The 116,531-nt window shown below is 40.6% G+C and overlaps 1 protein-coding gene across 5 annotated transcripts; it reads left to right on the top strand.

The window, feature by feature from the left end:
* Positions 1–28,069: 28,069 nt before the first annotated feature.
* On the top strand, positions 28,070–85,288 carry LOC131246445 (importin beta-like SAD2). Of its 5 annotated transcripts, none has more exons than XM_058246586.1 (22): positions 28,070–28,243; positions 30,580–30,715; positions 30,797–30,884; positions 32,683–32,832; positions 41,043–41,205; positions 41,288–41,472; positions 41,566–41,739; positions 43,304–43,449; positions 43,590–43,713; positions 43,806–43,986; positions 59,495–59,654; positions 59,742–59,783; positions 59,874–59,992; positions 60,092–60,290; positions 62,703–62,834; positions 64,220–64,323; positions 64,533–64,712; positions 69,777–69,916; positions 69,997–70,136; positions 83,193–83,347; positions 84,143–84,266; positions 84,358–85,288. In XM_058246586.1, exons 1-22 carry the CDS (start codon positions 28,154–28,156, stop codon positions 84,507–84,509), a joined length of 3,084 nt encoding a protein of 1,027 aa, XP_058102569.1. In that variant the 5' UTR covers positions 28,070–28,153; the 3' UTR covers positions 84,510–85,288. The 5 variants fall into 5 exon arrangements, with proteins under 5 accessions (XP_058102569.1, XP_058102572.1, XP_058102573.1 ...); XM_058246587.1 differs by having other exon boundaries at positions 28,104–28,243; positions 30,797–30,834; XM_058246589.1 differs by lacking the exons at positions 69,777–69,916; positions 69,997–70,136.
* Positions 85,289–116,531: the final 31,243 nt, after the last annotated feature.

Genomic DNA, 116,531 nt, shown 5'->3' with positions numbered 1-116,531 from the left:
TAATGATTAAATGTTGTCTATATTAGTGCATGAAACATGAATAAGATTAAGCCAAATCAGCAATACAAAATCTAGGGACAGTTGTAATATGTAAGCGGAAGACTTACTCAAATATGTATAGCGTTATAACTTATTATAGGTCCCCAAAATATGTATGTATTGTCGGGTTAATAATTACACGTATTGTTTCAAATTATAAAATGACAAAAAAATGTAATAGTCCACTACAAGTATAACCCTGAAGCCCCGTCGATTCAAAACGGTCTACAAGAACCCGCCTGAATACTGCATGTATGAGAATGCTTTCTCATCATCCTCAAAGTCTGGCTCCGCCTCATAGGCTATGCCATCATCTGAACTTACAACAGAGTCGGTTGGTGTTCAAAACACCGTCCCGTAACGTGAGAGTGAGTGATCAACTCAGTGGAACAATAAAGCAAAGGTTAGCATGTTATCAATTCAATCAAGTAGTAATGATAAAGCAATACAATCGAACATCACTACATACTTTGATTAATGCAGGAATGGTATGAATAAATGATGCATGCCCTCGCCTGCACTCCCTCAGCGATCTTCATCTAACGGTCGCGCATGTCAGTCACTTCCTCGTGCTCTCTACACATCACCAAACGGCACACGCAATGTGGTACATGAATATGATTACCAAGTTCTTATTAGTCCTTTTCATACAACAATATTGGGAAGCTAAGGTACCTCCCTTATATCAATTCCCAACAATGATCCATTCTAGGGTCGTCAGTCCTAGCAATTCTCATACGATATTGTGGTTCTAGGTCGCTGCAAAGGGCTCATCACCTTATCAGTGCATGCCTAGTGTACTCTTGTTGCTACGTAAGGGCTTGTCGCCTCTACGCAGTCTTAACGTACGCTCGAGGTCACTACAAAGGGCTCGTCACCTTATTAGTGTAGGCCGACAGCTCAAATACAGTGTCCCATACCACCGTATTCGGCTCACGAGTCTGAGTTGCTCACTAGTCAACTTGACCACGGTGTTCCATACCACCATGCCCGGCTTATGAGTCTTATCGGATCGAGGTACTAATGTTTAAAAGGATTTTCACTAGTAAGTTTGGTACCCTAGATTCAAGCAGTAGCGTCCATACATGGTGAACATACATCGGGTCAATCGGGTTATTTAATGAGCTCGAGTAGCACGAGCACACATCGAATTGATCGACATGAAGTGCATGAGCACTCCGTGTGGCCTAACCACTGTCGACAACTGAAGTACGGCTCGGACTCATCGAACACGTCCTGTGCGCGAAAACAACGTCAGCTACCAAATCAGAACCTGTTACCGATGCCTGAACTATTACATAGTCCCAACCACACTCAGTACCAACGAGAGTTCATGTGAGATAATCAAGCAGTAAGTAATTCAAATCCTACAACCATTTAAGCATTTTATGAAATACAATATGAACATGAATTCGCACATATGTATTTCATAAGTAATCAGACAATATAATATATGGTACATAGAGGGATTTATACACATAGTTAAGGTAGTTGAGAACCTTATCTCAACGGCCATATACAATACAATTCACCAATTATTTGTTTATACAGACAATTTATCAAACACTTATACTACACCTATCGACATACATAACATATGTTGATTTTTAACATATACTTGGACAAATCCTTTCGATAAGGAGTTGTCACATACACCATCATTATGCACTTACATCCCATAGCCACGGTAGGCACCAATCATGATTTTACATTCATTCAGTCATTTCAATAAACACTTAAACTACACCCTTCAACATACATGACGTACATCGGTCATGACATGTATTTGGGTGGATCCTTTCGCCAAGGAGTTGTTACAAATGCAACTATCCCCTATCCATGACAGATAATCATGGCAAACACGAATCCTAATTCTACACGCATTCAATCATTTCAACAAATACCTATAATACACTATAGTCAATACAGTTCATATATATATCTGAAGCGCGAAACAAACGACGCATTTGGTATGTGAAATAGCACCCACGTCAGTAATAAACCATTAACTGACATTGAAAGCCTTGAAAACCATAACCTATACGTTTATAGTCCGCACCTTTCGTCGGTATTCTCGTAACGAACTCAGTTTTAAAGCTAAGTCTTTGTCTACGACAGATTGACAACCTATAGCATAAATTAGGTTAGCTATTTCATAACTTACACTATCTGAAACCCTAAAACATATTAGGGTTAGGTTTTTTTTTACCTAAGAACGGAATCAGAATCGCTTGTATAGCGATACAGGAGTGGTGGTTGAGTGCGTGGAATAGCAGGATCGAATCCCAAGAAGAATCTCCAACTCTCACTCTCACTTTCTCTCTTTTCCCTTCTCTTTTCTCTCCTCTCTCCCCTAGGGTTTCTCAAATTCGTATGGGGTGAGAGAGAGGGGGTTTAAGGTCATTATATAGGCCCAGGTTTGATAGGAATGGCCCCAGGGCCAAGGTATACTTAGGTTATATCCAAATACGGACTGTTCCGGTCTAACGGAGCACTTCTGGTAGCCTATTTTCCACGTGCGGTGGACTTAAGCTTCCTGATCATGGATCTAGGTCAGAATGAGTTTTCGTACCGATCAGATTTACAAATCAGCCGTGGCAGACCAGTTTCAGTTTAACGGTCACCGGCACTTGATGTAAGACCTGTATCCTAGCCCGTACCATTCCTTAGGCTTCCGCGATCCTCCCGATCAAATTTCGGCGACCCGCGGCCTATTATCGGTGTTTACGCGTAATCTTGAGTCACGTCCTGTCGATCTGAGTCGGCTCAACCCGAGACCTATACCATTACGACCGTGCCGACGCCGCGATTCCAACGCCGCGTCTCGTGCGTGAATTCGGCGCTTAGATCATGAGATGTAGCTCGCGCATTGTAATAGCTGTGGACCACACATTTGTGGGGCCCACATATCACAATGGCACCATTTCCTAGGTTATCATGGGGTGATGTCATCACCCCATGCCAAGTAATAAATGCTTACAAGCAATTATGGCATTTATTCTCCCCATGGGTTAACCCTAGCATTTATGGCCATACATGAATTAATTACTCTCTCTTTCTTCTTCTTCTTCATTTTTCTCCCCTAGCAAAAAAAAAAAGAGGGTGAAAACGTCCATAGCAACCCTCCCATTTCTAGTCACATCCACCTTAGATCCCTTTCAATCCAACCACTAGAAGTCCATCTCCACCGTTGAAGGAGCCTCATTGGAGCTTTGGAGCACTATGGAGGAGAAAGAAGGAATGTGGGTGCATCTTTAGGGAAGATTTCCATTTTTATGATGTGGGTGTTTCTCTCTCTCTCCCTCTCTTTTTCTTTTGTCTTGTATGTGAAGGTGTGATTGTGTGGCCCACTTAATGTGTTGTGAAGTGTCCAAACCGTTTATCAAATGGACCTCACCTTGATGTGTGTCTTATGCACACCATCCAAACATTTGGTGGCCCACCCTGATAGCACATTTATGGGTGGGGCCCACCTTAAGTGTGTTATATTCAGCCATCCCGCGTCCTGGACGCTGGATGGGCTTCACCGTAAAGTGTGAGCTGACGTGTGTATGCACTAACGCCAATGGAAAAAAAAAAGAGATTTGAGTGGGCCACTTGTGTAGGCCCCCCCTTAATATATATTTTCAATCCAAGCCGTCCATCCGCTTTCCTACATCATTTTAGGCGTTGAGCCAAAAAAATGGAGCCAATACGAGGTTCTGATGGGCCATAGTATATTAAATGGTGTTTTTTTTACCGTTGAAACCTATCCCAATGGTCTTATACACTGCAATACTTTGAATATTGGACTTGTTTAGTCCGTATCGGACCATGGAATGCAATGAGCGGTGTGGATCTACCTGATGTTGGCCGCATATATGGAAAACCGCAAGAAAACAGTTTTAAAAAAAATAAAAAAAATAAAACAAAAATTATAAGCAGCAGCTGCTGCTGCTGCTTCTGTCAGACATAAGGACGAGCGCAGGACGCCTGCGCTATGTGCAGGACAGGGTCCCACTCGTGGGCCTTACCATGATGTTTGTATGTCATTCCAACCGTTGATTATGTGGGCCCCTGCTTGAAGTGGGTCCCCTCCAAAAATCTGCCTCATCCGGATCTCAGATGGCCCACATGGTAGGAAATAGTGGGATTGAGCGTTCGCCATTGAAACCCTTTCTGGTTCTCACGGAGGCCTTGGATCATTATGAAATCGTCCATCCACTTGTTGGGCCACACTGTGGTGCGTGTGGAGTGGACCCACCCCACGTGTGGGGCAGCACCGTAATGTGTGTACTGTCCAGGCCCTGGACGGCCTGGACGTTTGATGTATATAATATATATCATATTATATTATATTATATTATAATATATTATAATACATGCTAATGTGGTGGGCCCTACGTGGGACCCACCTCTGTTTTGTCTCAGCACATAGAAAAAAAAAAGAAGTGAAAAAAAAAAGAAAAAGAGAGCCACATGCTGCTCTCTCTCTCTCTCTCTCTCTCTCTCTCTTTCTTTCTCTCTCTTTCTCAATGTTAGCTAGTTCTGCGGGTCTCATCTATTTCACCCACGCCGTCCATCTTGTTGATCTGCTTCATGCTCCCCACCATGATCTCGTGCATTAGATCAGCACCGTTCAGAGTATCAGAGAGTCTCTGGACAGTGGCCTTCTTCTATATGCCATATTATATTATAATATAATAAATCATATTATATTATATGGTATTATATCATATTATAATATATTATATGATATATGTTATACTAGGCCACTACGTGGACCGCACCATGATGTGTGTCGTATCCCTACCGTCCATCCATTTGATGATTGGCTTCACCATGATGTATGTGATGTATCCCTACTGTCTATCCATTTGGCGATCTTGTCTCCCGGCTTGAGATAAAAAAATAATAATAATAATAAAAAAAATAAATAAGTAAATAAAGCAGATCCAATATCAAGTGGACCACGCTGTAGAGAACAGTGGGATAAACGCCCACCATTGAAAACCCTTTGGGACTATGGGGCTCTGAACTAGTATGATATTTGTTTTTCCTCTATATCCAGGTCTTTGTAACCTTATGCACAGACTGGATGGATGATAAAGACTATGGTCGGTCATTGAAATTTAATACCGTTGTCATTTGTGGTATGGTCCAAATGATCATTCGAACATGATTCATTTTTATGCTCTTCAATGGTATCTAACGGCGTACTTATGGTATATTGGACTTGGTCCTTTCGATTCGGTCCATTTGAATCGGCCTATTGATCCGGTCCATTTGAATTGGTCCATTTAACTCGCCCTATTTGACTCAACCTATTCGACTTGGCCCTTTTGATTCGGTCCATTTGAATTGGCCTATTGATCCGGTCCATTTGAATCGGTCCATTTAACTCGCCCTATTTGACTCAACCTATTCGACTCGGCCCATTGGAGCGGCCCATTTATAAGGTCCATCTTGATGTATCTGTGGCCATCCGTTAAGGCCCACCTTGATATATATAGATATAGTAATTTCGGCCCATATGATGTATTCGAGGCCCATGTGATGTGGCCCATAGTGATGTGTATTAGGCCTTTGTACGAGGCCATGGGCCCACTTTATGTTCACCTCTATGTGGGCCACTCCTTAGGAGCAATGTTGGTTAAATGTCCACTTTGATGGGCGATGTTGGTTGAATGTCTATATTGTGACCTTCCCATAGGCTATGTTCGACCAACCAACGAGGCTAATTATCATGACCGACACGATTATGATTGTCATGGCCGATTGACCGATTATCGATCGAGGCGGATTATCGTGGCCATTGACCGATTACCGATCGAGCCCGATTACCGATTATGATTGTTGTGGTCGATTGAATTACCGTCGAGGGCGATTATTGTGGTGATTCATATGATATGATTGTTGTCGAGCCGATACGTCGAGGCCGATTCCGATTATGATTGTCATGGCCAATATTCCGATTATCAATCGAGGCCGATTATCATGACCGATTCCGATTATGATTGTTATGGCCGATGATTATCAATCGAGGTTGATTATCGTGGCTGTACCGATTATGATTATCGCGGCCGATTGACCGATTATCGATCGAGGTCAATCATCGTGGCCGATTGTGGATTTCGATTGGGATGTATCTTCTACCCGTGTTTGCGGCCCAATGTAATGTATATGTGGCTCGTATTTGAGGCCTATTATAATGTGTATTTTGCTCGTGTTTAAGGCCTAATATGATGTATATGAGGCCTATGCGATGAGGCCCATTGGGGTGCATTTGAAGACCAGGCTATGGAGCCCATTAGATGTATGTTAGGCCCATGAGAAAGGCCCATTGTGATGTACTCATGGCCCAGGATGCCTAGCCCATTTGATGTATTCGAGACCCATGTGTAGGGCCCGCACGTCATGTATTTGAGGCCCATGATCAGGGTCCGCCTGTTGTGTATATGTGGCCCTTGAGTAAGGCCCACTGTGTTGTATATCAGGCCTTTGTGTGAGGCCGTGGGCCCATTATGTGTTTAGCTCTATGTGGGTCATTCCTTGGGAGTAATGTTGGTTAAATGTCTATATTGTCGAGGTCGATTGTCGATGCCGGTTGTTGACACCGATTATGAGTATGTGACAGCATAGCATCATCATATATGCCCATACGCATCATCTACATGTTTGTTATGAGATGTGGTTGACCATTGCATATGTCATTGGGCAGATTGTTATGAGACTCCTTGATAGGCGGAGGTTATCTCACATGAGTGCACGGTATGCGTACGATTGATGCATGATTGGATTGTATGACTCATGCATCTTGCATTGTGTGTGCCCTAGTGACATCGTGGTAGCCTCCACGACATATCGTGGATGGTCAGATGGCACCAGAAATGTTTGGTTCCAGCATACGGGCGCCATAGATGTCCCGTGGTGAAAATCCCTAAACCTCCGAGGCCAGGAGACGCCCAACGTCGAGACCGAGTGGATACATGAGCGCGAGTGCCGAATACCAGAGGCTGCGTCTCCCACCGTGTCATGGTCGGTTGGGAGGGTGTGGCCTTACCCGCCCGAGGGTAGAGGGCAATACTAGGCGAGTTTGACCGGCTCGTGAATGGGTCCGCTATCGACGTCTCGGGTAGGTAATAGTGAGGTTTTCTTACGCTCACTTGGATGTGCGGCTGGGAGAGGGGGGTGCCATTTGGAGTGTACTAAACCCTGATGATATCCCAGAAACTGTACCGATATGTGGATTTAGTGAGCGGAGTTGCATACTCATTCATGCATTCATTCATTCACTATCTACTCGGGTTGGTGGTATGCAACTAGTTGTTACGTGTGCCTTCGCAATAGCCAGGATTTCGGTTGGGGCGCGACTAACTCCGAGATCGGGAGTTTACCACATTGAGCCCGACTATCCAAATTTAGGTATGGGATTGGTTTGGATAGAGGTCCTTGTGATGGACCCCATACCGCGATACTACGTACTACCATCCCGACTTCACACTCCAGAATATGGTCATTCCAATCGCACCGCATATTGCATTACATCGCGACATATGACATTTTGACTATGTTTCCGCATTTATATGGTCTAGATATGACGCATTTGTGAACACATAAGGAATTATATACCCCATTGCATTCTCGGCATTTGATGTTTGGCTCTTTATGACTCTTCGTTTGCGTAGCTGTTATATATGCGTATTCCGATATTGATTGGCTCATGGACTTGCTCGTAATTCCGTTACTCTGTTATCGTATGATCTATGATCTTGTAAGTATTTGTTTACTCGATAATTCTGCTCTTGTCGGTATTTACGCTTAATTCATGATCTTGCTAGTATCTTTGCTTATTCAGTTTTGCGATTTATGGATTACCAGTACTTGGTTTGTATGATAATGGCATTTCATTGAATACTTAGCACTTACCTTGTGCACACACTTACACCACCCTCTAAGCTTTTCATAAGCTTATGCACGATAGATGCGTGCAGGTGATGTTAGGTTACAGTAGTCTTGAGCTTGGAGCGTACAGCAGTCTTCTGGAGCTTGATTTTCGATTGATGTAATTTCCTTTCAGCACTGTACTCAAATGATTATATTAGTGGATATGTGATGTTGATGAAGTTGCCTTTGTGAATTAGGTAATCTTGTGGTTATGCTTATTACGAGTTAAACGTACATTATATATATATAAAAAAATCCTCCTTATAGGATCCCAGGATCGGAATCTGGCGTGTGAACGCTAGGAGCCGAGAATGGGGCTATGGAGGTTTCGCAGATTCGGCGATCGGGATTCATGTGAATCCGATTTTCAGTGATGGAAGTTGGTATCAGAGCATAACTTGGGAATACCTGAGGATAACGTCATATATCTACTGATAGGCACCCTTCACTCGATGATTGTTGAGAACCTAGAATGGTTAGATTCCCGAGTTCGAATAACTTAGAGATTTTATGTTATAGCTCCCTACCGTTGATATTGTGAGGCTGTATAGTATTTCAGTTTTGATCGTTTCTGATCCAGGATTCAAGGATCATCGTAGTGTCAATGAGGCGTTTTAGGAGCAAGAGGCTGAGCTTTTCCGGTGTTGTCCCCGTCTCTTACGTGTTTGATTATGTTGGCATGATTGTGTTCGGATAGGATTTCTCTTCCTTGGTGATCTCTGCATTAGTTTGGTTGTAGTTTAAATTTCGAGGACGAAATTTTTATTAGGAGGGGAGAGCTGTAAGACCTGTATCCTAGCCCGTACCATTCCTTAGGCTTCCGCGATCCTCCCGATCAAATTTCGGCGACCCGCGGCCTATTATCGGTGTTTGCGCGTAATCTTGAGTCACGTCCTGTCGATCTGAGTCAGATCAACCCGAGACCTATACCATTACGACCGTGCCGACGCCGCGATTCCAACGCCGCGTCTCGTGCGTGAATGCGGCGCTTAGATCATGAGATGTAGCTCGCGCATTGTAATAGCTGTGGGCCACACATTTGTGGGGCCCACATATCACAATGGCACCATTTCCTAAGTTATCATGGGGTGATGTCATCACCCCATGCCAAGTAATAAATGCTTACAAGCAATTATGGCATTTATTCTCCCCATGGGTCAACCCTAGCATTTATGGCCATACATGAATTAATTACTCTCTCTTTCTTCTTCTTCTTCATTTTTCTCCCCTAGCTAAAAAAAAAAGGGTGAAAACGTCCATGGCAACCCTCCCATTTCTAGCCACATCCACCTTAGATCCCTTTCAATCCAACCACTAGAAGTCCATCTCCACCGTTGAAGGAGCCTCATTGGAGCTTTGGAGCACTATGGAGGAGAAAGAAGGAATGTGGGTGCATCTTTAGGGAAGATTTCCATTTTTATGATGTGGGTGTTTCTCTCTCTCTCCCTCTCTTTTTCTTTTGTCTTGTATGTGAAGGTGTGATTGTGTGGCCCACTTAATGTGTTGTGAAGTGTCCAAACCGTTTATCAAATGGACCTCACCTTGATGTGTGTCTTACCATCCAAACATTTGGTGGCCCACCCTGATAGCACATTTATGGGTGGGGCCCACCTTAAGTGTGTTATATTCAGCCATCCCGCATCCTGGACGCTGGATGGGCTTCACCGTAAAGTGTGAGCTGACGTGTGTATGCACTAACGCCAATGGAAAAAAAAAAAGAGATTTGAGTGGGCCACTTGTGTAGGCCCCCCTTAATATATATTTTCAATCCAAGCCGTCCATCCGCTTTCCTACATCATTTTAGGCGTTGAGCCAAAAAAAATGGAGCCAATATGAGGTTCTGATGGGCCATAGTATATTAAATGGTGTTTTTTTTTACCGTTAAAACCTATCCCGATGGTCTTATACACTGCAATACTTTGAATATTGGACTTGTTTAGTCCGTATCGGACCATGGAATGCAATGAGCGGTGTGGATCTACCTGATGTTGGCCGCATATATGGAAAACCGCAAGAAAACAGTTTTAAAAAAAATAAAAAAAATAAAACAAAAATTATAAGCAGCAGCTATGTGCGGACGGGCAGGACAGGGTCCCACTCGTGGGCCTTACCATGATGTTTGTATGTCATTCCAACCGTTGATTATGTGGGCCCCTGCTTGAAGTGGGTCCCCTCCAAAAATCTGCCTCATCCGGATCTCAGATGGCCCACATGGTAGGAAATAGTGGGATTGAGCGTTCGCCATTGAAACCCTTGGGACGCTGAAGTTTTGAATCATTTTGAAATTTGTTTTTCCTAATCACCAGGGTCCGTGGGACCCACCTTATTCCACGCCGTCCATCCACTTGTTGGGCCACACTGTGGTGCGTGTGGAGTGGACCCACCCCACGTGTGGGGCAGCACCGTAATGTGTGTACTGTCCAGGCCCTGGACGGCCTGGACGTTTGATGTATATAATATATATCATATTATATTATATTATATTATAATATATTATAACACATGCTAATGTGGTGGGCCCTACGTGGGACCCACCTCTGTTTTGTCTCAGCACATAGAAAAAAAAAAAAGGAAGTGAAAAAAAAAAAGAAAAAGAAAAAGAGAGCCACGTGCTGCTCTCTCTCTCTCTCTCTCTCTCTCTCTCTCTCTTTCTCTCTCTTTCTCAATGTTAGCTAGTTCCACGGGTCTCATCTATTTCACCCACGCCGTCCATCTTGTTGATCTGCTTCATGCACCCCACCATGATCTCGTGCATTAGATCAGCACCGTCCAGAGTATCAGAGAGTCTCTGGACAGTGGCCTTCTTCTATATGCCATATTATATTATAATATAATATATCATATTATATTATATGGTATTATATCATATTATAATATATTATATGATATATGTTATACTAGGCCACTACGTGGACCGCACCATGATGTGTGTGTCGTGTCCCTACCGTCCATCCATTTGATGATTGGCCACACCATGATGTATGTGATGTATCCCTACTGTCTATCCATTTGGCGATCTTGTCTCCCGGCTTGAGATAAAAATAAATAAATAAATAAATAATAAAAAATAAAAAAAATAAATAAGTAAATAAAGCAGATCCAATATCAAGTGGACCACGCTGTAGAGAACAGTGGGATAAACGCCCACCATTGAAAACCCTTTGGGACTATGGGGCTCTGAACTAGTATGATATTTGTTTTTCCTCTATATCCAGGTCATTGTAACCTTATGCACAGACTGGATGGATGATAAAGACTATGGTCGGTCATTGAAATTTAATACCGTTGTCATTTGTGGTATGGTCCAAATGATCATTCGAACATGATTCATTTTTATGCTCTTCAATGGTATCTAACGGCGTACTTATGGTATATTGGACTTGGTCCTTTCGATTCGGTCCATTTGAATCGGCCTATTGATCCGGTCCATTTGAATTGGTCCATTTAACTCGCCCTATTTGACTCAACCTATTCGACTTGGCCCTTTTGATTCGGTCCATTTGAATTGGCCTATTGATCCGGTCCATTTGAATCGGTCCATTTAACTCGCCCTATTTGACTCAACCTATTCGACTCGGCCCATTGGAGCGGCCCATTTATAAGGTCCATCTTGATGTATCTGTGGCCATCCGTTAAGGCCCACCTTGATATATATAGATATAGTAATTTCGGCCCATATGATGTATTCGAGGCCCATGTGATGTGGCCCATAGTGATGTGTATTAGGCCTTTGTACGAGGCCATGGGCCCACTTTATGTTCACCTCTATGTGGGCCACTCCTTAGGAGCAATGTTGGTTAAATGTCCACTTTGATGGGCGATGTTGGTTGAATGTCTATATTGTGACCTTCCCATAGGCTATGTTCGACCAATCAACGAGGCTAATTATCATGATTCTGATTTTGATTGTCATGGCCGATTGACCGATTATCGATCGAGGCGGTTATCGTGGCCGATTGACCGATTCCGTCGAGCCCGATTACCGATTATGATTGTTGTGGTCGATTGACCGATTACCGATCGAGGCCGATTGGTCGATTACCGACTATGATTGTTGTGGTCGATTGACCGATTCCGATCGAGGCCGATTACGATTATGATTGTCATGTCGATTGGTGATTATCAATCGGGATTATCATGACCGATTCCGATTATGATTGTTATGGCCGATGTTGATTATCAATCGAGGTTGATTATCGTGGCCGATTATTGATTATGATTGTCGCGGCCGATTGACCGATTATCGATCGAGGTCAATCATCGTGGCCGATTGTGGATTCCGATTGGGATGTATCTTCTACCCGTGTTTGCGGCCCAATGTAATGTATATGTGGCTCGTAATTGAGGCATATTATAATGTGTATTTTGCTCGTGTTTAAGGCCTAATATGATGTATATGAGGCCTATGCGATGAGGCCCATTGGGGTGCATTTGAAGACCAGGCTATGGAGCCCATTAGATGTATGTTAGGCCCATGAGAAAGGTCCATTGTGATGTACTCATGGCCCAGGATGCCTAGCCCATTTGATGTATTCGAGACCCATGTGTAGGGCCCACACGTCATGTATTTGAGGCCCATGATCAGGGCCCGCCTGTTGTCTATATGTGGCCCTTGAGTAAGGCCCACTGTGTTGTATATCAGGCCTTTGTGTGAGGCCGTGGGCCCATTATGTGTTTAGCTCTATGTGGGTCATTCCTTAGGAGTAATGTTGGTTAAATGTCTATATTGTCGAGGTCAATTGTCGATGCCGGTTGTTGACACCGATTATGAGTATGTGACAGCATAGCATCATCATACATGCCCATACGCATCATCTGCATGTTTGTTATGAGATGTGGTTGACCATTGCATATGTCATTGGGCAGATTGTTATGAGACTCCTTGATAGGCGGAGGTTATCTCACATGAGTGCACGGTATGCGTACGATTGATGCATGACTGGATTGTATGACTCATGCATCTTGCATTGTGTGCCCTAGTGACATCAGGGCCGTAGCCTCCACAGACATATCGTGGATGGTCAGATGGGACACCGGAAATGTTTGGTTCTAGCATACGGGCGCCATAGATGTCCCTGGGTGAAAATCCCTAAACCTCCGAGGCCAGGAGACGCCCCAACGTCGAGACCGAGTGGATACATGAGCGCCTGAGTGCCGAATACCAGGAGGCTGCGTCTCCCACTGTGTCATGGTCGGTTGGGAGGGGGTGTGGCCTTACCCGCCCGAGGGTAGGGGGCAATACTAGGCTGAGTTTGACCAGCTCGTGAATGGGTCCGCTATCGACGTGCCGGATAGGTAATGGCAGACTATTAGCCAGGCGGATAGTGAGGTTTCTTACGCTCACTTGGACTGTGCGGCTAGGAGAGCGGCAGTGCCATTTGGAGTGTACTAAACCCCGGTGATGATCCCAGAGAGGAACTGTACTGATATGTGGATTTAGTGAGCAGGAGTTGCATACTCATTCATGCATTCATTCATTCACTATCTACTCGGGTTGGTGGTATGCAACTAGTTGTTACGTGTGCCTTCGCAATAGCCAGGATTTCGGTTGGGGCGCGCGACTAACCTGAGATCAGGAGTTTACCACATTGAGCCTGACTATCCAAATTTAGGTATGGGACTGGTTTGGATAGAGGTCCCTTGTGATGGACCCCATAGCCTGCGATACTACGTACTACCATCCCGACTTCACACTCCAGCATGGTCATTCCAATCGCACCGCATATTGCATTACATCCGCGACATACGACATCTTGGGTTACTGTGCTTCTGCATTTATATGGTCTAGATATGGCTGACGCATTTGTGAACACATAAGGAATTATATACCCCATTGCATTCTCGGCATTTGATGTTTGGCTCTTTATGACTCTTCGTTTGCGTAGCTGTTATATATTGCGTATTCTGATATTGATTGGCTCATGGACTTGCTCGTAATTCCGTTTACTCTGTTATCGTATGATCTATGATCTTGTAAGTATTTCTGTTTACTCTGATAATTCCTGCTCTTGTCAGTATTTCTGCTTACTTAGATAATTCATGATCTTGCTAGTATCTTTGCTTATTCTGATATTGTACGATTTATGGATTACCAGTACTTCCAGTTTGTATGATAATGGCATTTCATTGAATACTTGACACTTACCTTGTGCACACACTTACACCACCCTCTAAGCTTTCTATAAGCTTATGCACGATAGACGCGTGCAGGTGATGTTAGGTTACAACAGTGTTGAGCTTGGAGCGTGCAGCAGTCTTCTGGAGCTTGATTTTCGATTGATGTATTTTCCTTTCAGCATTGTACTCAAATGATTATATTAGTGGATATATGATGATGATGTTGCCTTTGTGAATTGGGTAATCTTGTGGTTATGCTTGTTACAAGTTAAACGTACATTATATATATAAAAAAAAATCCTCCTTATAGGATCCCAGGATCGGAATCTGGCGTGTGAACGCTAGGAGCCGAGAATGGGGTACTATGGAGGCTGTCGGCACCAGATTCGGCGATCGGGATTCATGTGAATCCGATTTCTGGGTTTGGGGCGTGACAGAAGTTGGTATCAGAGCATAACTTGGGAATACCTGAGGATAACGTCATATATCTACTGATAGGCACCCTTCACTCGATGATTGTTGAGAACCTAGAATGGTTAGATTCCCGAGTTCGAATAACTTAGAGATTTTATGTTATAGCTCCCTACCGTTGATATTGTGAGGCTGTATAGTATTTCAGTTTTGATCGTTTCTAATCCAGGATTCAAGGATCATCGTAGTGTCAATGAGGCGTTTTAGGAGCAAGAGGCTGAGCTTTTCCCGTGTTGTCCCCGTCTCTTACGTGTTTGATTATGTTGGCATGATTGTGTTCGGATAGGATTTCTCTTCCTTGGTGATCTCTGCATTAGTTTGGTTGTAGTTTAAATTTCGAGGACGAAATTTTTATTAGGAGGGGAGAGCTGTAAGACCTGTATCCTAGCCCGTACCATTCCTTAGGCTTCCGCGATCCTCCCGATCAAATTTCGGCGACCCGCGGCCTATTATCGGTGTTTGCGCGTAATCTTGAGTCACGTCCTGTCGATCTGAGTCGGCTCAACCCGAGACCTATACCATTACGACCGTGCCGACGCCGCGATTCCAACGCCGCGTCTCGTGCGTGAATGCGGCGCTTAGATCATGAGATGTAGCTCGCGCATTGTAATAGCTGTGGACCACATATTTATGGGGCCCACATATCACAATGGCACCATTTTCTAGGTTATCATGGGGTGATGTCATCACCCCATGCCAAGTAATAAATGCTTACAAGCAATTATGGCATTTATTCTCCCCATGGGTCAACCCTAGCATTTATGGCCATACATGAATTAATTACTCTCTCTTTCTTCTTCTTCTTCATTTTTCTCCCCTAGCAAAAAAAAAAAAAGGGTGAAAACGTCCATGGCAACCCTCCCATTTCTAGCCACATCCACCTTAGATCCCTTTCAATCCAACCACTAGAAGTCCATCTCCACCGTTGAAGGAGCCTCATTGGAGCTTTGGAGCACTATGGAGGAGAAAGAAGGAATGTGGGTGCATCTTTAGGGAAGATTTCCATTTTTATGATGTGGGTGTTTCTCTCTCTCTCCCTCTCTTTTTCTTTTGTCTTGTATGTGAAGGTGTGATTGTGTGGCCCACTTAATGTGTTGTGAAGTGTCCAAACCGTTTATCAAATGGACCTCACCTTGATGTGTGTCTTATGCACACCATCCAAACATTTGGTGGCCCACCCTGATAGCACATTTATGGGTGGGGCCCACCTTAAGTGTGTTATATTCAGCCATCCCGCGTCCTGGACGCTGGATGGGCTTCACCGTAAAGTGTGAGCTGACGTGTGTATGCACTAACGCCAATGGAAAAAAAAAAAAAAAAAAGAGATTTGAGTGGGCCACTTGTGTAGGCCCCCCCTTAATATATATTTTCAATCCAAGCCGTCCATCCGCTTTCCTACATCATTTTAGGCGTTGAGCCAAAAAATGGAGCCAATACGAGGTTCTGATGGGCCATAGTATATTAAATGGTGTTTTTTTTACCGTTGAAACCTATCCCGATGGTCTTATACACTGCAATACTTTGAATATTAGACTTGTTTAGTCCGTATCCGACCATGGAATGCAATGAGCGGTGTGGATTTACCTGATGTTGGCCGCATATATGGAAAACCACAAGAAAACAGTTTTAGAAAAAAAAAAATAAAACAAAAATTATAAGCAGCAGCTGCTGCTGCTGCTTCTGTCAGACGTAAGGACGAGCGCAGGACGCCTGCGCTATGTGCAGGACAGGGTCCCACTCGTGGGCCTTACCATGATGTTTGTATGTCATTCCAACCGTTGATTATGTGGGCCCCTGCTTGAAGTGGGTCCCCTCCAAAAATCTGCCTCATCCGGATCTCAGATGGCCCACACGGTAGGAAATAGTGGGATTGAGCGTCCACCATTGAAACCCTTGGGACGCTGAAGTTTTGAATCATTTTGAAATTTGTTTTTCCTAATCACCAGGGTCCGTGGGACCCACCTTATTCCACGCCGTCCATCCACTTGTTGGGCCACACTGTGGTGCGTGTGGAGTGGACCCACCCCACGTGTGGGGCAGCACCGTAATGTGTGTACTGTCCAGGCCCTGGACGGCCTGGACGTTTGATGTATATAATATATATCATATTATATTATATTATATTATAATATATTATAACACATGCTAATGTGGTGGGCCCTACGTGGGACCCACCTCTGTTTTGTCTCAGCACATAGAAAAAAAAAAAAGGAAGTGAAAAAAAGAAAAAGAAAAAGAGAGCCACGTGCTGCTCTCTCTCTCTCTCTCTCTCTCTCTCTCTCTCTCTCTCTTTCTCTCTCTTTCTCAATGTTAGCTAGTTCCACGGGTCTCATCTATTTCACCCACGCCGTCCATCTTGTTGATCTGCTTCATGCACCCCACCATGATCTCGTGCATTAGATCAGCACCGTCCAGAGTATCAGAGAGTCTCTGGACAGTGGCCTTCTTCTATTTGCCATATTATATTATAATATAATATATCATATTATATTATATGGTATTATATCATATTATAATATATTATATGATATATGTTATACTAGGCCACTACGTGGACCGCACCATGATGTGTGTGTCGTGTCCCTACCGTCCATCCATTTGATGATTGGCCTCACCATGATGTATGTGATGTATCCCTACTGTCTATCCATTTGGCGATCTTGTCTCTCGGCTTGAGATAAAAATAAATAAATAAATAAATAATAAAAAATAAAAAAATAAATAAGTAAATAAAGCAGATCCAATATCAAGTGGACCACGCTGTAGAGAACAGTGGGATAAACGCCACCATTGAAAACCCTTTGGGACTATGGGGCTCTGAACTAGTATGATATTTGTTTTTCCTCTATATCCAGGTCTTTGTAACCTTATGCACAGACTGGATGGATGATAAAGACTATGGTCGGTCATTGAAATTTAATACCATTGTCATTTGTGGTATGGTCCAAATGATCATTCGAACATGATTCATTTTTATGCTCTTCAATGGTATCTAACGGCGTACTTATGGTATATTGGACTTGGTCCTTTCGATTCGGTCCATTTGAATCGGCCTATTGATCCGGTCCATTTGAATCGGTCCATTTAACTCGCCCTATTTGACTCAACCTATTCGACTTGGCCCTTTTGATTCGGTCCATTTGAATTGGCCTATTGATCCGGTCCATTTGAATCGGTCCATTTAACTCGCCCTATTTGACTCAACCTATTCGACTCGGCCCATTGGAGCGGCCCATTTATAAGGTCCATCTTGATGTATCTGTGGCCATCCGTTAAGGCCCACCTTGATATATATAGATATAGTAATTTCGGCCCATATGATGTATTCGAGGCCCATGTGATGTGGCCCATAGTGATGTGTATTAGGCCTTTGTACGAGGCCATGGGCCCACTTTATGTTCACCTCTATGTGGGCCACTCCTTAGGAGCAATGTTGGTTAAATGTCCACTTTGATGGGCGATGTTGGTTGAATGTCTATATTGTGACCTTCCCATAGGCTATGTTCGACCAACCAACGAGGCTAATTATCATGACCGATTACCGATTATGATTGTCATGGCCGATTGACCGATTATCGATCGAGGACGGTTATCGTGGCCGATTGACCGATTACCGATCGAGCCCGATTACCGATTATGATTGTTGTGGTCGATTGACCGATTACCGATCGAGGGCGATTATTGTGGCTGATTACCGACTATGATTGTTGTGGTCGATTGACCGATTACCGATCGAGGCCGATTCCGATTATGATTGTCATGGCCGATTGACTGATTATCAATCGAGGCTGATTATCATGACCGATTCCGATTATGATTGTTATGGCCGATTGACTGATTATCAATCGAGGTTGATTATCGTGGCCGATTATTGATTATGATTGTCGCGGCCGATTGACCGATTATCGATCGAGGTCAATCATCGTGGCCGATTGTGGATTCCGATTGGGATGTATCTTCTACCCGTGTTTGCGGCCCAATGTAATGTATATGTGGCTCGTAATTGAGGCATATTATAATGTGTATTTTGCTCGTGTTTAAGGCCTAATATGATGTATATGAGGCCTATGCGATGAGGCCCATTGGGGTGCATTTGAAGACCAGGCTATGGAGCCCATTAGATGTATGTTAGGCCCATGAGAAAGGTCCATTGTGATGTACTCATGGCCCAGGATGCCTAGCCCATTTGATGTATTCGAGACCCATGTGTAGGGCCCACACGTCATGTATTTGAGGCCCATGATCAGGGCCCGCCTGTTGTGTATATGTGGCCCTTGAGTAAGGCCCACTGTGTTGTATATCAGGCCTTTGTGTGAGGCCGTGGGCCCATTATGTGTTTAGCTCTATGTGGGTCATTCCTTAGGAGTAATGTTGGTTAAATGTCTATATTGTCGAGGTCAATTGTCGATGCCGGTTGTTGACACCGATTATGAGTATGTGAGAGTTTAGAATCATCATTCATGCCCATACGCATCATCTGCATGTTTGTTATGAGATGTAGTTGATCATTGCATATCTCATTGGGCAAGTTGTTATGAGACTCCCTGATAGGCGGAGCTTATCGAACATAAGTGCACGGTATGCGTAGGATTGATGCATGAATGGATTGTATGACTCATGCATCTTACATTGTGTGCCCTAGTGACATCGGGCGTAGCCTCCACAGACATATCGTGGATGGTCGGATGGGACAGGAAATGTTTGGTTCTAGCATACGGGCGTCATAGATGTCCCTGGGTGAAAATCCCTAAACCTCCGAGGCCAGGAGATGTCCCAACGTCGAGACCGAGTGGATACATGAGCGCCTGAGTGCCGAATACCAGGAGGCTGCGTCTCCCACTGTGTCATGGTCGGTTGGGAGGGGGTGTGGCCTTACCCGCCCGAGGGTAGGGGGCAATACTAGGCTGAGTTTGACCAGCTCGTGAATGGGTCCGCTATCGACGTGCCGGATAGGTAATGGTAGACTATTAGCCAGGCGGATAGTGAGGTTTCTTACGCTCACTTGGATTGTGCGGCTAGGAGAGCGGCAGTGCCATTTGGAGTGTACTAAACCCCGGTGATGATCCCAGAGAGGGATATTTCTCCTGATCCGAGGTGTATTTGGGTCAGATTCTAACGATCTAAATTCTTATATTTGGCCCGCAAGCGACACGACTCAGATTACTTAAATTCGGATTTTTATTTATAAATATTTTCACGTTTCTCACACACTTTGCTCCGGGCTCAAGTTGTGTATTTCTAAACACAATTAAGACTTGATTTCCGAAAGGGTTGTCAAGTCCAGTAATACAGTCATAACTGTATAGTTTCGCAGTCGTCGGACTTTCGACGTGCGGTCCAGGTCCGATGCGAAGTTTGAAGATGCTCCCGAGAGCAACTGGGTTTTGAGATAGATTTTAGATTTCAGGGTAATGTAGCGTCAATGATTTTGCACGTTTTGGATCTTGTAGATCATATTTAAAGTGATTAGTGTTAATTTCACAAGCATTATAGTTTAGCACTTGCTAACATTAACCTAATTTTCTAAGGGTTTTGGTCCTGGGTAATTTCTGCCAGAGGTGGTACTCGGGTCTTTGTACGGGTTTTTCCGAGATGTTATACTTGAAAACCATAACCTATACGTTTATAGTTCACACCTTTCGCCGGTAAACTCGTAACGGATTCAGTTTGAACACTCCGTCTTCGTCTACGGCACGACGGTAACCTATAGTATGAAATAGGTTAGCTATTTCATCACATACCCTATCTGAATCCCTAAAACATATTAGGGTTAGGATTTCTTACCTGAAAACGGAATTAGAATCGCCGGAATAGTGATATGGTAGTGGTAGCTAAGCACGTGGAACGACGAGATTGAGTCCCGAGAACAATCTCTCACACACACTCTCTCTCTTTCCTTCTCTTTTCTCTCTCTTCTCTCTCTAGGGTTTGCAAATTCGTATGTGAAGGGAGAGGGAAGGTTTAAGGCCCTTATATAGGCTCAGATGTGAGCTCAATGGCCTCAGGGTCATGGTATACTTATGTTATAGCTAAAACTCACCTGTTTCGGCTCAACGAAGCACTTCTGGAGGCCCATTTTCTGCATGCCATCGGACTTAAGCTCCCTGACATTGGATCTAGGTCAGACTAAGCTTTCGGTCCTATCGAATTTACAGATCGACCGCGGCGGACCAGTTTCAATTCAACGGTCACCGATACTCGATCAGGGCCACAAGTGCACTGACATGGGTTGAAAATTTTTCTTGATCCAAGGTGTAATTAGGTCAGATTCTAACGGTCTGAATCCTTAGATTTGGCCCGCAAGTGAGACGACTCAATTCACTTAAGTTTCAGTTCTCTTTCTAAAGGTATTCACGTTTCTCACACACTTTGCTCCGAGCTCAAGTTGTGCGTTTCTGGATACTGTTAGGACTTGATTTCTGAAGTGGTAGTCAAGTCTAGTAAGGCGGTCATAATTGTATGGTTTCGTCGTAATCGGACTTTCGATGCGAGGTCCAGGTCCGATACAGAATTTTGGTGTGCTCCCGAGAGTAACTGGGATTAGAGATTGATCATAAGTTTTACGGTAATGTAGCGGTAATGATTCTGCACGTTTTGGGTATTGCAGATCATATTTAAAGTGATTAGTGCTACTTTCACAGGTACTCTAGATTGGCACTAACTAATTCTCGCATAATTTATAAAGGATTTGGTCCTGAGTGATTTCTGCCTTAGTTGAAACTCGGATCTTTGTAAGAATTTTTCCGAGACGTTACAATTTTCCCTTCATCTATGTCTTATTAACCTTACCATCAAGTTGGATAGAAAATAAACATTATAAAACCTTGCGATGAGCCCTTTAAAAGTTTTAATGGTTACTCGATCACCAGTGGATTTTATAACTTGGTTCACATGAGATTTGGATCCATTTAATGTTTGGAACTTCATACTAAAATAAGTTGTAGAAACGGAGTAGATACACAACACATCATCAAAGTGGGACCCACGGTAGGGTAAAATCAATACATTAATACATGGGATTCAAGTTCATACATTAATAAGATAATTCAAGAAATATGATTTTATGCAATCTACCATTGGTATTAATGCATCTTATTTGCAAATCAATTTTAAAAGGAATAACTTCCAGTAATGGTTACAGATGTAAGAAAAAGTCGGACTCGCATTTGATGGACTAAATCCACATCTGACTTAACTTGGCTCGACTCGAGAGCCAGACTCAGCTACCTAGTTATATCTCTTTCTTCTCTTCATTCTTTATTTTATTTTATTTTATTTTTATTTTTCTAATTTTCTTCTTTCTTTCTCTATTCTATAGCCTAAAAAATCCCAAGTACTACTCAGCAATACAGGTCGCCAACCCACATATTAGTTATACCCTTTCTCAAATTCATATCACAACACACTAGTATGTTTACTCCTATCACTTTATATTAGATAAGAAATCATAAAAATACAACAAACAATAATTTCACCCTTCTCCCTCGCTTTCCTGTATTTCAACCCAACATACATTACAAGTACTACACGACCCTTCATAACAAAAAAACCACCTCTCTACAGCACTCACACCACCGAACCTAACCCAGTTCACATTAATCGTTTAACCAACAACTCTCAGCCTCATTATATATCACATGCTTCCACATGCTTCTCTTTCTCACACATGTATATGCACGCATTTTTGAAAAATCCTAAAGTTCTCATATTATCCCAACCAACAAGAAAGTTCCAATCTCTTAATAACACAACTTGCTATACTATCCTATTTACTAACGGTGTAACAATAGGGGATGCCACACACAATTCTCACACTCTTGGGTAACGTGAACAGCATCATCACCTCTATTATTTAGGCCGTGTGCATGTGTTCTGTGATGGATGGGTGGGTTGAATATTACAGTGAGTGGTTTGAGTTGGAAGGGATGGATGGATGAACGGTTTTGATGATTGGTTCGACACTTTCCAAAATCACAGGCGATGGTTGCTAGACTCTCTTCTTACCACTAGGGGTGCACATCAAACCGGTAGAACTGTGGAACCGATCAAACCGTACGGTTTGGTCCGATTCTATAGGGCATTGGTTTCGGTTCCAAAAATCAAATAACCTATTAGTTCGGTTCGATTCTCAGTCTGGGGGCACGTAGAATCGAAACAAACCGTGAATCAATCGGTAGAACCGAACCGTCGAACCAAACCGTATATATATTTTATATATATATAAAAAAAACGGTGAGGTCATTCCCTTCACTTCACTCTCCACGCTGCCCCTGCTGCGGCTGCCCCGATCCCCCATGCATTCCTCTCTCTCTCTCTCTCTAGCCCAAGACTGTGAAATTGATCCAAAACTGAAACAATTTTAACAGTCTGATTCTGGTTCGGTTCTAGGGTGCTAACGGTCTGGTTCCGGTTTCGATTCTCCTAAAACCGTTATGCACATTTCAGTTCTGGTTTCACCCATAACTAGACCAAACCAAGCCATGTGCACCCCTACTTACTAGTCTTGCATGACATTAACTACCACACGTTGCCCTCCTTCTACTAGAATTCCTTGAGCACCTTGTTACCTCATACACGTACTTGTGATGAATGAGTGGTTATGCTTGGAGGACAGGTAGAGTGAAATGTTGGTAACAACTACATATGATGGTCTGGGATGAAGAAGTTGGTGGTTGACAACAGGTCAATGTTTGAATGGTTGGGTCTGATGTTGATTTAAACCTTAATGATTGAAGTGGAATTTGAATCGAATAAGAGGTTGCATGAGAAACAACGTTTAAGATCCTCAGCTGAAGAAGATAATGGCCATTAATAGTGAATTTGAATAGAGGGAAGATTTCTTTGAGATGAAGCTTGTGAATGATGAGGATTAGTCCACTAGAGCTCGTGGATAAAGAAAATCAAGGGATTAAGGCCGTTTGCCTGGTAGTTCAACTAACAAAGAGTTTCGGCTGTTGCAAACCCGCCATTGAGTGCGGAGAAGGAAGCATCATGTTCGAAGTGGTTTTCTCGGTTCTCTTGCATTACAAAGATCGTCCTATCTTAGTAAAATGACATGGATTGGTTATAAGGGATTTAGAATCTCTTGCCACAATAAATACCGTTCAAAGATGAATAAGATCTATGATAATTTCATTCAGGGATGTTGGGTTGTAAGTCGTTCAAATATTTTAATGTTCAGTGCACCACCAATCCTGAGGTTTATATCGCTGGAAGAATTGATTCTAGAGGATTATCCTTTGATCGAATGGACATAACATGTTGTACCTGGACACGAACGGTCAGATCACCTTAAAATTACATATAGGGTGTCTCGGGAAGTCCCTTGGGATGTACGGTTAGATTGTTAGATTGTGGTCTTTTTGGGTGAGTATGTATGATGTAGGGTATACACGAGACTATTTAAACCTTTATTGTATAGGGAAAGTGTAGAGGCATGTGGATTTTACCCAACGACTTGGGATTTCCGTGAATAGGTCAGGAGCAACTTGATGTGTAAAATACACCGGCAAGTTCATTGCGAGTCATCTATGGATTGTGGAGACGGTTGTTTATTGATTATGAGTCACTTAATGGATATGATGCGAAATTCAATAGATTGTGGATCTTATAAGTCAAGTATTAGAATTGATAATGTATGACTTAATTGGACTGACTGAGCATTATTTGAAATTACACTGTGACCAATTTTCTACATGTGGAATTTTTTTAAGTTTAGTAGGGAGTGTGAATATATACACCGTAGGAAAATTAAGACGATCATGGGCAACCATTGGGATTCAATTTTAACATTGTGAAACACTCTTACGCGTGTCGATGTCACATGTGAAGCTTATATTCATGGATAGTGAGGTATAAATAGTTCAAATTGGATAGTTTGTCTATTTTGTGATGACGTGATGATAAATATTAAAAAACAATAGTTGTCGAAAAAATGTGTTAGATATACTGAAAAATAAAAATAAAATGATATTTAATTATTTCGTTTCACTAGGCTGAATCACGTAAAATATATGCTGCCCTTAAAGCACGATTCGCCCCCTTATCAATTGTTGACGGGTTATAGGCGAATTGCCTCTGGATAAGACAAGCCTATATAAATCTTACGTGCAACAATCACGAAGGGTCCACTTAGGAACAATTCAACGTAACAGATCTTCTGGTAAAATTAAAATGTAGATGTATTTACAACATTCTACGATGGAGATGCTGTCTGGAGGATCTGATGGAAGACGAGAGATGTGTTTCTGAGTTGATGAAAATTGGACTGGAATGGTTCAATTTATATAGGCATCAGGGAGTGGACCGTTGTTAGGTGGCCATCAATGGTTCAGAATGTTTGAAAAATGTTTCTAACCATCGATCATTAATTTGAGCTGTTTATGGTCGTCGGATTGGAATATCTGATCGTTGGATCATCATGACTAGTCCATTCTCGAACTGTTATCACTTTTAAGGCTGCTAGCCGTTTTTTTTTTTTTAAAGGCCGACCGTTTTGGATTAATTATCCAACCGTTATCAGTCACCTATAAAACCCTGACTCGTTTCAGGTTCATCGCACGTAGGCTCATACTAAACCACTCGCAGTGTCTCGCAGCGGTTCGTGTAAGATCGTGAGGGAGCGACTAATATGCAACACGATGCACACGTGCGACAGCTAGCGCTATTACAACCACACTGCCCACGTCGATGCTCCAGCATGAGCACGTGTGTTCCAGTGCACTATGCATCAGAACACGCAACCCGAGCGTCTCAACTTCCAAAGCTCCAAGTAAGAATACTACACACACTTCTACATATAAAGCACGATTATTATTATTTTTTAATTTCCAATGCGGGACAAAAACACACACCATGTTTTTCAATTTGAAATTTCCAAAAGCATTTTGGTAGCAAAACGAAAATCTCAAAATATTTTGAATATTTGATTTTTACAAAAACCATAAATTTCAACAACAGTTAGATCTAAACATCTAATTTATAATTGATATATCTACGGTTGATTTAATGAATAAGTAAGTTCAACAACTATATTTTAGGCTAGATTAATACCGAAGGGTAATCTCATGAGTGTAAATGTGGATGTGTAAATGCACATAAATATATACATGTGAATAAATTTATAAAATCATTAATTTACACTAAATAGCCTTATAACACGTTGCACAATTAATGGATGTATGGTTTAACACGAGTGTACATGTACACACACAAGTGTACGCAAGGGAATAGAAAACCACGGGTCATTACATTATACACCCTTTAAAAGAACTTTGTCATCGGAATTCAAATGCACCCACCTTGTGAATAGAGGAGGACACTCTTCTCCCGTCTATTGTCTATTTAAGTATTCATTATATTCCTGGTGAGTTTGATTTATTCATGGTGGGGTTGATTCATGTGCATACAAGTATGTGCCCACGTAAATTCATATTCTTACACTCTGAGTTAAGCACCCGTGAGCAACAGTTCATATCCTAATACAACATGTTAAAGTTATAATGTAATTCAATAGCACACTAATAAATAATGGATTCTCTAAAAAAATTGTGTAAATTAAGAAAAATTAAATTCACATTTTAATCTAAAGTACCAAAATATTTTCATAGTAAAAAATACAATGTGTCATGGTCAAACCAAACACTCAATTATGACTCTTTAGATATGGAAACATGGATTCCATAGGCTATGTCGAATAATACATTTCCTATATGCTGAAGAAGGAAATAAATAATGATTACAATCTGGATTTATTTTAAAACGTTAAAGTGTTATCCAAGATGCCCCTAAAATAAACAAATGTGGTCGTTCGACTAAAGAACTTTGTCAATTTCATCAAGTACCTATCCAATTATGACTTTTAAGGCTCATGGGTCTAATCAAATGATCGCTTAACCATGAGGGCCTACATATTAATTCAAAATGGCGAATACACATCAACTACACATGACATCCAAATCATTGAGCCCAAAACAAATTAAGAAGCCATAGCAAAGCGACTTAGCCCAGGGTATCGCTTGTCACTTTGTATTTGGGTGCATTCAAAGGTAATATTTGTAGTTTGTCGGTCTGTATTTGGGTGCATTCAAAGGTAATAAAGTATAAAGGCATATTTTCAGTGTGTAAATAGAACTGATGGTAAATAAACATCTAATTTCGGTGTGTTTTGAAATTGCTTGGTGGGAAATGCCTTTATAGGTTCCCTTTAAAAGGCCAAAGAGTCGCATGAGCAACTAATTTATCACTAGGCTATTAGTCTACTGTAGACATGACTCGTTGATGATACCAAAAAACAATCAAATTGACAGTTCCATTGCTAAAATCATGCCGATAGAATAAATTGAATTGCCCAAACATTGGCAACCTAGATGAATGGTTAAAAAATGTTGACAAGTTACAAGTTTGTGATCCTTGCATTTGTGGCTTAGCCAAGGCTTGAAATTTTCTCTTTTGTTGTTAAGATATATATTTTAATGGGGTCATTACAACCATTTTATCAAATCATGATGTATACTAATTTGGGATATTAAAGCTTTTTTATTAATTAAATTCAAGTTTCCATCAATATTATAAAGAATTTTGATGCATTTAAATTACAACATCCAAACATAAAATTTGAATTCCATGCATATTAATTAAAAGCCACCACACGGAACTATACATGTACACGAGTCGAACCAAGTTGAGCTTGGCCCAACTCAGCTCTATTTGGCCAACGGGCTACCTCAACTCGCCTTGGTCTTCGAGCCTGATTGGGTAGCTCGGCTTGGCTCGGGCTAACTCGAGCTGAGCTTGAGCTCAATCTTTTAAGTTAAGTTTGAGTTCAAGCCTATGAACTGAATTTAAGTATAAGTTTTATAAATTTGCATATATGTGTGTGCGTGTGTGTGCATATATATATATATATATTAAGTGAACTTGATTTGAGTCAAATCCAGTTAAGTTTTGAGTGAGTTGAGTTGAGTTGAGTTTAGCTTGGCTTGAAATTTTTTTTTGAACTTAAAAAAGTAACTCAACTGAGCTCGAACTCAATTTAAAGTCGAGTGCAAGTTAACTAAGCTAACTTGGTTGGCATACAACTCTACACACAAATAAAGATTATAATTTATATAGGTAACTTGGTTTGTGTACACTCTACGCACAAATAAAGATTACAATTTACATAGATTCTATTGTAATTGTAAAGATTCCAATTTATTCCAGCCTAAAAAGCCCTTACTATTAAACCTAACTATTAAACTGTTGACTAGGAAATATAAAATAATGGTCCAAATTCAACTGCCAAAATCAGACAATAAGATCATCAGATCATAACATTTTCAAAGCGAGGTCCCATCCATAATCGGCCCTACGATTTGGACGGTCCGAATTTCGAAAGGCGGATGCCATCGTGGGTAAATTATTCCTCAGCAGGTAACTTGCACGCACCCCTAAACCCTGGTTTAAATACTCTTGTACCCTGTAAAAACCCTACTCTGTTCAAAACCTGGTATTACTGTTGGCGAGAGCCCTTCCTTGATTTTCAGTAATCTTAAATCCTCTCCAACTGCTGCCTTTGCTCATCTGCCGATCGTGGAAACTCCATTTTTACTGATCAGCCATGGATGTACCGAGCCTTGCTGTTATTCTTCAAGCATCACTCAGCCCTCTCCCGGAGCAGCGAAAAGCGGCAGAGGAGAGCCTTAATCAGGTGAAATTTTTTGATTCCTCAAACCCCTTTACCATTCTATAGTTTCTGCCGAGAAGAATCTCATTTCCAGCTCTTAAAGTTACGTTATTTGGAAGTTAAATCTTTCTCTGATGTGAAATGTTGGATGAGAGTTTACAGTCTATCGGCTGACTGTTAAGACCCATCTTACATATTTTCTAATTTTTTGTATAGACCCTCTCAGCTTAGTCCAAAATTCACACTGAGGTTGATGCCCTAAACTTATGGTCAGTGGAGTTTTTTGTGGATTCTTGTTAAATACGAAAAAGTTTCGTGATTGGTTGATCACACAGCCAGGGCGGATAATCCGACTGTTGTGGCTTTTGGTCTGTAATCCTTTCAAGAGGTGGCCTATAATTGGATGGTCCAGTTTTGATATACATTCATCCATTGAGGAATAACAGTATGATATGTTGCACTGTTAGTGCACCATGGGTACTGTGCAGTCCGTGCACTTGGATGTTATCATTAATCCATGCTCTCTTCTTACACATGAAGATGCAGCAACTTAAGGAGCTAGAATACAAAAAACAACAGAGTATTGAATTCAGTCAGAGGAAACAATGGTAAACTAAGCTAAAATCACATTCAAATAATCATACTCATTTGTATTTTCTCATGGGTGTGGCTATGCTGATACATCGCCCCACATCATTTCCTAATAACAATAAAGACACCCATTCTCAAAGCCTGCTGGGCCACGTGAGCAAACTACCTTTTTTCTCATTTTTTAAACTAATGAAACAATCCAAATCAAGAGATAAAATTCAAAATGGGTAATTCTTCTAATGTTCTAATCGCATGGGCTGTTTATACCGTCAAATGGTCTAAGAAGAAGCTGAAAAGATGAGCAACTTTTTTTTTCCCCCCCGAAAAACACAAATTCTTAATGAGAAGTCGAACAGCACACCTATGCAGGGTGGACATAAAGCTGTAAACCCCAGAAATTAAAGCAATCTTTAAAGCATTGTCTACCCTAAATCATTTATACCTCATGTTCTCCCTCCAATCACATCGACCATGACAAACCGTCGAACTTCTTTAGAGTGATCCTTCTCGCACCCAAAAAATCCATTGTTTGTATTTGAGATTCCTTTTTTATTTTTTATTTTTTTGCTAATCGATCCACCATGGTATTACTTTCTTGATATATGTGATTCAACTTGTAGCTCATCACTGGCAATTTATTTTGAAGCTCCATCCCTCAATACCATCCCTACTGTTTTGGGATGTGATTTGATATTATCCCCTTAACAATTATCTTTGAATCACTTTCAATGTCTACACTTGATAATCCCATATTAACACAAATCCTCATCCCATCCAACATGACTCATATTTCTGCCGCACTATTTGTGACTATGCCATAGTGATGGTTAAATGGAAATATAACATTTCCTTTATTATACCTACACCGTTCTCCTTCTCCTCGCCCCATCCTCAGGGTCCCTTTTTAATGAACCATCCACATTTGACTTGACCTTGCCTACCTTTGGCCTTACCTGTTTTGCAACTATTGGCTTCTTCATTGCTCCATTGCATTTACTTATGCCCATACATGATAAAGATTGAGGTCTAGAGTGCGGCTCAATGGTAGACATGGCATGCTTCGACATTGAGGTCTCAGGTCTGAATGCAGCTTACTTATAAAAAAAAGGAACATATGACTTTTAATTACGATGGCATGAGGCTCAATCTTACCTTGATTTCAATGTAGCCTATCCATGGAGACTTGGGAGACATCTTCCATAGATTCATTGAGTCTATTGATCATTCCCTAATTCCTTTGGTCTCCATAGCTGGCCCTGCGTGTACACCCAAGTATTGTGTGGTGCCTTGATACACCAGAGAGCCACTTTCTCAATGTGAATACTAGGAAAAATCATTAACTATATAATTTCCTCTCAATTAAACTAATTGTCCACAATTCAATTAACCTATGCATGCAAAACACCACTTTATACTTCATTTGAAGCTCTTTATTTCTTTCCAGAATTGCCTGAGATTGTATCACTGGCATTGTCTTCTTTGCCTGTTAATTCTTAGTGCATATATTATTGTATAAAAGAAATGATGTTCATATTATTAGCACGGACATTTAATGTATTGGAGTCCATCGTCCACACATCTTTGTGGTTATTGTGTCCTACAATCTACGCTTTTCATGCACCTACGTCAGGGTAAGGTAGTACAGGGACTCACTTTTAATTACTAAAGGACAGCTAGAATTTGCCAATGCATTGCCATTGTTTCTATATTGGTTATAACCCATTTACCCTTATAATGCAATAGCTGAATTTTTATTCCTTGTTTTGCAGTTCCAATATGCCCCCCAACATTTGGTGAGACTGTTACAAATCATTGTCGATGGCAACTGTGATACAGCCATACGACAAGCCGCCAGTATTCATTTCAAAAATTTTGTGGCTAAAAATTGGTCACCCCATGAGCCTGGTATGTCTTTGTTAGGTAAGGTCCTGAATGAGTAGTCATTCCTATTGGAGCTTTAACAAATACCGTGCTTGATCAATGCAGGTGAGCAGCAAAAGATATCAACGACTGACAAAGATATGGTGAGGGAGAATCTTCTTTTATTCATTATGCAAGTTCCCCCGTTGCTGAGGTACACTAATTAAGTACTTGTTAGCTTTCCTACAACTAAAGTTCCCTCCAAACTTTTTTAAATTATCATCCAACATCCAAATCAACAATCACTTTTGTGCCACTTGGCAACCATCCCTAAGCTTATTACCCTTAAGAAAGCCACTTAGATTACTTAAAAGCACCACTTAGCCATCTAAACTCTATCCTTCTTCTTCTTCTCCTCCTCCTCCTCCTCCTCCTCCTCATCCGTCTCCTTCTTCTTCTTCTTCCTTCGTCTTCTTCTTCTTCTTCTTCTTCTTCTTCAAAAGCCGCTTAGATTACTTAAAAGCACCACTCAGCCATCTAAACTCTATCTATAGCCCACCTTCTCTTAGAAAAAAAATGTCTTGCCTCTTTCTTCTTCTTCTTCTTCTTCTTTTTTTTATTCTTAAGCTTAAGCCTATGGAGATCGTCCCTCACAACTACTTATTAAACCTCAGCAAAATTCCTACAACAAAGAGAATTCAGCAAAACCAGAGAAAACAATGGAAAAGGAAAAGTTTTGGGCTTGGATCCAGAGTATTGGGGAGGTTTTTAGATCTAAGAAGGCCAAGGAGTGTGCCCCAGCCGCTAGGCTTTGAGACACGGCTCTGGCATAGACTTATCTCTAGTTTTTTCCATTCTGTTGTGCATTCAAGCTCGAAGAAAAAGCAAGCAAGACCTGCCATCAGAATTGAAATTGATTGAGATTGGTGTTATTCAATGATAATTCCACACCAATGACCATTCCTTCCTTCGTTTCCTCCAATTCTCTCTTTCATTTTGGACTGTCGAAAACCATGCAGAAATTTATTTCGACAGAATTTTGCTTCTTTTGATGGAGTAGAGACCACAAATTTGTGGGTGGGTGCAGGTGCCTAAGTCCTAACACCTTGCTTCCCCATCACTGAGGCTCTTGCCTAGATCTCTAATTCATAGAATTTTGGAGTCAAATTTTAAAATTTTGGGCTTCTAAATGATGTTGATCTGATTTTGCTCAAAATGTGTTAGTTGTGATTCCATTATTCAGCATTTCCGCTAGTCTTTTGACATTGCAGGATCCATATCCACAGTTAGGATACTGCTGATTAATAATTTTGTTCTTTCCATGACATCGTTTCTATGTGCATCATAAATGGAGTGCTTGGGGATCCAAGTTGGTCCATTCTTGTCGGATATTATAATTATACATCAGGGTTTTCTATTTCTTTTGAGAGATTTGATAATTTTTATTCATCAAATATTATATGGTATTTTCAGTGGTTTGATGATAATAAAAGGGAAAAACATAACTAATGGTGGTCACATGGCCAGAGGCCCTCCCACTGCTACTTTCCAAGTTATTTTTAGGAGTCATTCTTCTCATATCCTTCTTTAAGTTCTTTGGATTGTTAAGGACACAGTGCTAGCTGACAGGTTTATTTTCAACCAGGGATATTCTTTTATTTTTTGAGAAGAAATCTCTCTCTTTTCAGCATTTTGAAAGCAAAAATGTGCGTACACTTAGTTTGTATATTTTATTCTCTGAAATATTAACTTTTCAGTTTCCCAACTGTAAATTGCTACTGTTGTTTCTTTATCTGCCTCTCTTTCTTGCTTAGATTATATGCCATTTATGTAGGTTTCATACTTTAATATGTTCTTCCATCCAAACCTTCACTATTTGGTGTTTGCTTGGCACGTGTGCATTGAGTAATGCTTATCATCATTTCTCTTGCTCCTTGCCTTGCTCAATGGGTTGCTTTGATGACTGCAAAGTTCTTGGTATTGATGGGTCTTTATGATGTTATGTTTTACAGGTCACAGCTTGGTGAGTGCCTCAAGACTATCATCCATGATGATTACCCCGAACAGTGGCCTAGCCTGTTGCATTGGATAAAGCACAACTTACAAGGCCAACAAGTATATGGAGCTTTATATGTATTGAGGATTCTTTCTAGGAAATACGAGTACGTATAGATATCTTAATCAACAAAAGCAAATTTTCATGTTGGCCAGTCAATGGTTTCATTTATTTGAGGTATTCTAACAGATGGCTTAATCGTGATTTTGTTTGGCCCATGCTAAGTGGCGGTTCCGTTGTGCATGAAATAATAGGCATGTTTGACACAAAACCATAAAACATGATGAGCAATCCATCTTTATTGATAATTATATAGTACTAAGAACTTTATCATACAAGAATGTAAGGAATAATACTAGAGAGATGTGCATGCATCAATATCGGGATGAAAACAATATACTTCACATTCACAAGAATGCTAAGACCTTAGATGCATGATCCTTCTACTTGTGTGCTGCTCCTGCTTTGATTCGGGCGTTGGCTTCCTTGACTTCCTTGACTTCCTGCTCCATTTCTATGTATACTTGCTAACATTTTGAAACAGACCTGCTGCCACCTGCCTTTGTATATTGGTATTTAATACTAGGTATAGAATAAATTTCCTTGTCTTTCTTCTTTCTCTTTCTTTTTGTGAACAGAAAATTTTGAATTATTGTCCATGGAACAAAATAAATGATAATCCTCCAAGGTAATCCATTGAAATGGTGAGGTCCATAGCATAGTGTTTTTGAATGTGATAAAGTTACTAGTGTCAATTTCTTTTTTTCCACTCTTTCATAGAAACGGCATTTCCATGAGTTTGCCTTGGTATAGTGTTCATACTGCCACATTGAATGATCTTGGTGAGCTGCTTTCTATCTATATAATGCATAAAATGCTAGTTTCTAGTAGGGCTAGTTCAATGGCTCTATATCAGTTAGTAGTTTTTGATCCCTCAGACTTCGTTTTGGATCCATTGTGGAGGTGAGGTTTGTTCATTATACCCATCATGACCTGTTTAGAAATCTCATTAATGTGTTGTTCCATCGGATCCAAATCACGATCTAAGCTTCATGTTCCTAAATGGGTTTCTTCAATTCTTTTAGGATTATGCTATACTCTTAGTAAATATTTGCCCACATTCTACAAATAATCTTAGTATCACTTTTTGCTCTTTTTTTTTTTTTTTTTTTTTGTTTTTTTCTTTTGTCAATTCGTCGTGCCTTTCGTGAAGTATTTGATGTATTCATCGTGTTACTCAATTGAGTGGCAGTACAAGATCACTCATATGGTATAAAGGAATCATTTATGATTAGTAGTAATTATTCATAGATTACCAATTTGGTATATTCTGAATGGAGCTTATATACTTAATTTTATTGCTCTAAGATAACCATAAACTCTTCTAATTGATAATCTTGATCTGCCAATCAAATAGATTGTTCTAGTTGCACTTCACTCCCTAAACAATTGATGGTTCAATCAAAATTTATTTATTTATTTTTTCCGGGAAAATAGAGGATATCTCAATCGAGGGAGAGAATGGGCAAATCCTATATGATCAAATATGTATGACACGCCACACCATCCATTAAACATTTGATTTCTTTTCTTTCAATTGTTCTTTTCGCCTCTCTTGTATGACAAAACAGATTTTTTTTGATGTGTAAAATAAAAATTCCAGTGGCTTTTGCTACTATGACCTTTCCGATTATGGTTTTTTTTTTTTAAATTTCTTACAAGCACCTAGTTCAACCTCAAAATGAGAAAGTGTACATACTGAATGTAAATGATTGGAAAGCCATTTCTATGGCTGCTTCTTAAACAGTGAGGTCCATTCTATAGATTGTAGCCCTTTCCCTCATTGTCATCATTAATGGCCAACCGCACAATCCTGTTCTACCATTCCACTCTATCAAGGACCATATTTACAATTAACTTGCAAGCAATGTTGTCAAATGGCATAATCGATCCTGTGCGATCGCACAATTGCATAAGCGATCACACAATTTTTTTTTTTTATTTTTAAATAAATAAATAAATAAATCAATAAAAATGGAAAGTATGCAATTATGCGATCGCTTTATGTGATATGCGATCGCATACCATCCATATGGCATATGCGATCATCGCATATGCCATGTGGATGGCATTATGCAATTATGCGATCGCATAATCGATTATGTGATCACTTTTGACAACATTGCTTGCAAGTCTTTTCTTACTAGCTCCCCCTCCCCCAAACACAAATACACACACACACCCTTTTGGGCCTTCCTCTTGCCCTTTTGAGTTTTCAACTTGAACCAACCCACTCTTAAACGGTGCTGTTTGTGGTCTCTGTTGAACATGGCCAAACCATCTAAGTCTACTTCCCCTCATCTTATGGCTATCCTATAAAATTGCCCTTTAAGTTTGATTGGTACGGCAATGACATGAAACTCCAAAGGCACATCTCTAGGTCTTTCACCTAGCTTGAATTATATGAGTAACATTCTTTTCAATGTCTTAGCTCTCATGAATTATCAACCCAAGATATGGCAAATGGTCATTTTGGGAAACTAGGTCAGAAACTTGAACTAATTCCTTGTTTTCACTCCTAGCGGTTGAGGTATGACGGCCTCTTCCCTAATTCTTGGAATCTGGAGGTTGACACCAGTGCCCTAGGCAACCCAGGGATGTTTGGTAGGCATGGTTAGAAACTTCGAGGTTGAGATTAGATTTGGCCTTCTCTCGGCTAGCGTGGATGGTGATGCTAATTGTTCTGATTTCTTGGGGATAAAAATGGGCATAAGGTCTACTCATTGTGGAAGATGACTTGTTTCTTAAAAGTATGGCCATTGGAAAAGCTTCTTGTCGATGAGATTAAGTGAGTTTCTTCCAAAAGTGTGCTATTGAAGCATATTATGAGGGAGACTAATTCCGCATAGGATAAGCATATGAGGGAGACTATTCAAGCATATTATGTGCTGCCAATTAGTATCTGTTATCTTAGATTTTCTTGGTCTGCGCTTATTGTTAATAAAATTTATTTAGTTTCTTATGACCAAATAAAAAAAAGAAGGGAAAAAGAAAAAAAAAGTTCCAAATCCTTATTGATTAGCAAGGTTTTTGGAACTTTTCAACAGCATTTTAAAAGTTGTGGTGAGTCTTCAACTATACAAATGGCATTGTTTTATGATAATATGGACCGTACAAATCACTCACACAATTGTGATGGCGCACCCAAAAACCACACTGGTAATTGTATAGTAACTATTGATTTTACTCTTAAAATGTGGACCACTTACTATTTTACTATCCATTTGATAACCATGAAATGGATGGTTAGGATTGCTTGGTTAGTGCCAATTGGAGAGATATAATCCGTCCACAATGCATCCCGCAATTTGGGTGGTCTAGATAGATTGACATGAGTGGTACATGCGAGGAGGATGAGTCACTCGCCATTTTCAAAACAGTGGGACCTATGGTTGTAGTCCAGCCCCTTACGTGTAGCTTGTGGCAAGTGGCATGCGAGAAGGATGAGTCACTCATATCCCACAATTTGGATGGTCTAGATAGATTGACACGAGTGTCACGTGTGAGGAGGATGAGTCACTCGCCATTTTCAATACACTGGGAACTATGGTTGTAGTCCAGCCCCTTATGTGTAGCTTATGGCAAGTGGCATCCCCACCAATGCCTTGTTATTAGGATATATCAATCTATGTGCGTCAAGATTATATTTGCTGGATATATGATCATTTTATGTGATCCAAACTATTGATTGGTGAGATATATACTCTATGGAAGGTGTCTTAAAAATCTTCATGATTAGGTCTCCCTTTGTGCTTAGGGAAACCAGCAAAGCATCTGTGAAGCAGGGTGATTGAAAGATTCAAGAGGAAACTCTCTAGGTGGAAGAGTAATTATATCTCATTGGAGGGTCGAATCATGTTCATTAAAATGGTTCTCTCAAAATTGCCACTCTATTTTATCTCTATTTAGATGCCCGAAATCAGTATTGAGAAAGCTGAAGAAGTTGAGGCGGGATTTCTTATAGAGAGGGGCAAAGGTTAAATAAAAATTTCATCTCCTAAGATGAGAAGCGGTGTGCAAGCTAGTAGCCAATGTGGGAGTGGGTATTACTGTGTTAGAGTCTATGAACTTGGCCTTGCTAGGAAAGTTGCTGTGGAGGTTTGACAATGAAGAGAGAAAGTTGTGGAGAGAGGTGATAGTATCCAAGTATGGGATCGGGGTGAAAGAATTGTCGAGCTTTAGGAATTTGGAAGGCAGTCATGTTGTTAGCCTCCGTGTTCAAGGAGGGGGTTTTCTTTATACTTGATTGATGATGGGAACTGTATTCGGTTCTAAGAGGATGCTTGGTATAGGGAAAGATCACTACAGGTTGAGTTTTCGAGGCTTGCTTTATTGGCTCCAGAGTGAAGTGTAATGGGAGTGAGTTGTTATTCTCAAAGTTGCGAGGCTGTGGTGCCCCCTGTTGTCGGGAGTTGTTAAAAGAGGAAGTGAGTGATTTCGCTATGTTATTGGAGTGCCTATAGTACTATCATTTGTCTTTGACTAAAAATGACATGGTGGTATGGAAAGTTCACCCATCGGGAAGGTTCTCGGTTGGTCCTTCTGCTCGTTGATTCGCAAGTTGCTTAATGTGGTAAGGGCGAGGCATCTTCATTACTTTTTGTTCCGTGGGCGGCCCCTCCCAAAGTGTTGGCTTTTGTGTGGTTGGTGGGAAGAAAGAGGGTCGCTACCATAGATAACCTCCAAAAGAGGGCCATGATCATCCCTAACATTTGTATTATATGCATGAAGGTTGCAGAGATGGTAGATCTCCTTTTTATTCATCGTTTGTTTGTTCGTAAAGTGTGGGAGGTTTTCTTATTAATCTTCACAATCGACTGGGTAATGCAGAAGATAGTTGACGATCTCCTATGGGCTTGGCATGACGTAGGGATAAGAAAGGTGGGGAGAGTGATATGGTGCTAGTCTTGATGGTGGTGTTATGGCACTGGCACATATGGAGGGAGTGCAATAGGTGTTGTTTTATCAATAGGCAAGGAACATGGGAGTAGTAGATGGTATGGAAGATTAAGTGGGAAGCAGTCGAATGGGTGTCTAGTTCTAAGAACGTGGATGCTTGTAAGATTAAATCCTTGGTTGGTTTCTAATAATCCTGGTTGTATATTTAGCATTGGCAATTGTCAAGGCGACACTAATAAAAATCAGTTTCCCTTACAAAAAAAAGAACCTAAACAATGGTCAAGGAGATGGTTTGTATTCAAAAGAAGAGTAAGGTTCAGAATATTCTGAACTAATGAGTTTTTCTTTGGGACATCTCAATTATCTGTGAAACTCATCATATAAATGGTTTGGATCATCTAGACTTGAACCTTAGCCCAAGTGGTATGATCCCACATACTGGGAGTCTGGGACTACATGCTCCCCACATACCGGTGACACATGCCCGCTTTCGTCACCGTACTAAAGACTCCTCTCTTTCTTCTTTCTTTCTTAACCAATGCAAGTACACTTGCAAAGTGTATTGTCATTGCATGTAGGGCCAACATGCCTAAAGCATAAGTCTATCATGGATGTTGCATATAGTAAAAGTCAATTTAGTTTACTCATCTTTTAGGCCACACAAGTACATTGAATTCTCAGTGTTAGGGAATTTTGTTTAAGTAGTCATTTCTTTTCAGCATTGGTTGGCTACTAGACAAGAGAATTGGACCAATTTTTTACCCCATGGGAACTTCAATGTGGTCCACCTCATGAGCTGCTTGGATCTTGGATGTTGTTATGTGTAGGGGTGAGTTGGCCATCAAGGGCACTCATATGAGTGAAACTAGGTGGAATGAAGGAGACCAAAGATGGAAAAACAGCCAAGGAAATATTGGGAAGCATATAAAAATTTAATGGGCATAAGGTGCCATCTTAATACTAGGGGTTTGCTAAGGGTGGTTTCAGGGATAGGGGGGTTTGCTGGAATCTAAATATGAGTAGGGGGTGGTTGAGGCTTAAAGCATGTGGGAGGGGGCTTTTGGTCCTTTTACCAATTTTTTACAATTATCTGTTTACTTTAGTTGATCTCTCTCTCTCTCTCTCTCTCTCTCTCTCTCTCTCTCTCTCTCTCTTTTCCTTCTCATTTTCGTTTTGTTGATTCATTTTTTATTTTGTATATTTTTTTATTTGGTTGGTCTAGCTTTCAAGTTTTAGAAGTAGAGGCTCTTTAGTTTAAGAAACCATTTTTTTTTTTTTGTTGAATTTCTTTACATATAAAGTTATTAAAAGAAAGTGTGGGGTCCATGCAAGCCTGCATTTTGAGTGGGTGATAGACCTCACACCAGATCAATGTTTCTTCAAAATGAGATTGTTCAATACCAGCTGTGCTTTCAGTTTCTAAGAGTGGGAGTGTGATTCAAACAATTGGTCTTATGTACCATAGGGTGAATGGTCAATGAACAAAATATCCCATAGATGGAAAAGTCCCCTTTTAATAGGGGTCAATGAATGGAGGGCTAAGAGAGAAAATTCACCAATAGTTCCCATTGAACCGATAAAAAGGTCAAGTATTCATTTGCTAGGATCTTCCAATATAGGAAGGTTTTGGTGTATGTGCCATCCATTGTGAGAACAATCATATATGTAGAAACCGGAAAAAGAAGAGAAGAAAGATTGCCAATTTTCTCATCCTCTAGCATCCTTTATTTATTTAGATGAGCTGGTAGAGACAGTTTAGTGTGGGTGAGCAATCCAGGGTTCAATCCCTAGTAGTGTTACCTTAAAAAAAACCTGAGTGCTAAATATTGTTTTATTTACAAAGAGATAATTACCAAAATCAAATAATCAAAAGATATCTAAACGATAACTAAAGAATAATAACTAAGAGATATACGTCAACATGGTGTTCATCAGGAACACACAAGACTATGCACATAGTCAGTATGGTGCTTTGCATGTACACACGGAGCTGTTTACTCTAACAATATCTATGTTTTGGATTGCTGTATCTTTGGCCCCACCTGTTCAAACTGAAGGCCTGAAGGACTGTATAAATGATTGGATGGAGCATTGTACCTCATTTGTGATTGCACTTTGTTAGATAAGAATTTCCTTCTTTCTTAGGTTTGATTATGTTAGAGAAGAATTTCTTTCTTTCTTAGGTTTGATTATGTTGGCCCTTGTTCCAAGCTGGGCCTCATTAGGATGCTCTAGCCTCCAGCTTGATGGGGAGTGTTGAAAAGTTGATAGTTGAATAAGGACCATTACGCCAAAGTCCATGTAATAAGGCCTATCGGCTCCATTCATGTTTTTACTACTACAAATATGGGTAGAGGGCTAGGGTTTCAATACACCCTAAACATCTTATGTTCTTGATATCTCTCTCCCCTCTCTTTCCCATTGTTTCTCTCATCCATCTTTCTTCTCCTCATTGTAACTTTTCATAGGCCCTCAAGATTAGCACAATGTAGCGGTTTAACACACTTTGTTTCTTTCATTTATTCTCTCATCTCTCTCTCTTACTATCTTGTTGTGTATCTTCTGTTTATAACTAGGGCTATGTTAAAGTGTTTGCTTCAAATATACTAACTTGTTCAACTCATCCACTGTATACTTGGTGTACATCCATGTTAGTCCACATATAACAAACTTTGGACCAGTTGTGAATGGGGCATAGCCCATAAAATCACTAATTTGATAGGAAAGATAATCTGTAAGTGTAGTTTGGGTGCATAGATTGGAAGCTTTAGATTGACCTAATTTGTGAATGTGTTCCTAGTTTTTATTAAATTGTGGCTATTTCACACTAAGTGTAGTCATTGTAACCATTGATTGTAACTATATTTATGATTTCTTTTTTACCAGTATCACATTTTTTTTTTCCATCTATTACTGTTGCATTGATCCACTTTCTTCCCCTCTTAATTAATAGAAATACTTTTTGGTCCATGCAAACTTCTTTTTTGGTTATCTTGTATGGTCTGGTTTGATCAAACCAGTGAACTTGCCAGTTCATTGACCGGTCCTATTTTGAAGACACTTATTTTTTCTTTAATTGCAATTTGCATGTTGTTATGCATGTCTGCTGTATATCTTTGCTGTCGTAACTTGTTAGAAAAATAAGGCACTGTTGTTGCTACTTCTCTTTAAATCTTGAAATATTGGAGTAGAGGCATTGCTGCATTATATCTGTACTTTTCAAGTCATTCTTTTTTTTTTTTTTTTTTTTCTTGGTTGTCTTTCTGGCATCATAGACAATTCAAAGTTCTTTTCTCATTTATTCTTGAGCTAAACTCCCTAACTATTCTTGCTTTCCTTTTCTTTTCCAACCTGAAGGTTTAAATCGGATGAAGAGCGGACACCGGCTTATCTCATTGTTGAGGAGACGTTTCCTTATTTATTGAGTATATTTAACGGACTTGTTCAAACTGCCAACCCTATGCTGGAAGTTGCAGATTTAATTAAACTTATCTGCAAAATATTTTGGTCATCGATATATGTATGTTTCTAGTTTGGCAAGTTATGTAGTTTAGTAAATCTGTCAAATTTATCATTTACCATACTTCTGGCTGTCTTTCCAGTTAGAGATTCCGAAGCAGCTGTTTGATGCCAATGTTTTCAATGCATGGATGATTGTGTTCTTGAACATATTGGAAAGGCCTGTTCCTTCGGAAGGCCAGCCAACTGATCCAGAGTTAAGAAAATTGTGGAGTTGGTGGAAAGTGAAGAAATGGACTGTTCACATTTTAAACCGATTGTATACGCGGTGTGTGCTTGTGTGCAGAGTTATTTCTAGAATTTGGTTATATTATTTGTGAAAAGTGTGTTTTTTACTTCTTTTATAATCTTTAACAAACAGGTTTGGAGATTCGAAACTTCAAAAGCCAGAGAACAAAGCTTTTGCTCAGATGTTTCAGAAAAATTATGCAGGGAAAATTTTGGAATGCCATCTAAACTCGTTGAATGTGATCCTTGAGGGCGGATATATTCCTGATAGAGTTATCAACCTTACTCTCCAATATTTGACCAACAGGTTGGTGTAATATAGGTCTTGATGTTTTCTTCTCTCTTGAAAATTTCAATCCTTTGATCTGTAGTGCCCAGAGATGTCCTGATAAATTATTGCTGTAAACAACTCTGCTACATCTAATATGCTTTGGACTTTATCGTCCTTTCTCTTGAGAAACTGTTATTTTAGATAGTCATGACTGGAATAGAGTTGAGGATTACTATAGAGTCATGCCAAGCAAAAATGCACAAGTTACTTTTGTTGAAACTTAAATGGTACAGCGTTGCCTTGAGGCTGAAAAGTATGAAATACCTTGGACATCTTTCAGTATCTTTGAAAATTAACTTTTATGGATATGGTAGGTTGTCTACTATCCAGTAGGATTCAATGAATTCATGGCTGCCATAAAATTAGCTTTATTTGTTATCCATGTGAACATGAAAACCACATTACATTCACGATAAAAGACAAGTAGAGAAAAAGATTTGCATCTTATGGGTGTATTCTGGATTTGTAATTCATTGTATCTTGGGCTTATTCTTGAGAGAATTTGTTGCAGGTCTACCTTCATACTTGTACACTCACTGGGACTGTACTGCAGCCAAATGACTGCAGTAGTGGATTGAGCTATTGATGGATTTCACTGAGACCATAAAATGCTCTCTCATATTAATTAAAAGGAAGTGAACTTTAATGAAGTATTTGCTGTTGTTATTTTGGTAAACGGTTTTATTCTTCGTTTTCGCAATAGATAACTAAGAGCAGTTGAACGACATATCAAATTCCTGCAAGGGTCGTTACCAATTAGAATAGTATAATTGTACAGCTAAATGCTGTAGTCATTATAGATGGGGTAAAAGGTCATTCAATTGATTCACTTGTGGCTGGATGAAGAATCATGATGGGTCTTTTCCAGGGGATTTGTGCCAGAAAGAGCCTGTTCTTCTCCAGATGCCCTGTTTGATCAAGTCTAATTATCCACCTTGTGGTCGCCTTTCCTTCTCATTCGCTCCATCCTTGAGCTTTTTTTCTCATGTATTCTGGCAATTTGGTTTGGAATTCAGTATTTGCCGACCAATTCTTCAAATTTAGCATTAGTTTGCTTTAGTCTGAAAATAATGCTCTCACTTTGGTTGTAGCCATCTTATGTTGCTACATGTCCCCATAGAATACATTATTCACATACTTCATTACTATTTTTTTTCTTCAAAGAATTTGGTTCAGGAAAGCTTATTTTGTTTGTTATGAATTTGAAGCCAACTTCCTTTTCTCTTAGTTCAGTTTGCATTAGGGCATCTAAATCATTGATGAATATCACATCTCTTTGCTACTAATGAAAAAGTAGTTTTATAGACATCTTTCAGAAAAAAAGTCATTTTATAGACTTGTCAATGCAACACTGTCATGTAAGTTTAGGTGGACTACCGAATTTAGCAGCAAATAATTTCGATTTAGATGTTATTTTTTTTTTTAATTTTTTGCTTTTCATTTTAGCAGCAAAAAACTTTTATAGGCTTAGATTAAATTTGAAAAAAAAAAAAAAAACTTTTATAGGCTTAGATTAAATTTGGTTGTCTGTTTTGTGCAGCATTTCAAAAAATAGTATGTATCAGTTGCTGGAGCCACGGCTTGACATGTTTCTTTCTGAGATTATTTTTCCACTTATGTGCTTCAATGACGATGACCAAAAGTTATGGAATGATGATCCACATGAGTATGTGCGAAAAGGTTATGGTGAGTTTTAAAATCGTTCGCATCACAAAGTAATTCTATTATTGTTTTGCTTAGTTTCAATTTTAATTTTGTCACCCGTAAAAGCTCCTCAATTCTATTGGTAAAGAAAAAGGCTCCTTAATCCTCGTGCTTTAGCGCAGATATCATTGAAGACTTATATAGCCCTCGAACGGCATCCATGGATTTTGTGAGTGAGTTGGTGAGGAAACGTGGAAAAGAAAACCTTCAAAAATTCATTCAGTTCATTGTGGATATTCTTGTAAGGTACCTGATTCAATATTCTGCCAAACTTGAGGCCTTCTTTTTGTTTACCTCTTGAAGTGTGTCACTCTGTTAAACATTCTTTTGTTATGCAGATACGATGAGGCATTGATCGAGAATAAGCCATATCGAAAAAAAGATGGTGCTCTTCTTGCTATTGGAACATTATGTGATAAATTGAGAAGAACTGAACCTTACAAGTCTGAGCTTGAGAGAATGTTGGTGCAACATGTTTTTCCTGAGTTTAGCAGTCCAGCTGGTCATCTTAGAGCAAAGGTTTGTCACCTTTTTCCTCCCCCGTTTTTTTGTTTGCTTTGTGCTTTTAGTATAGTATCATGTGGCAGGTTAGTGTCTCTATCCTTTTGCTTCCGCTGCTTGCACTTTCAGTATGGATTTATTTCCTTTGATGCTTGGTGCGTTATTTGTGGAGAGGTGGGAGTTAAGTTTGTTATGTGTGTCTGCAATGTGTTAGGATATACATGCTTGCATGATGAATCCTTCTCTTGATTTTCATTTTCTTAATGAAGAAGTTCAATTCATAGTTGCAACTGTGTAGGGGATTGCTAAATGAAGTGTAAGATTTCTCTACATTTCATCTCCATGGGGTCTGATTGTGCTTGGTTGCTAAGGTTTTGAACTCAACACAATATCATGGACAAAGACTCTTGGGTTAAAAGGGAACTAACATAATGATTTAGTGTGTTTGGAGTCAACTATACAGAGTGATTGACTTTTGTTTGGTACAGATATTGGCTCAAAAAAGCTATAGAGGTGTTGTGGGATCCCGGGTAGAGAATCTGCATTGCGAATTGTCAAGGGTAGGAGAGGAGGGCCTCCTGCTATTGGGTCTTGGGAGATGTAGGCGGTGCCTTATATTTTATGCCTTAGCTAGGTACTGTTTGGAGGTATGTATGTGTCTAGAGAGTTTCCAGAAGAATCTCTGTAGCTTCGTAGAGGCCTGAATCTCCTTAGCTTCATTGGAGGCCTTGGTTTGGATTTGCATGTGTCCCCTAATACTCAGAAGGAGACCGTAGATGGCAGGGTTAGAATTTTTGTCAAGAATGAGACTGTCCTCCAGCAAAATGTTGACTAATCAGTGAAGTAGAAGTGGAAGTGGAAGAGGAGGCTGTTAAGGGTGTATGGACTGATCAGTATATGAATTGTTCAGATGGAGGATTGTATTTGTTAGAGTATGCTGTGGAGGTTCCCCTTCGTGCCACATTCAGACATTCTTGACTATTGGGTCCTGCTATAGTAATGACTTGGAGGTGGATCCTAAGCTATGGATTTGAGCAGGTCTATTCCCCTCCCAGTGGAAGGGAGAGCATATTTTGTGAAGGTGTGAGAGGAAGGGGAAGCATCAATGAATTGGTTGGGTGAGGATTGTGGGATCGGTGGAAATGATGGTGGCACTGATTGGCATAGAACAATTGGAGGGAAGGCTTATGTGGGAAGTGGAAGGAGCAATGTGGAAGAGAGAGAAAACTGATAGCAAGGGGGCATGTGTGGTGCTTCCACCTTGAAGATTGTTCTTGGTGAGATGCTTGAAATAATTCTTCAACTGGATACTTAGTTTTGCAACGATTGCATATCCATATTACCAATTCTATGTTGCAGCTTGTTTTTGGGGAGACTCCTAAACCATTATTGATTATTATTATTATTATTTGTAAATAATATTTGTTGGAAACTTCTGTTTTCCTTTATATATAACATTCAGTGATTGTGCAAATTTACAGTTTCTGCTCATGTCTTGCTTGACATTTCACTAAAAGGTAAGCAAAATCATTCATGCTGCTATAATAGTGCCAAGTGTCTGTGTTAGCTCCCCAGTCCCTATCACTGTATAATTTTATCTGAAGGATCAACCGGGGCCTATAAATTTTGCTTGCCTTGTGTTATCCTACTCAATAGTCTTGGGAAGCAATTGTAAGTTTGGTTCAGGTGGGCCTTGAGGTGATTCGAAAGATTTGATCACTAACCAACATTTGAAGTGCAAACCAGATGAAATGATTGGATCCGATTGATCCAAAAATCATTCACGATTTTTCTCTGGCTCACATGGATGACGGTATTTAGGGGAGAGTCGTATGGATTGTTCAATTCAACTAGTCAATCAAGGAACTTTCCAACCTGGACGGTTTTGGTGGAGTAGGTTGTTAATAAAGGAAAAAGCAGAAGTCTTTAAGATTAACTGACCATTATAACTTTTTACCTGCCTAGAGCTTCTTCTCCTTCTGGTTTCTTATTCTTCTTATCATTTACTATCTTCCAAAACGTTCCTTCTCATCCAAGAGGGTGTCGGCACCCATCCTCAGGCATTTGGCATCAGATTTTCCGTTAGCCATGACTTCTAATGTGTGCACTCCATTGAGGACCTTTAATTTTAAAGAGAAAAGAAGGAAGTGCTATTAATATTGAGCATGTAAGAAGCCTATCATTTGGGGTTTCATACTTATACATACATATGTACACGTGTGTATTTATGTGTGTGCTTTTTTTTTTTTTTTTGTTTGGGGGGGGGGGGGGGGGAGATTGTGTGGGCCCTATAGCTGTACACGAACCGAGTTAGCTCGGTTAACTCGCTTGACTCGAAAAAGCTCGATTCGAGTCGGTTTGAAATTGAGTTTGAGCCGAGTCGAGCTGATTTTTGGAGCTCGAAAAAATTTCAAGCCAAGTTCGAGCTTCTCCGAGCTCGAATCGACTTGGATTGAACCCCAACTCGGATCGAACCAGGTCGGTGACTCATTTATTTTGATATTGATGTTGCTCACCAACCGTTTGATGAAATGACTCAATGAAGTGTCGGCCAGTGGCGAGGAAGGTATGGATATGAAACAAATACCCTTATATCTTGATTTTGATGTTGCCTACTGAGTTTTTGATGAAATACCTGTAAACTATTGTTGATGTTTTACATATTGAGAGAAATTGAAGGTGCACTCCATGTGTTTGAGAAAATGCCGCACAGGCTTGATCTTGGCTCGAACTCAGCTTGAACTGGTGCGAGCTGCTGATCGAGCCGAGCTGGGGTCAGCTAGTGGCTGAGCCGAGTCGAGCTGTGCCAAGCTCGACTCAGTTCGACTCGTGTATAGTTCTAGTGGGCCCCACTGTGGCATGTGTATGACACCCACTCAATTCATCATGTGCGCTCCCTCATGTTTACATTGGAGCCCAATCCAATATTGTCGACACTACCATAGGTTATGGTAGTGTTGAACTGTATGGACCCCAATGTGGCATGTGTATGACATCTGCGCACCCTTGTGTTTACCCGGGAGCCCAAAAATCAGGCCAAAATGACCATCCATGGGAAGCAATGTAAAATCATACGTAAAGCATCTAAAATCACGTTTGTGGCCCACTTGAGCATTGAAATTGTCTGATTTTTGGGATGTCCCTTCGTCTTGGTGTAGTGCATTTGATGGAAGGATTGGATGGCATATGCACAACAAAATGGACTCCACATGATTTGAATGGCATTAATAGGTGGGTGTCTGCTCCCAATCGTCTTGTTGTGTGGCCCACCCAAGGTTTGGATTGACCTGATTTTTGGGCTCTAGGAAAAATGTCGGAGGATATCATGCATTCATCATGGCAGGCGCCATTTTACTTGACACTACTGTAAGTTACAACAATGTCAGCGCCATGTGATCAAACCTCATGCACATGCATAAAGGGTTTTGCTAACGTTTCCACCTTCATGGGCACATTAGCAAAGTCCCAAAACCTTTTAAATGACATGATGGTGGCTTAATCGTTGATTCGTACTGTCCTTTCTTTCATACAACTAGGGACTAAGCCATGGTGCAAAAATCATGCCAATTCCTAAGTCTCCAATCAATAGCATGGAAAATGGACTGTCAAGATTGAGCAGATAAACAAAATAGGCCCAGTCATCATCTTGAACCATCCATCATATGGATCCCACTTCATATTGCTTAGGATTCCAAAGTAGCACTTCGGTTTGATGATTCTAACCATGTGATCTATGGCTCGTAAAAAACAGACGGTTGTAACAAATTGACATCCTTCATAGGATTGGGACATATGTTTGGCATGATTCTTGCACCATGGCGTGGTCCCAATGGTATTTGTTGAATTAACCGTTCAAATTGATGATTGGGGGTCCCAAACGTCAATCAAAAGGTTTGGGGACACTGCTAAGGAATAATGTCCCCATGAAGGTGGGGGCATTAGCAAAACCCTCATATTTATGTATGGATTTGTTTGCACATGTGTGAACATCATCATCACCATTATGTATGCTTTACACCTACTAACTATGGTTGGCTACATGAATCCGGTTATGCAATTCCACACTTTCAAGGACACGCATATGATTCAATACATGTAGTGTTTAAGTATTGACATTGATGCTCATGTTGCACCATTGGGATATTGAAAAATACCGCATGTATTGGGGAATGTATTGCTGTCTAAGGGAAACATTGGGAAATGATGCAATTTTTCAATAAAACCTGCTCTTAGAGGACACATGATGACACACTTAGAACTAAAAAACATTACGAAAACACAAGAATGCATAATAAGTTTTCATTATATAGGGCCTTAACATGCGCTGATTGAGGGAAATGATGCAGTTATATATCTAAAATGAATTCATATCATTCAAATATCCTACGTTACAAGTTACAATCATAAACTAAAGAGAACATACCTTTGCCTCAATACACACACACACACACACGCATATACATATATATAAAATATAATATAATATAATATAATATTCAATTAATAAATCAGTGCATTTTGGGAAATTTTTTTTAAAAAATAAACTATATATTTTTATAAAATTAATATTATTTTTGAAATGGCAGAAGGGTGTGGCCAATCTACTCACAAACAGATTTCCCCAAAAAAAACACTTGAAAAATGATAAATTTTTTCCCCCAATTTTACTGTTTTTTTCAACCCTCAAAAGCAAGTTATTTGGCTAAAATTGATGTGAAGAATTTGATTCAAAACAATTGTAATGTGATATGAATAATATGATTCTCAAGTTGACTAATCTCTCCAAGTTTCTCTGGTTTTTTCTCTTTTCAATTTACAGAGCTTCTCGAGAATTTCTTTTTCGTTTTTGCTGCCATAATTGTTGAATCCTTCTGGAGATAACACACTAAATCTCCATAATTAATTCCTTACTCTTTACAACATTTATCATACTTTAAGATACTTTGCATGGACATATGAAACTTAGGGATATTTATCCTTTGACCATGGTGTGCCAAAACGGTTACGTATCGGCCGTAACGGCCGATACGTAACGGTAACGGTGGGAACCGTTACGCGTTTCGGGGTCGTATCGGCCTTTACCCGATTTTGTACCCGTATCGGCCGAACAACGGTAACTTTTTTTTTTTTTTTCATTTTAAGCTCTATTTTTGCTATTTTTTTGAAACCTCTTGCTTCCAAACTGTTTTTCGCTCCTTCTACTACTAATTTTGACCAACCTTGGCTAGGTATTTGAGATAAAAACACATTATATTACGTATTTTCTTGAATCAAAGCTCGGTGGGCCATTTTTTAGAAATTCGTCAAAAATAGTTATTTATACTTTTTTTAATATGTTTTGCTGTTTTAATCATGCCATATGATGTGTTAATCATAGTAGAAGATGTTAATGTGCATTTTACAGATTTGGGGTGCCATTTAATAATTTTTTAATATTTTTTCTATTTACGCATGAATTTTGGCCCCTTTTTCTAAAATTCGAAAAATCAATTTTTAATGGTTTTTTTGCTGTTTTAATCATGCCATTTGATGTGTTAATCATAGTAGAACATGTTAATGTGCATTTTACAGATTTGGGGTGCCCTTTTATATTTTTTTTATATTTTTTTCTATTTACGCATTTATTTTTGCCCTTTTTTTGAAAATTCGAAAAATCATTTTTTAATGATTCTTTTGTTGTTTTAATGATGCCATATGATGTGTTAATCATAGTAGAACATGCTAATGTGCATTTTAAAGATTTGTGGTGCCATTTTATATATTTTTTTATTTTTTTCTATTTATGCATTTATTTCGGCCTGTTTTTTGAATATTCGAAAAATCATTTTTTAATGATTCTTTTGCTGTTTTAATGATGTCATATGATGTGTTAATCATAGTAGAACATGTTAATATGCATTTTACATATTTGGGGTGCCATTTTATAATTTTTTTATATTTTTTTTCTATTTACGCATTTATTTCGGCCCTTTTTTTGAAAATTCGAAAAATCATTTTTTAATGATTCTCTTGCTGTTTTAATGATGCCATATGATGTGTTAATCATAGTAGAACATGTTAATGTGCATTTTACATATTTGGGGTGCCATTTTATATATATTTTTAATATATTTTTTTTCTATTTACGCATGAATTTTGGCCCTCAAAAATAATTGCAAACACCTAAATGTAAGATATTTTCATATTATATTCATTCTAATATATCTATCATTGATAGTAGATGGAAAATTAAATATATGAATTTTGTAGTCAAATTCAGGTTATCTGGTTCATAAATTCATCAGACAGTCCGATACAACTTCTCACCAAAGAGTGGAGCGTTACACCACCATAAACATGTTCCAATTTATAAATAAATGCATATTTGGAATGCTTAGAATATTCCGGATTTAATTCATATTTTTTCATATCTTTTTGGCAAAAAAAATTTTGCGCCGTTACGGGCCGTTACGCCCCCATATCGCCGTTACGCCCCCGTATCCGTATCGGTTTTGGAGGGCACCGTTACACCAACTGATACCGATACGGGACACCTTGCCTTTGATTCTTGTGTTGGATGTAAGTCTATGAGGCAAGTGCAAAGGGTAGATAGGTAGATGTTGAAATAATCCTCCAAGGCATGTGGAGAATTAACACTTGGGAGTTATTGCAAGTTACAATGTGATCCTTTTTCTTTTTCTTTTTTTTGACTTGCCTTGTGTATTTCTCTTTATAATTGGGAAACAATCTTTTCTCTCAAGGAGAATTTGTTGCGGGTAGGCAAATCTGAATAGTGCTTTGGTGGCCCATGAGGCATGAATGCATCGACTCGAGGTACAGGGAGAAGAAGAGTGGCTTGGTTTACAAGCTTGACATTGAGAACGTGTACGATCATGTAGATTTGGGCTTCTTGGATTATATGCTTTAGAGAGTGGGCTATGGTTAGAAGTGGAGGGGGTGGATCAAGGCTTACGTCCAATATCCGTCCCACTCCATTCTTATTAATGGTTCCCCTAAAGGTTTTTTAAAAATCCTCTAGAGGTCTAAGGCGGGGGGATCCCTTATCTCCTTATTTATTTGTGGTGATTGGAGAGGCTATCCTCCAAAGGGGGGCGGATCTTGGTTTGTTTGGGGGTTTCAAGGTTACGAGCGAGGGGCCTCAGATCACCCAACTACAATACGCGGATGACACCTTACTTTTTTGTGAGTTAGAGGCGACGTCTCTGGATAATCTTTAAATTAATGGTTTGCTTCGAGGCAGTGTCAGGGTTAAGAGTGAATGTCTCGAAATCGAAAATGCTGGGCATTCATGTGGAGGGAGAAGAGCTTCAGAATTTTGTTAACATTTTTGGGTGCAAGTCATGGGTTTTTCCTTCTTCCTATCTTGGTCTTCCGCTTTGTATCGGGAAGCTGGCTAGTCATCTTTGGGATAGGGTGATAGAAAGGATTGAGAGGAGACTAGCTAGTTGGCAAAAGTCGATTCATCTCCTTGGGAGGTTGCTTAACTCTTATTAAGACGACGTTTTCCAACATGCCCATATACTTTGTCTCTTTTCAAATGTCCCATCTCGGTGCTGTCTAGGCTTGAAAAATTGAGGCGTGATTTCTTGTGGAAGGACGCAAATGAAGGCAACAAATTTTATTTTCTTAAGTGGGACGGGGTGTGTAGACCTGTTAGAGGAGGGGTAAGAATTAGACCTTTGGGGGCAATGAACACGACGTTGCTAGGAAAGTGGATCTGGAGATTCAAAGTGGAAGAGGGAAGGCTTTGGAGGGAGTTGGTTGCCGCTAAATATGGCCCTCAGGATGGTGGGTGGTTCGTGAGGGGGCCATCATTGTATAGGGCTTCCTCTATTTGGAAAGTGATTGTGGCTATTGAGCACTTGGTTCGAAAGGGTATTGCTTTTGTCATTGGTAATGGGCTTTGTATTTGTTTTTGGGTCGACGTCTGGTGTGATGACTTGGCTCTTCAAGTCTTATTTCCAAGAATTGCGCGGCTTGCTCCAGATCGCTTTGTCGTTATCGCGGATTGCTTTTCCATTATGAGTGGAGTGGTGATATGGGCCCCTCCTTGCAGGAGGAATATGTCGGAAGTAGAGTTTGATGATTATGTTGCCCTTCTTGAAGTATTGCAAAATTCCAAGGTCGACATCTAGGAGGTTGATTATATCACGTGGTCTTGCAGTCCTTCCCGAAAATTCTTGTTAAGTTTCTTTTTGCTAGTGTAATAGAATTGTCAAGACGTCTCCCTCTTCATCCATTCCATCATTGGTTCTATGGTGCTCCACCCTCAAGTTGCAGTTTTTCTGTTGGTAGCCTGTCGCCAAAGGATCTTTACTATTGATAACTTACAGAAAAGGGCCATTATTTTCCTTCCTAATATTTGCTTGATGTGTATGGCTAGCGACGAGTCCATCGATCATCTTTTCATTTGTTGCGCTTTCGTTGGAAAGGTGTGGTCTCACATTTTATCGATGTTTCACATGGATCGGGTGATGCCATCATCGGTAGGGGACCTCCTTTGGGCTCGGCACGGTGGAGGCATTGGGGAGGTAGGGAAAGTGAGCTGGTGGCTGCTAATTATGGCAGTGTTTTGGGTCATTTGGGGAGCCAAACATGGTTGTTGCTTTAGGGATATTTGGGTGGGGGTGGATGAGGTTATTAGGAAAGTTCGGGGCCTGGATTGGGCAAAGCATGCTTTGGTCGTATAGGCTGCTTTTTTGTTGTTGTTGTGTACTTGGCGTTGTCTTCTTTTTGCTCGCTTTTCACGAGCTCTCAATAAAGTGATTTTTCATCTTAAAAAAAAATCTTCTCTTATCCCTTACAATTTTTTAGATAGGAATGATGGCATTTTTTATTGCTCAATTAGCTTATCATTATTTAACTATTGCAATGGTTTATATTTAAAAATATGTAGCACATCTTATCTTATGTTTTTTTAACAAATAAAGAGTTTTATTTGAAAAAAAAAGAGAAATTTACAGAAAGACTTACAAACGACGCGACAAAGATCATTTCTACCCCCACAACATCCTCTTACGGACTAAAATATGACTTCATATCCCTAAACAAGCCCCAAAAACATGCACGCTAAAGACAAACACCCATTAGGGGTCCAACTACATACATGAACAAAGCCCATGCAAGCAGATTCAACCACCTACCTTCTCGTATGGAGCTCCCCTTAATTACACCACAGAGTTTTCTCCGAATTTTGTATAATTATTGCCCTTTTGAGCCTTGTAAATTTCTTTCTAACCCTTGCCCAATCTAGAAGCACTCTGCTAATTCTGCTCAGAACTACCCTAGAAATCTGTTACTTTCCCCTCAAAAAGTTCTTTTGCTTCTCTCCAATCAAATGCACCCCTATAATTGTGAAGAAGGCTCTATGCCACAGCCACCTCCCCGTCAAGCCCCATGTAGGGTATGGCCAGTTTTCCAATGCCGAGGAGACCAATTTTGTGAATATCCAGGACATCCCAAACTTCTCTAGACTGGTTGACTATATCTCTTTCGCTACCTGGCAAGGTGTCAAGAGGTGATTCATCTATTCTTCAGCTCTACCACACATAATGCATCAATCAGGTAGCATCTACCCTCTGCGTTGAAGTTGATCCACCGTTAGAATTTTTCCCAAGCAAGTAGCCAAGTGAACACCTTGATTTTCAGCAGAACCTTGGCAGACCATAAATTACCTACATTGAATGAGAGAACGGTAAGATTGTTTAAGATGTGGGATGTCATTGATCTCATTGAGAAATTTCCATCGCCTTACAAACACTAGATACACCTATCTCTTTCGTTTCCAGAAGGGGAAGGCAGGCTCAACATTTCTAGCATCATGGAGAATATAACAATTTTGAATCTTGCAAGTTCCTCCTAAAAGTGGGACACCAAATCACATTATTCTCGACTTGCTGATACATCTTGTCCAACCTCCCTTCCCTGTTCAACCCAAATCACTAATAGATCCACAAATTCTATGCATAAAGGGTGGTCAGAGAACACCATGCATCCTTCTAAAATGTAATTGAATCCCCCTTGCCCTCTTTAAATCTAACAAAGCTGTAAGCAAATCTTTGCACTCAGGATACTTTCCGCTAAATGTGCGAATCATTTCTACAGAACACAGGGTTTGCATCTTATCCAATTTTTACTTTACTATATCTAGATGTGAACAACTTTTTCACCATATTTGCTTCCCCGCACCCAATCCTCCACCAGCATTTGCATACTATATAGATGTTCATAACTTTAATCGTCCTGATGCCTGGTCCCCTTGATTTTTGTGGCTTTCAAATGTTTTCCCAAGATACAAGATGCCTGATCCCCTTGATTTTTTGTGGCTTGCAAATGTTTTCCCAAGATACAAGATGAACATGATCTCCTTGAATTGTCTTGATCCTATTTCATACCTTTTCTGGGCAACACAACAAAGATAACCAGTAAATTGAAATGTTGGCGAATGCTGCTTTTGGTAAAACAATCTTTCCACCCATAGAGAACAATTTCCCTTGCCAAACTGCCATTTTTTTTGTGGGTTTTTTTTTTTTATATCTAAGATGGGATCCCAGACTGCCAAAGATGTTCTGCCCAAACAAATAGGAACACGTTGGTGCTTGATGGAAAACATAAATACCACACTCCTATTGTCAAGGTTGATGCCTGTTACTACACTTCGGTATCTTCATCCTGAGGCTAGAGACCACTTACGAGGACATCAAAATGTCTCGGAACAACAATGCTTCTTTAATTGCCCATTCTCAAATGATAATGTATCGTCAGCATGCAAAACAAGAGTGATAGCCACCTCCCCGCTAAATGCCCCCATGCCATGAATGAGATCTAGGCTTTGAGATTTAAATGTCATTTGAGATGAAGCTTTGCTTACAATGGTAAAAAGAAGGGATTATAATGGATCACCCTGATGTAAGCCATATTCCACTTTAAAGAATCCCATAGGGATCCATTAACAGGGATAGAACCAGGAGGAGGAGATACAAGCCTTAATCCAATGTTCACTGGAGGAAATAGATTAGGAATTACCAATTCACACTGTCATATGCTCGCTCCACATCAGCCTTGAACGAAGATCCCAAGCACTCATTTTTCCTGTTAAATCAACCATTTCATGTGCCATCCAAAATGCGTTTGCGTGGTGTTAAAAGTACTCTGATGGCCAAATATAACCACCTCGATAAGTGACTTTAATCTTGCTGTTAGCACCCGATAAATAATATTATAAACGCTTCCTATTAAGCTAATAGGATGGCAATCGGATGGACTCTCCTCACAAGCTTTCTTCAAAATAAGAGCAATAAAAGTCTCTCTGATTGGTTTTTCCGACCAATGGTTCTGATAGAATTGCCATGACGGCCAACAGATCATCTTCTACTTCCCAACATCTTTGATAGAAAATTAGAGTAAATTTGTCAGGGTTTGGGGCTTTGTCCGCAAACAAATCAAACACAACATCTCTACCTTCCTTCACGTCGAATGGTTTTTCAATTGATGCTGCTTGATTGGTTGAAATTGAGAGAAACTGAGCCTATTAAGTTGAGGATGCAAATGAAACTCTTCTGAAAAAGCAGAACGAAAATAATTGACACCATGAAAACGCCTTCCGAGTGCTTTGAATGATATCATCCTCCCTTCTTGGTTTGATGTTATTGTTCCTCCCTGATTAGCCACCTTATGAAAATACGTTGTGTTCTTGTTGCCCTATTCCAACCACTTTTCCCTACATCTTTGTTTCCAATACATTTCTTCCCCTCTATATTTGAAAGAGGAGAGATTCCTGTTAACCTCCTTTGCCTAAGATAGACCACCATTCTCATCATCATCATCTTCTTCTCTTTTTGAAAGATGAGGAATATCATGAGGCAAAAGCCAAAAGAAGAAAAGAGGCAAAGCAAACAACAAAAACCACAATCAGAGAAAGAAAACACTGGAGCTCTAAAGCTCAAAGCCCAGCCCATGTGGCAAGAGCCCAAAAAAAAAAGAAAACAGAAAAAAAAGAAGCCCAGCCCATAGGAAATCAAGGAGCCCACTCAATGAATTGAAAGACTATACAATGAACCCCCAAGATAAATCCTTTCTTATCATCAAAACAACGGTTATTTCTCTCTAACCAGACGACCCAAAGGGCAGCAAGTAAAACAAGTTTTCATCTTTTCTTTCCGAGCTTCCCTCCGCTCCCAATGTCTCAAGACTTAAGATGCCATTGATAGAATATGACACAACCTAGGAAACTTCCGTCTGTAGCAGGATTCTGTTCCACATGGCGGATGAGGAGCAGTGGAGAAGAAGGTGGTCCGCTGATTTTGTATTAGTGAGACAGAGGTGACAAATGTTCAGGAGAACAAGGCATCTCTTCTTAAGGTTGTCAATTGTGAGGATGTGAGTCCTGCCCACTAGCCAGGCAACAGCCGCCATCAGACCTGTACCACTAGGAGAAGCTTGATCTTTGGGAGGAGAGGATACCATCGAAAGATTTCACCGGGAATGCTCCGGTCATGCCTCCAAACAACTGTATCTGCTGCCCCGGGGCCAACCACGAAACCTTGCACACGAGAAAATAGTTTTGAAATCTCATTAAGCAATGCTTGTTTAGATCTATACACATTCCCGTAAGCTTCTAAATTCCAAGCTTTGGGTTTGACTTTCAAAGCTTTAAGCTTCGAACTGAATAAAAAGCAAGCATTATCGTTTGCCATAGGATCGTCCAAAATATCTTGTCTTCTTTAAGAAATCAATATGATCAAGCCATGTACTCTCAAAGTGAAAAGTTTTTGGGTTCCAGAACTAAAAACCACCATATTGGTTTATGGTCTAATATGTTTTAGGGAGAGCCCAAACATTTGCTTCCGGGAATGGGTATGGGTTTTGCCAAGCCCCTTATAGAAACCTAACAAACGTGTCCAAAAAGTCTTTTTAGTGGACTTAAAACTCTATGAAATCCCTCCTCCAGCCTCCTTTGCAATGGGCTCACTTGTATGCGTAGGATATCACTCGAAGACATGCCCATATGCCCTTAAAGGTTTAACTTAGAAGATAACATTTCACACGAGCCACATCTTCACATGTGAGTTCCACCCTCGCATGGGCCTCGGCTTTATACATGGCTGCCACGCAGGCTGCCTCTTCACTCGAGACTTCCTCAAGCGCTCCTTATCTTCACACGTGAGTGCTACCATCCTGGAAGTATTAATTTCAAAATTTTGAAAACCTGTAAATTCCTGATTATGATGACATGTCTCCTTCCCCTCCAGTCTCTCTCTGCTACCTATCCCAAAATTCTACCCTTCCCATTAAACCTCTGGAGGTGCAACTCTTTCTTCTTGCTCTGGGGCTTCCTTGTGACCCTCCCACGTTGGATTTCTATATAAAGAATTGCCGTGATCCTCCACTCTATTACCTTCTGCATTTGAATCACCTAATTGGGATTCCATAATGAGTCACACCGCGATGTTAGAGCCACTAGCCTCTATATGCACACCACTAATATCTTCTCTCCTTTTCTTTCTAATCTTAATCCTTGCTTTCTACAGTTCCCTTGATTCCTTCGTGTTTTGATCTATCTCAACCATCGAACCTACACTGACCACTATGGCCTACAAATAGGTTTAGTATCCAGAGTTTAAGTGGAAGATCCAAAACCTGCACCCACACCTGATGCCGAAGATAGACCAATCCTCTCATCTCGGTGTCAAGGCTATTTGAGCATCCCTAAAAACAACCGCCACAAATATCCTGTTGAAATGCTCTCCTTGCTAGAGGGATAACCACAAAGTGTAGTTTTCTAGGTTCTTGATAATGACATCTTCCAATATACTACATTTGTCTTTAAGCCATTTGTGCACCTCCACCGTTGACGGGTCCTTAGTAAGTGTGGCTTCTAGTCCCCATTCTAGAGCTCTCCAATAAAGTTTTTATAACCTCAGGGTAGACGCATGCCTCAACCCATATTTCAACTTTTCTTTCCACTCCCATACACCAGTCGTTAGGGCAGACTACCCATTCTGATCTTCCTTAGAGGGAAACGAGGTCTGCTTAAACTCCTTCCCCTTATGACATCTCTATAGGACCTTGATGGTTGACCCTTCTGAACCCTGGGGTTCGAAGCGTCTAAAGTTGGAGCTGTACCATGAGCATGACTTACCTCATTTGATCTCCCTCTTGAGACTTTACCGTTTGATTTCCTCATGGAGTTGATTACATTTGGACCATATTTAATAATCTCCTTTTAGAGAACATTTTGCCATTTAAATGACTCACAACATTAGATAACAACTCTAGACTCTCCATCTTCACAAAAGCAAAGCCCTTGATGATTGCCGAGTTCCTAGCCCTAGGGATAATCACCTCCTTTACACTCCCAGCCATCTCAGAAACATGCTGAAGATTTATCTTTTGACCATTTTCGGCAAATTTTCCATGAAGGTTGTAGGCAATGTTTTAAATATCGTTATCGCATAATGTATCACACCCTTGGGATACAGATACATATCAGTTATCGCATGGGGTATATCGGTTGTATTGCATAATGTATCGTTGTTGTTGAAAACATGGGAACATTAGGAAATTGGTTGAATTTTTCAAGGAAACTTCAACGATTGTTGAAAAAGACATCAATACACACTTAGAAATCAAAACATTACATAAAAAAAGTGCACATAATAGGGGTTTCCTTTGTATGGGGTCCTAATACATGCACTGTCCAACTGAACTAATGCAAGTATATTTAAAGTCTATTCATATAATTTATAAACGTAAGAAGACATGTATGGAAGCACAAGCAATACATTCAAAAGCAAAAGAAAAATCACTAGATCATGTTACATGTTTGATTTTGTGTTTGGATACAAAGATTGCAACTGATTTGCAAAAAATTGAGAAAATTTGATTTTTCCCAATTTTCCGCAACTTGCCTCATCTCCCCTAAATCTCGAAATCGAAGCTCCAAATCCATGATTTTTAATGGAAAACATGAAGAATCATGGATTTGTAACCATTTGATATTAATTTAACGTGATTTACAGCAAAAAGAAAAAGGATAAAAAATCGAAAATGCTCACCAGATCGAATAGGTGGTATATATTGACACTACCTATGCATTTCGTATCGCATAGGTGGGATACAAGATATATCGTGGGATATATCGGCCAATATTGTCGATATTTAAAACACTGGTTGTAGGCAGCTCCATGAGCGGTCTCCCTTTTTCTCAATCCCCTCCCTGATATTCATCTTTCCTGTGACCTTCCACCGAATCCACTCCCGGGATTCCATATTCTTCACGCTTACCACACACTACTGATTCGATCCAAGACTGCCTTCTGTCTCTCAAGTCTCGAACCCCGCTCTCCTTCCAATTCTCTAGATCCCCTTCTACCTCACGAGCTCCTGCCTTGCTGATCCTCCTTGCCTCAGTGGGAGATGTTCCCTTTTCTTCTTTATATATTTATCTATGGTCTATAATTTTTGTCCATTTGTAATGCTAGTTTGTTCCTTCACAAAATTGATGCATCTTCTTATGGGATAATAGGCGGCATGGGTTGCGGGCCAGTATGCTGACATCAACTTTTCAGACCAAAACAACTTTCGCAAAGCGTTACACAGTGTTGTTTCTGGGTTACAAGATTCAGAGCTTCCAGTACGTGTCGATTCGGTCTTTGCCTTACGCTCGTTTGTTGAAGCTTGTAAAGGTTTGTTTTTATGTACTATGTGCTTACCTTGTCATTACCCTTTTTGTGAATCCTTTGATGTACAAAGAATCCTATTCCTTCTTGCAGATTTAGATGAAATTCGTCCTATTCTTCCTCAATTGCTGGATGGTACGTTATTACAACTTTTTTTCTTTTCCAGCACCAGTACTTGTCTTTGATGCGAATTTGTTTTATACATATTTTTGCGATGTGTTGCAGAGTTCTTTAAACTCATGAATGAGGTTGAGAATGAGGACCTTGTTTTCACTCTTGAGTCTATTGTAGACAAGTTTGGTGAAGAGATGGCACCTTATGCTCTTGGGTTGTGTCAGAATTTGGTAATTCACTTCTGTAATTGTAGGCTAAATGTAACTGGTTACTCAATATTTATTTTACTAGTTCTGTTCTTAGTTGATCTGTCCCTTTTCTGCTTTTAGGCTTTTGCATTTTGGAAGTTTATGGATACCTCTGAAGCTGATGATGAGTCAGAAGATCCTGGTGCTCTGGCTGCTGTTGGTTGTTTGCGTGCCATAAGCACAATTCTTGAATCTGTGAGCCGGATTCCCCATCTTTTTATACAAATCGAGCCCATTTTATTGCCTATAATGAGAAGGATGTTAACTACAGATGGACAAGGTATATATGCTACTCTGAGATCTTATTTCCGTTTATGTAGTTCTCGAATTGTCTACGCTCTTTTACTTCTTGAATTGTTTCGTTGTTCACATCATTTACCAAAACTTGACTTGGTTGTTAATGTTTTAATGTTTATTTTGCCGAACCAAGAGCAATCCTTACTTACCTTGTGATAGCTGCAGACTTGTGTTCATAGTCTGTGCATTTACACTAGGATTAGCATCCAATAGTTGGTTCTAGTGGAATGGGGCAGCTTCCTTGTTCTTCTTTTCTTTTCTTCAAGTTTTATCGTGGTTTTAATTTAAGAGCATTGTTACTTGCTAATGCCTATCTATTTAAAATTCATCTGCTATTTTTTATCAGTTCAAAAATTACTTGCTATTTTATCAAATTGTCTATGTAGTCGCGATTATTAGTATGGCTTTAGTCCTGTATGCTAGTTGGTTGGGGCTATTGAGCTTGGGATGCTTGGAAGTACCTCACTGATTTGTACTGTATCTGTTTAGGATGCCTGCTATCGTGAAGACTTGTCATTTTATTTTTTTTTAAATTTTAAATTTTAAAATTTAAATTTTTTGAGGATTAATAGAAAATTTTATAGAAGGCCCACTTGCGAACGCGATGCGAGAAAAAAAAAGAAAAGAAGAAGAAGGCAAAGGAATTACATCCCAAGAACTGTTTTTACAAGATCAGTATCAACATTCAGCTGGGGTAACCACTCCAAAACAGAGACTTTAATGTACCGCAGAACGGCGTTGAAAGTCCCTGACGAATCCCTAAACCACCGTCTATTCCGCTCACCCCAAATGGTCCACCGAATAGCTGGAAGAATCAAGTTCCAGATCGGCCTAATCTTCTTGCTAACCCCACTCCATTCCAGGCCCAAAGAAGTTCCAGGGCTGACTGAGGCATGATCCATGCCATTTCAAAAATGGACAAAAAGGGGTCCCATACGTGGGTACTGAAAGGGCAAGAAATAAAAAGATGATCAACAGTTTCTGCATCTCACTCACATATACAACACATGTTAGGGATAGGCATACCCCGCCTCTAAAGATTTTCAATGGTCAGTACCTTTTTCCTTCCAACCAGCCATGCAAATGCAACCACCTGGGTGGAGCTCCATAATACCAAAATTGATAAGCATGCCCCCCCAATGTAGGAGGTATCCACACATAGATGCTTGTAAAGGGATGAGACGGCAAATCTTCCCGAACTGCGGAAGGACCATACCAGGGAGTCATCACCACCTGGGGGGGTATAACAAGCTGAAGCCGGATCAAAAGGGATTGAATCTCCTCAAACTCGCTATCTGTGAGGGACCTTCTACAAGGGGGCATCCAACAAACCGGCGACCCTGAAATGGAGAGGCAATCTGCAACTTTAAGATCTTCCAACCTCGTGATACTTGCCAGACTAGGGAAAGCTATATGCAAGGGTTCTTCTCTATGCCAAATATCCTTCCAAAACTCAACTCTTGCACCATCATCTAACACAAAAGAGACCCCTTCCCAAAATTTCCTTCTTAACGCCGTTATAGATCTCCAAATGTGAGAAGACCTATATAGAGTTCAAGGATTTCGGAAAAAGCTTAATTTCGAAAAAATCCAGGTTCAAAAATTTTAATCCTTAGATCTTACCAATCTGGATACATACCATAAATGCGGTATTGTGCATCAATATATTGTCCTTCAATCATATCAAGTACATCCCAATCTTAGAAAAAAAAGCTTCTAATTCAGTAATTCTATATCAGAGAATTGTCGCATAGATTGCTTCACCACAAAACAAAGTCGCATGTTGTTTAATTGTTATATAACTGTGCATCCACTAATTGGGGCTTGCTACATGAACCCTATTCTGCCATTCCTTGAAATGCCAGATTGTCAAGATTCGTCATAGAAGTTGTAGCCAATGTTTGATGCCTGGTGCCAACCTGACACAACCCTCCTCTATCCCGGGATTGGGACCAACAATGAGAGTGCAAAACTCCCACATGCATTATTTATGTATGTATAGTTGAACAATATAGTCTCTATGCTTGTCGTATTTGTTTTGATGAATTTTTAGCTCATATTTGGTGTTTGTTATTCATTTCCGTTCTTATATTATGATATTGGTTTGTTTGATCCTTAGCTGCACAATCCTTCAAACTAGGGGCTGATCTCACTAAGAATCACAATTCGGATTCCACTGCTCCTGTTTGCTAACTGTTATACTTCAAAACATTTTGAAATAGACACTCCCCCATGCCTGTACCTGAATCTGTTGCTGCTGTGGTTACGATTCATGCAACTATGTTCTAATCCTTAGAATGCGCTTCATTTCACATTTTGAGAGATTCTTGCATTTCTTTCGATGTTTATTAAGATTGTGTCAGATGGTTTAAAACTGGCCCCTTGTCTTTTGCAGAGATTTTTGAGGAAGTTTTGGACATTGTTTCATATATGACATTTTCTTCTCCGACAATTTCTTTGGAGATGTGGAATCTTTGGCCCTTGATGATGGAAGCATTGGCAGAATGGGCTATAGATTTCTTTGAAAGTATGTGTGCATTTGTACATGCTTTGATCTAATTTTTTAAGTTAATCGTCTCATTATTCATAATCTTTATAGAGATACTAGCAGCATTTTCTTTCTGAAGCTTGAAAAGATTCACTTAGCATAATGCTGTGGCGTTTTCAACTATCTTTTCCTATTCGTCCTATGGTACCTTGGTCTGCATGCTTCTTCTCAGCGTTTCAAGTCGAAAAATACCTGTTACTGACTGTATACTGCAAAATGGCAGTGGAAAATGTTTCAGAAGAGCCATGTGAAGAATGTGCGGAAAATCTCGATGTTTTTAAGCATGGTTCTTCTGGTGTTTTCTCACACTATAGTTTTTAAAGGTAATTGATTATTCAATTTAGGTTAATAAGCAAAGATGTAAGCTGAGCACCTGTCAAGGATTCCCAGCATTTTGCCTTAAATGTTTGATTTTTGATGGAGGAATCTTCTACCTAAGTCTCTACTGTTGGACTGGAACCCTCGCTCTAGAATCTTATTGCTCCTGCCACCAACTACGGCAATCTTGATTCTGCCATGATCACTTGAAATTGATCCACTTTTTTGTTCATTTGCAGCTGATGCCATTTTCAAATCTCAATGTTAATATTTTAAACCAAATTTTAAATAGGTTACATTATGTTTACTAAGTATATCGTTCTACTTGACTGGTTCCTTGGTTCTTCATTGTAAATTTCAAAATCTGCCATTCGCCGGGTCTCAAATCTGTTCCATTTGAATGGGTAAAGTCATACAATGAGTTGCCAGACCCTTCATGAGATGTCTGAGGAGATGGGAATTTCATCCCTCACAGCTGTGTGCGCCAGCATCATTGAACAACATGACTTAAAAGTGTAGGGGGTGGCATTCTCTACAAATCAAGAACGCCATTCCTGGAAGTTCAACAGACTAATTATGTTCCATTCTTCACATTAAAATTGCACCATTTGGTGTCCTTTGATTGAGATTTTTAATCCTTGTACCTGGTAGTTGAGGCCCACCTCTGTCTAGGAGATTGAGATTACATGTTTACCTTCTTTCTTCCTAATAAATTAGGTTCACTTGATGATGAATGTTTGGTTTGGTATGTAAATCTGTTTTCATTCACATTTGTGATGATATAGTTGGAGCTTATTCACTTCAGAAAAGTACTTCTCTGGACCTGGTGGATGCCTATGTATAGCTGTTTCTCTTTCCTTTTCAATTGAGTGCTGAAAATTGTTTGTTATACTTTTCCTTTTGTCTCATAGGATTCATGTTCTAGATACATGTGTGGTATATAAAGGCATCCTTGTTGCAATCTTCTGTAGAAACATATTCCAAATACTCTTTGTATAAGCTTCCTTCAGCGTGCTTGCAAGTTTTACTAACATACTTTCTTGTAGATATTCTGGTACCACTGTACAATTACATATCCAGGAGTACTACACATTTCCTCACATGCAAAGATCCGGACTACCAGCAAAGCCTTTGGCATATGCTGTCATCTGTGAGTAATCGAAAATTTGGTATTTGTCATTAAAATTCTTGTCAATTTCTGTGGTCATAACTTTAAGGTAAGGCTAGAAAAGGGTATGGGACCATTACAGTGTTTTATCTCACTATTATTTGAAAAGGAACATGAGAGTTAGTTGTCATTTTGACTACTATGGGTTGTTTATGTTGATATAGAATATGTGTGGTTCTTCTGATATGCAGATTATGGCGGATAAAAATATGGAGGACCATGATATTGAGCCTGCTCCTAAGCTTATTGAAGTTGTGTTTCAAAATTGCAAAGGTCAGGTGGATCAATGGGTTGAGCCATATCTTAGAATCACAGTTGATCGGTTGCAGCGGACAGAGAGACCATACTTAAAATGCCTCCTTGTACTAGTGGTGAGTTGCCTCTGCCATTCTACGTTGCCTTTAAAGGCCGTTTGGATGGAAGTAAATGGAGATAAATGGGTGGAATTGGGAGTAAATGGTATTTGAAGTGTCTTTGGATGGAAGTAAATGCATGTAAATGAAATGAGAGTAAATGTGTATGTAAATGAAATCTTCTCCACGAGAGAGGGTTTGGAATTAAATGGGATGAAATGCCTATTTGAGCTCCCTTGGAGAGTTGCATGTGTAAACAAAGGTGCCGCTATGCACGTCCACCATACATGTGTGATGTGTCACATTAATGATACTCCAAAACAAAGAAAATATTGGCTATATCACTAAAATCACACACAAAAAATAAAATAAAATGATCCTAACTGTTCAAAGGATGGCTATCTAAATGGATGGTTAAAAAATGTTGGCAAGTTTGCGGCCTACCCGAGACTCGAAATTTCCTCATTTTTGGCTAAAGTATATATTTCAATGGGCTTATTTTTTTTCGAGAGATGACAAAATTTTATTAAAAAAGCTCGCAAAAACGAGCAAAGTTGGGATTGCAATGTATATATTTCAATGTGCTTATTACGATCCTTCTATTAAATATCACATATGTTCACTAAGTTGGGATATTCAAGCTGATTTGGGATATCACATATATTCCTGTGAATATTTTGAAAAATTCAAGTGCATTCCAAATCCTCCCATATACTCCCATCCAAACAAAATATTTTGGTTTCAAATGCATTTCATTTTCTCCCATCCAAACACAACTTTGTATGCCATTTACTCTTTATTCATTTACCTCCAAATCCATTTCCCATTTACTTCCATTTAGAAGCTCCCAATCGAGCCCTTAAGGCATTCATGTTTTTGTTTCTCTGTTTCTCAAGCAGTTCCTTTTCAAACAATTCTGGCTTTACCTGTCTATGGGCAAATTGGTAGGTTGGAGGGTTGCATATTTAATACTGCTATAGAAGTTTAAAAACATCGAGTTCTTTTTCTTCCATTTTGTATTTGTTTAGTAAAGAAAAATTCAGAACTGTGTACCTTTAGCAGGGGTTGCTTCTCTTGGTTTTGATAGAAATATGTAAGAAATTGGATAGGCAATTGTAGTGTTTAAGCAATTCATTTTCTGGATACCTTGGACTTGGATATTGTTGGCTGGACTTCCAACTATTTTACCATATTTAGAAACTAATGGGAACGTATAACCAAAAATGAAAAGATTGAATTGAATCGTGATGCACATGTGGGCATGTTTTCTGCCTAATAAGATGTTCATGCTGAACTTACGTTTTGATTTTACTACAAATTCACACCATATTACCGGTTATTTGTACTATTTCTGTCTAGAGCCTTGGTTGGGGTCATGTGACAGTTTGTTGTTTATGTTTTGCAAGATCTTTATGAATTGGCTTTTTGAAGGCTACAAGTGGCACTAAAAGATGTGATTATTGAAGATATCGCAGTTTGAGCAGAGGGCGGTTTTGAGTTCGATTTTTTTTAAAAGGTTGGCTAAACTTTTATTACGGCATGCGAAGACAACAACAAATAACAAAAGGGAGGGGTGCTTAGATATAATCCCTGTCTTCAAACAAGATTTGGAGACCCCCCTCTAGGAACCCGTAAAATCGTCTTTTTTACAACCCTTAAAATGTGAAATCCCCAGAGCCTAAGATATAACGCTGTCCTTAGTCTTTTGAGATATCACCAGGGTGTCCCATATCGGTTATGTATCCGCCGCAACGGCCGATACGTAACGGTAACGATGGGGTCCGTTACGCGATACGGGGTCGAAACGGGCACCCCCCCCCCCCCCCAACATTTTGTGACTGTTACGGCTATAACGGCCCCGTAATGACTGTTACGGGCCTAAAGGAAATAAGGAAAAAAAAAGAATTTTTTTTTTTCTTTCCTTCTTCTTCTTCTTCTTCTTCTTCCTCTTCTAGGGCTACGACTGCGGCCCTGCTGCGGCTGCGGTTGCGGCCCCCCCTCTCGTTTTCTCCTTCTTCTTCTTCTTCTTCTCGGGCTGCGGCCGCGGTCGCGGCCCCCCCTCTCGTTTTCTCCTTCTTCTTCTCGGGCTGCGGCTGCAGCTCTTATTTTCCCCTTCTCTCTCGTTTTCTCTTTCTTTCCCTCTCCTTTTCTTCTTCTCTCTCCATTTCCCTTTCTTTCTCACTCATTTTTTCTTTTTCCCTCTCATTTCTCTCTCCCTCTCTCTCGGTCTCGGTCGGGAAAAGAATGGAAGCGGATTGGCTGGTGTACCACACACCAGCTATATCGCTGCTGTAGGTACATGTCGTGCGAAGACGAGCATTGACGCTCCTCGAGCTCCGAGTTGTACGAACAGTTTAAAGGAAATCAAAGTTACATGGGCCCCACTGTGATGTATTTATTATATCTACACCGTTCATCTATTTTTAGAGTTCATTTTAGAACATTAACCAAAAAATGAATCATATCCAAAGATCATCTGGACCACACCAAAAATAGTTGCGGAGATAATGATTTTCACCGTTAAACAATTTGTAGGGCCCACCATAACGTTTATTTTACATCCAATCTATTCATAAGGTCAAAAATACCTAAATGAAGAGGGAAATTTTTTTCCATATTGATCCAAAACTTCTGTGACCCCAAAAAGGGTTTCAATGGTAGACGTTCAATCCCCCACTGCTTTTTGCAGTGTGGTCCACTTGATAATTAGATCTGTATTATTTTTCGTGTCAAGCCTTAAGATGAGCTCGTCAAATGAATGGATGATTTAGATATAACACATACCTCATGATCAGACCCACAGGACTTGCTGACGTCAAATGAATGGACTGCGTATGCAACACGCTTTTATCGGACGGGTTAATAAAAGGCACACATGCCACATGGGCCCCACCATGATGTATGTATTTTATCCATGCCGTCCATCCATTTTGCCACATCATTTTAGGTCATGATCCAAAAAATTAGTAAGATCCAAATCTCAGGTGGACCACAGCATGGGAAACAGTGGTTATAGAATGCTCACCGTAAAAAAATTCTTAGGGTCCACTGTAATATTTATTTTCCATCTAACTTGTTAATTGGGTCACATTGACGTGGATGAAGGGAAAACACACATGTCAGCTTGATCTAAAACTTTTGTAGCCCCCAAAATTTTCTTAATGGTGGACGTTTAATTATTATTGTTTCTTATGGTGCGGTCCACTTGAGCTTTGGATCTGCCTCATTTTTGGGCTCATGCCCTAAAATTATTTGTCAAAATGGATGGACGGTGTGGATATAACACATTCATCACGGGTGGGGCCCAAAGAACTTTGACACTCGTGTGCTACACTTCACGGGCCCTTAAAAAATTGTACACGAGACATGTATTAACTTCAATTTACCAATTAAATTATGGACTATAATTACTAACTCACAATGCCAAAATCAAATTGTTTGAATAGTTTTAATTGTTAATTTGTGGATGCTTATTTTTTAAAATAGGGCCTTTTGATTTTTTTCATGATTCACTATCCAATAAATGTCCACCAATTCATAAGTGGGATAATGCCAATAAATTACATGAATTTGAGGTTGATTTGGGGCATGTATTGGTCCTCCAAGTAGCCCCAAATTGGCAACGACATCTACCTAAATTTAATTTCATTTTTTAAAAAAACTATTGGGAGAAATGATATCAAATTGTTGAGTATATAAATTAGATATGTAGAATATTAAATATATGAATTTTGTAGTCAAATTCAGGTTATCTGGTTTATAAATTCATCAGGCAGTCCGATACAACTTCTCACCGAAGAGTGGACCGTTACACTACCATAAACATGTTCCAATTTATAAATGAATGCATATTTGGAATGCTTAGAATATTTCGGATTTAATCCATATTTTTTCATATTTTTTTGGCAAAAATTTTTTTTTGCACCGTTACGGGCCGTTACACCCTCGTATCGCCGTTACACCCCCGTATCCGTATCGGTATCGGAGGGCATCGTTACGCCAACCAATACCAATACGGGATACCTTGGATATCACTTCATATGGTTTGGACTCACTATTAAAAGTCATGTTGTTAAATTCCTTCCACAATGACCATAGCACTGCAAGAATATGTGCTATTGGTCTTCATTTTGCCCCAAGCCCTGTAGTTCCAAGCTTGGACATTCCCGTCAATCTTGATAGGCATAGGCTAACTCAAGCAAAAGAGAGCCGAGATGCACCTCCGTATTGCAGAAGCTAAGTAATAATGGATGAATATGTGATTCACCGATTCTGCATTGCTGAGGCACATGATGCAACCGTTTGTAACCAGTATCTTTCTTCGGCAGATATTTTTCAATGGTTAGAATGTTATTGATTGCAACGACCCACCACTCTTGGGTGGCCAGGGTGGACCATAGTGTTATTAAACAGGCTACCTGACCATCCTCACCACTTCTCTTGAGCACTTGGCAAAAAGACTTGAGCATAAAGTTCCCTGAGGGATTGTATTCCAAGAACTACCTGTCAATTCTTTGAGTGGATGCAAAGAGATTTTGAGTGCCATCATCCAGACTAAAAGTTCTCGACTTCCTCATACCTGAGGTTTCGATGAAAGCAAAGAAGGAAAAACTGCCATGTCTCCCACTCAATTGAAGCATTGTGAGATGGTTGCCCCTTGATTGTAGATGCTATATACACTAGCATACATTTGACTAAGCAGCCTGCTTCTGCACTGTGGTTCTTCCCAAAACCTGATATGGTTGCCATCTCCTACTGTATATGTACCAGAGTGACCAACATGATCCTACTCCTTCTGAACTGCTTATTTGAGGAAGTAATGTACCACATACTGCTTCCTGTATCATGTACTGGACTGAACTGGGATCCTGGTAATCTTGCTTAATATACTTTGGCAATCTTCATGTGCATGATAATAGATGTGATATCGTGGTTGATGAAGAAGGCAAGGCTTGATGTTCGTTAGTTGCCATTTCTTTGTGAACTTAAAATGGATGTAAATAGCCTTTGGAGCGTCTATCAAGAAAATATATTTCATTCCTTTTCTTTGCATAAAGAACAAAATGTATTTTTATTTTGCAGATTGCTGATGCGCTTTACTATAATGCATCTTTGACATTTAGAGTATTGCAAAAGCTTGGGGTTGCAACAGAAGTTTTTAATCTCTGGTTTCAGATGTTGCAACAAGTGAAAGAGAGTGGCATCCATGTGAATTTTAGAAGGTGGTTCTATGCTTTTGATATAGTTTTCTCATATCGTGGAAGGTTTTTACCATGGCTCTAAGTTCCTTCAATGGTTGCAGGGAACATGATAAAAAAGTCTGCTGCTTGGGATTGACTTCACTTCTTACACTTCCGGCAGACCAGTTACCGACTGAAGCCATGGAACGCGTGTTTAGAGCAATACTTGAACTGCTTGTTGCTTACAAGGATCAAGTTGCAGGTGGTAGCAGCTTTTCTTTTGTTTGTTTTCTTCTCCTTTTGCTGATTTAGGCTGCATTTGGAAATCACTTTATTTATTTATTGTTGAAAAGGTGGGAGCCACCTGAAATGAATGGATGGGAAAAAGAGCTTGTACAATGTACATCTAAGAGGGCAGGGAAAGAACCATACCTGCTCAAAAAGCTATACAAGACCGAATGAACCAACTTTCATACATCTGATGGCTCTAAATTATGCAGTCACTACACCGAATTACAAGGAAGAAAACCATCACACTCTAAAATTCCCAATCCCCGATCTATCCACCCTTACTTTTCCTTTCACTTCCCTCGGGAGCTTGCTAAATGATCAAAAGATTACTCTAGGCACCCCTGCACAACCTTTTTTGGCTAACCAGTCCGCCACCTCATTACTTCCTTATAAATATGGTCAGCTTTGGAATTCAAAGCTTCAAGCAACCTAGAGATTTCCTTCCACCACCTCCTCATGAACCACAGCCCAGGAGATCCCGAGAAGAATCCCATTCACAATCACCCGAGAGTCGCTTTCCACCTCTAGCTCGTTGAGCCCCAAGTAATAGCAAATCTTAGGGTCATCGTGCAAAGCATGTACCTCTGCTACGGTATCGGATGAGACTCCATACAAATGATGAAAAGCAAAAAACCACTCTTCCCTTATCATCTTGACAATAGCCACCTCTGCCACACATTCTGGGGTTATCTCTGGAATAGCCATCGAAATTAAGTTTCAAAAGGCCTGACGGCAGGAGAGTCCATCTAGTGGGAAAGTACCTGAGTGGGAATTTTGCTCAATATTCATTGCACTCATTGGTTTGGAAGGCCTCTAGTTTGGAAAACGTGGGAAGCGCAATCAACCGTGGGTTGAATGAACTTTTTCCATCAAGGTAGTTCAAAATGGAATTTAGCTCCACATAGTCCATGGCCATTTCATTGAATGGCCATTTTGCACAATTGGCATTTAGTAGTTCGAGTTGATGTTGAATGATCTTAGGACTGAATAGGAGAGAGAGAGAGAGAGAGAGAGAGAGAGAGAGAGAGAGAGAGAGAGTGTCTTGTATGTATTATGTCCCCAACCCTAACACTCTTTTATTATAATGTTATAGCACAAATACATTTTATTATAATGTTATAGCACAAATACAGAGAGAGAGAGTCATGAAGAAAAAGTGTCTGGTATGTATTATGTCCCCAACCCTAACACTCTTTTATTATAATGTTATAGCACAAATACATAAAGTGTCTTTGGAGTAGGTGTTTTAGTGCCATTTCAACAATTAGTGGATCAAATGGTCCCCAAATCCATTCCAAACCTCGACAAAACCCTCATGACGGATTGAGGCAGGGTAAGAACCCAACACCCTCGGGGTTTTTGAAAATGCAAGAAGGCGAAAAGCGGAAAGGGAAATCAGTAGTAACCGGACAGGATGAGGAAGAAGGCGATTCGAGGAAAGGAAAATCAGTTGAAATCAGTAAGGAGGAGGAAGGCGAATGGAGGCAAGTACCCTGCATGAAAGGAAATGGCCAGAGACAGAAGGAAAATCGAAGAGGGAAATACGTCTCCTTCCCTACATTGTATGTGAAAGGATATCTAGAGGGTTGGGTCCCAATCAACCTCTCCAGATTCTTTGGACGGGCGGGTGCTGTGATAGATGTGGTGATGCCAAGAGACAACCACTGGCTGCTATAGGGGTTTCGCTCTGGTAAGGATGAGCAGCGAAGAGGAGCTAGCAAGGGCAGTGGAGGTGCTCCACGGTGAAAGTTTCGGGGGAAGGAAGATGTTGGTCCAACGGGCGCGTTTTGGCCCTACTCCAGGAAAATCTCCCCCTTCCACTGCAACAGATTAGGTGCTCTTTAAGAGTCGATCTTCAGATGTCCATCGTACGAAAGCGGACCTTTCTTACAGAGAGGTCCTTCTCAACTCCTCTCGAGCATCATCGTCCTTACAGCCCCAAACTTTGAAGACTGACAGACACAGACAAGATCCTATCATAGCAAAGCCAAAACGTTGAGGTAGAAAAGTGCTCCCCGACCAATATTTGAATCTCTCAAGATCGTCTCGAGAGGTCTAAGCATAATCTTCAGAAAACGCTCGTTATAACTACGAAGGAAGGCGCCTCTATCTCTCAGGTGCGTAGGTGGATAGCCAACTGTTGCGGCATCCAAGCTGGAAAATACTCGATTAGACGCATCAGATACAATGAGCTGCGGATCAATGCTACTCCTGGTCTGAACCTGGACATCTTCCTGATCGCAGGCATCCTCCACACAGACGGTCCGGTATCTAAGATCCAGAAATGGGAAGAGTTTTCGATATTTGGCAAAGAAAATGTCTGGATCCTCATCTGGGGGATTCCTTTGGAGCTCTGGTTTGACGAATTTTTCATCGAAGCTACGTCACTCCTGGGACATCTTCTCGAGCTGGACCCAAAAACTAAGATTGGCGAAGAGATGGCCGTGATTAGAGCTCGTATCTGAAGAAGCAAAGGGGATCCTCTGCCTACTCAAATCCGAGTCTTGGTGGAAGATCGCGAGATAATGCTGCCCGTTCAGCTAGAGGCTAACGGTGAGCTGTATCCCAGATGGGGGAACCTCTGGCGAACGAAGGAATCCGCCCATGAGGAATTTCAGAGATCGGCTGGTGAAGAAGGATCAAACGCTCAATGCTCCCACGGAGCACAGAACAATTCCCACCATACCCCAGCACTGCCTTATCAAGTGGACGGTTCAGATCGCCATCATTGCGGGACGTGTGTCGACCATCCTGCAGCGGGCGTTGTAGATCCTCATTTGCGATTGACACGTGGCGATCATCTTTCAAAGGACGATACAGATCCTTCTTGGAGAGCAATGCGTGGCGACCATCCAGTAGCAGGCGACATTGATCTCCAGCAGTGATTGACACGTGGCGAGCATCCAACCGCGACCGATGATCAGTTCCCCCTGCGAGCGACACGTACCCCTCCACATGCTGCTAGTCATTATTCGGGCGGTTCTTCTCAGCTGGAGATCGCGATACGCGTCCCCTCGATTGCAAAGCTCTCCCTTTCTATGCCTCGGTGGGCGACGCGTGTCCCCTCGCCTGCCATTCCCTCTCTCTCTCTCTCTCTGCCTCGGGGAGAGATGTCTGCAGCGCCATACTTCTCGAGGCTGTAACAATTTCGAGACGTCTTCGTGGACGGAGGAGACGATGACACGTCATCAAGCTCTTTACTCGAGTTCGGGTGATGCAGAATACCCTCGAATCCGTCAATCGCGGATACCATGTGGCAACCTCAGCTTTGCTGCTGGTGGCTCGGTCGAGACACGTGCCAGCCTCTCCCATTTAATATCAGCTTCGTGCGGTCCAAGCCTAAGGGATGGAGGCTCGGAATACCGCAACCCATCCATTCCCAAACCAATTTCCCAAGTCGAGCCTCATCCCACTCCTCTCCCAACCCAAACCCATCTCTCCCCTCGACCTTTCACCCATACAGCCAACCCAGAAGACCAACTCCCCACAGATATCTCCTCCCACCCCCTTACCGATCCCATTTCCCTACCCTGTTTGGGGAATGAAGTTATGGCCCTTGATAATGGGTCATGGACTTGGAGAATCCTTCTACCCCTTCCACCCCCTATTCATCCAATCCCTCGTTCGGCAAAAGAAATCATTGATGCAGAACCTCTACAGGTGCGGGCTGGCTCTCCTTCAGTTCAGTTGCAGGAAGGTGAAAGAGACAGGGAAGACACTTTGTTCAGGAAGCGCTTGATAGCTACAATTCAGAAAAAGACTTCATCGCCCTCTTCCAATGCATGGAAGCCCGCGGCAGACCCCTCCCTACGCTGAGAACACCCACCAAGCGCAGTGCTAAATCCATCGACATCAGAAAATTTCAGGGTAGGGGGGGGGGGGGGGGGGGCAGCATAGTTTCCACATGAAGATTATCTCCTGGAATGTGAGGGGAGTGAGTTCTAAGCAGAAACGGAGGCTCATTAAACACTCTTGTTCGCGTAGTCGTCTGGATGTCATCTGTATCTAGGAGACCAAAGTCGGTCAATTCAGCGAATCTCTGATGGGAACTATTTGGAAGTCTAAAGACGTCAAATGGGAGGTGTTAGATGCTTCCGGCAGCGTGGGAGGAATTCTAGTGGCCTAGAATAGTGTCAGATGGGACCTAATCTCCTGCTCGACCGGTCTGTTCTCGGTTTCAGTTATCCTGAAAGACACCTCTTTAGACTTGCAATATCTCATCTCTTCTGTTTACGGCCCCACTGCAGACAATAGCAGAAAGGAATTCTGGGAAGAGTTAATTGAGATCAGATCTCGCTTCTTTGGTCCCACTTACTTTGCTGGAGACTTCAACATGATCAGAACTGCAGAGGAAAAATCTCAGGGCAACAAAGTCTCCCCTGCTATGAGAACCTTTTCAGAGTGGATCGATGATCAAGAACTCATTGATCTCCCCCTTCTGTGCTCTCGTTTCACTTGGTCCAATGGTATAGCTTCTCTGACCATGTCCAGACTTGACAGATTACTTCTTTCTCCAGAATGGGTGAACGCCTTTCCATCTGTTTCTCAATCCGCCTTGTCGCGAACCACCTCTAACCATTACCCGATCCTCCTGTCTGTTGAAGAGATCAATTGGGGTCCTAAACTGTTTCGTTTTGATGCTTCCTAGGTTAAAATCACAGGCTTTCGTACCCTGATATCGGAATGGTCGAGAAGCTTCACGGTCCACAGTTTTGCTGGTTACAGATTATGTATCAAACTCAGACTGTTGAAAGAGAAACTCAAGCAGTGGAAAAGTCAGGTTCTTCAATCAAGGCAACTGGAGACGGGCAACATTATGATCAAATTGCAAAAGATAGATGGGGAGATTGAGAGGGGTGACACTTCTATGGCTACGCTGGCCCAAAGAATCCAACTGATCCAATCCCTGTTAGAGAGGGTTTCGGAAAATGAAATTTCCTATAAGTAAAAATCCCGAGTTAAGTGGATAAAGGAGGGCGATAAAAATACTAAGTTCTTCCACAACATGGCCAGCATGCAAGCCTGTTCAAATAAGATAACCAGTATGGTGATTGTCGATGTTCGTGTTGAAGACAAAGAGGTCATTGCTGACGTTGCTGTTGCTCATTTCAATTCTCTTCTAAACTTAGCTCATTTTAGAAGGCCTGGATTGGACAACTTAGCTCTACATTCAATCTTAGCAGCTGAGGCAGCCTCCCTGGAAGCCCCGTTCACCCTTGAAGAAATTAAGCGAGCGCTCTTTTCGCTCAGGGGAGACAGAGCTCCAGGCCCGGACGGATTCCCTATCTTATTCTTCCAACTTTTCTGGGATATGATTCATCTGGATGTCTTGGATTTCTTCTAGGAATTTTACGATAGAGGCAGACTCTCTACTGGTTTGGGTGCTACTTTCATCTCCCTCATTCCCAAAAAGGCAGGGGCATCGTCCTTCAAAGAATTCAGGTCGATCAGCTTACTTGGGGGCCCATACAAAATCCTGGCCAAAGTGCTATCCTCTCGTCTGTCAAAATCATCGGTAGCATCATTTCTAGCAATCAGTGCGCGTTCATCCCCGGTAGACAGATCACTGACTGTGCTCTGATTGCAAATGAATGCATCGACTCCATCCTCAAATCAGATATGAAGTCCATTTGCTGCAAATTGGACATCGAGAAAGCCGATCACGTAGACTGGGAGTTCCTTCACTACATGCTTCTCATAATGGGATTCGGGACCAGGTGGTGCAGCTGGATTGGGGAATGCATTAGATCTGCCCGATTCTCAGTTTTGCTAAATAGCTCCCCCTTTGGATTTTTCAGAAGTTCAAGGGGCCTCCGTCAAGGAGACCCCCTCTCCTTTTCTTTTCCTGATAGTAGCTGAAGCGTTGTCAAGGATGCTTCAAATAGGGCAGGAAGCGGGTATTCTTAGGGGCATAAGCATAAAAGGTATGGCTGATCCCAACTCGCATGTCCAATTCGCTGACGATACTCTAATTTTTAGCGAGGCTACGCAAGAAAGGGTTAGCAATCTTCGGACCATCATCAGGTGTTTTGAAGCAGTATCTGGGCTGACGGTTAACCTCGCTAAATCCAAGCTTATAGGGGTCAACATGGAGGAAGAGGAGACTAGAAGATGGGTAGTCCTTCTAGGTTGTTCGCCTACTTCCCTGCCATCCACTTTCGTCGGCCTCCCGCTGTGTTTGGGCATCCCTCCAAAGTCTTCTTGGGATAAAGTCATCTTGAGATTCGATCATTTTCTCGCTAAATGGAAATGTAGGTTCTTATCGCTAGGGGGTCGCCTAACTTTAATCAAGGTGGCCCTTTCAAATCTCCCCATTTGTTTAATGTCCCTATTTAAATGTCCTCCAGCAGTTCTGAAGGTTATCGACAGCAAGAGGTGGGATTTTCTCTGGCATAATAAGGGAGAGAAGAAAAAATTCCACTTGGTTGATTGGAAAGCTGTATGTAAACACTATCAACAGGGAGGGGTAGGAATAAAAAACTTGAAGCTCATGAATCGCGCTTTGCTAGGGAAATGGATCTGGAGATTGGGCACGAAAGATAATAGTCTGTGGAATAAAATTATCAAAAACAAATATGGCCGATTTGAAGGTGGCTGGTGGTGCAAAGCTACATCTCGGTACAGGGCCTCGGCCCTTTGGAAAGGTATAGCTGCCATGCAAGAGGAAGTTCTTAAAGGTGTCGAGTTTCAGCTGGGTAAGGGAAACAACATTTGATTCTGGACTGACAGATGGGTGGATAATGTCTCGTTAAAAGAAAATTTTTCGAATATCTTCTCCCTTGCTCCAAATTCGGCTGTCTCAGTTGCTGATTCTTATTTAGTTGTAGCGGGGAAAATCGTTTGGTCAGTAGAATGTAGAAGAAATCTTTAAGACTGGGAGATCCAGGAATTCGTGAACCTCCTAGATTGCATCCAAAAGGCCTCCCCTGATCCCTAGATGGAAGACAATCTGATCTGGACGAACTCCAAATCTAGCAGATTTTCAGTGAGATCATTTTATAGCCAGCTGGACCGACCTCCTTCATCCAATATCTCCCACTGCAAGCAAATTTGGAAGTACCCGGTCTCGCCCAAGATCATCGCCTTCGGTTGGTTGGTCACGAAGAAAAGGATCTTGACCATCAATAATCTTAGGAGGAAAGGGATGTGTTTAGTGAACATTTGTCTGTCTTGTATGAGGTCGGAAGAATCAGTGGACCACCTGCTGCTCCATTGTCCATTCCTCCATCGGGGACGATTTCTGCGCCCGGTTGGCATCATCTGGTGCTTCCCTGATTCAGTTGCCTCGCTTTTTTACGCGTGGCATGGGGCAAAGCTTGGTAAGCAGCGGTCCAGGTTGTGGAAAATGGCCCTTTTGGCAATCTGGTGGTCTGTTTGGGAGGAAAGGAATGGCAGGTGCTTCTGGGATACCGCCAATTCAGCAGGCCATGTTTCCTCGAGAGCTAAAAGTCTTATTGTAGAATGGGTTGTGCATGTCGAGTCCCTTAAGGACTATAATCTTCTTTTTTTGGGCATGTAATGCGATCTGCCCCCTCAACAGATCTGTAGTTTTTTTTTTTTTTTCCTTTCTTGTTTTTGTTCCCTCTTTTGCGCTCTTTTTTAATCAAAGTTTTTTTTCCTTTCTTGTTTTCGTTCCCTCTTTTGTGCTCTTTTTTAATCAAAGTTACCTTTCAAAAAAAAAAAAAACAAATACATACTCAGAAGAATGGAGCATTGCGCAATGCACACCCCCAAAAAACCATACATACAAATTACATACAAAATACCCTACGAACTCTTTATACTCCCCCTCAAGTTGGATCGTAGATGTTGATCGTGCCCAACTTGCTAGTGATACGATGAAGAGCATCTCGACCAAGAGATTTAGTGAGAACATTGGCTAACTGCTCGCCAGAGCGAACAAAAGGGGTTACAATTTCCTTGTTAGTGTCTCTCTCCCGAATAAAATAACAATCAATCTCAATGTGCTTCGTGCACTCATGAAACATCGGATTGCTGGTGATGTGAATGGCAACTTGATTGTCACAATGCCATGGAATGGGAGCTGATGGAGAATAACGAAGTTCTTGTAGAAGGTGTGAAGCCAAATTAGTTCACATGTTGCATGGGCCATTGCTCTATACTCGGCTTCAATAGAAGACTGTGCCACAATGAACTACTTCTTGCTCTTCTAGGTGATAAAATTTCCACCAAGAAATGTACAATACCTTGATGTAGACTGTCTATTATGCAAACTGCTAGCATAATCAACATCGGAGTAACCAAAAAGACGGGGATGACCATACGGTTGAAACAATGAACCCTTACTCGGAGCAGATTTGAGATACTAAAGGATATGATACACTGCGGTCAGATGTGCTGTACGAGGAGCATGCATGGATTGACTAATGATGCCGACAACGGGTTCGACCAAGTAATAGTTAAATAGATACGTCAACCAACCAACCAACCAAAATTACATCCTAGGATCTGAGAGGAGTTCATCATTACCAAGGGTGATTTTCTGGGTAGTGTCCATTGGTGTAGCAGCAAACTTGCATCCTAGCATCTTGGTGTCGGAGAAAAGATCAAGCACGTATTTCCTTTGAGAGAGCACAACTCCTGACTTTCATCGAGCAATTTCAATTCCTAAGAAATATCGGAGAGTCCCAAGGCCTTTGATCTTAAACTGAGTCTTGATAAAGGACTTTAGCCACCATGTCGTCAATATCACTGTTGGATAACACAATGTCATCAACATAGACGATAAGCACCATAATCCCTGTGGGCCGTTGACAAATGAAAAGAGAGTGATCCGTGTTGCTTCGATAGAACCCAAACTCGAGGAGAACATGATGAAATTTATCAAATAAGGCACGTGTAGATTGTTTGAGGCCATGGATGGACTTCTTTAGTCGACATACAAGCGAAACATTTGATAGGGAAAAACCCGGGGGCTGATGCATATAAGTTTCCTTGGCGAGGTCACCATGTAAGAAAGCATTCTTCACATCCGGTTGGAAGAGAGGCTAGGACAAATTTATAGCCAAGGAAATCACCACTCAACAGAGTTGAGTTTGGCCACAAGAGAGAATGTCTCAAAACAATCCATGCCATAGGTTTGAGTATAACCCTTGGCGACCAACCATGCCTTGTAAGGGTTTATTGAATCATATGGACGATACTGGTATAAATCCATTGGCAACCAACAATCTGCTTACCCTCAAGTGGATGAACCAACTCCCAGGTATTGTTCTTCTCAAGTGCTTGCATTTCTTCCAACATAGCCTGGATCCAGTTAGCGCTGCTCATGGCTTTCTTCAAGGTATGAGGGACAATTGACAAGGATATGGAAGCTGTAAAAGAACGAAAGGTGGCTGAAAGACGTTGATAGGAAACAAAACTGTTAATGGGACATTTTGTACAGGAGCGAAAAGATTTTCGCAAGGCAATGGGAAGATCATCATGAGAAAGCGGGTGAGAGATAGTACTTGAGCTACCAGCCGAAGCAGATGGAATGATAGGTGGCTGAGCAGTGGAGGATTTAGTCCGTTGATGATACACTAGAATGGGCTTGAAGGAGAGGTGATGCAGGAGTATCATCAAGACAAGAGATAGGAAGGGTATAGAGTTAAGCTGCCCTTGACGAATAAGAGACTCATGGAGCGATCACCCTTCATTAGAAAAATAAGGAATCTCTTCAAAGAAGGTCACATCCGTTGAGACATATCTCTTGCAGGTTAGAGGGTTATAACATTTATACCCATTTTGAGATTCAGAGTATTGTCATTGCTACCATTAAGGACTTGAACAAAGCACACACACTCAAAGACTTTCGGGGGTAAGGGAAAAGGTTTATCTTGCGAATGCAAAATTCAAATGACGATTTATGTGACAATATTTGGGATGGTATGCGATCAATAAGAAAGGTAGAAGTAAACAAAACATCATCCCAAAAGTGTGTAAGAAGATTCATACCAAGTAAAAGGGCACATGTTACTTCAAGAAAATGATGGTTCTTTCGCTTAGCCACACTATTTTGTTGAGGGTTCATGGGGATGAAGTACTGGATAATACACCATGATCCTGCAAAAAGGACAAAAAGGCATTCAACATATACTCAACCTCATTGTTAGAATGTAGAATTTTAGTAGGGGCATTGACATGGAGTGATTACTTTATTGTAACTTGTAAATTTTTTTTTGAATATATTAAACACCTCATGTTTAGATTAGAGAAGATAAACCTAGGTCATTTGAAAGCAATCATCAATGAAGGTAACAAAATATTTATACCCAAAAAGAAAGATATCAGGTGCATGTCCCCAAACATCAAAATGAACAAGTTCAAATGGTCTAGATTTCCTCTCAGATAAACTGGGAAGAAATACGGCCTAGCGATGTTTAGAGAACTCGCAAGTCTCATAGCATTGGCGTTTAGTTATAGATATTGACAGAATCAAAAGTTTTAACCTAGACAATGATGGATGTCTTAGGCAACAATGCCATCTGGACATAGATTCTTGATCTAAAGACAGAGCAATGGATGCCATTGCAGATGCATCATCAAGGAAATAGACTCATCTATGTTCATGGCCCCCGCCAATCATTTACCTTGTCTGGTGTCTTGAAACATAGTGGAATGAAAGAAAGTTAATGAACAATTTAAAGACTTTATAAGAGAGCTAGATAAGAGATTAAGAGAAAAACTGGGAACATGTAGGATGGATGATAGCTGCATGGTGAGAGAGAGATGAATGGAACTAGTTCCAAATATTGGAGTTTGGTTTCCATCTGCAACAGTGACAAAATGAGACTAATTTGAAGGAAGATAAGAGCTAAACAAATGGGGCTTACCAGTCATGTGCGATGTGGTTCCAGAGTCAATGACCCAAGAAAAAGGGGAAGACACATAAATGGCAGTACTTGACTGGGTTGTAGCCGCTTTGGAAGTATCAGGAGCATCAAGAACATGTCTTATTAAGGCCTCACAGGCCTCATGAGACAAGAGAATAGAGTTACTTGAAGAAGGCTTTTTGGAGCATTCATTTGTGGAAATTTCTCAAAAACACCTGAAACACTACAAGCCAAGGATGCACCAATGCATGAAGGACGTCCAATGTGGTCCTAGCATCGATCGATTGTGTAATTCATGCCCCCACAATGTGTGCAGGTGCAAGGTCCATTACAATCATGTCCTCATCTACCGCCACCATGATTACCACGACCGCCACGCTCACTTTCACGACCACATCCCTATGTACCCCATGTTGGAGCTCTAAATTTATGGCCGAAAGAGGGATGGTCTCTAATTGCAAATGCAGATCGATTAGGAGGGGCGAACATAGGGGTGGGTGAGGTAGTGACCATCTGGCACATAGCATAGATGGCAGTCAGAGAAGGAAGGGAATCCATAACTATAATTTGTTCCCGAATACCGTTTAAGGCCAGAGAGGAATTGCATGCTTTGAGTGTCTTCACGTTACTTCCATGCATGATCATAATCCCTTATATAGTAGGAGGAAAGGGGCTGATAGAGATCTAGTTCATCCCACATACCTTAAAGGGCCGAAATATAATCCTTCAGTGATCTCGAATCTTGTTGAAACTTGCCAATGTTAGAGATCAACTTAAAATTTTTGGATATATTCTAGGCCTCTGAATACATGTCATGGAGGTTTATATATATATATATATATTTGCCGAGGTTAGGAACATGACAGAATTACTCACTATATATATATATATTTGCCGAGGTTAGGAACATGACAGAATTGCTCACAGTGGAGTCCATATTATTAAGTAACCAAGCCATGACTTGGTAATTCTCTTTGGTCCAGTTCTTGATTTTCAATCTGTTGGATCTGGAGGTTCGTCCAATATATAGGAAAGTCTCTCTCTACCCCCTAAAAACAACTTCATGGATTGAGCTAATTGTAGATAATTGTTACGGTTCAACTTGATTATAATAATCAACAAGGGATTTGATTATGAAGATCCCACACCGGATCCAGAGGAGGTTTTGTCCTCCGTAAGGGTTCACGAAGAAGAAACTCACACAACAAACAACTCAAAGGAGGCACACAATATATAAGAGTCACAGTTTCACACAAATTTGAGTTTTAAATGAGGGCCCGGGGTCCAAAAATAGTCTTAGAACTGAAAAACTATGCCAAGAACTAGAAATAGACTTGAATCAAGTGTGAAAACATCTCACACACCAAAAACACCCACCTAAACATGTGCTGAAAGTTCTGGTTTATGTCCAGAACCCCTAGGTCCCAAAAAACAACCCAATCGGATCACCTTTGGTCTCACGACTCACTAAAATCTCCCCCTCGATGAAAAGCAATGCCTCAGACTATCAAATAGGGTAAAACCAACCCATCATGTGGAGAAAATTCCAAGAAATCTCCCTCGATTTGAGCAGAATTGCAGAAAAATGAAGATTGGGAGTTTTTTCGTTGGATGAGAAAAGTGGCTCAAACATACCTCAGATGAGCTCCAAAAATTCTACAAAAATCACCATAATTCTTCTAAAATTGAGACGCTTCAAACCATGTTCTTCTCGATCGAAAACAATCTGTACGGATTGTATAATGCTGACGTCAACCTTACGATTATTGACATCAACAAGTTCCTATAACTCCGATCAACTTGAAAGGTTGCTCCGATACCAAGTTGATGTTGGATGATCTTAGGAGTGAATAGGAAAGAGAGGAGATGAGGAGAGAGAGAGTGGAGGAGGAGAAGAGAGTTTTGAAGAAAAGGTGTCTTGTATGTGCTAGGTCCCCAAACCCTAACACTCTTTTAGTATAATGTTATAGTACAAATACATACTCCTTAGGAGAATAGAGCATTGTGCACATGCACACACCCAAAAAACCATACATACAAATTACATACAAATTACCCTACCAACTCTCTATCGTTCGTAGCACCATCAATTGGAAATGCATGTGTAATGATTATTTACAATGAAATGCTTGTAGTTGTTGAGACTTCAGTAGTCTTTTGTTTCATCCTTGTTCCTTTTATATCATGGACAGAATCTGGCAAGGAGGAAAATGGTGATGATGATGATGATGCTATGGATGGCATCCAAACAGATGAGGAGGATGATGAGGATTCTGACAATGAAATGGGAGTTGATGACGAGGATGGGGATGAAGCCGGTCTTAAGCTTCAAAAGTTGGCAGGCCAGGTTTGTGGTTTTTGAATAAGAATGAAGGCATTTCTCTAGTTTTCCAAGTGTCGTTTATAACCAATATTCACCGGCAGCTTTTTCATGTCTTAGAAGTTGCTTGCAATGTCTGGCGAAGGAACTTTTTTTTTTTTTTTTAAAAATAAAATAAAATTTTATATTACAAATAATTGGATGATGCATATAATTTATATGGTATTGTATGTTCTTATGTGTATGTGGAAATTGAAAAATATATGAGTTTGAGATGTATCATGAAACCCATTTTCATTTTAAGAGGCTTCTGCTTGTAAACACTACAGATTTTCTTTTCTGCAGTAGTAAACTTAATGAGTATCAGTTTTTTTAGGATGGATTATTGGAGAAATCAAGGGTTTCCATAGCTTTTCTGGAGATGTTCATGACATGTGGACATCATTGTTATTAGAAGAGGTGGTGCACATGTACGTGCATACTGTGCACACACACGTATATGTCCCCCTCTCTGATAGTTATGAACTTGTGATTACAAAAGCACCCCCTTTCCGAACATTGCTATCTATAAATAAAAAAAGCAATGCTTTCCAAAAATCAGGGTTTGGTATCTAGGGACCAATTTTGAAGATGTGTGGTTTGTTTGTTTGTTTTTTTTGTGAAACATTATTAAAAGTGCTCTCTCTGCATTCACATTTAGGATGGAAAATTGTTAAGTTGTTTCATGATCGGCTAGATATTTTACCCTAAACATTTTTTTCCTTAATGGGGCATTGATCGCTTCTTCCTGATCTTTGGATTTTTTGATGATTGGAATCTCAGGCGAAGGCTTTTCAACCTGACGAGGATGATGATGACTCAGATGAGGATTTTAGTGATGGTGAAGAGCTGGAGTCACCCATTGATGAGGTGGATCCCTTTGTTTTCTTTGTGGACACCATCAAAGGTAAGTTCCACCTGACATTTTTAGTACGATTGGTTGGAATACTGAATGAATTAATGCATGTGCATGTGCTGACATGAATTGTGATCTCCAGCCATTCAAGTATCCAACCCCGCACGGTTTCAGAACCTGATGCAGACCTTGGACTTCCACAATCAGGCACTTGTCAACAGCATTGCTCTGCATGCTGAAGAAAGGAGAGCAGAGATAGAGAAAGTTAAGCTGGAGAAGGCTGTTGGTCCGTGAATCATGCATGGTGGGGGGTGAAGTTTGGGAAGAGATATTGCCATCCATACCTTTTGTCGGCGTCTGTTTATTTAGTTGGTAGAGAAACCATCATGGGTTGTGGATTGCCATGTGCCGTGATCACCCTGGCCACACACAGAGAGCCAAAGGGTATCCCATGTGGAAGTGTTACGACCTGGAAGTTCCAGAAACTAATGGCACATTCCCCATGAAGAGAACGAAAACGAACCTGATGTTGGGAATACTGTCTGTTCTCGTGGGCTTATGTGTTTCCTTTGCCTGTACACGCATGCTTCGAATGCATCTGGATCTGCTGTCTTTGGTTACATGTTCTGATTTGGTGGCTGGATTTTCTTGTGGCTCAGCCTCAAATCATTTTTCCCTGTTTGAGTCGATTTGTCTGGGAGATGACATCCCTTTATCTGGATCTGAGTTTGATCTGGTCCATTGATCGATTTTTGTTGCTGTGCTACAGCTGGGTTCAATTACCGAGTGTATATGACATTTTCCCCCCTATAAAAAAACACAGGAGATGGTGATATAATGGCTGTATTGTGGGTGGGTCTCGAAAATTCCATTTGTTTAGTTGGTTTTGGAGCAATATCGGTTCTGATTGGTCAGTGGATGACGGGACCCTTTATTGATTTTTGTATGTAAATAGCATTCATCTATTCTTTCTTGGATAAAAGGGGATGTTTGTGCTGCTTCAAAAAAAAAAGGATGATTATGTTTATTTCTAACATATGGTTTATATAAAATTTTTGAGTGATAATGTGATATTTGAAGCTATTTCTTATAATGCAGTGGACAGAAAGCAGCATCTCCACTTGCACACTGCTGCCACATGTTAGGTATCTCGACTATCGATTGACTTGAGGCCATTTATTTTGGACCACTGCCAATTTTTGTTTGAGCTGCTTATTTTGGTTGGTACACTGTTTGTGGTGCCAGCTGTTTTCTCACACAAATTTGAGAAATTTGCAGGAGAAGATGAAAATGATTGCACGATCAGATCAACCGGTGTTAAAAATACTCTGAAGCTTTTATGCTGAGACCAGGTTTTGATGTGGTAATGTAAAATTATGAGGTAGTAATGGTAATGGTGGGCTGAGACCAGGTTGTAATTATGGTGGGATATCCCATAATTACAGGAATGGTATTACAATCTTATTTGGATAAGTTTGAAGCCTTTAGGCTGTGTTTGGTTGTCTAGTGAATTGAATCACAAGTGGGCTATTTGTAGGAAGTGAAAGGACGTGCTGTTGGGTTGTTACATTAGAGGTGGGTTACATGCGGAAAGAGGACAGTGGGTGCGGTCTACTTGTAGGAAGTGAAATGGCATGTGCCGTTCTGTAGTTACATGGCATGTAGAATCTAAATTGTTGCAGGCTTTTTGTGTGTGAAACTTGAACTGTATGTTAGCAAAGCCATCTATTTAAATGTCCAAATAACTTTCAATTGAAATGTCTTTCTATGTATGGAACTTCCCATGAGGTCGATCTGTGTGGGCCACACCATGATGCGTGTCGAACATCAACACCGTGCATTTGATGGGTCCCCTTTAAATTATGGGATATCCCAAAAATCAGCCCTATGCAGAACTCAGGTTGGCCATACCATCTAAAATCATGTGAAGATGTGTCTAAAATATATAAAAGCACTTGGTGGGGCCCACCTGAAATTTGGATGCATCTGAAAGGGACGTGGCGTACTACCCCCGCCCGTCCCTAGCTCTGAACGGGCAGTTCTGTGGGTGGGCCCACTGTGATGTATCTGCACATCCAAACCGTCTATCCCTTTTCTCAAATTATTTTAAGGCATGAACACAAAGATGAGGCAAATCCAACTATCAAACGGACCACACCACAAATGACTCTTGCATTTAATGAAACTGACATTTAATGCTTTGTGCATTTTAATGCAACCAAGCTTATTATTTGGTGTGGTCCACTTGAGCGTTGGATATGCCTCATTTTTGTATTCATACCTTAAAATAATCTGAGAAAAGGGATAGACGGTTTGGATGTACAGATACATCACGGTGGGCCTGCCCACAGAACTGCCCATTCGGAGCTAGGGATGGGCGGGGGTAGTACGCAATCCGTGTCCATCTAAAAGTTGGTCTGACCCCTCATCCAAGTGGGACACACATAATGGATGGGCTGGATTTGTGAACCACATCTCAGTGGGCTCAACAAATGATTATAAATGTCTTAATGGAGGGTAACCCCTATCAAATTTTGTATGTGGTGTGGTCCACACAAGTCACAAATTGACTCGAGTTTTAAGCCCTAGGCCCACCATGGAATAGTGCATTTGACTGATGGGGTAAATGTTTGACACGCATCACGGTGGGGCCCACACAGCTCGACCTCATGGGAAGTTCCCATGAACTCGACCGCATAGAACCTTTTCACACACACACACAGATATATATATATAGTCTTGTAAGTTTGATTGTAGCCCATAGGCAAAGAACTTTATATAAATGTGCGGGTGTCTGTACATGATTGTCAGTGTTGCGACTGAAGTGTGCAAGATGTTTGTTTGGTGGTTGAGTGGCATTGAATTGTTTATAAGATCCCCTGCCCTTGTAGGGCCAAGACCACCGCCCTTTTGGCCCCATTGAATTGTTTCACCCTTGATCGGTAGGTATTTAAGGAGTCCAATTGCTGACCAACGCTCAGGAAAAAAAAACAGAGAAAAAGTTTCTAAGCAAAATGCACAAGATGAAAATTCAAAACAACGGGCATGTAACAAACCTACTAAAAACCTAAAAAGGCACCAAAGGGTAAAATGGCATAACATTCAAGGGGTAGGCTGAAATAGTCAGGACATGATGAAAACTTAAAAGGGCACCATGGATAAAAATGAAAACTTAAAAGGGCACCATGGATAAAAATGACAGGAAGACTGAAAATGGTGGAAACTCAAAAAGGGCATTGTAGGTAAAAACAGTCATGTAGGAGTAACATGCAAGAATGGCAACCATGCACTAGACCTATTTCATGCTTTGTTTAGATCCATTAGGGAGATTTACAAAACATACTACCCATGTGGGACTCATTGCTCTAACAACCAACTTGAAGGCAAAAGAATATACTAAGTCTGAGTTGAAGTGTCTGATTCCTATGTGCATAGGTACAAAGTTCGAAACTGACATGCAAGCGAATAATTCACAAACTAAGTAGTAAATATTAGTAAAAAATATTTTCTTACATTTAATTTATAAAAGCCATACATTTTGAAGATACATAGTCCAAACATTACAAAGAAATACATGACTCAAATAAAGGAATAAATCCTTCAGTGCACTTGAGCTTCCCAACAATGTTTGATTCCTTCCTAGGTAAGAATCTCTATCTCCTCTCCAACTCGCTCACTCTCCTATTGAGCTGGTCCCTCTCTCATCCTTCAGGTGCTAAAGACTCCGAACCTTCGGCCTCAAGGCCTTAATCTCACTAGCCTAACCCTCACAAAGAAATGTTAGACACGACACCTCCGACAGCTGATGATTTTGAGTCGATGTTAAGAAGACGAGTAGTAATAAGCCTCCGCAGCCGAACAAACTGACACCATCTTAAGTCCATGTGCTCGAGTGTCCGAGAAATTCATCTAAGACACAAGCACCCTCATTTGTAATTGTTGCATCCACTATGGGAAAGTAGAATGGCCAACTCTGGAGAAGGCGAAGGACATAGTCACCTAGCAATATCCAAACTACCTCAAGAACTGAATTAGGAGGTAGGCATAGATCCGCCGAAAATTGGAAGCATTAGAGTTCCTCACTCACTTTTACTATTGGTGGAAAGATTCAATCCCTTGTTTAATCAGATCTAGTTATAAACACATATCTAAGTAAATTTAATAAATTTCTTATTGGCCCGTGCAAGAATTAATAGAACTTGATGTACGTTACAACTACACCCAAAACATATATCTAAGTAAATTTAATAAATCTCTTATTGGCCTGTGCAAGAATTACTAAAACTTGATAGATGTTACAACCACACCTTAAACATATATCTAAGTAAATTTAATAAATCTCTTATTGGCCTGTGCAAGAATTAATAGAACTTCATAGACGTTATAACTACACCCACTTTTAATGACTAGGCATTGTCCTTTATAAGGAGAGTTAAATCCATGTTGTGAAGATCATGACCCTTAAATGTGTTCAAGTTGAAGAATTAATAATCTTCTTTACAACATCAAGTTTAATGTATTTATGGCGTCAAGACCCTTGCTCTTGGAAGTGGATTGCGTCCCAACCTGGATTAAGTCGTCCGACTAGAGCTCATGTGGGGCACACCATTATGTATCTATTTATCCACGCCGTCCATCCATTTTATCAGATCATTTGAAGGTAATAGCTCAAAAATGAAGCAGATCTAACGCTCAATTGGACCACACCAAAGATGACTCTTGCATTTCCAAGCTCACTATTTGGTGTGGTCCAATTGAGCGCTGGAGCTGTTTCATTTTTGGGCTCTTATATTAAAATGATCTGATAAAATGTATGGACGGCGTGGATAAATAGATAAATCAAGATGGGCCTCACATGAGCTCTTATTGTCCAACTGGGGTGGAGTGTACACAAGTGCAAGCTTGTGTGTACACACGCATGCATAAGTTCCAATATAAAATGATTCTACTTGATCAAATCCTTCCATTAGGTGTCATTCACCATTTATATATTCTGTAGTAAAAATAAATTCTACGTTCCACCTCAAGTGGGTCACATTATAAGAAGCACATACACGCCAATAAATTGTTTTATCTATCATTTTACTCTCTATACTTTGAAACCCTCGAAGAGTGAAACCATGAAGATTTAAATATTATTTCCAACCGAATGAAAGGTTTAGATCTCCCACATCGATCCGATACTGGCATATATCCCTGCGTGTGGATGGGCACGGCTCCACACTAAATACTTTTTAATTAATTTTGATCACTAGATTCAGTACATTGAGGTTTTGCTGGCCCCACATGCACCCTCACATGTGGAACTCGTGCAAACTCCAAAGCGTGTGGGATATCTGAGCAGTACATGAGTTGACCCTGTAGGGGAGATGAACAAGTGTAGAAACCAGTCTGGTCCACTCATCAGGTAAGCTGCCATTGTAGGAAAAGAATGGACGGTCTAAGAAACTTGATCAAGATGGACATGATAGGGTGCAATATCAACCTTAGGGTCCCACAAGATGCTCGGGACCGGTAGAGAGTTTTCAGAGAACGCTCGGGGATGCCGCCACCAGCCAGGTGGCTAGTGGTCGGTGCTATGTGGACCCCACCATGATGTATGTGTTTTATCCACACCGTCCATCCATTTTGAAAGATAATTTTAGGGCTTGATTTAAAAAATGAGGTAGATCTAAATCTCAAGTGGACCACACCATAGGAAAAGAGTTGTGATTGAATATCTACCATTAAAAACCTCCAAGGGTCCACTGTAATGGTTATTTAAAATCTAACCTGTTGATTAGGTCATACAGATTTGGATGAAGGGAAAAAATATATATCAGCTTGATCCAAAACTTTTATGGCGCCAATAAGTTTTTAATGGTGGGCGTTCAATCAACATTGTGCGGTCCACTTGAGATTTAGATCAACTTCATTTTTGGAATCATACCATAAAATTATCTGGAAGAATGGGTGGACGGCATGGATGAAACACATATATCATGGTGGGGCCCACAGAACACCGACCACCAGCCATTGGCTAGTGGGAGGGAGAGTAGCCAATCTCTTTCTGATCCAAAACTCAGGTAGGCCACACCACAATGACGAGTTGGAATGGCATGCCTACCACTAAAAAATCTTTTCGATTGTACGTGGAGCCTACGGCGTTCTTTATATCCAATCTAAGCCATTCATATTATGGGCTCCACCATGATGAGCAAACCCCAAAAGTCAGGCATTCTGAAACTCAAGTGGGCAATTTTAAACGTTTTAGGCATGATTTTGTACGGTGTAGCTCATCCAAGCTTTTTATCAGCTTGATTTTTGGGATCCAAGGTGAATACGAGGGAGTAAGGGCCCTCAAAAGTCAGGCCATTCAGAAACTCAGGTGGCCCATGCCTAGAGGCGTACACTAGTCAAACCGCCCAGCTCTACTCAGCTCGGTTCTCAAGCCTAACTGGCTAAATCGGCTCATTTCAGTGAGCAGATTAGCTGATTCGAGCAGAGTTCAAGCTAAGATTGAGCCGAGTTCACTTGTGTAGCATTTTCACAAACATATGGTCAGCACCTTTAAAATTTTACTATATGTAAAACAACAGCAGTGGGTTTACAGATATTTCTTCAAATACATTGTAGACAATATCAAAATCAAGAAAAAAAAAATATTTGTTTCATATACATACCTTCCTTGCCCCCAGCTAACACTTCATTGAGTCATTTCATCAGATACTTGGTGAGCAACGTCAATATCAAAGTAACCGAGTTCCCGAACTAGTTCGATCCGAATTCAATTCGAGTTGGGTTCGATCTGAGCTGAGTCGAGCTTGGGCAAGCTTGAAATCGAAACTTTTTAAATCTTAAAAAAGTAGCTCGACTCGTCTCAAACTCGATTTCGAACTGAGTCGAATCGAGCTATTTCGACTTGAGTCGAGCAAGCTAACCCAGCTAACTCGGTTCATGTACAGCCACACATGCCACGTGATTTTAGAGATTTGATTTTGCAGGAGCGGATCAGGTGAGACCGAGGATCCTCGGAGGTAGATGGGATCCTTGGCTGTGGAGCTCATTGTGATATATGTGACTACATCTACTCTGTCCAAACGTTTTAATAGCTCCTTCCAGGGCATGATAAAAAAAAAAAGAAAAAGAAAAGGAAGCAGATTCAAATCTCAGGTAGACCATAATACGGGAAATAGTGGCAATGGATCATTAAAAACTTCTCGTGAGCGAGGCAAGTTTTCAATCATGCTGATATTTGTCTGGTCTCTTCATCTAGATCTTTGTGACCTTATCAACAGGTTGGATGGCAAGTAAACATTCGGGTGGCCTTCATGAAGCTCTTTATGGTGAGGATTCAATCACTACTGTTTCACGTGGTATGGTCCACATAAGATTTGTATCCGCTTCATTTTTTGGATCAGGACCTAAAATAAGCTTTCAAAATGATTGTACGGTGTGGATTTAAGACACATTTATCATTGTGAGCCACACAGTAAGGGTCCCACCCACTTCGGTAGATGGAGGGTCTCACCTAATCCACTCCCTGATTTTGCACATTAGCCACCTAAGCTTTTCAACAACCAGTCTTTTGGCATCTAAAAAGGATACGAGAGAGCAACGGACTACAAAAGCCTAGTGTATATGACTGGCGGTGGGGGCCACCTTGATGTATATGCCTAACATCCATGCCGTTCATCTGTTTGACAGCTCATTTAAAGGCATGATCCAAAGTAGATCCAAATCTTATGTGGACCAGACCACATAAACAATGGTGATTGAATAACCACCATGAAAAACTTCCTGGGGGCCACCGGAATCTTTATTTTCCATCTAACCCGTTGATAATGTCACAAAAACCTCTATGAAGGGATCATATAAATATCAGCTTGATACAAAACTATTTTAGCCCACAAGAAGTTCTTAATGGTCAATTGCCAATGTTTCCAGTGGTGTGGTCCAGCTGAGATTTTGATCTACTCCATGTTTGGTATCATGACTAAAAGTGAGCTTTCAAAGCAGATGAACGGCATGGATTTCATCAACCTAATTTAGGTATCCAAAAAGAACCTGAGAGAGCACACATGATGACCCGATTGAATATCATGCACACATCACAGTGGGACCCACACGTTGCATTACAGGTGAGGTTTAGCCTACAAAGCTTTGTATGGTCCACATTCAACCAAAGAAAAATATTCAATGGCTAGAAACTCTCTGGAAGATTTTCAGTGATCTTAGGTGGGCCCCATCATAAAACCTCTCTCCCTCTCAGACAAAAGAACAATCCAATTCCACCCATTAAATTAGAGAATCTAAGTACAGCTCCAGCTCAGGTCGGTTCTACGCAAACTATCCCTTGGACTAAGTGCACCAAAACCTTCCCATGCACGTAATTGAATATGGACTTATTGGCATACCTATGATTAATCTAGACCGTCCATTAGGTCCAGTCCATACTCTTTAGCCTACATACAAAAATCACAGCAATTGGGTGGTCCTGATCTATCAGTTACTGGACCTGTCTTCTAAGAACGATATCGTCTGTCCATTTTTGCAGGCCGCTGAAAGGGGAGTTTAGATCCTAAGGTCAGTGTGATGTTTTCAAGGCAACCTATGAATAGTAGACTGGACCTAATGGACGGTCCAGATAACTGATGTGGATGCCAACATGTTAGAATGCAACCATGTGCATGAGAAGGTTTCCATACACTTCTCATTGATTTTTAGTGTAAGAAATGACAAATGCTTCCAAACAATTGAAAAATGAACGGTTTTGATTCCATCCAAAATTAATTAAAAAAAAGGGACCCCACATGTGACACGTCAGCACCCAAATGATGTTTGTCTAGGTGGTGGGTAGGTGACTTAATAATGCTATTTTTTTATATTTTAATTTTATATTTGGGTCATCAAGCATATGAAAAAAATGTAGGTGGGTAAGGACCCATTATCTTTCTGACCGGCCTGCATAAGCAAGAGGTTTTGTGGGCCCCACATGAACTACTCACCACACGTATCTTTGCACACACCACACGTGCTGATCTGGCGAGTGTATGGGTCATCCAAAAAATGGACGGCTAATAGTTGATCCAGGAAGACCATTCGTGCAATAATCATGCCAATGGGATAATCCTAACCCTTCTTATGAGCCGTGGGCCTATTTTGTTTCTCCATTTGATTTTAACGGTCAAATTTTCATACTATTGATTGGATGGTTAGGATCATGTTACCAGTATCATTTTTCATCATAGGTTGCACAGGATGGTATAATGTAGGGAGCAGATTAGGTGCACCTGGCCTCACCATAGACGGTGCCGCCTTCACCTTGGGGCCCACCTTGAAGTATGTATTCTATATCCACTCCATCCATCCATTTTATAAAATAATTTTAGGGCATGAATCAAAAAATGAAACAGATCCAAATCTCAGATGGACCATACCATAGGAAAAAGTGTGATTGGCCGTTAAAAAATTCTCGTGGGCCACAAAAGCTTTAGATCAAGTTGATTTAAAAAAAAAAATAAAAAATCTCTTCATCCAATTGTTTTTGACTATATCAACAGGTTGGATGGAAAATAAATATTACAGAAACATTACGGTGGGCCCTATGAATTTTTTGATGGTGGGGAGTTCAATCACCACTGTTTCCTAGGGTGTGGTACACCTGAGATCTGGATCTGCTTCATTTTTTTGGTTCATAGTGTAAAATGATATGGAAAAACGGATGGACGACATGGATATAGAATACATATATCAAGGTGGGTCCCACTGAAAGGGCCGCACCTAATCCCCTCCCTTATAATGTAATGGACGCGTGACCGGAAAACTCTCGAGAAGTTTCTGAGGTCACTTGAAAAATTCACATGTTTTACGCAAATAATTCAAATTAAACGGTCCAAACTATATTTGCAATCTTATATGCATGACCAATAAAGAAACTAACCTTATTTCATCATCTGATTGTGGATATTTTTTGAACGGTTAAAAAGGAAAATATCCAACGGTCCTATTTCATCAGAATAGTGTCCACAGAAAAATGGAACTTACTACGGTGGATTTTAAATACAGTAGGTGTGATTTGAGTTAGTGCATGCCACGTGTACAAATGTCTGTGTGCCTTCGTATCAGCCTTGTGCTCCGCCAGAGTATCAAATACTCTTGCTAGCGTAATTTTTCATACTACTTATGCATGGACGTAATTTAAATTAAACCGTAGAAATTGTGTAACCTACCATATATAGATCATAGTCTTAAAATCAATTCAGTTAAACAATTCTAACATTTGATCTGAACCATTCATTATTGTCAATTTAACCACTCATCAGATGTCCACTAATAGACCATTTAAGACATGCTCTCAATGTACGTTTTGGTTTTTGAACTGTGTGATGTGGGGCCCACAATCAGGACGGTTGAATTGAGTTACATATATGCTGATTTTACAAATTGTAAGTGCATGCATACGATCCATCATACTCTTCCAGTGTACCAAGCTTTTATCTTCGTTTTTAGTTTAATGAGAAATGATACCGTAGATCCCATTTTAGGATACAACCATAGGGGTTATTTAAATGGTGCGCTCCGGTGGTATCGGTACCACCATAGATTATGGTGGTACCGGGATGTTGTGGGGCCCACGAGATGTATACACAATATCTAATCCGTCCATCAGATGAGCTAACACACAACATATAACCCTGGCTCCAGCCACTGGGCCCACATGTTAAGATGGTCCGATGATTTGAACCGTCCATATAAGTTATTTTCCAATCCTTAATGAAAACGGATTGCATACTGAGTAAAAAGTGGGGCCCACGGTGGATGTGTACGTCATATCAATGCTGTCCATTCATTTTTTGAGTTAATTTTAGGGCATGGGGCCAAAATTGAATCATATCCAAAGCTCAACTAGACCACAACACATGGAACAACGGGGTGACGTCCACCGTTGAAACCTTCCTAGGGCCCACAGTGATGTTTATTAGTCATTTAACCTGTTCATAAGTCACACAGACATGAATGAAGGGAAGACACAAATATCAGTTTGATCCAAAACTTCTATGGCCACCAGGAAGTTTTCAACGGTAGGAGTTCAATTCGTAATCTTTCCTATGGTGTGGTCCATTTGGGCATTTGATATGATTCAATTTTAGGCTCATTCCAGAAAATGATATGATAAAACTGATGGACGGCATGGATAATATATATGAATTTACGGTGGGCCACTCCTAGCTGATGACGGTTACAATGAAGATCCATCGAAAACTTTCTTTTCGCTCCTCCAAATTCATCTCCAGTAATGAGGGTAGCCATTAATTTTATTCTATTGTCCCCTATAACAGAAGATTCACAAAATTTACGGCTCCGATCATCAGACCACTCATCCTGTGGGCCCCAGTTGGCACGACGTACAGTCTGGTTCTTAGTCGCGACAGACAAAACGAACAGCTCCATGAAATTACAAAATGAAAATCCGTTGCATCTCTCCTCTCCACATTAGATAGAGACAGAAAGAAAAGCTCTCGTGGGCTGTTAAAAACCCATCTGTCAGGCCCAGGCCCAGATGAAGGAAGGAGAGGAAAGAGAAGATGGCGTAGCCGTTGATCTTTGGGACTGTGGCAGCCCTTTATACGACTCCTTCGAAGTAGTTTCTGTATCTCACCTCCTCGATCGGAAGCTGATGGCCTTTGCTGGCGATTCACAGAGACTGACTGGATGGTTCTCCGACGGCTCTGATCGGATCTCATCTAGAGGCGAGGTGGGGTCCACCAAGATGGTCCTGGTGAGGAAACGGAAGATTGATTGGGAGAGGAAGAAAGAGAGGTTGAAGAAGCTGAAGGCAAGCTTTCATGGGATTTGTAGCTCTTTTGCTTTTTGGAAGAAATAGGTCAGATCTTGATCTTGTTTCTTGTACGTACATGGCTTGATTTTTCTTCTACTGGGATCTGTTTCATTTCATTTCTTTTTCCTTGTTCGATGGACCCAACACCAGCCAGCTTGCTGGTGTTAAAGATTAGTGGGCCCCACCATGATGTATTTTTTTAATCCACGCCGTTAATTCATTTGGACAGATCGTTTTAGTTAATGAGACCAAAGGTGAGACAGACCCAAATCTTAGGTGGGTCACACCATAGGAAACAGTGGGGATTGAATGCTTACCGTTGAAAACTTCTTGGGGGCCACAGAAGTTTTGGATGAAGATGGTTTTTGTGTTTTAGATTCATCCAAGTCTGTGTGACCTTATCAAGAGGCTGGATGGTAAATGAAAATTACAGTAGGCCCTAGGAAGTTTTTAACGGTGGACGTTCAATCCCCACTGTTTCCTGTGGTGTGGTCTATCTAAGATTTAGATCTGCCTCATTTTTCGGATAATTATCTAAAATGATCTGTAAAATTGGATGGACGGTGTGGATAAAACACACACATCATGGTGGGGCCCACAGATCTTGACACTAGCTAGCCTGCTGGTGTTGGGGTCCCACCAGCCAAACCCCGTCCAGGAAATGGGTGCATGAATTTCAGGGAAGGTGATTGATATGGTCCATATGGTGGGCCATGGCGCCTTTACAGCTTTGATCATGGATTTAGGACTCGTGATACTCGGACGAGTCGACTCGGACTCGGTGAATTTCCGGTTCGACAACCCAAAAACCCCCGCCCAGACTCAGGGTCGATCAAGTCATTTTGAGTGTGGGGCCCACTGTGATGTATGTGACTACATCCACGCCCTCCATCTGAATTAAAAACTCACTTTAAGGCATCCAAAAAATGAAGCAGATGCAAACCTCCGGTGGACCATAATACAGGAAACAGTGGTAATCGACCATTAAAAACTTCTTGTGGGCCACAAAAGTTTTGGATCATGCTGATATTTGTGTGGTCTCTTCATCCAGATATTTGTGACCTTATCAACAGTTTGGATGGCAAATAAACATTCCATGACCCCATGAAGTTTTTAATGGTGGGGATTCAATCACTACTGTTTCCCATGGTATGGTCCATGTAAGATTTGAATTAACTTTATTTTTGGGTTCGTATCCTAAAAAGAGCTTTCAAAACGGTTGGTGTGGATTTAAGGCACACATATCACTGTGAGCCCCACAGTCAAGGGTCTCACCTAATCAATTGCTGGCAATGGGGTGAAATTTTGAATAGAATAAGCCCACTAATTTAATATTCAGGCACTTATTGTTAGCTTACTTTTAACGACGACTCCAATTCTATGTTAATTTTACGGAATTTTATATTAAAAAACCTACCTAATAAATATAAAATTTATATAATGTACTTTTTTTTTTGGATTTTTTGATTTTTGATTTTTGATTTTTGATTTTTGATTTTTGATTTTTTTTTTTTTTAAAACTACCTCATCATTCCACTCCATTCCTCTACCCGGCCATAGGAGCAAATGGGTTGGTAATTCAGGTGAGGCTTACCATGATGTTTATGTAAAATTCATCCTGACCACCAGGTGCGTCACCCCACGTTACGCCAAGGGCCTAAGAATAAGCTCCATCCGTGTTTCAAGTGGACCACATGATTGGAAATAGTGTACTAGGTATCACTTGCTCTCCAAACAGTTTCCATTAGTGTGGCCCATGTGAATCACGGATATACATGAATTTTTGGCCGTGGTCCTAGATTTTGTATGGAATTTGATGGTTGGAGTGAATTTTATGTAATTATCACAATGAGCCTCATAAAAATTAAGGATGGATGTCTCTCTCACAACAAATTCCTCTAGGTGCAGCCATATGGAGTCATAGGTCTGCCTGATTTTTGTCACTAGGCATAACACGAGTTGAAATATCTAATGGTCAAAGTTGATCTCACCTAAACATCATGGTGGGCCTGTCAAAATCAAAAGTGTTGTCGATACATTTTCCTTTATTTATTTATTTATTATTAATTTTTAATTTGTTTCTAAATAATCTCTATGTTAGTTACGTTGGAGAAGTGCGTTGGGATCCCATTGTGATGTGTACGTGGAATTCAATCTGACTATTAGATGTATAATCCCAGTTTAGGCCTATAGTACAAAAAAAAAAGAAAAAAGACAAAAAGAAAAGGCCGACTTGTGAAAGTAGGTCATGCCATGCTAAAATGTAGCTTGCCTTTGAACCTATAAAAGTTAAGCCCATCCTTGATTTACATTATTCTCCAATCATGTGGTCCGCTTGAATTATAGATGGGCAGATGTTTGGGCCCTGGCCTAACATGAGGTTAGGGCCCACCCATTTGCTCCAATGCCTATGAACCGGCCTTTAAAGAAACATAAATAAAGGTAGTTGAATGATAATTATATACACCGGTGGGATAGCTTTTTTAAAACCTTTTTGAAAAGGTACATAATGTCAATTCTATATTAATAATTTTTTTTTTTTTTCAATTTATAAAACTTCCTTAATACTAAATACTACATTGTGAAATGTGCATATTCCATTGAAAATAAAACTTAATATATATTTATCACATAGAGTATCTAAATAGATAAGGGTCTCTTTAGAATCGTGAAAAAGGACATAGTGTTTATAAAAAAACCTTATTTTTACGAAAATGTGAGAAAGGAAATATAGCATTCTTTATTGTTTTCACAAGATATTTATAAAAAAAATTGGACATGTTTTCAAATTTTTTTGTCTAGCAAGAAATTTTTTTCGGAAAAAAAAAAAATTCATATTAGCACATTTAGCACTTGTGGAAAGCTAGAAAATAAATAATTGCACGTGGCATACACAACACATGTGAGTTGCTTAAAGCCATATGGTGGCACATATGGCGTAAGAGATTTGACATTTGGACACTTAAATCCAAAGGGTAGCACATGTGCATGATGGCACATTGGTATATATGACATACATTGAGCAATTAAAAGGCACATCTGTCACATTGGCACGTGGGGTGCAAGGGATGCGAAATGCTGTGTAACGTCCTAGATTTCACTGTTTTGAATTTTCAAAAATCCTTGAATTTTTTTATTAATTAACTTATAATATCACTTAATGACCATTAGCACTCAATGTTAGTTTATAAAGGGGTGGTACCAGTAAAGAACCGCACAAGTTCGATTAATCAACCGTAGGAAGCCAACGAATCCGCCCGATCACTTGAACATCAGGTGTAGCCTTATGATTTACTCACATAGGACCCAAATCTAATCGACCTATTGTTAATTAATCAAGACAATCATGACTAAATTAAAGATCTAATTGAAGCTGAGTCAGATAAGGCCCGGATCTTGACTAATAGACTAAATCAACCCTGTTACTCTTTTAGCCTAAAACCGACGGTTTAGAGTAATTATGACCAAATCTCCACTTTCACTAGTTATAAATAGGTCACACTATGAACATAGTTAATTCAAACCCTAATAATTGTCCACGAGAAATCTCAATACCTAATTCATTGCAGAAATGCCCCAATTTTTCGAACAAGCTCTAGACCGCTTGTTGGTGGGCCACTAGTTCTAAAATTATAGAATAATGTTCGTCTTACTGGGCTCGAGGTCCATTGCGGGAGTCAGACCTGGGTAGTGTCCAGAACCACTTAACTTAAGCCGAAGGACAAGTGTATGAGAAGTGCAAATACCCTAAAGGAAGAAGCTGAAACTTAAGTGAATTGGGTGGTCCACTCTTATGCAAAGTTGAGAATTTCGGACCGTCGGTTTATGATCAAACTTCACACGTAAAGTAAGGATATTTCTCTGCTCATATTCATATAACCGCAGCCTCGATCGATCATCGGTGACCGTTGAACAGACTTCTAATCATATCTGTCATCAACGCATCCAAATGGCGGGCCGATCATGTCCATACGTAGATCATCATTAAGGCTAACTATCCTACGGTGTATATCAATATGTACACCTCATAGTGGGCCCTAGAGCTTAGAAAGACCCTCTCATAGGTCTAGTATAGTAAAAACCTAGCCCTTGAGGCCATTTACACCAAATCTGACATTATAAAAAGGCCTCATTTGGGCACCCCCTCTCCCCATACGATTTTGCCCTAGAGAAAAGAAAGAGAGAAAGAGGAAGAGAGAGAGGAAGAGAAGAAGAGAGAGTAGGGTGGGGGAGGCTTTAGTGCTCCCTTCATCGGTCTCCTTCAAATAAGCCCAAATGTCAATCATTTCCCTCCGCCGAATCCGCCTCATTCGCGATTGGAAGGTAAGAAACAAAACCTACTCCCCAACCTAGGTTAATTTTTCTAAAATAAATTACATGAGTATTACCTAATTGCTTTTAAATTGATATAGGAATCATTTTTTCTAATTTTTTTAACACAAGGAGCGCCATGAGTTGGGCGAAACGTCACAAGGTGCGGACTATTATCCTTAGGTGGCCTAGAACCAATTTTAGTATGAGTCTTATGATTTTGATTACTTGGATGATGTATTTGGAGAATCTAGAGAAATCCTAGGAAATACCTTACCTTTGATCCTCTCAATCAACATGAAATAGTATGGAATGTTGTTGTCTCTCCCATGATTGGGTATAATTCGATGATTGCATGTTCATGTCTTGTTGATTCTTGTATGATGTTACTTTATAGCATGTATGATTCATTAACACTTGTGCATTTTGGCCCTATGAGATATATGAAATGCTTAGCTTCCTCACTAAACTACACAACACACATGCACCTTTATTTCACAACATTGTTAGCTTTTGCTTGTTTGAAAAATCTGAATTTTATATTAGGAAGTATGGATGCATGATATCGCTTATGCTAGTTGATAACCCTGTTTGTTGGCATGTCATGGATTACCATCAAAACCCTTGGGTTGGTTGGGAATCTGAGGAGAGAGACGGTGGTCCTGTTGGTAGGACTATCTTGAGGCTAAACTCGTGGATTTGAGCAGGTGCGTATGGGCGACAGTAGTTAGACTACATGGGCTGCTTGTACCCGATGTCGTTTGTCATGTACTCTCATGAACCCGTGTGGTCTGGACTACTTACTGACCAAGCTTGTTTATTAACCCTGTCTGATCACGTATATATGAAACTTGGAACACCCTTCAACCGTTGTAACCCATTGATAACGAAATTGAAACTGATCCACCGACTCGTGAGCCGGATATAGTGGAATGGGATACTGTGTCTGAGATGTGGGTCTACACTAGGGTGATGAGCCTCCCCATAGTGACCGCGAGTGATCCCTTTTCTCAGCACTCCCCATGTGCTTGAAGTCGAGGATGAGGAACCCGACGGGATCAAGGATTGCGGGGTCCTGGCCTCGCACGTTGAGGGGCCTTGGCCTCGTAATTAGTTGAGGGTATTGATACGTGAGGTGTACCAGTTTCTCCAATCTGCTGGATGAACGGAATTAACTAAATACTAAGCTAACATTATCCATGCATCACATTAGTTAGGATTTGGCGATTCGGCAGTTGAGGTCGCGATGAGGGAGTGCTGGTCATGCGCGATCGTTAGATGGAGTCGCTCGAGGGAGTGTTGTTGCAAGGGCATGCGTTAATAAGACTAGTTAGGATTTTATGAATGTATTGTCTTTCATTAAATTCATAATATAATTGATGTTTGTTACAACTTAAGGCTAATAGCACCCACTGAGCTGATCACTCACTCCTACTCTAGAACGGTGTTTTAAAACACCAACCAGACTCTTCAGTAGTTGCAGGTGACGTTGAGTACGAGGAGCCTTTCGGAGCGGGCCTAGATGAGGAGGACGAGTTGTCCTATTTCCAGTTGATGGGCGATTCGTCGTAGATTTCGCAGGTGGACTTGAGTCACTGAGTAGTGGACTCAGCACATTATTCTTTTGGACGTATTATTCCTTTGTATTTTTGGTGGGTGACGCCTTGTGCGTCCCATCGATATTTTTAGACGTTGTATATATTTAGCCATTTTCCTTCCAATAGACTAGTCGTGAATTGTGATTCATGTATCCAGTAATTCCATGTTGTTCAGTGAACCGAATTAAACGCAAAACAGTAAAAATTAGTTTTAAGTGATAACCGGGAACTTGAGAGTCGAGTGTATACACGACCCCCAATTTCCAGGGCGTTACATGTTGGTAGCCCCTAGTTAAAGGATCCTCTTATAACCCTTGCCGTTGAAAAGGCACCATGTGTGTGTCATAGATGTGGGGCTTACCATGAAAAGTGAAGATTCTCCAATGTGAAATGACAATGTTATCCTTTACATTGTGGGGCTTGCATTTAACACATGCACATGACGTTGTAATTGCATTATCCAAAATCACGTAACTTGTAATGGCATTCTCCATCTTCGTACCACTACAAAGACGGCCAAATGCGGGTGTATATAGGGACCAATGGCACGTTGGTACATTTGTTGCTATGATAGCACTGTCTAAATTACGTAACTTGTAATCGCATGTCCGTCGTGCCATTGTAAGGATTGCCAAATGTGGGATTACAGGGACCTAAAGACATGCTAGTGCATGTGACGCTGTAATGGCATTATCCAAATCCCCTAATTTGTAATGACAATGTCCATTTTCATGTTATTATAAAGGATTACTAAATGCATGCAGGGGTTACAGGGACCAAATGATGCATTGCTTGGTGCATGTGATACTGTAATAGCGTTGTCCAAATCATGTAACTAGTGATGATAATATTCATCTTTATACCATTACAAGGATTGCCAAATGTGGGGGTTACAAGGACCAAATGGCATGTTAGGGTATGTGATGTTGTAATGGTATTGTCTAAAGCACATAACTTATAATGAGAATGTCCAAGTTCGTGCCATTACCGGGATTGCCAAATGCAAGGGTTATGGGGGACTAAATGGCACGTTGACACGTGATGTTGTGACAGCATTATTCAAATTAATGGCAATGTCTTTCTTTGTGCCATTATAAGCAATGCCAAATGGAAGGGTTGATTGAACTCTCACCATTAAAAACTTCTTAGGGTTACAAAAATTTTGGATCAAGTTGATATTTGTTATTTGGCTTCATCCATATCTGTATGACCTAATCTATAGGTTGGATGTCAAATAAACATTACAGTGGGCCTTGAGAGGTTTTTAATGATATACATTCAATCACTACTATTTTCCCATGGTGTGGTCCACCCGAGATTTTGATATGCCTCATTTATGGGTTGCATTATTAAAATGATGTGTAAAAATGGATGAATGGTGTGGATAAAAACATAGATCATGGTGGGGCCCACATAGAACTGAACACCAGCCACCTGGCTAGTGTCAGTGTCACTAGCCAAACCACGTCCCTTGGGTAGTCTTTACACGCCAAGTACTCACACCACCAAAGTCGTGTACCAGCCAATCCGCTTCTCTTTTAATATAATCAGTGAGATTTGAGTCAGTGCATGCCATGTGTTGTAACGCCCCGAAAATCGCCACCTGAGTACATAGACTCTGATCCCAAGTTCCCGGGTGTTAACTTAATAAAAATGCATGGGTGACTTAGTTTTGATTTACATTCATTTCACACATGAGCAATCATAGTAGCACAAATCAAATTAACGGATTCAAAGTGAGGTAGAAATAACGAAAAATTTGGAAATATAGGACTAAAAGTCAAAAATAGAATTCCAATAGTAGTGATCGCCCAAAATATGGATAATACAAGCCACAATGTACATACAACAAAATTTATATATAAAGCATGCCCGTTCGTGGAACATATACATGCACAAAACAAAAATAAAAGCAAATTCTTCTAGCTTCGCTTGACGCTCCCAAGGCATTATGGTGAAAAGTACAAGTCAATCCAAGCCTACCCGCCAGAGGTCTCAATAGATCCTACATTAATAACAATGCCTGGTTATTGTTTTAAAACACCGTCCTAGGTGGGAGTGAGTAGTTAACTCAGTGGTTTTAGTTTTAAGTTATACATATTATCAACTCAATTAACACAGTTAATGATAAAACAAGAAATCAAATACTTCCTAAATACTCTTGTTAAATACATGAGGGAGATTATGAAATGATACATGCACCTCATAATCCAACACTCCTTCACAAGCAACTTCAACACATATTTTGTAAATGCCAACACTTCCTCATCACGCGACTCTAACACCAAATCGTCACATCCTATCTAATGCAATATGATTGATACGTATGTTAGCCGAGTAATTATTAAGTTCCATTCATACAACATATTGGCAAATTTAAGATACCGACACCATATCACTAGTCCTTATCTGAATTACGTGGCTCGTTGCAGCACATAGAGGCTCATCACAGTGTTTCTTGATCCAAATTTAGGTGTCACCTGTTTATCTCACAAATCAACGATTCCAAAGGTATGACATGATACCTAAATGTATGAGGATCAACCCGGTATGGGTCGTCACCCAAATACCGAGTATAATCACTTAGTTCTAAGGTACGGGCTTATCATATAAAACAAAATCACTATAAAAGAAAAGAGCTCGTCACCCAATTCCATTCACACCCAGGTTATTCAACGGTACTCTGACACTAAACCATTGGCCGGGTAATTTAACGGGGGTCATTTGAACAACAATCTTTCACCTCCATCAATGCTCATTGATCATTACATGGAGGCTCATCACCCCAGCATAGGCCGATAACTCGGATACGGTATCCCATACCACCATGCCCGGCTCATGAATCTTAGTGGGATCGTATTGCACTAACAGTTATGAATGTACTCCTCCACTGTGAATGTGGTATTTTAGATTCAATTTGGTCGTGTCATACATTGTAAACATACATGATCAGTCAGCTAGTTGACCAATTTGATTAACATGGGGGAACCTTGACGCAATCGGCATTGGGTGCAAGCATCCTGTGTAGTGCAGCTACTGTTGGTTGTCCGTGTTCAACCCGGGTCGATTGAATAATCCTAGGGTGACCAACCTAACTTGGGACACCCTTTGGTTTGGGCAATTTACTGACTGACCCAATATCATCAGCAATTCTAATATCACTATGGACCTAACGACTCATCATGCGATTATTGCGCGATTTTATAAGAATCATAAATTCAACAACACAAACACTTGGGCATTTCAACAAACATGTGAGCCTCAATAGAGTAATACATTCATTAGAGCATTTAATCAAACACGTGAGCATCAACAGATTAATACATTCAATTTGGAGTTCAATCAAACATGTAAGTATAATTAGAATAACACATTTAATCACTTAGGCATTTTATCGAACATGTGAGCATGCATAGACAAGCAATGACACATATTACAATCAAACATGAAATATGAACATGCTAGCTATTTATAAATCATTCATCACAAGAAATCATTAACTGAGACCCTCAAGGATCGATAAATGGAAACCTAAGCATAATGGTCTGCACCTTAAGAGGTGATTTTCAATCTTTGAGTTTCTAGGATTGAGAATTTAGATAAAATTACTAATTCCTAATGTAAAGTAAGGAAGTATTGTTAATTACAAGTAAAGTAGGTATAAGTTGTGAAATCGAATGGTTGAAAGTAAGTCTTATCTCTAGTTGCAAGTGACGGTAGATTTGGCAAGTTAAAGGGTTTGATTGATGAACTACTAACCCCCAAGCACCAAGGTCCTTCCCTCTCTCTTATAATCTCTCTTCCTCTTTCTCTCTTTTTGTCTTTCTCTTTCCATTTTTCTCTTTCTCTCATAAGATATGAAATTCGTTTGGGAACAAAGGAGGCCCTCAAATGCCCATATTTATAGCACTAGATTTGGTGCATATGGCCCTAATGGCCTTTTATTCATTATATTAACCCTTGAGGGGGTTGTTTCTAACATTTAGGGCACATTATAGGGTGTAGGGGTTGATATACATCGTATGATAGTTAACCACAATGATGATCTACATATAGATATATCAACCCCATCATTTGAATGCGCCAATCAATGGGTCTGATTAGAAGTCTGTTCAATGGTCACCGATGGTTGATAAGAGCTACAGATATACGGATATATTTGGAGAAATATCTTTAGTCGATCGGTACCCCAACTTTGGCCATGAATCGATGGTCTGAAAGCTACAACTTATGAAAGAATAAAATGGCTAGGTTCACTTGAGTTCCAGATTTTCATCTAGGATATTTGCATAACCCAAACACTTGCCTTATGAGTCTAAGTTGAATGATTCGAGACGTGATCTTAGCTTGATGTCTCGTGATAAACGTCACGCCCACTAAGGCAAATATATTTCTATAGCATCGGGTTTAGTGGCCCACTAACGAGCGGTTTAGAGCTCGTTCTGATAATCATAGCATTTCTGGAATGAATTGAGTAACGAGATTTGTTGTATAAAATGATTAGGGTTTATATTAGCTAAGTTCAAAATGTCCACTCATTCAGATAATCATGGAATTTTTGAAATGAATTGGGTAACGAGATTTGTTGTGTGAAATGATTAGGGTTTAAATTAACTAAGTTCAAAGTGTGGACTATTCGTAACTAGTGAAAATGATGATTCAATCATAATCACCCTAAACCATTGGTCTTAGGCTAAAAAGATAACCGATTTAGTTTGGTTTGTTAATTAAGATCTGATCACCAGTTATCTCGGATTTTAGTAGGTCTTTATTTAGTTGTTATTGTCTTGATTAGTTAGTAATAGGTTGGATAGATTTAGGCTTTGTGTGAGAAAATTATGTGACTAAACTCAGTGCTTAAGTGATCGGGCCGATTCATTGACTTCCTACGACTGATTTATCAGATTTGTACAGTTTATTACCGGTACCACCAGCGTATAGGCTCACCTCGAGCATTAAAGGTCAGTTAGTGACAATGTAGGCTAGTTATTTTAAAATTTTCAAGGATTTTTAGAAATCCAAAATAATGAAAATCTGAGACATTACATATATACAAATGTCTGTGTGTATTCGTATCAGCTTTGTGCTCCACCAAAGTGTCAAATACTGTTGCTTACGTAATTGTTCAGGAAACGGATTGCATACTGAGTAAACTATGTGGGGTCCACTGTGATTTATATATTTTATTTGAACCATTCATTCATTTTATCAGATAATTTTAGCTACTGAATAAGATAAAAATTAAGCATATCCAAATCTTAAATGGACCACAACACGGGGAACAGTGTGAATTGAACGTCTAATGTCAAAATTTACTGGGGGCCACAGAAGTTCTGGATCATGCTGATATTTTTGTTTTCCCTTCATCTATGTTTGTGTGATCTTATAAACAAGTTGGATGACAAATAAACATCACCGTGGGCCCCAGAAAGGTTTCAACGGTGGAAACCATTATTCCCACTGTTTCCGCTGGTGTGGTCCACTTAATTTTTGAAGATGCTTCAATTTTTGGATTCAACCCCTAAACTGATATGGAAAAAAGGATGGACGGCGTGGATAATCTACAGACATTCAGTGTAGGCCCAACAGAGTGTACTCAATACGATAAAAGCCTACTGAGTAACTCAGTACGCAGTCCGATTTCAAAATTTTCATACTACTTAATGCATAGCCGTAATTCAAGTTAAACCGGAGAAATTGCGTAACCTACCATATATAGATCATAGTCTCAAAATCAATTCAGTTAAACAATTCTAACATTTGATCTGAACCATTAATTATTGTCAATTTAACCACTGATCAGATGTCGACAAATCGACCGTTCAAGAAGTTTGCTCAGTGTACGTTTTGGTTTTTGACCTGTGTGATGTGGGGCCCACAATCAGGACGGTTGAATCGACTTACATATATGCTGATTTTACAAATTGAAAGTGCATGCATACGATCCATAACACTCTGCCAGTGTACCAAGCTTTTCTCTTCTTTTTTTGGTTTAGTGAGAAATGATACCGTGGATCCCGTGGATCCCATTTTAGGATACATCCATAGGGGATATTAGGTGCGCTACGGTGGTATCGATACCACCATAATCTATGGTGGTACCGGGATATTGTGGGGCCCACGAGATGTATATACAATATCTAACCCGTCCATTAGATGAGATAACTCACAATATACAATCTGGCTCCAGCTTGGGTGGCTAGCCACTGGACCCACATGTTAATATGGTCCGATGATTTGAACCATCCATATAAGTTATTTTTCTATTCTTAATGGAAACGGGTTGTATACTGAGTAAACTGTGGGGGTCCACAGTGGATGTATGCATCATATCAATGCTGTGCATTCATTTTTCCAGTTAATTTTAGGGGATGGGGAAAAATTGAAACATATCCAAAGCTCAACTGGAACACACCACAGGGAACAGCGGGGTGACGTCCACCGTTGAAAACTTCCTAGGGCCCACAGTAATGTTTATTAGTCATTTAACCTGTTCATAAGTCACACAGACATGAATGAAGGGAAGACACAAATATCAGTCTGATCCAAAACTTCTACGGCCACCAGGAAGTTTTCAACGGTAGGAGTTCAACTCGTAATCTTTCCTATGGTGTGGTCCACTTGAGCGTTTGATATGATTCAATTTTAGGCTCCTTCCATAAAATTATCTGATAAAAATTATGGACGGAATGGATAACATATATGAATTACGGTGGGCCACTCCTAGCTGATGACGGTTACAATGAAGATCCATCGAAAACTTTCTTTTCGCTGCTCCAAATTCATCTCCAGTAATGAGGGTAGCCATTAATTTTATTCTATTGTCCCCTATAACAGAAGATTCACAAAATGTACGGCTCCGATCATCAGAACACTCATCCTGTGGGCCCCAGTTGGCACGACGCACAGTCTGGACTCTTAGTCGCGACAGACAACACGAACAGCTCCATGAAATTACAAAATGAAAATCCGTTGCATCTCTCCTCTCCACATTAGATAGAGACAGAAAGAAAAGCTCTCGTGGGCTCTTAAAAACCCATCTGTCAGGCCTAGGCCCAGATGAAGGAAGGAGAGGAAAGAGAAAATGGCGTAGCCGTTGATCTTTGGGACTGTGGCAGCCCTTCAATTATACGACTCCTTCGAAGTAGTTTCTGTATCTCACCACCTCGATCGGAAGTTGATGGCCTTTGCTGGCGATTCACAGAGACTGACTGGATGGTTCTCCGACGGCTCTGATCGGACCTCATCCAGAGGCGAGGTGGGGTCTACCAAGATGGTCCTGTTTAGGAAACGGAAGGTTGATTGGGAGAGGAAGAACGAGAGGTTGAAGAAGCTGAAGGCAAGCTTTCATGGGATTTGTAGCTCTTTTGCTTTTTGGAAGAAATAGAAAAAAATGAAGAAATAGAGTCAGATCTTGATCTTGTTTCTTGTACGTACATGGCTTGATTTTTCTTCTACTGGGATCTGTTTCATTTCATTTCTTTTTCCTTGTTCGATGAACCCAACACCAGCCAGCTTGCTGGTGTTAAAGATTAGTGGGCCCCACCATGATGTATTTTTTTAAAATCCACGCCGTCCATTCATTTGGAAATATCCTTTTAGGGAATGAGACCAAAAACGAGGCAGACCCAAATCTTAGGTGGACCACACCATAGGAAACAGTGGGGATTGAATGATTACTGTTGAAAACTTCTTGGGGGCCACAGAAGTTTTGGATCAAGATGGTATTTGTGTTTTCCTTTCATCCAGGTCTGTGTGACATTATCAACGTCTTGGATGGCAAATAAACATTACAGTGGGCCCTAGGAAGTTTTTAACGGTGGACGTTCAATCACCACTGTTTCCTGTGGTGTGGTTTACTTAAGATTTGGATCTACCTCAATTTTGACATAACTCTCTAAAATGATCTTTAAAAATGGATGGACGGAGTGGATAAAACACATACGTCAATGTCAAGGAAGGTGATTAATATGGTCCAAATGGTGGGCCCATGGTTCCTTTACAGCTTTGATAATGGATGTAGGACTCTTGATTAGGGCTGTACACAAACCGGGCTAGCCCGGTTAACTCGCTCAACTCAGCTCGAAAAAGCTCGACTCGGCTCGACTCGAAACTGAGTTCGGGCCGAGTTCAAACATGTCCCAGTTCGACTCGACCTGACCTAGCCCGACTCGGCCCGACCCGGCCTGACTCAGCCGTTTATATATATATATATATATATATATATATATATATATATATATATATATATATATATATATATATGGGAAAAGGTACTATGCGGTCGTGCTCATTGGAACTTCCCATAAGGTCGAGCTGTGTGGGCCCCACCGTGATGCTTGTTGACCATCAACACCGTGCATTTGATGGGTCGCCTTTAAATTATAGGATATCCCAAAAATCAGCCGTATACGAAACTCAGGTGGGCCATACATCTAAAAGCATGTGAAGACATGCCTAAAACATATAAAAGCACTTGGTGGGGCCCACCTGAAATTTGGATGCATCTGAAACTTGGTCTTAACCCTCATCCAAGTGAGACACACATAATGGATGGGCTGGATTTGCAAACCACATCTTGGTGGGCCCAACAAATGATTATGAATTTTTTAATGGAGGGTAGCCCCTCTCAACTTCTGTATGTGGTGTGGCCCACACAAGTCACGGATTGACTTGATTTTTGAAACCTAGGCCTACTATGGAATGGTGCATCTGACTGATGGGGTAGATGTTCGACACGCATGACAGTGGAGCCCACACAGCTCGACCTCATGGGCAGTTCCCATCAGCTCGAGCGCGTGTATATATATATATATATATATATATATATATATATATATATATATATATATATATATATATATATATATATCCTAAATCCTTATCCTAATCATTTGAGACAGAGAAGTGAGAACGCCGTCCGTCCTTTTGTAGATGGAGCAGGCCCGAACTCGCCCGATTGCTGACCGGTCCGAATTCGGTCTGGACATGTTAGCCCGGTGACCGGGCTGGGCCGGGTTGAGCCAAGTTTGACTCGGATCGACTTGTGTACACCCCTACTCCTAATACTCGAACAAGTCGACTCAGACTCTGTGGATTTTCCGGTTTGACAACACAAAAACCCTCGCCCTGACTTAGGGTCGATTAAGTCATTTTGAGTGTGGGACCCACTGTGATGTATGTGACTACATCCACGCCGTCCATCCATGTTGAAAGCTCATTTTAGGGTTTGATCCTAAGAATGAAGCGATCCAAATCCCAAGTGGTCCATAATACAAGGAACAGTGGTAATCGTCCATTAAAAACTTCTTGTGGGCCACAAAAGTTTTGGATCATGCTAATATTTGTTCCGTATCTTCATCCAAATCTTTGTGACCTTATCAACAGTTTGGATGGCAAATAAACATTCCGTGATCCCATTAAGTTTTTAACGGTGCTCATCCAAGTACTATTGTTTCCTATGGTATGGTCCATGTAAGATTTGAATTTACTTCATTTTTGGGTTCGTACCATAAAATGAGCTTTGAAAACGGTTGGTGTGGATTTAAGGCACATATACCAGCGCGAGCCCCACAGTCAAGGGTCTCACCTAATCAACTGCTGTCAATGGGCTGAAATTTTGAATAGGATAGGCCCACTAATTTAATATTCAGGCACTTACCGTTAGCTTACTTTTAACCACGACTCCGATGCTATGTTATTTGTACATGATTTTATTAAAAATAACTACCTAATAAATATAAAATTTATATTATGGTACCATTTTTTTTTCAAAAAGCTACCTCATTAATCAATATAATTAACATTCCACTCCATTCCTTTGCCACGGACATAGAGCAAATGGGTCCGTGGTTCAGGTGAGCCTCGCCATGATGTTTATGTAAAATCCATCTTGATCACTAGGTGTGTTACCCCATGTTAGGCCAAGGGCCTAAGAATAAGCTCTATATGTATTTCAGGTGGACCACATGAATGGAAATGTAGTAGGCATCAGAAGCTCTCTAAGCGGTTTCCATTAGTGTGTCATAAGTGAATCAATAATATACATGATTTTATGGCCGTGGGCCTTAGATTTTGTATGGAATCTGGTGGTTGGAGTGAATTTCATGTAATTATCACAATGAGCCTCCTAAAAATCAAGGGTTGATGTCTCTCTCCCAACTAATTCCTCTAGGTATAGCCGTCTGGAATCACAAGTCCACCTAATTTTTGTCACTAGGCTTAATATGAGATGAAATATCTAATGGTCAAAGCCCATCTTACATAACACATCACGATAGGCCCTGTCAAAAATCAAAAGTGTTGTCAGTACATTTTCCTTTTTTATTTTCTAAATAATCTCTATGTATAGTTGGAGAAGTACGTTGGGCTTGATTTTTGGTAGATCCTATCATGATGTGCATGTGAAATTCACTCTGACCATTAGATGCATAATCACAATTTAGGCCTATAGCATGGAAAAAATATAATAACAGACCGACTTGTGATAGTAGGTCATGCCAAAGAGAATAGTTGAGAGAGAGACACCCAATCTTGATTTTTATACGGTCATCATGATGATTATATGAAATCCCACTCCAAATATTAGATGCCACACTAAAATGTAGCTTGCCATGGGACCTCAAAGTTAAGCCCATCTTTGATTTAGGTGGGTTATACTAATAACTCTTTTGGTTAAAAAGGCACCATGTATGTGTAGGGGTGTATGCGAACCGAGTTAGCTCAATTAGCTCACTCGACTTGACTCGAAAAAGCTCAATTCGACTCGGTTCGAAGTCGAGTTTGAGCCTAGTCGAGCTGATTTTTTTAGCTCGAAAAAATTTCGAACCGAGTTCTAGCTTGCCTGAGCTCGACTCAACTCGGATCGAACCCCAACTTGAATCGAACTCGGATAGAACTAGTTCAATGACTCGGGTTACTTTGATATTGATGTTCCTCACAAAGTGTTTAATGAAATGACTCAACGAAGTGTCGGCTAGTGGCAGGGAAGGTATGTATATGAAACAAATACCATTTTCCTTGATTTTGATGTTGCCTATAAGGTGTTTGATGAAATATTTGTTGTTGTTTTACATATAGTGAGAAATTGTAAGTGCACTGCATGTGTTTGTGAAAATGCCGCAAAGACTCAATTTTGGCTCGAACTCGGCTCGAACTGGCCCAAGTTGCTGACCGAACCGAGCCGAACTGGCCAGTCAAGCTCGAGGACCGAGCTGAGCCAAGTTCGAGCTGGGGTCAGCTAGTGGCCGAGCCGAGTCGATCTGAGGCCAACTCAACTCGGTTCAACTTGGTGTGCACCCCTATGTATGTGTAATAGATGTGGGGCCTACCATGAAAAGTGAAGATTCTCCAATGTAAAATGACAATGTTGTCCTTTACATTGTGGGGCTTGCATTTGACAATGCACATGACGTCCATAACTTGTAATGATATTGTCCATCTTCATACCATTACAAATGTAAGACCCGTGTCCTAATCCGTACCATTCTGTTAGCTTCCGCGGTCCTTCCGGTCAAATTCCGGCAACCTTCGCACCGTATTCGGTGTTTGCGCACGATCCTAAGCCAGGTCCCGCGCACCGACGTCGGCTTGATCCGAAAGTTGTATCATAGCGACCGCGTCGTCGCCGCGGTTCCAACGCCGTGACTTGCGCACCGAACCGATACCCAGGTAAGAAGATGCCGATCAGCGTTTATTCCGAAGAAACACCGCGCGTTGCGGATTTCGAGGGAATCTCTACACAATTAGTCCCACTAATTAACCATAAATGCAACCATACCTCAAAGTACTACACCCATTCCCTCTTTTTCCAAAAGTCCACCATCTTTCCACCTCACCATTCCTCTTTTTCTCATTTTCAACCACAACCATCTCTCTTCTCCACCAATTTCAAACTAAACCATACCTCTCATCACTCCTTTCTTACAACCATCACTCCACCCATCCCTCCATCCATTATTTCTATCTCTCCCTCTCATTCTCTAGCAATTTTTTCAAATCCCATGAGAAATTTCAATCATCCAACTCTCTCTCTCAACTTCAAGTGTGGCCCACCCTCTCATCTCCAATCTCAACCATTCCTCTTTCATCAATCCCCATTAAAAGTGAAGGTAAGGAGCTAAGGAGTCCAAGGGAGCAAGGAGAAGGAAGATAAGGTGGGTGATTTGCCATTATTTTAAACTTTAGGGCCCACTTGTTGGTGGGACCGATTTGGATGTATGTGATTTAATCAAGAGGGCCCATAGTGGCGGGGTTCCTCTATCTCACCGTATATCTCTCTCTCTCTCTTTGTAATGGTGTGGATCCCACCAATATGTGTTATATCTACCCCGTCCATCTACATTTGACGGTGTGGCCCACTCTATTATAGGTGATGATCCACACCATCCATTGATTGGATGGCCCAATGCAATTTTTTTAATATATGTAAATATATATATATATATATATATATATATATGTATATACATATATGTTATATTTTATATAATATACATATAATATAATACGTATCATATATATAATATAATATATAATATATACATATATGATGGTGGGCCACATCCATGTGGGACCCACCATAGCAAAGTGATTAGGAGTGTCGTCCAGCGTCCCTGGACGCTGGACGTTGGAAAGAGGAGCGTGTGCTCAGGCAATGGGAATGTCCCTTACAAAAAAAAAAAAAAAAAAAAGGAGAAGGGAGAGGTAGACCACTCATGCAGGCCCCACCTTGACGTTTTTATGTAATCCAAGCCGACCATCCTATTTCCCAGATCATTTTAGGCGTTGAGCCGAAAAATGATCTCAATCTGAACTTTTGGTGGGCCATAGCATGGTGAACAAGTTTCCTGCCTTTGATTTACTCCCTGATGCTCCTGTATATCTGAAATAGCCCAATATTGGACTCTATGGGTTTGTATCGAGCCACAGGGACTAATGGTTGGTGTGGATCTTACTGAAGCGGGCCCCAAAACAAAAAAAAAATAATAAAATATATAATAATAAAATTTTTAAAGCAGCAGCGCTGCTGCTGCTGCAGTGACGAGCGGACGGATTGGCTGGGGGTCACGGCCCCAGCTGTGGGCCCCACCTTGATGCATATCTCCCATCCAAACCGTACATTTGATGGGTCCCCACATTTCATCCGTCCATGCCAAAATTTAGCTGTATATGGAACTCCGGTGGGCCACATCCTTTAAAATCATGTGAAGTCATGCCTAAAATATATAAAATCGTTGGTGGGGCCTACCTGAAATTTGGATGCGACTAAAACTTGGTCTGTACCCTCAGCCAAGTGGGACACACATAATGAGTGGGCTGGATTGTGGACCACATCACGGTGGGCTCCCTCTCCATGTGTAAAATAAAATAAAATAAAATAAAAATAAAATAAATAACGGTGGGCTCCCTAACCGTGTACTGGGGATGCAAAAATAACGGTGGGCCCCACCCACGGTCCGTGTGACCTTATGAATAGTTTGGGTGGAAAATAAACATTCCAGTGGGCCCTACCTTGGTTCAAGTAGCTGTATGAACAATTGGGTGGAAAATAAACATTATGTTGGGCCTTAAGTTGGGTGGAAAATAAACATTATATTTGGCCTTAGGCTGGGTGAAAAATAAGCATCATGGTGGGCCCCACTTATGTAAGTATTGTAAACCACACCCTCCATTGGTATGGGCTCCATCAGGATGCATGTGTTTCATTCGTGTATAAGGCCCATATTATGAGGCCCATTGTAATGTACGCAAGGCCCATGTGACTAGGCCCATTTTGATGCATGGTATATGTGTTGATTTTGTAACGGGCCACGCCTTGGGAGTAATGCTGGTTTGACGTCCACATTGATAATGTTGGTTAAATGTCCGCATTATAGTTCTCCCTAAGGCCCACTGATAGGCCCAAACTTGTGGTAAGTAGGCCGTCTAGGCCCATCTCCATTATACCTAGAACCCATCTCTTATTGCATGTTTAGTATAGATGCATGATTCATGATCATTCGCACCATATGTATGCCTGATGTGAGGAGTGACCGATCATAGCATATACCTTTGGATAGACTATTTATGGGCTCCCTGATAGGTGGAGTTGCCTCATATAAGTGCATGGTATATACAGGATTGTTGCATGACTGATAGTGTGACTCATGCACATGCATTTGTGTGATTGTAGTTACTGTATGCCCTAGCGACATCAGGGCCATAGCATCCATAGACACATCATCGATGGCTGGGTTGGATACCGAAAATATTTGGTTCTAGCATACGGGCACCATAGATGTCCCTGGGTGAAAATCCCTAAACCCGATGGTACCGGAGGATGACTCCAATGTCGAGACCGAGTGGATATATGAGCGCACGAGGGCCGAATACCGAGGAGGCCGCGTCTCCCACGTGTCGTGGTCGGTTGGAAAGGAGTGTGGCCTTACTCGCGAGGGTAAGGGGCAATACTAGGTGAGTTTGACCGGCTCGTGAATGGGTCCGCTATCGACGTCTCCGGATAGGTATTGGCGGACTATTGATCGGCGGATAGTGAGGTTTCTTACGCTTACTTGGGCTGTGCGGCTAGGAGAGCGACATTGCCAT

This window comes from Magnolia sinica, chromosome 5 (genome assembly GCF_029962835.1).
Source record: "Magnolia sinica isolate HGM2019 chromosome 5, MsV1, whole genome shotgun sequence".
In the NCBI taxonomy this organism is placed as follows: Eukaryota; Viridiplantae; Streptophyta; class Magnoliopsida; order Magnoliales; family Magnoliaceae; genus Magnolia; species Magnolia sinica.
The sequence above is the reverse complement of the archived record's forward strand: the minus strand, read 5'-3'. Positions and strand labels throughout refer to the sequence as shown.

Coding starts and splice junctions, on each gene's coding strand:
- LOC131246445 (XM_058246586.1), top strand. CDS start 28,154: ATGGATGTACCGAGCCTTGCTGTTATTCTTCAAGCATCACTCAGCCCT. Junction 28,244..30,579: donor CAGAGGAGAGCCTTAATCAG/GTGAAATTTTTT, acceptor CTTGTTTTGCAG/TTCCAATATGCCCCCCAACA. Junction 41,206..41,287: donor TATTTTGGTCATCGATATAT/GTATGTTTCTAG, acceptor CTGTCTTTCCAG/TTAGAGATTCCGAAGCAGCT.